Source organism: Humulus lupulus, chromosome 4, assembly GCF_963169125.1.
Source record: "Humulus lupulus chromosome 4, drHumLupu1.1, whole genome shotgun sequence".
Lineage (NCBI taxonomy): Eukaryota > Viridiplantae > Streptophyta > Magnoliopsida > Rosales > Cannabaceae > Humulus > Humulus lupulus.
Window position 1 is genome coordinate 216,902,979 of NC_084796.1, and position 144,179 is coordinate 217,047,157.

At 37.5% G+C, this 144,179-nt stretch overlaps 1 protein-coding gene across 3 annotated transcripts; it reads left to right on the forward strand.

Annotated features, from left to right (window-relative positions):
- The first annotated feature begins 87,556 nt into the window (after window positions 1-87,556).
- On the forward strand, window positions 87,557-90,580 carry LOC133831206 (uncharacterized). 3 transcript variants are annotated; one of them, XM_062261410.1, is made up of 6 exons: window positions 87,591-88,056; window positions 88,847-89,021; window positions 89,154-89,235; window positions 89,496-89,589; window positions 90,010-90,101; window positions 90,188-90,580. In XM_062261410.1, the coding sequence occupies exons 1-6, from the start codon at window positions 87,903-87,905 to the stop codon at window positions 90,281-90,283; spliced, it is 693 nt and encodes a 230-aa protein (XP_062117394.1). In that variant the 5' UTR covers window positions 87,591-87,902; the 3' UTR covers window positions 90,284-90,580. The 3 variants fall into 3 exon arrangements, with proteins under 3 accessions (XP_062117395.1, XP_062117393.1, XP_062117394.1); XM_062261411.1 differs by lacking the exons at window positions 90,010-90,101; window positions 90,188-90,580 and adding an exon at window positions 89,773-90,001 and having other exon boundaries at window positions 87,557-88,056; window positions 88,874-89,021; XM_062261409.1 differs by lacking the exons at window positions 90,010-90,101; window positions 90,188-90,580 and adding an exon at window positions 89,773-90,001 and having other exon boundaries at window positions 87,574-88,056.
- The last annotated feature ends 53,599 nt before the right edge of the window (window positions 90,581-144,179 follow it).

A 144,179-nucleotide genomic window follows, 5' to 3' on the forward strand; every position in this document is an offset into this window, starting at 1 on the left:
AGCTAGAAACGACCTTTAACAACTGGGACTTACTCTTGAAGGTTTTTGACTGAGTTTTGGGCATCTGTTGAACAGAAAATTCAATTTTTATTCATTTTAAAAGGAGTTAGTTTCACTTCTTGAACTCTATAAATATGACATTTCACTTAGCCATTTGCTTCATCATTCAAGCATTTTTCATAGCCTCCAAGCTGCTAATTTCATTCTAGAGAGAAACACTAGGGTTTTGGGGATAAAAGCTTTCCAATCTATGCTTTTCTAAACACTTGGGAAGTAAGATAGAGAGATATTTCTTTATTGAGGTGTAGATCGAAGATCTAATCTATCCAAAGTATTATTTTTCCTCATGTTTAGTTCATTATAGTTCCTCTTTTTCTTTTCATTTTCTTCCAAATCCTAACTTGTTGTAATGGCTTTCGGTTAGGTGTTTGATTTTCTTGAAACTTAAGGTTTTTCAGTAAGTTCTTACCTTGATGGTTTACATCTTCTTTTCTTTAGAAAAATTGTGATTCTTACTGTTTAGTTTTAGGATTTTCCAATCCCGCTTTTGTCTCCAATATCCCAGTTTTTGGTAAGGAAAATAAATTAGATTTTATGTGTTATGATTATGTTTATGTGCTATATGTGTATGTAAGCATGTAAGTATATGTTTTATGTTGTAGTCGCTTGGGAAATGTAGTTGCTTAGATAACAAATAAGCAAATCCCAAGATTTTTATCATGATCATAGACTATGGTTATGATTTAACCTACCTCGAATAGTACCAAGAGGACCTAGATGGTTTATCATATACTATATTGTCTTTAAGACTACCTCGAATAGTAGCTAGAGAACCTAGATGGTATTGTAGTCCTATGTTTTATGATTTACGTTTTTACATCATACGTTTTATGATTTATTTTTTTAGTCTTATGATTTATGATATGTTTTAGTAGATTTTCCTTGCTGAGCATTAGGCTCATTCCTTTTTATTTTAGATGGTGCAGGAAAACAAGCATAGGTCACTTTCTTCACAAGCATAGGTCACTGTTCTTCACAAACTAAGTCCAAAATTTATCAGATCACATGTGTTGAGAACATCTGATAAATAGATTTTGCCTATTATTTTGTATAGCGAGCCCACACTCTTTTTTTGTGTGTTGAGAACATTTTTGGAAGATCTTGGTGTGAGATCTCGAGGATTTTTGTCGTACAAAAAGATAGCAACAAGGAAGGACTTGAGGTAATTCTCTATTCATATCTTTGATTCAATATATATATGTATGTGAAGAAGTAGATCTAGAAATCTTGTGGGGTTAAATTAACAATTTTGATTGTTGTTCCACTGCGTATAATCTCTGATTTGATCTATAAAAACCAACAAATGGTACCAGAGCCATCTTCACACACATATATATATATATTGAATCTATGTGGGTTTAGTTTTATGCATTTATTTATTTTTTATGAATGAATAGATGGCTTAATATGATTGAATGCATGGGAATGTTGAATCGTTAATTGTATGGTGTTTTTGGGTTAGGATTTGTTTATGATTAGATCATTGTGTAAGCCATTAAAGGGCATAGGATTTATGTAATTTTATTTGGTTTTTGACACCATAAAATTGTAATTCCGATCACACAAAGTCAAAACAGAGCCCGAGATTCATAATTCAGCCACCGTTCCTCCGAGGCCACCCTTCGAACTGCTGTTGGGGATGCGTACGGACCGTACGGTTCCATACAAGTGGGCCCCGGTGTCTCAGTCTTGCTGGTCCATAATTTTTTTATTTTTCTGAAATTAATCTGTTATATTTTTTAATTTTTAAAATGTTAAATATCCTATTTATTAGAAATTTGATATTTAAATATTGAGATAATTTAGTTATCCTAACAAATAAAATTTGAATATCTTATTTAACAATTTATTTTTAAAAATAACAAATTTTAATTAAATTTAATTTTTGTTTAACTAAAAGTTGTTTTAATTAGAAGGAAAATAAAATAATGATTATTTAAAAGTTTTGTTTTGATAAATCAAGATAATTAGAAAATTGTTTTCTTATTATTATTATTCTGGACCAACGACACATAACCTACCAAAAGTAAAGTAAAGAAGCCCGATGGAGATCAAGGCAGTTTTATTTTATTTTATTTTTATTTTATAAAGAGGTTGTAAAATTAGAAATGCCCAAAAGCACCCGGTTCAAAATTTATTGGTTATTTATTTATTTAAATAATTGTTTTCATGTGATTGATAACTGTTCATGCATTTTGTGCCATACATAAAAAACCCACACAACCATTCTCATGCTTCTCATTGGTAGAAACATGATTATTAGGATTTTCCTATATGTTTATATGATTTGTTTTGCGAAACCAATTGCATATAAATTACTTAGTTGTATTCTTTGAAAACTTGGTAAAATATCACACCCTTTTTTAAAGCCTTTATGACTTAATTTCTTTAAACCAACTTTATTTTTATTTTTATTTTCTAGTAAAGTTTAGATAAACATAATTGGTAATTTAAAATTGGATATGGACCTAGAAACTTGCTTTCTTACCAATTTTAATTATGTTCATAAATTTTAAAGAATCTATAATTAATTTGGAATTAATTAGGTTAAGAACACTTATTTCAAAATAGTGAGTGGGAGAGGATTGGTAACTCAACATAACCCGTGGTCTCCATTATTAATATAACACCGTGAGATATGAATAGCGCATCGCGACGGCTTTGTTTTCGTCCCCCTATGGAAGGTGTCTAGACATGTCAATAGCAAGGTTATATTTCTTACAAAGATAGGAACTAATGATGTATTTTAGGTTTGACCGAGCCTAAGGCGGCATGTCCTAAGTTAAGTCATGAACTCCGAAATAATGGGTTACACTCACAAAGTTATGATTAAGCTTTTGCAATGGATAATCATAACATGACCAAACTAAGCGGTACTTTAATGATTAAAAGAGAAAATAATGAGTTATTTTAAGTTTTAAACAATAAAGATAAGAACGTCTTATAAATTCTCTAAGATTAATTTGACCGACCCTAACGCGGCACTTTAATTGTTAAAAAGTTTTATCGTGAAAATTAAACTTTATTTTATGTGTTTTAATTGTGCTCATGCATCACGTTTAATTTCTGAAAGTTTGATATTTATTTTTCTAAATATAATAATATTTGTATTTATTTATTTATTCCCAGCAAAAATGTTTATTGGTGAATTACACACCAATGCTTTTATCAAATCCTTAGTTTTTGAACCTGAAAATATGCAACACTAGTTTTGAGGCATGTTGACCATTTTTTCTTATAAAAAGATGATGTCAACTGTCTGTGAAAATCCTCCAACAGAACAACCTTTGGCTACTAGCTATGAAGCATAAGAAAAATATGAAAATTGGATGAAATCCGATCGCTTGGCACGTTATTGCATGCTTTCAACCATGCCTGAAGAAACAAAGGAAAAATATATACACTATGACTCAACACATGAGATGTGGCGAGCAACGACAAAGGAAGTCTTTGCTAAGTGTCATCGTTTATATCAAACGAAAAAGGTAAATAAGATTTACATATATTTTTCAACTTTGAATAATAGATTCAAATACTATGAATATCATATTCAAAATTTTTGGATAGTAGATTAAAAAATATATGCCACTAATCAATTTTTCTTTTATTTTTCCTTTCGCAGAATCAGAACCCTGAAAAGGAGAAAGAGACCGATGAGGATTTTGATAGTGAGTAAGGAGCTGGAGGAGTTGGAGAGTAGTTTTATTTAGTAATTTTATTGTTAGTTGAACAATTTAAATTTCTTCATTTTGTTTTAGAAATTTTAGATTTCTTTAAACAAAGAAAACTACAGTCTAGAAATTTAGTTTATTATTAGTAATTTTGATTATTAATGTTTAGAAACTTATTTCTATTTTTTCATAACATTTATTTCTTTATTAATATAGTAGTTATTATTTAAAGAAATTATCTATTTACTTGTTATGAAAATGCTTTGGGATAAACAAAGTCTACATACTTATAATGAATGACAAACTTTTTATAATTCTGAATTATTTAAAACAGCTAATCCTAGATCTATTAAACTGATTCTGATAGTGAGACATATCTATAGCACTTAAGATTGGGTCATATTGGTCTAGACAGAATAAATAGGCTTGTAAAGGATGGTCCTTTAAGAGGACTATCTATTGGATCTCTCCCTGTATGTGAATCCTGTCTAGAAGGCAAAATGACCAAGAGACCTTTCTCTGCTAAAGGTTCAAGAGCCACAGAACCACTTCAGCTAGTACATACGAATGTTGCGGTCCACTTAATGTACAAGCAAGAGGAGGTTATGAATATTTCATCACTTTCATTGACGATTATTCAAGATATGGTTACCTATTCTTAATGCAAAGAAAATCTGAAACTTTTGGAAAGTTCAAAGAATTTCAAGCAGAAGCTGAAAAGCAATTAGGTAAATCACTAAAAGCTCTTCGATCTGATCGAGGAGGAGAGTACTTGGATTTTTAATTCGAGGACCATCTACGTGAGCATGGCATTCAATCCCAACTTACAATACTTGGAACGCCACAGCAAAATGGTCTTTCAAAAAGATGGAATAGAATGTTATTAGATATGATTAGATCAATGACGAGTTTCTCATCATTACCACTGTCATTCTGGGGCTATGCGATTCAATGTGTTTTATACATATTGAATGATGTTCCATCTAAGTCTATCCAAAAGACACCCATAGAATTATGGAATGGTTGTAAACCTATTTTACACCATTTTCAAATTTGGGGGTGTCCTGCACGCGTGCTTAAAGGAAAGACCGGGAAGTTGGAATCACGCTATGAAGTGTGCATGTTTGTGGGATATTCCAAAGAGACTAGAGATGGAATTTTCTATAGTCCAAAAGAAAATAAAACATTTGTATCGATAAATGCAACTTTTCTTGAATATGACTATGTTAATAACCACAAACCTCGCAGAAAGGTTGTTCGGGAGGAGATGATCTCGAATGAAGTTGCAAAGTCAACAGCAACAACCAATGAGAAACGGCAAGAGGAAACTACTGGTTCTAGTCAGAATAGTAGAGAACCTTGTCGTAGTGGGAGGGTTAGTAAGCAACCCACACGCTATGAACACGAAGTTCAAATGCTTGTGTCTGACACAAACAAAGACGATCCATTGACATTTAAAAATGCAATGAATGATTCTGACAAGGAAAAATGGCAAGAAGCCATGAACCAAGAAATGGAATCGATGTATTCAAATTCTGTCTGGGTTCTTGAAGATCCACCTAAGAATATCAAACCCATTGGTTGCAAGTGGATATTCAAGAAGAAAGAGGAGCGGATGGGAAAGTAGATACTTTCAAATCAAGGCCTGTAGCCAAAGGTTACACACAAAAAGAAGGGGTTGACTATGAAGAAACCTTTTCTCCTGTAGCCATGCTAAAATCCATTCGTATACTCTTGTCCATAGCTGTGTTCATGGATTACGAGATCTGGCAAATGGATGTCAAAACAACTTTTCTGAATGGCTACCTTGACATAACCATTTACATGTCTCAAGCAGAAGGGTTCAAATTAAAAAGGTCAAGAGCAAAAGGTTTGCAAGCTTCTTAGGTCCATTCATGGACTCAAACAAGCTTCAGATCTTGGAATCTTAGATTTGATGACACAAGTAAAACATTTGGTTTTTGAAAAAAATGTTGACGAATCTTGTGTCTATAAACAAATCAATGATGGTATAGTAGTAGTCCTCATTCTTTACGTAAATGATATATTATTGTTGGATATGGCGTAACATCATTGTCAAGGGTAAAGAACCGGTTAGCTGAACAATTCCAAATGTAAGATTTAGAAGAAGCCAAGTATGTTCTTGGCATTAAGATTCTTAGAGATAGACAGAACAAAAACTTTAGCACTATCTCAAGCAACTTATATTGATAAGTTGCTAAAACGTTTTAATATGCAAAACTTCAAAAAGGGTGATATGCCAACCTGTTCTGGAGTATTCGTTTCCAAGGAGCAGTGTCCCAAAACACTTCAGGAAGAGAAAGACATGAGACAGTGTCCCTATGCCTCAGCAGTAGGCAGTCTGATGTACGCTAAGTAGTGTACAAGACCTGACATTTGTTATTGAGCAGGGATAGTCAGTCGTTATCAATCTAATCCTGGATTGAGTCATTGGATTGCAGTGAAGAATATTCTCAAGTATCTTAGAAATACTAGAGATTATATGCTGGTATATTCAGGTGGAGACCTGAACCCACTAGTTACACTAATTCTGACTTTCAATTAAACAAAGATAGTAGAAAGTCGACTTCTAGATCAGTGTTTACTCTTGGAGGAGGAGCGGTAGTCTCGCATAGTATTAAACAAACCAGCATTGCCGACTCCACCATGGAAGCCAAGTATATAGCGGCTTGTGAAGCAGCTAAGGAGGCAGTTTGGTTGAAAAAGTTCTACACGGATCTAGAAGTGGTTCCAGAAGTGAAGAAACCACTTGTTCTTTACTGTGACAACAGTGGAGAAGTGGCTAATTCTAAAGAACCAAGAAGCCACAAGAGGGGAAAGCATATAGTGCGCAAATACCACTTAGTCAGAGAAATCGTACATAGAGGAGATGTGTCCATTCTGAAAATCGCATCAGAACACAACCTGGCAGACCCATTTACGAAGATGCTTCCTGCAAAGCAATTCGAGGGTCATGTACGCAATATGGGATTGAGAGACATGCCTTACTTTCTTTAAGTACAAGTGGGAGAATGTTAGGAGTATCTCCTAAAAGCATGTAAAATACATTTATTATTTCGATGAATAAATAAATACAATGGTCTATTATTGTTATATTTAGATTATTAAATTATTGTTTGAATAATTTTTGTAAATATGAGAAAAATTCCATATTAAATATTGAGGATGTGATCTTGTATTAGTACGAGAGAATTCAGATCACAAGAATGAATAAAAATAAACAACAACAACAAATTGAAGTTATGGAATTCTTTAATTGTGGTTGTAAATACGGTTTGCTGAGTATCATGTTGATACAAATAATCTAGATTCGGATTATTGATGTGGTAAGACATCTCGGTAAAGGTGCTTTATATAATATGACTATATAAGACATGGATCGATATGAATAAAAGTCTTTATCTAAAAACCATTTAATAATAAAGATTTGCAATTCATATCATAACTGATGATCATTTAAAGATCAACCTAAATCCTGAGTGTTCATGAACTCCTGTTTATGTTTATTAAATCTTTTGATTCATTCGTTAAGGTCTCTTCATAGAATGAGGCTAATGACTTTTGTTTTGGAGATTTAATATCATGGATGGCTGGGAACATGTATCAACAATATAGAATCTAATCTTTCATAACAGATCGTATATTAGTTCCCTTAAGGGTTAATTCTGGAACTGAATGATTTTGAGCTCAAATCTATAATTAGATTATAGATTAATTATTCACTAGTGAATTAATGGTACTTAAGGAATAAGAAGTAAATTAGAAAGGTAAAATGGTAATTCTTCCATTCTAATTTATGAACTAATTAATTAGAGGGTTGAACTATTGTAAGATGGTTATATCAATGGACAACTTAAAATAAGATTTTTGTAAAAGTATATCTATAACACAAAGAGTTTAATTCTGAATTTATAGTGGAGAAATATCATAATTAATAAATTAACTATTATAATTAAAGAGTTTAATTATTTAGTTTCAATTTATTGGAGCTTAATGTTATAGGTCCATGGTCCCCGAAATAACTCAAACAAACACTGACAAAGATAAATACAAAAATGGGCAGAAGGACTTATTTGATAACTAAAATATTTTTCTATGCACTAAACATAATTATTGTATAATTATGTGTAATTAATTCATTATTTGATTTAACAAAAATATAATTCATTTTGAATTAATTTAATTTTGGGATTTTTATATTTAAATAATAAGAAAAATTGGGAATAATCACATGTCTTCTTTGGTATGTGGTACACGTGTAGCACCGTGCACAGTCACTGTGCTACACACACAAGAAGCTTCTAGAAGTTTCTTTGTTCCACAATTTTAGTTATTTAAATATTAAATAAATAATGAGATATTGTAATATGATTAAACTATTATTATTTAAACAAAATCTGATAACTGGTTAGTTATTTTTAAATTGTTTTAAATAACTAATATTTTATTTTAATATATTAGATATATTAAATATAGGAGATCATTCTTTCAGAGCGATAACTTTTCAGTAATAAAAAATAAATCGTGAAATCTCCCTGAGAGAAAGAGAACAGTGATACAAGCATAGGTCACTGTTCTTCACAAACTTAAGTCCAAACTTTATCATATTTCATGTGTTGATACAAGCATAGATTTTGCCTATTATTTTGTATAGCGAGCCCACACTCATTTTTTGTGTGTTGAGAACATTTTGGAAGATCTTAGTGTGAGATCTCGAGGATTTTTTCCGTACAAAAAGATAGCAGCAAGGAAGAACTTGAGGTAATTTTCTATTCATATCTTTGATTCAATAAATATATATGTGAATAAGTAGATCTAGAAATCTTGTGGGGTTAAATTAACAATTTTGAATGTTGTTCCGCTGCGTTTAATCTCTGATTTGCTCTATTTATTATCCATAATTTTACAAATCACAAAACAATCATACAACCACACAACAAAATTCATCCTTATTTCTCTGCAGCACACAAGTCTCAGATCCTAATTCTTCTCTAATTATCCTTAATATTTATCATAATATATCAATATGTCGTAAATTTTTAAACATATATCTCAATTTTAGTAATAAGAAATTGAAAATTATCTACGGGGTTAAAAAATTGAGCAGAGTTTCTCTTATTTTAAATACTATCCATAATTTTACAAATCACAACAAAACAATCAAACAATACCATTCAACAAAAATCATCCTTATTTCTCCACAGCACACAAGTTCCAGATCCTATTCTTCTCTAATAATCAATATGACATATATTTTATGGTAACATACCTTTCAAAGTGTTAAGTCCTTCCAAATCCACCTACAAAGTTAATAATACTATGTGAAGATATTAAAAAGAAACAAAATATAAATTCTAATATCATATCTCATGAAACTAATAAACTAAGTAATTATAATTATACAAACCTTCAAAATGAAAATTATGTCAAAATAATCAATTTAATATATATATATATATATTTCTACAACAAGATTTTATTTAACAAAAAATACAACTTAACATATTTAAAAAAATGAAATAATAAATTATAATATTAATTTTCGGCCAAAATTAAAAATATATATATTAAAATGACAAAATTCATCTAAACTAATTTACAATAATTTAGTTATAACTAGTAACATTACCAATATATTTAAATACATAATATACAGAAGAAGAAAAAAACACAAACTAAACAAATCATAATATTATTTTCGGCCAAATATAAAAAATAAAATAAAAAATCAAACCTTACCCAAAATCGCTCCAAATCAATGGGTCAATGTCATTTAGTCTTCTATGAAGATAGTCCACCCTATTTTCAATCTAAAAAAATCATAAAACAACATACATTTATCAATTTTCTCAAACTTTAAAAAATGAAAATTAGGGAAAAATACTTACCAATACCAAGCACCCAAAGTTCCTCTTGACATTAGATGACTATGGTGATGAAAACGACCCAAAAACCTTCAATTTCAACAAAAAGAAACTCAAAAATGGTGGCTAGTTTCAATGGTACTGCATGGAGAAGAAGAAGAAGAAAGAAAGAGGGAAAAATGGTGGCTGTGGTGGTTGATTCACGCATGGGGCTTTTTGCCCTATTTTAGGCCGTATCTCGGCGAGCCCGTGGGGTACTGCCGAGATAGGGTCCAATTCTGGGCCAAATTTCTATTTATTTTTACCTACCAATCTCGACGTACACACACGGGCCCACTGAGATTGGTATGATTGATTAGGCTTATTTTTTTGTAGTGAGTATTGGGTGTACGAGGTCATTCAATAGGTTGTGCAGGAGTATGTTGTGAGCTCCAAAAATATGGTCCCGAGGATGCTTAGTTGGTCGCACCAGAAGAATAAGGATTTTACCAACTCTACCATTTCATAAATGTTTTTGAAGATCACTTTAAGTGATATTTTATTGACGATAAGCAATTATGTTTGACTATATGTCTATTTTTTATGACATTTTTACTTTAATCAATGTTTTTTGTTGGTTGCAGTTGATCGTGTTACCGTTGTTGAAGCCCCAACTAGCAGAGGTGCAATATTACAACGCCCTAACAAAGGGTGATGTTCCTCTGTATCTCGAGCTTGGTCAGGACCCTGAGGAGACTGGTGGGGAGGACGAGACGACCTTAGATTTTGAGAAAGTGGCCAAGAAGGTGTCTCAGGTTTCCCAAGCAGCGAAGATATTTGATGATGTTGGCCCTAACAAGGAGGACAGGTTGCAGGTTGCCCAAGAAGCGAAGAATGCCCTGATGATGATGTGGTGTGTATGTTATCAAACACGTCGAGCATCTCATGGTCAGGCTTCAATTAGACACCATTTTCTATGAAAATATTGAGGTGTTCAGGAACAACTGGACGATGGACTTATGGTATTAGAATGTGCGACCTTGATGGACCTTCATATGCCACCATCAGATACTAGTATATATTTTTGTTTTTTTTTTAATTAAGCATATTTTATAAGAGCGAGTATGTTAGGCTCTTCATTCCATTGAAGATGATTGTATATATAAAGGTTATTTTGGGGGAAAAATTACATGTTCTATTTTTTTTTTATAATTTTGTAAGAACAATCAACCCTATATCGAGTTATTATCGAGCACATCAAGAATGCATCGAGCTGTAATTGAGTTGTAATCGAGCATTATCAAGCTATATTGAGTTATATGTCTTTTATGATGTTATGAAACATACATCGAACAGTCATCAAGCTGCAATCGAGCAGCCATCGAGCTGTAATCGACCTTGTTTTGAGATGTAATTGAGCTTATATCGAGATGTAATCGAGCTTATATCGAGCAAACATAGTCTAGAAATAGTTAAGAATAAAAAAAAAGGAAAACCTAGTAAAGTAAAGTTAATAAAATACAAATACGTCCAAATTGATACAAAGAGTTTATTGCCTAGCCTTACATGAAGCCCTATTGTGTCCAATACCATCACAGCTACTACACTTATGCTCTTTCACTAGAACTTCGCCATTGGATGGATAACATTTTTTCTTTGATCTTCCTAAATTTTTCTTCTTTGGTTGAACAATTGGTTGTTTCTCAACAGGTACCCCAACTTGCATATTCTTTATGTCCTCCGAAACTGTCCACTCGTCATCATTGCCACATGGGTAAATTGTTTCTTTATATGACTCAATAGTGTAGAATGGGGAACACAGTGAGTAAATGTTGACACTACAGTCGAGGGTTGCAGCCACTGCATAGACACAAGGTATCCCTATAATTTGAAACATGCCACAAGAGCATGATTTGGTCATCAAATTCACCTCACCATCACCATCTGCGTCCACCACATGAAATTCAAACTATCTAGGAGCGTGGACATTCAAGAACCTTGCTTTGCTTGCAATTCCTAACAAATCTTTCTCCATTAGTGGTGATAATTTTGTTGTGCTCTTCTCTACCTCATCACCCGCAAATAATATCATGACTGAAGTGTGAAATGAATGAATTCCACAAAAGTAGTGCATGGAAAGGTTCTTGTGTCCCTAGCATTGTTGTTAAAGCTTTCGGCATAGTTGCTTGGTCATTATATTGTATCGATTCCCAAGAAAGTAAGCACGAGTCCACTTATCAAAACCAATACCCTCGAGATATTGATCTATGGCAGGATTCATTTGCCTTATATTATCAAAGTACTTGTGAAATTGTGTCTTCTGAAATGCATAGGTCGCATTCCACATCTCCTTGTGGCACTGGTCAGTCTTGAACTTAGCGATTACATCCATACTTATATGATGGTGGCATGCACCGTGGTAGGCATTAGGGAAGATGAACTCAAGAGCATGAATAATTCTAACATGCTTGTCTGATAAAAAAGCCAGATTATCAACATCCCCAACCCGAACGCAATTGGATACAAGTGGTTATTCAAATCCAATGCAACAACACGTAGCATGTGGCCACCATACCTCGTCTTCAAGAAAGTGTCATCCACACATATCACAGGACAACATGATCTCAATCCCCTTCTTCAAACTCAAAGTGAGAAGAAGCAATAAAGAAAGAGACCATCCTTTGTGACAAATCGGTTATTGTGCATGGATTATTTTGCTGCAATATGTGCAAGTAAAAAGGTAACTTGGAGTAGGAATCTTCAGATGTCCCCCTAACATACATGAGTGCTCAACGACCCAAGGTTCTGCTTGACGACAATCTTTCTGTCGTACTTCTAGTGAGCATGTATGTACACTATTGTAAATAGTGATCTCAAACATGGAAGACCGCGCTAATTTTTTCCTCCTTAATCTCCAACCATAGTCAAGATCCTTGCATGTGATATACCACACATCAGTGCTAGACTTCTTCACCAAAAACCCAAAATTATTCTTCATTGCAAAGAGAGTCGCTTTGGTTTTCAAATCCATCTTGTTGTCAAAAGTCTTCCCAATGTGTATTTTTCTCAATGGTGCACCGGATGAGGAGGTGTGTGATTGACCAGAGGTCATAATATCTTCTTTCATAAACATGGGCGCATTCCATCTTGTGTGATATTGTAACGACCCCGAAATCACTATTAGGGCTTAAGGGCCTGGAGTAGTGTGCCTGGAGGGCATAATGGGATTCTGTGTGTGACTTTTATGAGTTTAATGCATGATTATGATTTAATGCACGTTATATGACTATTTGATTAATTGTGGTGCATGACTATGTGAATTAGTATGCATGTAGACCTGATTGAGCATATTTGTAATTTGGCCATGTTGGGCATGACTATGTTGATACCTGTGATCTATGACTCGAGACGATCCTAGAGTGAGCGGGTTAAGGGAAAAGTCAAAGCGGGAATCTATACCCGGCTTGGGTTAAGCCCGGGGAGTTTTAATGATAATTTGGAAATATATTGATGTTAATCTTGATGATGAGGAATGTATATTTGACGATTATTCAGGTATTGCGTAGCGAGCGGGAATTATTAGGAACACTTGAGGAATTAGTAGGAACTTGGGTAATATGACTAAAATTCCCCTTTATGGGCATAAAGGTTTAGAGTTATTAAGGGAGGGCATTTTGTTCATTAGGCTTGTAAGAGATAATTAAAGAAGGGCTTTATACTTAGTGGATTTTGTAGAGTTAAAGTTATAGGCTGAAAAGAAAGAAGGAAAGAAGGGGAAAAAGAAAGAGAAGAGCTGAAGGGGTTTTTGCTCCAAAAGATCGGTTTGTGGCTCTCCCAACCAAATTCCTTCATTTTTCTTGGAGTCAAACTCAGTGGAGAGCTAGGGTAGGCTGAGCATCAAGAATCCTAAGCTAGGCTTGAGGATTGGCAAGGGGTTAGCAAGATCACATCAGAAATTGAGGTAAGTTCTTGGGGATTTTCTGTTTTAGGGTTTGACTGGTTTGGATTGTGTTTTTGAGCTAAATGGATGGGGTTTTTGGGGAAAACAGGTCAAGTTTGTGAAGGTGCAAGCTAAGGAGGTCTAGGGTTCGATTCAAGGTCGAAATTCCACTCACGGTATGATTCTAAGACCCTATCTTTGTTGTTTGAGTGAATTTCTGGTTTTTTGGGTTCATAGTGTTAGATTTTGAGTTTTGGGTTGCTTGAGCTTGGGATTGAGTTCATGGGATGCTTGGGATGAGTGTGTGGTGTGTATATGTGTTTTTTTGGGTTTGGAAAAGGTTTGGGCAAGTTTGGAGTTGAAATGGGAGAAGAAAATCACAAGATGCGATTTTTGGTTTTGGTCTGGCTGCAACTAGCGCTACAGCGCTAGTCAGGGGGCGCTGTAGTGCTAGCCCCTGGTCTGATGGGGTGGTTCTGCTTGTAGCGCTATAGCGCCCTCTTTTGAGTGTTGTAGCGCTGCACTGTTCACAGAGGGGATTTTTGGGCTTTTGTGAAGGGATTTTGACCTAGGGTTCGGGGCTCGATTTCGCCACTTTGTTTTGGGGATCTAGGACTTCCCGGGGGGCTCGGGATTAGTCCCGAGGCTAGGTTCGTGACTTGAGGTTGGTGATGACTTTGACTTGTGGATTTTGCTTAGGTAAGCGCTAGGGCTCGGGTAGGATCGTGCTCAAGGAGTCGGATGATCAAGGCTACCGAATCTAAAGGTAAGAAAACCGTAACACCCGAGAATAGGGCATGGGCCCACTGTGTGATCGCAGGGCACGACCCTAGATTGTATTGTGTGCAAGTGTGTAAACTTAGATGAATTGTATGTTTGAATGGAATGAACGGCAAAGGCCGAGAGCGGCGTAGGCCGGGTACGGCAGTGGGGCCAAAAGTAACGCTCAGCACATGGGATGCTATAGCTAGGGTGGGACCCAAGGCATACATGAGTTATCCTACGGTGTGGACCGAGACCCCAAGCTTTGGTAAGGGCTCTGGGGCGGCATGGCCGTGCTTGTTTAATCTGATGGTTTTTCTATTTATCAGCAAATTATGCCAGCTATATTAATTGCATATGTTATGTGTTATTTGGGTTTCTTGCTGGGGTTCGGCTCACGGGTGCTCCGTGTGGCAAGTAAAAGCAAGGAATCAGTCAACCGGCCATGAGTATGGAGAGCGTGGGGGCGGCGCGTACATGTTCGGCCTGCCCGACTGCTTTGGTTGGGGGCATTTTGTATATGGCTGTATTAAACCATTCTTTTGATAGTTGATCAAGTGTAAATCTATTTTTGAGTTGTAAATATTTTGTAAACCTTATTTTGGGATCCCAGATGTTTTATACTTAACGTTTTCAATGAAACTAAACATTTTAAAGAGTACAGCCTTAAACTCTGGTTTATTCACAACTTTGGTTTTAGAAACCACTTCGAGTCAGTCAAAAGCACGATTCTATTTTAAACTCACTTAGTAACGGCTCTAAGGTATTAGGGCGTTACAGATATTTTGTAGAAAATATTGGAACTTTCCCTGTAATGTTATCTTATGTTCCAGCAGGACGACTAGAGCTTGTGTAACACCTCAAATTTCCTAATAAGGCTTAGTGTCTTGATTAGGGAGCGAGGAGGGAAATAATTGGATTAATTATATGAATTATGTGTGTTATAATACGATATGACTATGTTTGCATGTTTGGGTGTATTAAGCATGCATGTGGGCCTGTTTCTTATTAGAAGGGTATTTTCGTAATTTGACACGTTGAGGGTATATTTGTAAATATATGTATTTTATGATTGATACAACATTATTGTGTGGATATATTTTGGTTACTCCGCACGAGATGATCTTAGTGAGCAAGTTAGCGGTTTAGTCACAATAGGGTCAAATACCCGGCTTGGGGTAAGCCTAGGGATATTTTGGTAATTTAGTACATTACTGGGATTTATCGGGTAATGGGAAGTTAATTGATGTTTACTTGGGATATTATAATTAATTGGGAAATTATGAGGTAACTTGAGATTAATGGGAAATGGTGGCAAAAGATGATTTTACCCTTCAGTGCATTAAAGAGAAAGCTTTTGGGTGAGGGGCATTTCAGTCTTTACATGCCCATGGATTAGCTTAGTAAAATCAAATCCTCAGAATGAGGAAAAGAGATAACCACAAAAACACCCCCCTCTTCTCTCTCACGTGTCTATCTTTCCCTCCCTCTTAGTTTGGTTAAGTTCTTTGAATTTTGGAGGAGTTTAGCTTGGAATTGGAGGCTTGAAGCAGAGAATGGAGTTAGGTGTAGCTTAGGGTTGTTATTTATCAATTGAGGTAAGATCCCATGCTCTATTTTGAGTGAATTTATGGTGGTTTAACTTTTTTCTTGAGATTTAAGCTTATTGTTGGGTTTTGAATTGGAGTAATGTTTTGGCTTGATTTTGGGGAGTTTTGCTGCCTATGTTGTGTTATTGAGAGTCCTATGATCAATTAAGACTTTGTTATGAATTTTGAGGGATTTGGCTCGAAGAAATTTTTTGGAAATCTGGGTTCACAGGGTTGCGTCGCGGTGCTGATATGAACTCAAGGGCGTTGGGGTTCTTCTGAACCACCTCAGCTTCGCGATGTGTGTCCAATGGAAACAGGTCCAGGGTTCTCTGCTTTGGGGAATGCCACGACCCTTCAGGGGTGTGTTGCGGTGCTAATTGGGAATAATAGCCAAATTAGCTTTTGAGTTGCGAGGACTTGAACCTAAGGCTAGGGAAGGATTCTACTACCTGGTTTAGTAGAATTCGAGGTCCCGGAGGCTAGGACTCGGTTCGGAAGCCTTTATTTACTCTATATTGATGGTATCCTCTATTATAGTTGTTACTAGGGTATCTCTAGGGCTTGGAAGGTGATCATGCTCGAGGGTCATTTCTGATTGAAAGGCTTGACTTATGAGTCAAGGGCAACAATAGCGCGCTGAGCGCATGGCAGCATGGGTAGGCCTATCGGAGAGCATGGTATATGCTTGACCGACCCTATGGTCGATTGGAAAATAAAGTGCCAGGTACGCTTGGCCATCCCTATGGCTGGTTATACAAAAGATAGGCAAGGGGCCCCAAGGTGACTCTACAGCCATTTATCTAGGGAACGGGCCTATCTATGAGCGTGGTATATGCTTGACCGACCCTAAGGTCGCTTGGAAAATAAAGCGCCAGGTACGCTTGGCCAGCTTTAAGGTTGCTTATATAGAGAATAGGGCAACGGGCCCCGAGGTGACTCTATAGTCACTTATCTAGGGAAACGGGCCCAAGTTTGACTCTATAGTCACTTATTTGGATTGAATGCATGCACGAGTAGGGTTATTACTGCTACGCATGCTAATTATTATTCTATAATATGTTATTGACTAATTATGATCATCTTTAAGTTTTCTTGCTGAGCCTTGGCTCAAGGGTGCTATGTAGTGTAGCTAAAGGAAAAGGGAAGTTGTAACAGCCATGAGTTGGAGAGTTTCGGTGGAGGCGTATACATATGCAGCTTGCTCGACCACCACGGCCAGGGATTCATAAAAAAATTAGGTTCAACCCTAATTTTTCTGCTTAGGTCGGCCTATTGTGTTCTTTTGAATTGTAAATGATCTCTTAATGTTTATTTTGGGATCCCATGTATGAATTTAAACTTTTTAATACAATGATGACTTCTTTTGACCAAAATTTTTAATCCTAACCTGTTAATTACCTTTGGTTACTTGTTTATGGCCAAATGACTCGATTAGCAAGTCTAGCACTATTTAAAATACATAGTGTAACAATTTTGGCTATCCAGGGCATTACAACTTGGTATCAGAGCTCCCAAGTTTTAAGTGTTCCTGAAGACTAACTGGGCATGTACACTCGCCACTAAAGACAAGCTCGACTTAGGTTTTGGTAATTATTTATGTGGTTATGTGTTTAACTGCTTAAATATGATATAAATGATTTAGTTCCTTGCCTTATTAGGGAGCATGAAATATTGTGATAGGGCCTGGCCCTTTACTATGGTATGCATGTTAAAGATGTGCTTATTAGGTCTATTACTGCTTGTGAATGTTAAGGAAACGCTTCTTAGCATTGTCATATGTATATGTAGGCCAAGAAATGCTTATTAGCACTGTTAATATTGGTAAATGTTAAATAAATGCTTATTAGCATCGCTATTTTCTTATAAATGCCAAAAAATGCTTATTAGCATAGTTATCAGCTTACAAATATCAGGAAATGCTTATTAGCATGACTGTTGAGTGTGAATGCTTGTTTTTTTGCTCTTGGACCGCAGGGCGGCAAGAGGTATTATTATTACTACCTAATTGACCGGATTGATTACTAAAGAGATAAGCTTGGAAGTATGCTTCCAAGACAGTCGGATCCATTAGCCGGCCAAGAAATATAGGCCTAGAATGATAATTAGGACCAGACCCCTCCGCCAGCTTCAGAGAACTGGCAGCAAGTGCTTGCTAATATACAAGCTAGATTACAGAGGCGGGAAGAAGAGATCTGTCTACTTAGACAACAATAGGTTCCAACATGGAACGTTCAGCCAGAGGTGCAACCTACATTGGTATTGGTAGTAGTATAGCGGCCAGAGGCTGGGAACAAATGGGAATCCCTTTATGAAAGGTTTAGAGAGCAGCACCCTCCAGTTTATTAGGGTAATTCAGATTCGTCAATGTCCGAGCAATGGATGAGCATGATTATTGTTGTCCTAGACTTTATGAGGGTGGAGGGCGATGAGAGAGTGTCCTGTGCCACGTATATGTTTCGAGAGGATGGCCAAATTCGGTGAGAAGTAATATTCCAGACCAGGAACATGAAAACCATGGATTGGGAAGAGTTTAGAATTGTATTTAATGAAAAGTACTACAATAATGCATTTAGGGCTGCAAAGGCAGAGGAATTCAGTAAGTTGTTATAGGGAAATATGTCAGTGGCAGAGTATACACTGAGGTTTGATAGACTGGCCAAGTTTGATGTGGACTTGGTGCCCACAGATGGTACAAGGAAGGAAAGGTTCCTTTAGCGGTTACAACCTATGATAGCCCAAGACGTTCGAATTACCATCGTGCATGGGGTGACGACATATTCACAGGTGATAGAGAAAGCCCTTACTGTAGAGGGCATAGAGAACAAAATCTAGCCTGAGAACGCAGCTAGGAGAGACACCAAGAGGATCAGACCTCCATTTATTGGTTCTGGTATTAGCAGAAGCCCTATTGACTAGAAAATGAAGGCTCCATATACTTTTTCAGCTTCAGGCCTCGACAGAAGGCCACGTGGTATATAGATAGGCTGCCAGGGCGGCAATGAGGTCTAGATGGCCTACCCTGAGTGCACTAGTTGTAGAAGGTGCCATGTGGGAGAATTTCGGACAAAGGTTTTATTTTTGTGCGGGATATTGGGACACTTGAAGAAAGACTGTCCGAGGGGAAAGAAAGAGGAGCCCAAGAAGAGATACAGCCTGACGCCAGCTTGGGTGTTTGCTTTGACGCATGCAGAGGTTGAGGCTAGTCCCTCAGTAGTGACAAGTCAGCTTTCTAGTGCTGGAACCTCTTACTCTATTTTGATTGATTCTGGTGCTACACAATCTTTTGTTTCTATTAGGATAATTGATAGATTGTGTAGAGCATGTGATTATTATATAGTGGGGTTTTGAACTTTACTTTCCACAGGGGAGTTAGTAGTCTCTAGGAGATGGATCAGATCATTGTCAGTGACAGTGGATGGAAGAGAGTTGTCAATTGATTTGATTAAGTTAGTTATGAATGACTTTGACATGATTTCGGGCATGGACTGGTTAGTTAAATATAGGGCAACCATAGACTGCAAAAAAAAAAAGATGGTAACCTTTAAGCTTGAAGGTGAGGATCCCTTTGTATTTTTTGGTGTTGTCCATGGACCACATGTACCTATGATATCAGCATTGAGAGCTAGAGACCTATTGCAAGGTGGTTGCATAGTTCTTGGCCAGTGTGGTGGATACCACTCAGGTTGTGTCAGTTGGACCAGAAGAGACTAGACTAGTCTGTGAGTTTCTGGATGTATTTCAAGAGGATTTTCCAAGGTTGCCGCCACATAGAGAGATATAGTTTGTTATTGAACTGGCACCAGGGACAAAACCAGTCTCTAGGGAACCATATAGAATGGCCCCAGTATAGTTGAAAGAACTGAAGGTACAGTTACAGGAGTTGTTCGACTTGGGTTTTATCAGACCCAGTTTCTCTCCATGGGGTGCACCAATCTTATTTGTAAAGAAGAAAGACGGTTCTTTGAGGATGTGTATTGATTACAGGGAACTGAATAAGATAACCATTAAGAATAAGTATCCTCTCCCAAGGATAGATGATCTATTTGATCAGTTGTAGAGTAAGACGGTATTCTCGAAGATAGATCTTCGATCTGGTTATCACCAACTGAGGATCAAGGAGGAATATATACCGAAGACAACTTTTCGCACCAGATATGGGCATTACGAGTTTATGGTTATGTCATTTGGTTTGACTAATGCCCAGCTGCTTCTATGGATCTAATGAACAGGGTGTTCAAGGATTATCTGGATCATTTTGTGATCGTCTTCATCGACAATATTCTAGTTTATTCTCAGTCAGAGAAAGAGCATGAGCAGCATCTCAGGTTGGTTTTACAGAGATTATGGGAACATAGGTTGTATGCAAAGTTCAAGAAATGTGAGTTCTAGTTACTGCAGATGACTTTCGTTGGTCACATTACCAGTAGAGGTGGAATCAAGGTGGGCCCAGCTAAGATTGAGGCAGTTAGAGATTGGCCAACGTCAAAAAATGCTCTAGAGATCATAAGTTTTCTAGGATTGACAGGTTATTACAGGCATTTTGTGGAAAGGTTTCCTAGGATTGTTTCACCACTCACAGAGTTGACACGCAAGAACCAGAAGTTTGTATGGTTAGATAATTGTGAGAACAGCTTCCAGGAACTGAAGCTGCGTTTGTAATATCTATTTTCCCAAAAGGGTAATTTTGTAATTTCGCCACTGAGGGCATTTTTGACTTTTCGCATATTTTTTTTTTAATTTGAGATGCATGAACTTATGATGTCAATAAAATTTCCAAGTTCTTCGGTGAAATATTTTTTTATGGTAATTAAATCCTGGTATGAGTTTTTTCCAAATAAATAGTTAATTATTTGAATAAAATTAATTATTTATTTAAAAGAATATTATTATTAATATTACATAGTAATGGGAAATAATATTCTTGGGATTTATTTTATCATATAGTTTTATTTTTATTATTTTATTTCATAGTTGGAATATTATTATTATTTAAATGATTAAATAATAACTTTTCTACATTTTTCGTGAAATGACCATTTTACCCCTTGTTTTGGGTTTGGTAAAATAGCACATCGGGAAAATTATCTTTATGGATATTTTTAAGGTTTAAAAATTCTATTTTTCTTATTATTGTTCGAAATATTAAGTATCATTAAAATGGTAATATTTGGCCATTATTGTTTTTTTTAGAAAAAAAAAATTAAACTAAATTCCCTTTTTTTTAGGGGAGAGATCGGGTAAGTGTTGTTTCCAGCCATTTCGTTTCCTTTTTTCTTTTTCTCTCATTCAAGACATGATTTTGGGATCCCTTAAAGAGTGGATGACCCTCTAAATCGAGCACACACATGAAAAAGGGCCATTATCGTTTTATTTCAAAGAAAAAGGGAGAGAGCATCATGTTGGAGTGTGTGATAGTTCTGGGCAGTTTTGAGTGTGTGGGATTGGTTCTTAGGGGCCTAAGGATCATCTTGGACGTGTGAAAACCAGGTTTAAGGTCCCAGATCAAGATTCACCATTTTTATCCAATAAAATGCAATTTCTTGGATAATTTCGGATTTAAGGAGGCTGGTTTGTTTCTGGGTTCGTGGAGGCTTGTTTACAAGCTTAGGGGACCCCAAGGATCACTTTTAACGCGAATGAACGGGTTGAAACAGTCCAGTGCAAGAAAACTGCTTTTTAGCTCCATTTTTGGCAGTACACCAGACTTGAGGAAGACAACTTTGAACGGAGGGCTTCCAACAATTTTCTTGGGTTGAGGATTGCTGCTTTGAGGTGCTGGACACGATAGGATCACTCTGCAAGAGAAAGAACCGGACGAAACACATCCAAAATGAAGCCCTAGGCTCACCGGCATCAGAGTGAACTCTAGCGAACCCGATCTGCGTGTGTTTCTGGAGGTTTTTTTCAATCTCAAAAATTAGTACATTAATTGTAGAGCATTTTCCAACTAGTTTGGTATTTTTCTAATTTTTCTATTAATTACTATGATTTATTGAAGTTTAAATAGAGATTGATTATGAAAAATATTTTTATTGTTCAGAAAAATATGAGTTTATGTTTGAATGATTTGTGTATAATTTAGAATGGCTTTTTATGTTTAGATTTAAGTTTTGATCACGTTTGATCATTTTCTTCAATTATTTGCTTTTAAATGTGTGATTTAAGGAAATGAATGTGGAAAAATTATTTAAAGTATTCTAAAAAATCTAGGAATTTTTGTATATGTTTAAAATGAGATTCTAAGGCACTCTGTAATTTTTATTTCAAATTTGTATCATTTATGTAATTTCGATGATTTATTTGGCTTATTCTATATTTCAATTATGAAAAATACTAATGCTATTGTTCTGAACCCTAGGTAATTTTTTTGTATTACTGTATACTAATTTGTTTTTCTATTAAATTAATTAAGAAAAATAGCTATTTTGCCCAAAAAATTCTAAAATAATTTTAGATGTTTATTTTGGATTTTTGAACGTTTATGTATGTTTAATTTGAATTTTGGGTTGGCTGTATATTTATTTGGATTATTTGGGTTTTATTTGGGAAATTGAGGAAAAATAATTCATAACTATTAAAAAAAAATTAAATTATTTTTCTGCTCTTATATGAGCCTTTGCTGATTATTTAGGGTTTTGGAAAGTTGGTTGTTAAATTTTGTTGTCATATGAAAATTTTTAAAAAATTATTGAGTCTTTTATGTAATTATGATATTAAAGGATATTTTGGTAATTTTCACGTAAAAGGTATTTACATGAATTCATGCATTACATTAGAAACATCATTGTTTGTGCATGTGACATTATGGTTTGAACCTTTGTGAAAAATGATTTTAATCTACCTGCCATGCACATTAAAATTACATAGTTAAATATTTTGATAATTAGGGTTTTGAAATAAAAACCTAACGCCTATTTTTATTTTCCTTATAATTGGACGTCTAGGAGCTAGCGTCTGTCAAGGTGACATAGCAAGTGGTTCGAGACATGTCAGTGGACAACGCACTGGTTAAGGTAAGAAGAGTGGACATCTACGCACAAGGTGTACGTTATGCGTACAACCTTGTTTTCTTAGTTGTTTAATTATGTAATTATATTTGTGACATGAATTGTTGCATTAGATTGGCTAGCATGATGATAGTGCTAGGGATTTTATTTAGTAGACATGCTTAGATGATAGAGAGGGCGTGCTACTAGACTCTAGCTGCTTGTGTGAGTATAACACTTGCAAGAATTATCTTGGGTGTGTATAACTCAAGATAATAGGATGCCACAATGAAATTGTTGAGTGTGAGTATATCGCAGGCAGGGCAATGATGTCTCGACGGAAAGGCCGAGTGTGAGTACAATGCAGGCTAGACTAGCTGCCACAGTGGGAATGTCGAGTATGAATACAGCGTAGGCAAGGTAGATTACATTTCATGTCCGATCAACATGACTTGTTAGTATTATGTGTGTGGGTATAACACACATTGTGTTAGTGTGATATTATGTTTATATTGCATGTTGTTAATTGTGAAATTGTTATTTATGTTTATGTTTTCTGGTTTGGAGAGTTATGTCCTACTTAGCTCTTCCTACTAGGCATTAGCTCACAGGTACTCTGTGTGCAAGTAAAGGCAAAGCGAAGAAGTGAGTGGTGGGGGCTCGAGGCGTGGACGGAACATGTTAGAGGTCAGGCACAGTTATTTTATGTTTTACAAATGAATGTCATGTTTTTAAATTTTCAGACTTGAACTGTTATTTTCTTACGTTGTTGTTATTAGACCTAGCGTCCAATATTTTTATTTTTAAATAATGATATCTCATTTTCTGTTTAAATTTTAAATAAATATTTTATTTTAGTGTCTTGAGGTATTTGTTTGTTTATTATTTTAAACAGACTCCCTAAGAAACGTCTCGGGAAATCGGGGCAATACAACGTTTGATTACCGCTCCAGTTTTGAGTACTCCAATAGATCAGGAGAAGTTTGTGGTTTACTGTGATGCCTCTAGAGAAGGTTTGGGTTGTGTTCTTATGTAGGCAAGGAAGGTGATTTCTTATCCATCATGTCAGTTGAAAGAATATGAACAGAGATACCCTGCATATGATCTCGAGTTAGCAGCGATGGTATTTGCACTAAAGGTATGGAGGCATTACCTTTATGTGGATAAGTGTGAGATATACACTGACCACAAGAGCTTGAATTATTTCTTCACATAGAAGGATTTGAGCATGAGACAGAGCTGTTGGTTAGTGTTGTTAAAGGATTATGACTATGAAATCATGTACCATCTAGGGAAAGCTAGCGTGGTGGCTGATGCCTTAAGTCAGAGAGGTCCGGGATAGTTATTCAGTTCAAAGCAGATATCACGGAGATTAGCAAAGGATATAACTGTTAGGAGTGTGTCCTAAAAGCATGTAAAGACATTTTTTTTTTCTGTGAATAAATAAATACGATGGGTTTATTATTATTGTTATATTTAGATTGTTAAATTATTGTTTGAATAATTTTGTAAATATCAAAAAAATTCCATATTCATTATTGAGGATGTGATCTTGTATTAGTACGAGAGAATTAAGATCACATGAATGAATAAAAGTAGTCAACAACAACAAATTAAAGTTATGGAATTCTTTAATTGGAGTTGTAAGTACGGTTTACTGAGTATCATTATGATACAAATAATCTAGATTCGGATTATTGATGTGGTAAGACATCTCGGTAAAGGTGCTTTATATAATATGATTATATATGACAAGGACCGATGTGAATTAAAGTATTTATCCAAAAAACCATTTAACAATAAAGACTTGTAATTCATATCATAACTGATGATCATTTATAGATCAACCTGAATCCTGAGTGTGCATGAACTCCTGTTCATGTTTATTAAATCTTTTGATTCACTCGTTAAGGTCTCTTCAAAGAATGAGGCTAATGACTTTTGTTTTGGAGATTTAATATCATGGATGGCTGGGAACATGTATCAACAATAAGGAATCTAATCTTTCCTAACGGATCGTATATTAGTTCCCTTAAGGGTTAATTCTGAAACTGAATGATTTTGAGCTCAAATCTATAATTACATTATAGATTAATTATTCACTAGTGAATTAATGGTACTTAAGGAATAAGAAATAAATTAGAAAGGTTAAATGGTAATTCTTCCATTCTAATTTATGAACTAATTAATTAGAGGGTTGAACTATTGAAAGATGGTTATATCAATGGACGACTTAAGAAAAAGATTTCTGTAAAAGTATATCTATAACATAAAGAGTGCAATTCTGAATTTATAGTGGAGTAATATCATAATTAATAAATTAACTATTATAATTAAAGAGTTTAATTATTTAGTTTCAATTTATTGGAGCTTAATGCTATAGGTCCATGGTCCCCAGAATGGCTCAAACAATCACTGTCAAAGGCAAATACAAAAATGGGTAAAAATGACTTATGTGATAAGTAAAATATTTTTCTATGTATCAAACATAATTATTGTTTAATTATGTGTAATTAATTAATTAAGAATTAATTAATTATTTGATTTAACAAAAATATAATTAATTTTGAATTAATTTATTTTTGGGATTTTTGGTATTTAAATAATAATATAAATTGGGAAAAATCACATGCATGCATATGCATGTGGTACACGTGTGGAAAATACTTGTTATGCAAATACTTTGGGATAAACAAAGTTTACATACTTATAAGGAATGACAAATTTTTATAATTTTGAATTATTTAAAAACAACTAATCCTAGATCTATTAAACTGATTCCGATAGTGATACATATCTGTGACACTTGAGATTGGACCATATTGGTCTAGACAGAATAAATAGGCTTGTAAAGGATAGTCCTTTAAGAGAAACATTTAATTGGATCTCTCCCTATTTATGAATACTGTCTAGAAAACAAAATGACCAAGAGACCTTTCTCAGCTAAAGGTTCAAGAGCCACAGGACCACTTCAGCTAATACATATGGATTTTGCAATCCACTTAATGTACAAGCAAGAGGAGGTTGTGAATATTTCGTCACTTTCATTGACAATTATTCCTGATATGATTACCTACATTTAAAGCAAAGAAAATCTGAGACTTTTGGAAAGTTCAAATAATTTCAAACAGAGGCTGAAAAGCAATTAGGTATATCACTAAAAGCACTTCGATCTGATCGAGGAAGAGAGTACTTGGACTGTGAATTCAAGAACCATCTAAGTGAGCATGGCATTCAATTCCAACTCACTACACCTGAAACAACACAGTAAAATGATGTTTCAGAAAATCGGAATAGAACGTTATTAGATATGGTTAGACAAATGATGAGTTTTCCATCTTTACCACTGTCATTCAGGGGCTATACGATTCAATGTGCTCTATACACATTGAATGATGTTCCACCTAAGTCTATCCAAAAGACATCCATAGAATTATGGAATGGTTGTAAACTTAGTTTACACCATTTTAGAATTTGGGGGTGTCGTGCATACGTGCTTAAAAGGAAGACCGGGAAGTTGGAAACGTACTCTGAAGTATGTATGTTTGTGGGATATTCCAAAGAGACTAGAGGTGGAATTTTCAATAGTCCAAAAAGAAAATAAAACATTTGTATTGACAAATGCTACTTTTCTTGAATAAGGCTATGTTAATAACCACAAACCTCACAGTAAGATTGTACTAGAGGAGATGGTCTCAAATAAAGTCGCAAAGTCACAGTAATAATCAATGAAAAATGACAACAGGAAACTACTAGTTCTAGTCAGAATAGTAGAGAACTTCAATGTAGTGGGAGGGTTAGTAAGTAATCCACATACTGTGAACACGAAGTTCAAATGCTAGTGTTTGACACACACAAAGACGATCCATTGACATTAGAAGATGCAATGAATCATTCTGACAAAGAAAAATGGCAAGAAGCCATGAACCAAGAAATGGAATCGATGTATTCCAATTCAGTCTGGGTTCTTGAAGATCCACCTAAGAATATCAAACCCATTGGTTGCAAGTGGATACTCAAGAAGAAAAGAGGAACGAATGGGAAAGTAGAGACTTTCAAAGCAAGGCTTGTAGCAAAAAGGTTACACACAGAAAGAAAAGGGTTGACTGTGAAGAAACCTTTTCTCCTGTAAGAGGGGTTGACTATGAAGAAACCTTTTCTCCATTAGCCATGCTAAAATCCATTCGTATACTTTTGTCCATAGCTGCGTGCATGGATTATGAGATTTGGCAAATGGATGTCAAAGCAGCTTTTCTGAATGGTTGCCTTGACAAAACCATTTACATGTCTCAACCAGAAGGGTTCGAATTAAAAGATCAAGAGCAAAAGGTTTGCAAGCTTCTTAGGTCCATTCATGGACTCAAACAAGCTTCTAGATCTTGGAATCTTAGATTTGATGACACAAGAAAAACATTTGGTTGTTGAACAAAATGTTGACGATCTTCGTGTCTATTAAACAAATCAAAGATGGTATAGTAGTATTCCTCGTTCTTTATGTTGATGATATCCTACTCATTGTGAATGATGTAGAGACATTATCAAATGTAAAGAACTGGTTAGCTGAACAATTCCAAATGTAAGATTTGGGAGAAGCCAAGTATGTTCTGGGCATTAAGATTCTTAGAGATAAACAGAACAAAACTTTGGCACTGTCTCAAGCAACTTATTTTGATAAGGTGCTAGAACGCTTTAATAAGCAAAACTCCAAAAAGGGTGATATGCCAACCCATTCTGGAGTATTCCTTTCCAAGGAGCAGTGTCCAAAGACACCTCAGGAAAAGGAAGACATGAGACAGTATCCCTATGCCTCAGCAGTAGGCAGTCTAATGTACGCCATGTAGTGTACAAGACCTGACATTTGTTATGCAGGAGGGATAGTCAGCCGTTATCAATCCAATCCTGGATCGAGTCATTGGATTGCAGTGAAGAATATTCTCAAGTATCTTAGAAATACTAGAGATTATATGCTTGTATATTAAAGTGGAGACCTGAACCCCACTGGTTACACTGATTCTGATTTTCAATCAGAAAGAGATAGTCAGAAATTGACTTCTGGATCAGTGTTTATTGTTGGAGGAGGAGCATTAATCTGGAGAAGCATTAAGCAAACCAACATTGCAGACTCCACCGTGGAAGCCGAGTATATAGCGACTTGTGAAGCAGCTATGGAGGCTCTGTGACTCAAAAGGTTCTACTCCGATCTGAAAGTTGTTCCAGAATTGGAGAAACCACTTGTTCTTTACTGTGATAACAGTGGAGCAGTGGGCAATTCTAAAGAACCAAGAAGCCACAAGAGGGGAAATCATATAGAGCGCAAATACCAGTTAGTTAAAGAAATCGTACATAGAGGAGATGTGTCCATTCTGAAGTCGTATCAGAACACAACCTCGCAGACCCGTTCACGAAGACGCTTCCAACAAAGCAATTCGAGGGTCATGTACGTAATATGGGATTGAGAGAAATGTCTCACTTGCTTTAAGTACAAGTGGGAGATTGTTAGGAGTGTGTCCTAAAAGCATGTAAAAACATTTGTTTTTTCTGTGAATAAATAAATACGATGGGTTTATTATTATTGTTATATTTAGATTGTTAAATTATTGTTTGAATAATTTTGTAAATATCAAAAAAATTCCATATTAAATATTGAGGATGTGATCTTGTATTAGTACGAGAGAATTCAGATCACAAGAATGAATAAAAATAAACAACAACAACAAATTGAAGTTATGGAATTCTTTAATTGTGGTTGTAAATACGGTTTGCTGAGTATCATGTTGATACAAATAATCTAGATTCGGATTATTGATGTGGTAAGACATCTCGGTAAAGGTGCTTTATATAATATGACTATATAAGACATGGATCGATATGAATAAAAGTCTTTATCTAAAAACCATTTAATAATAAAGATTTGCAATTCATATCATAACTGATGATCATTTAAAGATCAACCTAAATCCTGAGTGTTCATGAACTCCTGTTTATGTTTATTAAATCTTTTGATTCATTCGTTAAGGTCTCTTCATAGAATGAGGCTAATGACTTTTGTTTTGGAGATTTAATATCATGGATGGCTGGGAACATGTATCAACAATATAGAATCTAATCTTTCCTAACAGATCGTATATTAGTTCCCTTAAGGGTTAATTCTGGAACTGAATGATTTTGAGCTCAAATCTATAATTACATTATAGATTAATTATTCACTAGTGAATTAATGGTACTTAAGGAATAAGAAATAAATTAGAAAGGTTAAATGGTAATTCTTCCATTCTAATTTATGAACTAATTAATTAGAGGGTTGAACTATTGAAAGATGGTTATATCAATGGACGACTTAAGAAAAAGATTTCTGTAAAAGTATATCTATAACATAAAGAGTGCAATTCTGAATTTATAGTGGAGTAATATCAGAATTAATAAATTAACTATTATAATTAAAGAGTTTAATTATTTAGTTTGAATTTATTGGAGCTTAATGTTATAGGTCCATGGTCCCCAGAATGGCTTAAACAATCACTGTCAAAGGCAAATACAAAAATGGGTAAAAAGGACTTATGTGATAAGTAAAATATTTTTCTATGTATCAAACATAATTATTGTTTAATTATGTGTAATTAATTAATTAAGAATTAATTAATTATTTGATTTAACAAAAATATAATTAATTTTGAATTAATTTATTTTTGGGATTTTTGGTATTTAAATAATAATAAAAATTGGGAAAAATCACATGCATGCATATGCATGTGGTACACGTGTGGCACAGTGCACATGCACTGTGCTACATGCATAAGAGATAGACTTGGTCTCTTGATTCCACAATTTTAGTTATTTAAATATTAAATAAATAATGAGATATTTTGATTTGATTTAAATATTATTATTTAAACAAAAATCTGATAACTGATCAGTTATTTTGAATTTGTTTAAAATAACAAATATTTTAATATATTGGAGATTATTAAATATTGGATATCAGTTTTCACATAACGTAAGTTTTCAGGGATAGAAAAATATCTAGGATTCTCTCAGAGAAAAAGATCAGTGACAAAACAAAGGTCATTGTTCTTCACAAAACCTAGGTCCAAACTTTATCAGATCTCATGTGTTGAGAATATCTGATAAATAGTTATTGCCTATTATTTGTACAGCGAGCCCACACTCGTTCTTTGGGTGACTGAGAACATTTTGGAAGATCTTGGTGTGAGATCTCAAGGATTCAGCCATACGAAAAGGTAGCAGCAAGGAAGGACCTGAGGTAATATTTCTATTCTTGTCCTTGATTCAATATATATATGAGTGTGAAGAAGTAGATCTAGAAATATTATGTGATTAATCTGACAATTTAATTGTTGTTCCGCTGCGCATAATCTCTGATTTGATCAATAAAAACCAACAATAACCAGAGCAAGGATAGAGTTTGTAACGACCCAAATTCACTAATAATGCTTAAGGGCCTTGATTAGTGTGCCGGGAGGGCATAAATGGGATTAGAGTGAATATTATTGACTTGAATGTGTGAATATGTGATTAACGATGAGTATATGGTAATTAATGATATTAAGTGATAATATGAATATTTATGTGATATATGTGAGAACCACATTATTTTGTGGCCAGGTTCATAGAGCGCAACTTGAGACGATCCTAGGGTCAGATAGCAGGAAAAGGTCACAACGGGACTTAAGAAATGACTTTGGGCAAGTCAGGGGTATTTTAGGTATCGGGTAGCAATTTGGACTATCGGGTCATGGAAATAAATATATGGAGATATATTTGAGGTTAGGATGTCTAGGCGGGAATATTGGGGGAATTTTACTGTTTTGGCCTCGGGGACGGTTCCGGCACCCCGAGCCGTGGGATTAACTTAATGAGTAAGACAACTTAGGAAGCCTTTAGAAAATTAGACCGACATTCAGATTACTCTCACTTTCACTCTCAAGGCAGGAAAAACAAAGGAAAGGAAGCTAAGTAAGATTCAAAGGAAAACAGAGAAATCTGAGGATGTTATTGGGAGATTAAGCTTGATTTTGGAGGCTTAGCTTAGGGCATACTCAAGAACTAAATCAGGGCTAAGGTAAGCACTTGATTCCCTTTTCTGTGATTAGAACTTCTGGGTTTTCTTGTTGGGTTACTGAGGAAGCTGTGGTTTCATATTTTAAGGCAGAATTAAGGAGGAAATTTGGGGGTTTTGCTAGGTTTTGGCTTGGTGAAGTGGTTCAGCAGAAGAGGTAAGTTTCAATCCATGATTTAAAGGTTTTAATTTGGATTTGAATGGCTGGTTTGGTTGTTTATAGCTTTTGGGTTTCAGAAGTTTGAAAGAGGAGTTTAGTGTATGTTAGACTGAGTTTTCTGTGGAATTATGTGGTTTAAGTCACACCAAAGGAGTTGGAATTAATTGGTTAAGAGTTGGGGAGCTTTGGGATAGTTTAAGGAGAGGTTTCAAGCCTTGAACTGGTAGATTTTCTGGGTTCGAAGGGAAGGGTCGCGGCTCTGTTCTAGAGCGTTGCGGCCCTAGGATGAAAAAGGGCCAAGGAGGCTCGGCCAAGGGAGGGCGCCGCGGCGCGTGTTTTGTTTGGGATGGCATTGGTTTTGTTTTGAGGCTAGGGCTGCGGCTAAGCTTCAAGGGCCGCAGCCCTTGGTTGTACACATGAACCTTTGAGGGTTTTAGGCACGGGAAAGTGGTCTAGTATGCTCGGGATTGATTTCACCACCGTGCTTGGTAGAATTCGGATTCCCGGGAGTTAGTTTTGTAACCAGAAACCTATATTCGAGTATTAATGGAACTCTATACTTTGGTTGTGACTAGGTGATAAAGGCTTAGGCTCGGGACCGGATCGTGCTTGAGGGGCGTTGCTCATAATTCAATAACCGTACAAACTAAAGGTAAGAAAACTACACCGGTTGAATATTTGAACGGGACTAAGGGCTCCCTAACATAAATGATTGAAAGAATGGTATTATGTCATGTAAACTATAACCAACGGCCTAAGCGAGCCACGATTAACTTGTGCAATTGGCACGGCTCCGACACTAGTATCCGAGGACAGCTTATTATGCATTGAGCTCGGTTTAAGTGGGCCGGAGTCAGTGGGTTAAATAGAGGGTGCGGCCTAAGGTGTCGGCCCTAGTATTTGTGTAAATTGCATACTGTATTTGGCTATAGATGAGATTGTTGAATAATCTAAGTGAAGTTGAAATTGCTTGTACCTTGAATTATGCTTATGTGCTATGGATTTGATAACTGAACATGCTTACTAGAATGTCTGTTTGAGATTGCTATATATGTTGTGAACGTTGTTTTCTTGCTGGGCCTTGGCTCACGGGTGCTGCGTGGTGCAGGCCACTCAGCCGCTACGGTTGAGGAGATTACAGGGACAAGAGGACCAGAACCTTGTATTTTGCCTTAGTATGGCTAATATTTACTTTTAACTATTGGGTTTTGTGAACCAGCTTTTAAACACTGATCTTTTGGGGATCCCTACTGTAAACTGTTTATAACTTATAAAATGTAGCTTTTGAGACCAAAATGTCTTTTAACCCTAGAACACTTAAATCATAACACATTTTTAAATTAATGACTTGATTAGCAAGTCTTGCACTTTATAAGTACACAGTGTAGCGGTCTTGGCTATCCAGGGCGTTATAGAGTTAGTGGTGGGCCAGTTAGCTAACATCACCCTACAGTCTACTCTTCTAGAAAGGATAAAGGAAAGTCAGTTCAATGATCCACAATTGATGACGATTAGAGGGGACGTCCTAGCAGAAGTTGCTAGGGACTACACAATGTCAAAGATTGGCTTATTGAGGTACAAGGGTCGGATTTGTGTTCTGATGGATGTTATTATCGGACTGGAGATTCTAGATAAATCTCATACTACCCCTTACTCTTTGCATAAATCACAAAGATGTATCAGGATCTGAAGACTTTATATTGGTGGCCCGGGATGAAGAGGGATGCAACCGAATATGTGGCTAAGTGCCTGAAATGTTAGCAGGCCAAGGCTGATCATCAGAGACCAGCGTGGCTATTACAGCCTTTCGATATCCCAAAGTGGAGATGGGAGGACATCATAATGGATTTTACGGTTGGGTTGCCCAGGATAGTGGGTCAACATGATTCAGTGTGGGTTATCATAGATCGATACACCAAATCAGCTCACTTTCTACCAGTGAGACCGAATTATACAGTTGACAAGTATGCAGATCTTTATGTGAGAGAGATATTGCGTCATCATGGGGCTTTGAAGTCGATTATGTCAGATCATGGCCCCATATTTACTTCCAGGTTTTGGGGAAGTTTACAAAAAGTTATGGGTACACAGTTGAAATTCAGTATAACTTACCATCCTTAGACAGATGGTCAGTCTGAAAGGACAATTCACATATTGGAAGATATGCTTTAGGCGTGTGTCTTGGACTTTGAAGGGTCCTAGAGTAAGTATTTGCCTTTAATAGAGTTTTCCTACAATAACAGTTATTAGTCAACCATTGGTGTGGCTCCTTATGAGATGTTGTATGGTAGGAAGTGTAGATCGCCCATTCACTAGGACGAGATGGGTGAAAGGAAATACTTGGGTCCTAAAGCAGTTCAGAGGACCAATGAAGCTATCAAAAAGATTAGAGCTCGGATGCTCGCGTCTCAAAGTAGACAGAAAAGCTATTCAGATTTGAAGCACATGAACGTGGAGTTCTAAGTGGGAGACTATGTCTTCCTTAGAGTTTCTCCATTGAAAGGGGTGAAGAGTTTAGGAAGAAGGGCAAGTTAAGCCCTAGATTTGTAGGACCTCTTGAGATCCTAGAGAGGATTGATCAAGTGGCCTATAGGTTGGCCTTACCTCCGACATTGTTAGGAGCACACAATGTGTTTCATATTTTGATGCTTCAGAAGTATGTATCAGATGAGGCTCATGTATTGAGTTACGAAGATCTGGAGCTGTAGGCAGATCTATCCTATGAGGAACAACCAATCCAGATATTAGACAGGAAGGACAAGGTCTTGAGGAATAAATCCATACCTTTGGTTAAAGTATTATGGAGGAACAACAAGGTCAAGGAAGCGACCTGATAATTAGAGTCACATATGCGGGATCAGTAACCTGAATTGTTAAGGTAAAATTTCGAGGACGAAATTCTTGTGAGGGGATAATTGTAACGTCCCAAATTTCCTAATAAGACTTAGTGTCTTTATTAGCAGTCCAGGAGGGCAATAATTGGATTAATTATATGAATTATGTGAGTTATATTATGATGTGACTATGTTTGCATGTTTAGGTGTATTAAGCATGCATGTGGGCCCATTTCTTATTAGAAGGTTATTTTCATAATTTGACCCATTGAGGGTATATTTGTAATTATATGTGTTTTATGAATGAGACCACATTATTATGTTGATATATTTGGGTTACTCGGCAAGAGACAATCATAGTGAGCAAGTTAGCAGTTTAGTCACAACGGGGTCAAAGACCCAGCTCGGGGTGAGCCTAGGGGTATTTTGGTAATTTAGTACTTTATCAAGATTTGTTAGGTAATGAGAAGTTATTTGGTGATTACTTGGGATATTATAATTAAATTGGAAATTGTTGTACCCTAAATTTAGCAAAAGATCAATTACTCAGCTCGGGTATAGCTACCAAGAAAATACGTGGAAAAATAACCAAGTAGAGTGTCAGGTTATTAACCATGTGAGTAGCTCGAGACTCGTAATGGTCAGACCCAGTTTTAGGCATTCTGAACTTACTACGAGCTCACACTCAAATAGTTGCCAAGCATGAGCTCAGGTGAGATATTTAGCTCGTGAGGACTTAGATATAACGCATATTGAAGGATCCTAGGAGATTTGGGATTTCTTTATGCACTCATTAATGACCAGACTGTATTGTATACATATTATTTATTATCCGAGACAGCAAGAGTGTATCTATTTTGTTATCAAATCATATCCCAATGTAAATGGGAATAATCTGTACTAATTACATGCCATATATAATCACGCGATTTGTTTACACAATGACCTGAACCTGTCCATGGAATTCCCTTATAAATATTAGGAATGTTGGACAGGGAAGGGGACGATTTTCGGTATTGCCGAAATGTTGCAAAAATACAGAGAGAAACAGTAATAATATTGACTCGTGGACTAGGTGGATTTTAACCACTGAACCACGTAAAAATTCTATGCTTTTGAGTGAATGCTTGTTATTTCATTTCGGTTTATAATCTAGCACTAATCTACCCATTTTATTTCTTAATACACTGTTGGCGAAAAACCGCATCAACAGTTTGGTGCTTTCATTGAGAGTAAATTAATGCTTCACAAGTTTCAATCAACTCTCATCATGGTGGTCACTCTCTCAAAGCATGATAATGAAACAGAACAGCCTGCTGGGCAGGAGGCCCATCATAACACTATTCCAAATGAAAGGGGCCCGGACGTTCAGCATCGTCCGGGAAAACAACTGGTGGGCCAGGACGATACTGGGAGTTCGGCATCATTACCGCCAAATCCTAATCCAGGGTAGCTGACTGTCGTCGAGATGGAAAACATGTAGTTGAGGAGCCTTCTCGCTAGGGCAAACTGACAGATTGAGGAGGTCTTGGCTCGGTTACCTCCTCTTGGAACCAACGTTAATGTCGAAAAGAGGCAGAGTGGATCTCATAAGTCCCACAGGAATAACTGGCCTAAACTGAGTCGTTCTGTCAGAACTGCCACTCCGAGTTCTGTGCCTTCGAGGCAAAATCACTAGAATACTTGGCCCACTGATCATCATAGGGATCATCAGCATGTCAATCGGTCAGTTAGGACTACGACCCCAAGCTTGGTTCCTTCTTCACAAATTCCCTGAAATTCTCATAACAATCCACGATGAGAGGCTGGGACAAGCTCATGAAGGCACAACGCTCCAACAAATCCCTCTGTGCCATGATCGAAGCATCAAGCACAGAGGACTAGGGATGTTGGAGTTGAACCAAGGCGAGTTAATTTAGTTCGTCCTAATGGAACGAGGATAGCCTCACCAATAAGGAATCCTCTGTCACCTGTAAGACATCCAACACCACCTCGTCTTCAATGAGATATTCCAGCTCATGGGGACAGTAGGAGAAATCCTCCTCGTCTGCAAATACTTCCATCCCACGAATGCATGTTGATAATTCAGGTCCTCAATCTCAATCGCAAGTTGTAATTTTTGTAAACGGAAGTTATTAGATAGAGAGCCATCGTGGAGGCAGGTCCGAGAGCAACCTGAGAAATCATTTGAGTTCAGCACAAAGTCCTCGATATGATCCACAACCCGACTTGCGTGATAAGGTATCTAGCTCAGGATGAGGATATTAGATTTACTCATCATGAGGGAGGTCCGTTCATAGTACCCGACAATGAGAATTCCCACATAACCAAGCTCGAGCTTGGAGGGACAATAACCCGTCAAACGCGTATAATAGGATGGGAGTTGTTGAACAGCCCCGGGCTAACCTAAGGACTAGGGACCAAACCCTTAAGAGATTGGCTCTAATGGAAGAGCAAATGAAAAGACTCTTGTCTGGGAAGGAAAAGGACGATTGTGATTCAAATGAGGAGCTCGAACCTTTTCCTCCAAACATTGCAGTGGCAACGTATTCAATAGGTTTCAGGATGCCACACATGTCGAAGTTTAATGGAGATTCATCTGATCACCTCGGAATGTTTAACACCATGATGGTGGCCCACAATGTCGGGCTCAACCTAAGGTGTATCTTGTTCCCCACAACTCTGGTCGAGCCTTTCGGGCAGTGGTTTAAACAATACAAGAGGCATTCCATAAGCTCGTGAAAGAAATTTTCCTCCGATTTTAAAAAAGCATTGCGAGCTTCATAGGCAGCTCGGGTCGAGGCTGATTCATTGGCCAACGTAAAACAGCAACCTGGCAAGACACTGAAGGAATATTTGAGCGGATTGGCCAATGTTGTTGCATGAGCTAGGGACACTGATGACAGCTCCAAGCTCATGGCAATGAGAACGGGAATCCTCATCGGGGGTGACATGTGGCAAGAAATCCAAAGAAAAGGAGTTAAAAGCATAGATGAATTCTTGGCCCGAGCTTAGGAATGGATAAACCTAGAGGAGGCACGAGCTTCTGTCGTAGGAACCCCCGTTGGAGCGGTAACAGATGTTGCAGCTACGGCTCAAGTCATTACCCAGAATAACTAAGGGGGGAACAACAAAAGGAAGGGGAACAGTGAGGGCGATCAGAGTGGGACAAAGAAAAACAAGTCCGTGGAGAAGTTCAACCCTATCTACGCTACATATACTGACCTAAGGGATACTTGAGAGTGTATATTTCTGGCTAATTCTAATCACCTCCCATGGAAGAAGCCAAAACCTTTTAAAAAAACCAGTGGGCGAAGAGAGATCCTTCAAAATTATATCGCTTCCATAATGACATCGGTCATAACACTGATGATTGTCGGCAGCTGAAGGATAAAATTGAGACTCTCATCTGAGTTGGGTCGTTGGCCCAATATGCCCGAAATCGGGTAGTTCCTAATCAGCCTGTCGAACAGAACTCTCAGTTAGTCCCAGAAGCTTTGATAGGTCAATCTGGAACTCAGGAAAATCAGGTTGAACATCCTCCGATAGTAGGGAGAGATATAATCACTATTGCTGGAGGACCTCATTTGGCGGGCACGAGCAGCGAGGCCCAAAAAAGGTGCAGTAATGAGTTGAAGGCTCATAACGGGGTGGAGTTCATCCCGGAGTAACGGTTATCGAAACAGCAGCAATTGGAAAAACAATCAATCATTTTCACGGAAGAGGATGCTAGCCACGTCCAATTCCCACATAATGATCCGTTGGTGGTAACTGTGCAGCTCGCCAACCAAAGGGTCCGAAGAATACTGATGGATAACAGAAGCTCCTTAAATTTACTTTTCAGATCCACCTTAGAAAAAATGGGACTGTCTATATCTGATTTGAAGGCGACCTCGATGACTTTGTATGGGTTTTTGGGTGAAGGAATGTCGGCCATAGGGACAATAAGACTGGTGGTGACATTGGGAGAAGAGTCACGAACTGTCTCCAAAGTACTCGAGTTCGTGGTAATCGATTGTCCGGCCACATACAATGCAATTTTGGGCAGACCCGCGCTGATGGCATTTGAAGCCATAACATTAATCCGACACCTGGCAATGAAATTCCCCTCAGCTTCAGAGATATGCACAGTCAGATGCAATCAGCTCGCTACCAGAGAATGCTACAACATTTCTATGAAGGGAAAGTCACAACCCGGGAAACATGCAATGGCCATAAATGACGAAGATGATGAGTCCCAGGAAGTAGAAGTCACTCCCGGGGCGGAAGAACCTCAACAAGAAGAGGATAGTGAGGTTGGTCAACATGATGACATTGATCCATGGATATGCGAAGACAGGTCAGAGCTCAAAGCCATAGAAGAGCTCAAGGAAGTGAACATCGACCCCAAAGAAACTTCAAGAGTCATAAAAATTGGAAAGAATCTTGAAGACAAAAGGAAAAAGGAGCTGGTCGATTTTTCACGGAAGAACCTGGATGTTTTCGCCTGGTCGAATGAGGATATGGTGGGAATTATTCTGAATATAATAAAGCACACATTAAATTTGGACAAGAACGTGCTTGCAAAATCCCAAAAATGGAGGCTTTTGGGAAAATTCGAGCTGAAGCACTAGAGGAAGAAGTAGCTCGGTTACTAAAATACGGGTTTATCCGGGAGGCAAAATACTCGATCTAGGTTGCCAATCCAATGCTGGTCCCAAAGACAAATGGAAAGTGGAGAACTTGTATCGACTTCTTCGACCTAAACAAGGCTTGTCCCAAGGACTGTTTCCCGCTGCCAAAGATTGACCAGTTGGTAGATGCCACAGCAAGTCACGAGCTCATGTCTTTCATGGACGTGTACTAGTTTCATGACCGAGCATAACATACATTGTTACAAAGTTATTCCATTCAGATTGAAAAATTTCAGGGCTACATACCAATGCTTGGTCAACAAAATGTTCACTAACCAGATCGGGAGAAACATGGAGGTGTATGTTGATGACATGCTTGTTAAGTCAAAGACTAACAATAACCATGTATCTGACTTGGAAGAATTTTTTGGAATCTTAAGGAAATGTGACATGAATCTGAATCCCCAGAAATGCACTTTTGGGGTGGCATTTGGAAAATTTCTAGGGTTCATAGTCAACATAAGGGGAACAGAGGCGAATCCTGAAAAAAAATCAGATCGTTGTTAGACATGCTTTGACCTAGGTCGCGTAAGGAAGTTCAAAGCCTAACTGGAAGGGTTGCGGCTTTAAATCGCATCATTTCGAAGTCCACTGACAAGTGTCTGCCATTCTACAACTTGTTTAGAGGAAACAAGAAATTTGAGTGGACCGAAGAATGAGAACAGCCATTCCACGATCTAAAAACGCATCTGGCAGAGCCCCCGGTATTATCCAAACTGACATCTAGAGAGTCTCTTTTTCTTTATCTGGCCGTGATAGAGAATGCAGTTAGTGCCATGTTAGTTTGAGAAGAAAACCGTGTTTAGAAACCAGTGTATTATGTAAGCAATGGGCTTCTCAAAGTTGAATTATGGTACCCACTGATAGAGAAGCTGGCATTCTGTCTAATTTTGGCTTCCAGAAAGCTCCTGCCATATTTCTAGTCCCATTCTATCAACGTCTTAACCGACCAACCTCTAAGGCAGGTATTGCAAAAACCTAAAAATTTGGGACGCATCTTAAAATGGGCCATCGAACTTAGCCAATTCGAGATATTATACAAGCCATGAACTTTAATTAAGAGTCAAGCCATTGCTGATTTTATGGCTGAATGCACTGGTTTTTAGAATGAGCTCATGAGGGAGCCAGTGCAAGAATTATGGAAAATCTTCATTGATGGATCGTCAAACGAGAATGGATCAGGAGCTGGGATAATCTTAATCTCGCCTGAAGGCAGTTCCATACAGCTCTTAGATTCAGATTTACGGCGTCCAAGAACGAAGCAAAATATGAGGCCTTACTGGCGGGGCTAAGGGTGGCAAGAGAGCTAAAGGCAAAAGTCATCCAATGTTATAGTGATTCCCAACTCATGGTAAATTAGATATTGGGAGAGTATCAAGCTTGAGGCATCAAGATGGCGACCTACATGACTAAGGTAAAAGGGGAACTGTTTGAATTTGAGTTTAGCTCTGTTGAACTGAGGCACAACTTGTTACCACCAAAGAGGCTGAAACATTGAATGTAGTACCAGTGGAGTTCTTGGAATGCCCAAGTGCAACGGGAGAAACGATGGAGGTCAGAATGATTGACATAAGAACGACCTAGATGACCCCTATAATGGAATATCTTGGGACTGGAAAGTTACCTGATGACAGAAAAGACGCAAGAAAACTATTTTATCAAGCTCCTCGGTATGTAATAGTTGACAGAATCCTATATCGGCGAGGCATTCGTTGCCCCTCCTACAATGTGTTCTACCCGAGGAAGCCAAAACCATTTTGTAAGAAATACACGAAGGTTTTTGCGGAGATCACGCTGGGGGCAAAACTTAGCACTGAAGGTACTGAGACAGGGTTATTTCTGGCCCACTTTAACGAAAGATTCAATCTCGTATGTTCAGAAATGCGACAAATGCCAGCGTTTTTCCATAGTTTCCCGAGCTGCTCCAGTCGAGCTAACAATGATTTCATCCCCGTGGCCATTTGCAGCATGGGAAATTGACCTGATAAGTTCCCTACCTATGGGAAAAAGAGGAGTTTGATATGCGGTAATGGCAATTGATTACTTCACAAAGTGGGTAGAAGCCGAACCTATAGAAACCATCACCTCAAAGAGAGTCCTGGATTTCATGGTAAAGAATATCATCTCGATTTGGACTCCCTAAAATGATTGTATCAAACAACGGGACGCAGTTCGATAGTGATCTCTTCACAGAATTTTGTGAAAGATACAGAATAAAGAAGAGTTTCTCGTCGGTAGCATATCCACAAGCCAATGGGCAGGTCGAGGCTATAAATAAGACCCTCAAGGCGAGCCTGAAGAAAAGATTGGATGAAGCCAAAGGATTATGGACCGAGCAGCTCCCGCAAGTACTTTAGGCCTACCGAACTTTTCATAGAACCTCCACGGGGCATACTCCTTTTTCTCTTACCTTCAGAAGTGAGGCCATGATTATGATTGAAGCAATGGTGGCTACTTAGGCAGAGGAAATTTGATCAAGAACAAAATAACGAGCTACTTAGTGCATCTCTCGATCTGATCGAAGAAAAATGAGAGGAATCGCAATTACAGCTCGCCCATTATCAACAAAAGATCACTCATTATTTCAATTCAAAAGTCATGGGATGCAGACTTGGATTAGGCGATTTGGTGCTCCAAAGGGTGTTTTTGGCGAATAAAGACCCCAAAGATGGTGTGTTGGGCCCGAACTGGGAAGGACCGTGCCAGATTGTAGAGGTCTTACACGAAGGAACTTTTAAGCTAGCCTAACTAAATGGAGAAATAGTCCCACAAACCTAGAATGCTCTTCATTTAAAAAAGTATTATCAATAGTATTATTATCAATGTAAGGCTTATTTATAAAATCCATTTCAAATAAATGACATATATTATAGAATAACCATTTCTTATTCTTATTATTGCAAGCTCATGCTCTCACATTGTAAAAGCAACCAGGAAAGTTTATGCGCTCTAGTTACTTGGGGGGCACATAACTGAGGTGAGTTTTTTTATAAAATTAAGCTTACTCGAATAATATAAAAAAACTTAGAAGCTTGGAGAAATTGATTATTCAACAACTTTTTAAAGCTCGACTTTTCAATAAACCTAGCACGAGCTAAGTTTGAAAAATCATCTAAAACCCTGGATATAACTAGGTCCAAAGTTTAGAAGCTTGGAGAAATTGATTATTCAATGGCTTATTAAAAGCTTCAATTTTCAATAAACCTAGCATGAACTAAGCCCAAAAAATGTTTATTGAAAACCCTGGATATAACCAGGTCTGAGGCCTGATTTTTAACAGGTATGACGCAAATAGGCGAGTAAAATCTTGGATACAATCAAGATTGATAAAATCTATCTCGATCTAAATGTCGATCCCTAAGATTTCTAATGTACAAGAGTCTAAGGATTCATAAACATGAGAAAATAATAATGGAAAGACAAATAGATCAAAAGTTAGACGTTATTCAAATAATAAAAAACATTGTCACATCGAGGAGAAGAAACTTCGAGCTGAGCCCGAAGGAAATCGTTTTAATGCCAAGGGATTGTTACAAAACTTTACAAAATATCGTTACAACAAAAATCTTGAATAAGTCATTGGGCTTTGTCAGTATGCTCCACCGAAGTCACTTCCTCATCTCCCTCCGCAGCTCCGAAAGCCTCACCAGTCTCTGAGGGTTCTTGCAAAAATTGTATCTTGAATTTAGCAAGATACAGATCCCACAGATCAGGTGGCATGAAGGAGAAGCTCCAGTCCTAGTTAAAAGCCCAGCAACAGTAAAGCATATCCTCCATTGTTGACAAGGACATTGCAGCCTCCTCCTTGGCCTTAGCTTCGGCCTCGATCAGCTTCGCTTTGAGCTCGTTGTTCTCAACATGAAGTTGATCAGCATGACGATTCGCCTCCACGACCTGAGCCTGAAAAGTGGACAATGCGGCCTTCCCAGACTGCTCACCCTCTTGAGAAGAAATGAGAGCAGCTTTGGCAGCATGCTCATTCTCTTGGGCAGTAGTTAAGGCGGCTCATAGTTCCTCGTTCCTAGATTTAGCATGAGTTATGCTTCGATATTGAGCCAAGATAGACTGCAAAATAATGAAGCAAGTAAAAATAACACATAGTAAAGAAAAAGAAGGTTAGAAGTGGGAAAAGGACTCGCGGTGAGGTTCATCCCCATAGCAGATTTGAGGACATCTTCCAGGTTGCGCTCTTCTATGGCCCACAAATCCATAGCACTAGCTTTGTACGCATGGCCCACCATGTGACTCGTTGTCTCACGATACACGTAAAAGCCTCAGGGATCTTGTCCAGATCGTGTGGTTTGAACGATATCTAGACGAGAGGAATCTCACTTTGGACGGGGGCCTCAGTTTGAATCAATTGGGGATGTGAGGAAGGCATATGTCGAGGAGGGGCATGGGGAGCTTGCTGGATAGTGATAGTTATTATCGGAGATGGGGGAGTTCTTTTAATGGTTGCTCCCGAGTAGTTCTTGCACCTTTACCCTTGGGAGGTGACTTTGTAGTACCCCCTGTCTTAGGGGTGGTCTTCTTTGCCACCCTGGGCCTTTTTACCACAGGCCCAGCTCCGGACCCTCCAGCCCTGAAGGCACTCCTTAAATCTGGAGCTCCATGCGATTCCATCTCTTCACCTAAAAAAAGAACGATCAAAGGATTTAATTCACATGAGTAATGCCTCAAAGGCATTACTATCAGAACAAGGACCCTACCCTCCAGGCTAGGGGAGGAATCTATTACAATCAGCTCAGGTGTATTGATCGTGCTAAGCATAACCTCTGATCCTGGGATTAACGGAGGGGAGGGGGAATCTAAGGTTATGATCTCCTAGATCCTAGGGGTTTCAGATCCTTCCTTAGAGCTGGATTCATCTACGTATTGCCTGAACCCAGGAGCAAATGCACCCTGGAGCAGGGAAGGCCAGGTCCTACGGTTTGTCCCATACTCTTCAAAGACGGTGGATCTAAAGTTTAATGTGTTTTCGACTACAACGATCCTTTGGGATAGCTATGATCATAGCGTACCACCAAATCTTCAACACATTGGAGAAGGGTTACGTTTAGGTCTGGATCGATAGGGTGACGGTTAACAAGCTGGTTAGGGTTAAAACGAATCAGCCTATAGCTGGTAGCAGCTCAATCTAATTCTCTAAAAAGGTATGGGTTACCTTGGCCGGAGCGGCCGTCTGCTGCCCCGGATGCAGCTCGTTCGGGATCAGACCCCTGGTTATCTTCATGAGCTCGCCTTTTTCACACCAATGGGGCCACATCTTCTTTCTCCTCAGTGTCCTCGGTGGCTAGCGAGGCCCCTTGTGAATAGGGGAGCTTGGGGATGATGGGAAGTGGAACTTAGGTCCTCAGAGCTAATTTCAGACCCTTGCTGATTAATTTGCATGCCACCATGGTGGCGTCATTCATGATTTGGTGATAGTCTTTTCTCTGAGGAGGAAGGCTAGACAAAGTCTCGTACTGACCCCCGAGGGTCTCAGATGGTTCAGTCCTCATGAATACAGCTGCACAAGGAGTAAGCTTAATCAGAATATATATATAAAATAAATCATGTTGGTGATAAAAATTCATGTGTTGAATTCACAAAGATGAAAGACTTACGAGGATGGTTGAAGTACCGATGATCACAATTCTTGAACCCATTTGACATAAAGAATAAATATTTATAGTCATTTGGGTGGCTGGGAAGCTCGATGATAGAAGTGGAGTTCGGAAACCAAGTAAGGTAATAAAATCAGTCACCTCGCTCTTTCTGGTCAGAACTAGCCTTGAGGCAGAAGAAGTATAGGATATCTGCCAGAGTGGGGACCTCCCACTCATGCCTCAGAAACAGATATTTTAATCCCGCCAAAAGCCTGTAGGAATTAAGGGGGAGCTGAAAGGGAGCAAATTTTATGTAGTGAAGAAAATCTACAAAATATTGGTCCAATGGGAGGAAGGCACCAACCTTCAGGTGTTCATCACTGCAAGCACTGTAGTCATCTTGGAAGGGGGCACAGCTCCGTTCCCCTTCAAGTGCAGGTTGGGCGATGAGACCGTCAACCCCCATCTCGATATTGTGACTCAGCAGGATCTTGTTCACCCTCCCCTAAGTTGTTATCCTCGAGACTATATGCTCAGCCTCGAAAAATGCGTTGGGGTTGACAACAAACTCTCTCTCCACCACAGGACCAAGGTGTGGAATGGGAGAATCAAAGGCGATCTGCTTGCCTTTGCCTTTGTTTTGGGTAAATGAGCTCGTGGCATTCTTCTTGGGAGGCACCATGATTTAGATCGCCTGACAACAAAGTGGCCTAATTATTAGGTGGCCTAAGATGATCTATATATATGATCGTGGAGGTACGGGAAATGAAAAGGCCTAATTGGACTACTATCAAAATTTGAAAGCTCGTACAAGCTAAATTTTTCCCTAGCTTCAACGTGTGGTCCCACGCGGTATCCTAGACAACACGCATTGATTTCTTAAAATCCCCAGATACTTTGGGATCCGCGTATCAGAGCCGTCAAACCCATTACTTTCCTTTTGAAAATAGTTTAATGCAAAACCACCTAAGGAATCGTAACCTCTAAGCTACCTAGAATTAAACCTAAAACCCTTATAGAAAATAAGTTCGATTCAAAGAATATGTCAATATATCCACAAGAAGCTCCTTGAAAGCTTCTGAAGATCTGAGGGGCAATGAAAGCTTTTGGGGATTCTGGAGAAGAAGAAGAAGAAGAAAAGCTTGAGTGTTTGAAAAGGAAATTTTTGAATACAAAGGTTGTGAGGTCATAGGACTGATCACCTAATTTATAAAATAAACTACAGAATTTAATCTGGACCATTCGATTAGGTTAGCTCAAGATCCAAGGGTCAAGATTAAATAAACCATACAGCGACAAAAAGTTGATAAGACAGTTGTTTCAGTCATCGAAACCCAAACGGACACCAATTGTAGGAAGCCACGTATCCAATACTTGAGTAGTAGGCCGGCACAATTTTATATGAATACGAGCAGGAGCTTGGGGGGAAAATGTTGTACCCTAAATTTAGCACGAGTTCAATTACTCAGCTCGGGTATAGTTGGCAGGAAAATACGTGGAAAATTAACCAAGTAGAGTGTTTGGTTATTAACCATGTGAGCAGCTCGAGACTCGTAATGGTCAGACCCAGTTTTAGGCGTTCTGAACTTACTACGAGCTCGGACTCAGATAGTTGCCAAGCACGAGCTCAGGTGAGATATTCAGCTCGTGAGGACTTAGATATAACACATATTGAAGGATCCTAGGAGATTTGGGATTTCTTTATGCACTCATTAATGACCAGACTGTATCGTATACATATTATTTATTATCCGAGACAGCAAGAGCGTATCTATTTTGTTATCAAATCATATCCCAATGTAAATGGGAATAATCTGTACTAATTACATACCATATATAATCACGCGATTTGTTTACACAATGACCTGAACTTGTCCATAGAATTCCCCTATAAATACTAGGAATGTTGGACAGGGAAGGGGACGATTTTTGGTATTGCCGAAACTCTGCAGAAATAGAGAGAGAGAAACAGTAATAATATTGACTCGTGGACTAGGTGGATTTTAACCACTAAACCACGTAAAAAAATCTTTGTTTTTGAGTGAATACTTGTTATTTCATTGCGGTTTATAATCTATCACTAATCTACCCATTTTATTTCTTAATACAATGTTGGCGAAAAACTGCATCAACAGAAATTATGAGGTAATTTAGATTAGTGGATAATTGTGGAAAAAGGCGATTTTTCCCTTGAGAGCATTAAAGAGAAAGCTTTTGGGTGAGGGGAATTTAGTCTTTTCATGCCCATGGATTAGCTTAGTCAAACCAAACCCTCAGAATGAGGAAAATAGATAACCACAAAAACACTCAGCTCCTCTCTCTCACGTGTCTCTCTTTCCCTCCCTCTTAGTTTGGTTAAGTTCTTTGATTTTTGGAAGAGTTTAGCTTGGAATTGGAGGCTTGAAGCAGAGAATTGAGTTAAGTGCAGCTTAGGTTTGTGATTTCTCAGTTGAGGTAAGATCCCATGCTCTATTTTGAGTGAATTTCTAGTGATTTAAGTTTTCTCTTGAGACTTAAGCTTGTGATTGGGTTTTGAATTGGAGTAAGGTTTTGGCTTGATTTTGGGGTGTTTTGCTGCCTATGTTGTGTTATTGAGAGTCCTAGGATCAATTGGGACTTTGGTACAACATTGGGATGAATTTGGAGGGATTTGGCTCGGAGAAAAATGTTGGAAATCTGGGTTCACAGGGTTGCGTCATGGCGCTGTTCTCGGCCTTCGTTGTTCACTCACAAACATGCATAACATAGCATAATATTCACAGATAACCACACATATATTTAGCACAAACAATAGGGTCATTCCCTAAAACACTAACAATAAGGTTGTGCCCTACTCTGCGGCTACAACAGTTTTCTTACCTTTGTCCCGAGTTGTCTGAGTTCTGCGATCCCAAGCACAGTCCTCTTACTTGAGCCTCGTTTAAAACCTAGTCACAACGCATTCATTATAACCATCCATTAAGCCTTAAACCAATTAATAACTTTGGATTATTAATCTAGCCTCCAGGACCTTGGACTTTACTAAACAAGGTAGTAGAATACTTCCCAAGCCTTAACATTTGGGTTCCCGAGCTTAAAACCCTCAATCAACAATTATTTCAACCGTGACCTAGCTCTTAATGTCCACGACGCGTCCAAGCCAGAGGGCAAAGCCCTCTTTGCTGAAGGACGTGGGTCGTGATGCACTATACCTTGCACCGTGGCGCCTGGGCATGTTTCCGAGGCCCCCAGGCCTAAATGTTCAATCAGACCGCGATGCCTAATGAACAGGGTCGCGGCTCGAACCCCAAAACCCATAAATCCCACCAATTCTACTACGTTTTTCCCAACCAAACCTATAAATACTTACCCAATTCCACCCCTATACCCAGAATTCATATCACAATAGCATAACTAGACTAAATACCACAAAACTTACTCCACCAACGCATTAAAATTCAAAGATCACACCCCATAGTCTAACCCCATAAAACTTCAAAACCACAATTAAAACTTAGTAAAATCTATAGAATTTCATACCTCAGTTGGAAATTCGACCTGAGCTTCCTCTAACCTCCACAAGCTTTAAGTTTTCCAAGCTTCAGCCTCAAATTTTAAGCCTCACACCAAAATTTCCAAAGTTTCTCCAAGTCTTCAAGAGAGGGAGAGGGGAAACCGTGAGAGAGCAAGAGAGAATTGAGTTTCTTTCTACTTCTCCTTAGTCCTAGTAACTTGGGTTAACTTTACCCTTAATTTCCTAAGCTCCAAAAGTGCTCCCCAAGTATAACCTTAATCCCTTAATGCCACCAAGGGCAATCCCGTCAATTGCCACATCCCACTAAATCCTCGGGTATTCCTATAAATCCTCATTTTAATCCCGACATGCCAAAATAATTGCTAAATTACTACCTGTTACCCGGTAATTCCCGAACATATACTTTATTCCTAAAATACCCCTAGGCTCCTCTCGAGCCGAGCAACCCCATTTTGACTATTTAAATAAACTTCTCCCTAACACCGTCTCAGATCGTGCATCACAAATATATCACCATACCCTCGTGGTCTCAATCACAACACACACATATCACATTTATGCCTTTAACGGGCTAAAATTACAAATATACCTCTAATAACCAAATGGGGCCCACATGAATATTTAATTCACCTAAACATGCATTTTTAATCACATAATCATTAAATTTACATATTAGCATAATTAAATCAATTATTTCCCTCTCGGCACGCTAATCAAGGCCCTAAGCCTTATTAGCAAATTTGGGATGCTACAGGAAGCCTTTATTTACTCAATATGGATGGATATCCTCTATTATTGTTGTGACTAGGGTATCGCTAGGGCTTGGAAGGGGTCGTACTTGAGGGTCATTTTAATTTATCTAGTGCTTGGACTAGAGGTAAGAAAACTGCACCTAGTATGTGATTAGGGCTTGGCCCGGTTATTGATCATGATTATGACCATGCTTGGATTGTTTTATTAGGCATGTTAACTATGTTGTGCATAGTTGTAATATATAATGTATGCTTATCTATATTACTTTATTGAAAGGCTTGACTTATGAGTCAAGGGTGGTAATAAGTGTGCTAAGCGCAAACTGGTATGGGTAGGCCTATCCAGGAGTGTGGTATACGCTTGACCGACCCTATGGTCACTTGGAAAATAAAGCGCCAGATACGCTTGGCCAGTCCTAAGGCTGGTTATACAGAAAATAGGCCAACGATCCCTGGGGTGACTCTACAGCAATTTATCTAGGGAACGGGCCTATCTTGGAGTATGGTATATGCTTGACCTACTCTGGTTATATAGAGAATAGGGCAACAGGCCCCGGGTGACTCTACAGTCACTTATCTAGGGAAACGGGCCCCGATGTGACTCTATAGTCATTTATCTAGATTGAATGAATGTAGTCACTTATCTATGCATGCTAATTATTTTTCTGTAATAGGTTATTAACTACTTATGAGCATGTTTTAGTTTTCTTGCTAAGTCTTGGTTCATGAGTGTTATGTGGTGCAGCTAAGGGAAAAGGGAAGCTGGATCGGCCATGAGTTGGAGAGCTTCAGTGGCGACGTGTACATATGCAACTTTCTCGACCACCACAACCGAGGATTCATTGAGGAACTAGGGTTGAACCCTAATTTTATCGCTTAGGTCGACCTGTTGTATTCTTTTGAATTGTAAATGTTCTTTTAATGTTTATTTTGGGATCCCATATATGAACTTAAACTTTTTAATAAAATCATTACTTCTTTTGATCAAAAAATTTAATCCTAACCTGTTAATTACCTTTAGTTACATGTTTATGGCCAAATGACTCGATTAGCGAATCTTGCACTATTTAAAAGACACAGTGTAATGGTCTTGGCTATCCAAGGCATTACAGCTTGTGTCAGGTGTTTCGCGTCCTTGACTTGGTAGGTCCACCAGTGCAAAAGGTATTGGCTGTTCTTGCACTTGGTTGACTTGCAAATCATCAGACCTGTGAATCGACACTTCCGCACGATAATATGCCTCTGAATCATCCCCCGAGCCCTCATCATTATCTTCATCAAATTCAGCTACTAGATCATCATTCACATAATGGGTCGTACTCATACAGGTTATCCTATAGGACACCAATAGGACCTCTAGTTGGGATATCAACATCAACAGTACCCGTAGGATCTCTTCTGGAACAAAAGTGTTCACCTCACTATGAACTTTGTTAACACTGAGAATGGAGAGTGGAAGATGGATCTACAATGACAATTATTTAAATAGGAGTGACAATCTTCCTAAAATGAGTGACACATAAGGCAATCCTTTCTTGTGATGTTATTCCTAAGAATGCATGGACACCAAGATCACTATCAACATAGATGGGTGTAAATGGCTGATCGCCACATGTGTAAGGAACCTCCAATTTCAACCCATACAACTCTTTATCAACACGGAGTACCTTGTGCAACATGTCAAGAAGTTGCAAGTACGTTACATCATTCTCCATTGGTATCACTGTACACTGAGTATCCTTGAAAATCCACTACCTCCTATTTATTTCCCAAACAACATTGTAAGAGACAAAAACATAAACAATGGAACCTGTGTTGAAAAAAAATAAGGAATTGTTAAAAAAAATTGTAATTATGTTTCAGGTTTAACATAGAGTCCTATCAAGCATATATAGAGCTTATATTGGGCAGTTATCGAGCCTCTATCGAACCTACATCAGGAAAGAAATACAATCAGATAAATTCACCCAACCATTTTCATCGATCCCCTATCGAGCAACCATTGAGAAACTACTAAACCAAAAATTCTACGTTCCTATCAAACATTATCAAGCTACTAACGAGCACTAATCGAGAAAACATAAATATACTTATCGAGCCATAATTGAGCACCTATCGAGCTCATAACAAAACCTATCATATACCTCTTATCAAGCCCCTATCGAACACCTATCGAGCTCATAATTGAACATATCATATACCTCTTATCAGGCCCCTATCGAGAACCTATCGAGCTCCTATCAAGAAAAAAAGTTACAGAAAACGTAGAAAACCTAGAAAATCATAGATCAAGAAATCTCTCAAACAAACCGAAAAAACATACCAACTTGTACTCAGATTTGTTCGAAATAGCCAAAAAAACAAATAAATAATACCTAAAACAAAAAAATGAATAATCTTCTTACCCATAGTTTTTCTCCTCCAAAATCTCTCAAAATGGGTGTTGCCTTTGATGTTGGGATCTTTACAGCCACAATGGAGATGGCTTTCAACAATTTGAGAACGAAATGTGGCTGTGATTGTGGTATTCTAGTGCAAACTGTGGGTTTAGGTAAGAGAAAATCTAGGTTAGAGTGAGAGAGAGAGAAGAGAAAGAATGCATCTAAGAGAAGAGAGGTGATACAAAGATAACGGGATGGGTATTTTGGGAAGTTGTGGAATCAATAGCATCAAAGTGAAAAGATGAATAGTTGTGGTATTTTTTCGTATTTTGCGTACACTTTAAGCATAGAAAGTGAAATTTTTATATACATATGGGTGGACATGTATATATGTTGTGTATATACATGACATAAAAATGATTGATTATGAAGCAACAACTTGCAGAGGAAATATAAAGAAAATAAATTAGAATTTCAAGAGAGAGCTATAGCTATATACAAAAGAAAATGCCTATATTGATTATTCTTATATTTTTATTGATAGTATTATTTTTTTTCTTCTCTCTTATATTGATTTTTCGGATTCTTGTTGTCTCTCTATATTTATCTATCTATCCATCTCTCTCTTCTCTTCAGATGCTTTGATTTTTTTTCTTTTTTTCCATTTTTTCTTAGTTGTTTGAAAGGTGTTGTTGGGTTCTCAAATTCATATGAATAAGTCTTCATATAATTTGGATTGTTCTTATCTTCTTCTTCTTCTTCTTCTGGAGATAATATCAAGAAAATATTTTCCAGGAAAATTTAGAAGGAGGCTGGTCAATCATCGGTGACCTTTTTTGGAAGCAAATCAGAACAAGAAAAGAATCTAGTACACCAAGGATAGCCCAACAAATGGATACTAATACTTTTGAATACAAGTATTACCTTGACACCTACAAATTTATATTCTTTACTATTTGTAATAATTATAGTAATCAGTACCAATCAGGCCAAGTATGGCTTAGAGATTAAAAAATGAATATAGATATTATAATAGGATTGGACTTTCTATTAAAAAAAAATTGAGGCATTAACATTACTAAAGATTATGTTAATATTTATACAATTACTAGTATTAAAAATGCCTAATAGAAAAGCTAGGTATTAATGTCTAATAAAATGACTAGTATTTACTAGTCATTATTAACAAAGAACAAGAATGTTTATTAGATAATCTCCACCACTCATATATTTGTAAAAATCCTAGATATTTTCAAGTAGTATTAAAATTCCTAATAGAATATTTCCAAAGTAAAAACAATTTTTATTATTATATAGTATTTCGTGGGAAAAAACCAGGATTACATAAGTCATGGCAATAGTTGTTGAGACAGTTGATAAATTTAATAATACCCTTTTGGAAGGGACAAGTAAATTATGAAGAGGCTACTAAAGCTGCTATTATCTATTGGGATCTCAGTTATTATGATAAGATAACTGAATTAAATTGCCCCAATTGTATTTACTATAATAATAAAATAATAGAAAAAGATTTAGTAAATAAAAAATTAAAAAGAATAAAATGAAGTCTGCTGGGACCACATCACCAGTCTAAAGCTTCATGTGGATGCTTTTTGCCATCAACTTCATCAACAAACTCCACCAACAGCTAATCAAGTAACCATGTCGATAGAAGACATCCATCTCTTAATAAATAAAGTCGTTGAAGACAAAATAGAAGAATATAATAGTCAATTTGATGGGACCTATGATGAAAGGGACTCCATCGATCACCTTGGACTTGATGAGCCTACTATGAGTAGCACTACTATTTGAGATCTGCTTTAAAGATAAGATGCACTATTCATAAGACCAAAGGTAGTCACCCATGTGTTATGCATCTTATCCCTTCAGTAAAAGCAGAAGTCCATATGTAATGAATTCTATCCTCACTTTAAATAAAATAATATATGATATATTTTTTAAATTTTTTGTATAAATAGGCTATGAAGTATGGGTTGTAGACTCACTCTTTTTTTTTTTTAATTCTCATTCTCTAAACCCAGATAAACTCCTAAGTCTTGAAAACTACATGTTGTACCCCAAAATAAATATGAACTGAATTAATCAGCACAGGGTACAACTGACAGACAAGCGTATAGATAGGACATCAAGCTAACTCTAGAGTGAGCAGCTCGAGTTAAACTTGACAGCTTATGACAACCTGATAGTCTCCAGATTGCCTTTTATGCCAACAATTTAGTTCGAGATGCGTGATGGCCAGATCGCCCTCTAGAAACTCTAAACTTGACTCGTGTCAGGTTAGGTTAGTTCTTCGACACCCAGCTCGAAGGGAGTGTCCAACCCGTGGAAGCCTGGTCATGACACACAGTGAAGGATCCTAAAAGACTCGGATATTTCTTATACACACTCATTAATGCTTATATATTATTCTGTATTTCTTTCCCGATTTTGGGGGCATAGAATCAATAGGCATTAATGTATTTATGTAAATGGTATGTTATCATATTTATGCACGGTACCCAAAACTCTCAAGAAATAATTCCCTATAAATACAGGGGATTATGGACAAAAAGGAGAGAACATTTTGTATACTGAAACTCTAGTGAAATTGTGACAGAAAATTTCACGGTGAGGAATAAACAGATTAATAAGAGTGACTCGTGGGCTAGGTGGATTTTAACCACTTAACCACATAAAAGTGTGGGTGATCTTAATACTTTTTTGTTATTTCAATTACGGTTTAGTACAAGCTTAATATCTCTCTTTTCAGATTCCTTAATCCACTGTGGGGCGTCAACAGATTGGTGCTTTCAATGAGATCTTATTAGGCTTAATTCCCCACACAAGCTTCACCTAACGTTCACCATGATGGTCACCCAATCTATGCGTGACAATGAGACAGAACAATCTGATGATCAAAAGGCACACCGTGCGACCGTCCCTACTAGAGAAGGCTCAACTGCTCAAGGTCGCCATGGAAAATAACATGTGGGCCAAGATGATGCAGGGAGCTCAGCATCACACCCACCAAATCCCCATCTGGGATACCTGGCAGCCATCGAGATGGAAAATGCCCAACTAAGGAGCCATCTTTCTTAGGCTAACAAGCAGATTGAGGAGAGTTTGGCTCGATAATCCCCTCCTGCAACCGATGTTTACATCAGAAGGAGGCAAGGTGGGTCCCATAGGTCCCACAGGAATAATAGACCCAAACTTAGTCACTCTGTCAGAACTGCAACTCCTAGCTCCATACCTTTAGAGCTAAGCTAGCAAAATACTTAACCTGCTAATAGTCTATTCGGACTGCGATCCTGAGTTTCGTACCTTTTGAACAGACCCCACGAATGCTTAGCCTACCAACCCTCGCAGGAACTATCATTCAACTCACACTCCCAGGAACTAGCTTGGCTAAATAGGGCAATCTTGGACCAATTCCAGGAGGCAAGACATCCTAGCAAATCCATCAGTGCCACAGCCAAAGCCTCCAACATGGAGAAATGAACCGGTGCTGCCTCCAACCCGGGAAGTTGGAGTAGATTAGGGGCGAGCTAATCTAGTGCGCTCGGATCGAACAATAATAGCTTCACCAATAAGACATCCGTCGTCACCGGTTCAACATCCAATGAAACCTCGATCATAGATGAATGCTCCAGCTCGAGGGGATAACAAAAGTAATCCTCCTCCCTCAGAGGACATTTATATCCCACGACCTCGCACTAATAATCCTGGTCCTCGATCCCAGCCACGAGCTATAAGCTTTGATAATGGAAGCTACTGGACAGAGAGACAACACGGAGGCAGGCATGAGAGCGACTTGAGGAATCACTTGAGCTTTGCATAAATTCTTCAATCCGACCCACATCTCGACCTGCTTGATCATCTGAACTCATAAAGAGGATATCCAGTTCGCCACGATGATTTGAGTTATACTTAGGCCAGGGGAGATCTGCCTATCATACGCAACAATGGGAATGTCCCAAGCTTGGAGGGAAAACAATACATCTAACATGTACAACAGGATAGGGGCTAATAATCAACTCCCAAATAACCTAGATGTCAAGGATCCAACCCTCGGGTGACTGGGCATAAATGAAGAACAAATGAAAAGACTCCTATCTGGAAAATGAGTCGATGAGTGTGATTCTGATGAGAAGCTCGAGCCTTTTGCTCCTAACATTGTAGCAACTTCGTATCCTATTAGCTTTAGGATGCCAACCATGCCCGCATATGATGGAAACACTGACCCGTCCAATCACCTCGGGGCGTTCAACACATTAATGATGGCCCATAATGTCGGTTTTGACTTAAGAATTATCTTGTTCCCCGCAACACTGACTGGACCGACCACATTATGGTTCAACAAGTACAAGAAACATTTGATCACCTCATGGAAGAAACTGTCTTCCAAGTTTAAGAGACAATTTCGAGCTGCGAAGGAAACTCGCATTGAAGCCGATTCACTAGCTAACATTAAACAACAACCTGGTGAGTCCCTTAAAGCATATTTGAACTAGTTCTCCAATGCAACAGCACAAGCTAGGGATGTTGATGATAGCTCCAAGCTCATGACTATGAGTACAGGGATCACAATAGGAGGTGATTTATGGAAAGAACTTCAATGGAAAGGAGTAAAGAGTGTATATGAATTCCTGGCTCGGGCTCAAGAATGGATAAATATGGAGGAGGCATAATATGTTGTGCAAGAACCAGCCAGATCCTTGTCCAGCCGCTAGAACGGTGGCGGATGTTGCAGCTACAGCTTAACCTGCTACCCAGAATAACTAGACGAGGATCAATAAGAAAAAATGGACGGGTGAGGGCGACCATAATGGAACCAAAAAGAACAAGCCGGTGAAAAGTACAAGTCTGTCTACACCGCTTGTACCGACCTGACAGATACACGAGAGTGTATCTTCCTAGCAAACTCTATTTGCCTTCCATGGAAGAAATCGAAGCCCCTTAGGCATCAATGGGCGAAGAGAGACCCTGCCAAATTTTTTGATATCACAACGACATCGGCCTTTATACTGATAATTGGTGTCAACTAAAGGATGAGATCGAGACTCTCATCTGGGCTGGACCATTAGCCTAATATGCCCAAAATTGAGTAGTTCCCAATCAACTAGTCGAGCAAAATATTGATCCAGCTCTGAAAAATCTGGTGTGTCAACCCCGGGCTCAACTAGATAAGGGGAACCAAACCATCCCCCCTCCAGTAGAAGGGGGGATATAACCACTATCGCTAGAAGACCATATTTTGCAGGTACGAGTAATGGGGCCAAGAAAAGGTACATACAAGAGCTAAAAATCCACAATGGCACTAAGTTCATTCTAGAGCAGAGTTTATCAAAACAATAGTGGTTGGAGAAACAACCAGTCATTTTCACAGAAGAGAATACTAGCCACATCCAATTCCCACATAATGATCCGCTGGTGATAACTGTTCAGCTCGTTAATTGAAGAGTACGAAGGATATTTATTGATAATGGGAGCTCTGTAAACGTGCCATTCAGGTCCACCCTAGAAAAGATGGGGCTATCTATAGCTGATTTTAAGGCGACCTCGATGACCCTATACAAATTCTCAGGAGAAAGAACAACGGCCATAGGGATGATGGGCTTGTAGTGACACTATGAGATGATATGTGATCTGTTGCTAAAATGCTCGAGTTTGTCTTAATCGATTGTCAAGTTGCCTACAACACAATTTTGGGATGACCTGCGCTGATGAATTTTGAGGCTGTCACCTTCATTCAATATCTAGCAATGAAGCTCCTCTTGACCTCAGGTATATGTACTGTAGAGGAGATCAAATCAATGCCAGATAATGCTATAGCATTTCTATGAAGGGAAAATCACAACCCGGGCAGCAAACAATGGTCATCATTGAGGGGGATGAGGAGCCTCGGGTAATGGAAATTGCTCATGGGGTGGAAGAACCTCAAGAAGAAGGTAACGAGGTCACCAAATAGGATGACATTGATCTGAGATTAGGCGAAGATAGATCTGAGCTCCAATTATTGGAGGAGCTCAAGGAAATCAATATCGACCTAGAGGTACCTTCAGGGGTTGTAAAAGTTGGAAAGAATCTTAGAACCGAAAGGAAGAAGGATTTGGTCGAGTTTCTGAGAGATAACCTAGACTTCTTCGCGTGGTCACATGAAGATATGGTGGGGATCAATCCAGATGTTATAAGGTATACTCTGACTCTGGATAGGAATGTGCCTGCAAAGGTATAGAAACGAAAGCTTTTGGGGAATGAGTGATCATAAGCTTTAGAAGAAAAAGTGGCTCACTTACTTAAGTGTGGATTCATAAGGGAAGCAAAATACCTGACCTGGATTGCTAACCCTATTTTGGTCCCAAAGCCCAATGGAAAGTGAAGAACTTGCATTGACTTCTCTGGCCTCAATAAGGCATGTCCAAATGATTGGTTTCCACTACCTCGAATTGATCAGTTAGTAGACGCAACAGCCAGTCACGAGCTCATGTCTTTCATGGATGCATATTCTGGAGAGAACTAGATCATGATGAACCCTATAGACCAAGAGCACACTAGCTTCATGACTGAGCATAACATATACAACTACAAGGTTATGCCATTCGGGTTGAAGAATGCTGGTGCAACGTACCAACGGCTGGTCAAAAAAATGTTCGTTAACCATATCAAGAAAGCATGGAAGTGTATGTCGATGATATGCTTGTTAAATCAAAGACTACTAGTAACCATGTATCTGACCTGGAAGAATGTTTTGGCGTGCTAAGGAAATATGACATGAAGCTAAATCCCCAAAAGTGCACCTTTGGGGTTTCATCGAGAAAGATTTTGGGCTTCATAGTCAACACAAGGGGGATAGAGTCAAACCCATAGAAGATCAGGTCCTTATTAGAAATGCCTTCGCCTATGTTGCGTAAAGAAGTATAGAGCTTAATTGGGAAAGTGGCGGCCCTGAACCGCTTCGTTAAAAAATTGACTAACAAGTGTCTCTTGTTCTACAACTTACTCAGGGGAAACAAATAGTTTGAGTTGACCGAAGAATGCGAATAGACGTTTCAAAATTTGAAAACTCACCTGGCTAAACTCCCCATGTTATCAAAACTAGCAGCTAGAGAATGTTTGTTCTTATACCTAGTCGTGACAGAAAATGCAGTCATCGCCATATTAGTTCGACAAGAAAATTAGGCGCAGATATCGGTGTACTACGTGAGTAAAAGAAATTTGGGAGCTGAATCTAGATACCTTTTAATAGAAAAACTCGCATTCTGCTTGATCTTGGCCTCGAGAAAACTCAAACCGTATTTTCAGTCCCAAACCATCCACGTCTTAACCGATCAACCTTTGAGGCAAATCTTGCAAAAACCTTAAAAATTGAGACATTTTCTTAAGTGGGCCATCTAACTCAGTCAGTTCGAGATACTATATAAGCCACGCACAACAATCAAAAGTCAAGCACTTGCTAATTTTGTGGCAGAATGCATAGGTTTTCAGGATGAGCCAGTGAGAGAACCAGTGTAAGAGTTGTGGAAACTCTTTATTGATGGATCATCTAACAAAAATGGATCTGGTGCTAAGATAATTCTTATTTCACCTGAGGGACATCGATTCTATACATCCCTAAGATTCAAATTCAAAGCATCCAACAATGAAGTAAACCACGAAGCTCTATTGGAGGGAATACAGGTGGCAAAAGAACTGAAAGTAAAGGCGATCCAATGTTATAGTGATTCCTAGCTCATGATTAATCAGATATTGGGGGAGTATCAAGCTCAAGGTATCAAAATGGTGGCTTATCTAGCTAAGGTTGTCTGAGTTTGAGTTCTTCTCCATAAAGCAAGTACCCTGCGAGCAGAATTCAAATGTTGATGCTTTATCCCGACTTGCCACCACCAAAGAGGCGGATACATTAAACTTGGTCCCATTGGATTTCTTAGAACAACCAAGCATAACGGAAGAACTGATTAAGGTTAGAGTCATTAACACAAAACTGACCTGGATAACTCCCATAGTGGAATACCTCACAACCTATAAACTACCAAATGACTGAAAGGATGCAAGAAAATTATTATATCAAGTCCCACGGTATGTTATGGTTGAGGGAATTTTATACTGACGAGGGCATTCGCTACCCCTCATGCGATGTGTTCTGCCCGAGGAAGCACAAACTATCATGCATGAGATACATGAAGGATTCTGCAGAGACAACGCTGGGGGGAAAAACCTGGCTCTAAAGATATTGAGGCAAGGGTATTTTTGGCCTACGCTCAAAAAGTACTTGGCCTCATACATACAAAAATGTGATTAGTTCCTACGCTTTGCCACAGTTGCTCGGGTAGCACCCATGGAGCTAACCATGATTTCATCGCCCTGGCCATTTGCAATATGGGGGATCGACTTGATTGGTTCACTACTATCAGGAACAGGAGGAGTTTTATAAGCATTTTTCGCCATCGACTACTTTACAAAGTGGATCGAGGTCAATCCTTTGGCGACCATAACCTCAAAGAGAGTTTGGATTTCGTCATGAAGAACATCATATGTTACTGGTGGGCTGTGCTGCAGCCTGTGTCCAGAGTATTTTGGGATGGGCTCTCTGCTTTGGGAGAGCCCCAACTCTAAGTGTGGGAGTGTTGCGGCCCTAATTGGGTACACCGCGATTCACATAAAGGATTTTGTCCAATAAGTGTTTTGAGTGCGGGAACTCAAACCTTAGGGCTCAGGATCTATCCTAATACCCGGCTTAATGGAGTTCGACATCCTGGAGGCTAGGACTTGGTTCGGAAGCCTGTGTTTATTCGTTATTCACAGGATTTTATACTTGGTTGTGACTAGGTTATCGATAGGGACTCAGACTCAGGATCGTGCTCGAGGGTCATTCATTTGTAACCTTTGCTTGGACTAAAGGTAAGAAAATTGCACCCGTTATGCAATACATGTGATTATGGCTTGGCCCGAATTGTTGAACAAGAATATGAATAGGGTATGAATGCCTGAGCATGTGCATGATTATGATTATGCTTGAGATTGTTGATTAAGCATGTTTAATGCTTTGTATTTGGATATTTGATATATGATATATGCTTGGTTGCATTATTGGATTGAGAAAGGCTTGACTTATCAGTCAAGGGCAGCAATAGCGTGTTGAGCTGGTCGATATGGTTACGCCTAACCAGGAGCGCATCATATGCTTGTCCGACCTATTGGTCATGGAAAATTCAACGCCAGGTAAGCTGGGCCAGCTCAAAGGCTGGTTATAAAAAGGATAGGGCAATGGGCCTCGGGGTGACTTATTAGTCCCATATCCTAGGGCTGGGCTCTAGCATTGACTTATTAATCAAGGATGACCTTGGCACGCTGAGTGCTAGTCGTAAAGAATTGACGTATTAGTCAAGGATGACCTTAGCACGCTGAGTGCTGGTCGTAAAGCATTGACTTATTAGTCCAGGACGACTTTAGCACGCTGAGTACTGGTCATAAATCATTGACTTATTAGTCCAGAACGACTTTAGCACGCTGAGTACTAGTCGTAAAGCATTGACTTATTAGTCAAGGACAGTCTTAGCAAGCTGAGTGTTGGTCGTACATCATTGACTTATTAGTCAAGGACGACCTTAACACTAAGTGATGGTCATAAAGCATCGACTTATTAGTCAAGGACGGCAATAGCGCGCTGAGCGTTGGTTGATATGGTCATGCCTAACCAGGAGTGCATCATACGCTTGACCGGATTATTGGTCGTGAGAAAAATAGAGCGTCAGGTATGTTGGGCCAACTCCAAGGCTAGTTATACACAGGATAGGGCAATGGGCTCTGGGGTGACTCATTAGTCCCATATCCTAGGATGTTGAACTCCGGTATGATTTATTAGTCATGAATCAGGGTGGTGAGCCCTAGTATGATTCCATAATTATGTAATTTAGGCATCGGACCCCATTATGATTCATTGATCATTTATCTTGGGCTATTGGCCCATATGACACTGTAGTCATTTATATGAATGGTATGCATGCATGAGTAGGGTTATTACTGCTAGGCATGCTTATTACAATTTGGTAACATGTTATTAACTGCTATGAGAATGTTTAAGTTTTCTTGCTGAGCCTTGGTTCACAGGTGCTTTATGGTGCAGGTAAAGGGAAAAGAAAGCTGGACCATCCTTGAGTTGGAGAGCTTAGGTGACGATGTGTACATATGCGGCTGCTCAACCACCATGGCCGAGGTGTTTTGAAGGTGAAGGAGGTTAAAACCCTATTTTGCCGCATAGGTCGGCTACTTGTAGCTTTTCAATTGTAGTTAACCTTTTAAATTGTATTTTAGGAACCCATGTATGAAGTAAACGTTTTAGTGAAATGGTTGTACCTTTGACCAAAAAAATTAACCCTAAACTGTTAATCACGTTTAGTTACATGGTTATGGCCAAATGACTCGTTTAGCGAGTTTAGCACTATTTAAAATACACAGTGTAACAGTCCCTGAATAGTAGGTCATTATAAAGAGACTCTAGTATTATTATACTTTGCGACATACGGTTCAGGCTCCTGATCTGGACTAGACTCATGCGCGACCTACCTAATACCCGGGGTAAAAACACCATGGCAAAGGGAAAGCCATGACAAAAGGTTTGTACCGTATTCCTCAAAAATAGTGGACCAAAGTGAAGGGTGTCATCTACTACTATAGTACATCTAGGGTAGCTATGGTCGTAGCGTACGAACAAGTGATCCACACACTAAAGGAGGGTCACATTCAAGTCTGGATCAACTGGGTGTCGACTTTTGAGCTGCCTTGGGTTGAATCGGACTAACCTAATATAGGTAGCATCTCGGTTTAATTCTCTATATGGGTTACCTTGGTCAGAGGTGCTGGCTAGTGCCCCCGATTCAGATCGGCCTTGGTCAAGATTTTGTCCATCTTCAAAAACCTTTCTTTTGTGCACCAACTATGTGACCTCCTCCTCTTCACCAACCTCTTCAACGACAGAGATGAGTTCCTGGGAAGGAGGGATCTCGAGGGGAGGGCCTCGAGCTCTGACGAACAGTGTCAGATCTTTCCAGATCAGCTTGCAGGCCACCATGGTGGCATCATTCACCACCATCCATAACTCTTTCTCCCTGGCAGGAATACAAGCTAGAGTCTCGTATTGACCTTCGAGGGTCTCTGACTGCCCCTTTCTCTTATATATAGCTGCACAAGGAAACAACTCGATCAGAATATGTTTAAACTTGGTTGAGAAGGAATTGAAGTAAAAATTTCAAGGAGTTAAGAAACTTATGAGGACGGTTGAAATACTGATGGGTGTAGTTCTTAAACTCGTTTGACATAAAGAATTGATCCTTGTAGTCATTCGGGTGTCTAGGGAGGTCAATGATGAAGGTCCTACTGGGGAATCTGGTGAGGTAGTATAAGCCATCACCTTGTCCCTTTGATTCTGGATTTTCTTTGAGGCAAAATAAGTACATGATATCGGCAGGGGTGGGAACCCTCCACTCACGCTTCAAAAATAGATACTTTGGCCCGCCAAAAGTTGGTATGAATTTGGGGGAAGCTGGAATGGGGCCAGTTCGACGTAGTTAAAAAAATCTACGAAGTACTGGTCCAATGGAAGAAAGGCACATGCCTTCAGGTGTTCGTTACTCCAAGCCTTGAAGTCATCTTGAAGTGGAGTGCAGCTCCGCTCTCCCTCTAGCAGAGGGAGGGCAACAAGACCCTCAAACCCCAACTCGATCTCGTGACTCGGTAAAATTTTATTCACTTTTCCCTTAGTCTTTATTCGGGATTTGATGTGCTCGGCCTCAAATAAGGCATTGGGGTTAACCACGATCTCATTACCCACTATTGGGTCTAAGTGCGGAATAGGGGTCTCAGGTGCAATCTGCTTACCCTTATTCTTACTTTGGGAAGAAGAGCTCACCACTGACTTCTTCTTGTTGGCCATAATCTATCTCGCGTGGTGACAAAGCGGCCTGTTAGAGGCGACCTACGTTAAAACCTTGCTATGATGATAAAGGTATGGCAACTCGAGGGTTTGGATTTGATCTATTCGACCCAGGTTATATACAAGATAAGATTTCTACTGGCACCAACGTGTGTGCGCACGCGCAGTCATTGACCACTCGCTATAACCTCGATAAACCCCTGATACTTTGGGATCCGCATGTCAAACCCAATACCTTTTTGGAAAGCAATTTAATGCAAAACCACTCGAGAAACCATAACCCTTAAGCAATCCAGAACTGAACCTAAAAGCCCTCAAATTTTTACACACATACTCAGATGATCCTCTTTCAAACCCAGAAAATCACTTGTTTCTTTTTGTACATTATTTCTAATCAGACCTAGTGCTATTGTTTTTGGCCTAATAGATACCCATGTTAGACTCAAACAGAACCCAAGTAAGAAAATATACTGGAAAAATTTCACAAAACTTATTGAAAAATAAGAAGATGAAATTTAAACCGGATATAAAGATACTTACAGTTTGGTTTTTCGGTCGAGGAAATGATTGCAGCACCAAAGGTAATAGCCTAAAAGCTTATGGAAAATGAGGGAATGTGGAAGGCTCTAAAAGTTATTTGAGAGGAAAAAGGAAAAAATTTGAATGCAAAGGTGGTAAGGTTCAGGTCTGGTTCTCCTATTTATATGTAAACTTCGGGAGCCGATCTAGGCCGCATGATTAGATCAGTTTGGGATCCAAGGGCCTGTGTTAAATAAACCAAGCGATGACAAAAAAATTGACAAGATAGTTGTCACAATACTCGAAACCCGAACAAGTGCCTATGACAGACCAACACGTGTCTCACACTCAAGTGAGTGGGTAGGCATGTTTTCACATAACAGAAGCCTAAAATCCCTTACTGTGTGTGTCAGAAGTGACATCATGCACGAGCAGGAGCTTGGGGGGTAAATGTTGCACCCCAAAATAAATATGAACTGAATTAATCAACACGGGGTACAACTGGCAGACAAGTGTACATATAGGACATCAAGCTAACTCTAGAGTGAGTAGCTCGAGTTAAACTTGACACCTTATGACAACCAGATCTCTCCAAATTGCCTCTTGCACCAACAACTTAGTTCGAGATACGCGATGGCCAGATCATCCTCTAGAAACTCTGAACTTGACCCGCGTTAGATTAGGTTAGTTCTTCGACACCTAGCTCAAAGGAAGTGTTCAGCTCGCGGAAGCTTGGTCATGATGCACAGTGAAGGATCCCAAAAGAATCAGAGATTCCTTATATGCTCATTAATGCTCAGATATTATTCTATATTTCTTACTCGATTTTGGGGGCATAGAATCAATAGGCATTAATGTACTTATGTAAATGGTATGTTACCATATTTATGCACGGTTAACCAAAACTGTCCAGATAGAATTCCCTATAAATACAAGGGAGAATGGGCAGAAAGGAGAGAACATTTTGTATACTGAAACTCTGGTGAAAATTGTGGCAGAAAATTTCACATTAAGAAACAAACATATTAATAAGATTGACTTGTGGACTAGGTGGATTTTAAATACTGAACCACGTAAAAGTGTGGGTGATCTTAATATTTTTTTTGTTAATTCAATTACAGTTTAGTACAAACCTAATATCTCTATTTTCAGATTTCTTAATTCACTATTGGTGAAAAACAGTGTCAACACTATCAAACTTAGTCTTCTTTTCTTTTGTAACATTGCCATTGTAAAATATTTATAAGTTTATTATATAATGGGTTGCTAAAACACTCTACCATAGCAGAAGTGTTTTAAAAAATATCTTTTTACATACCTATCTTTCTCCGTCAACTCTTTTCTTTTTACATTACTATTTTAAAATATTTATAAGTTTATTATAATATACTACTTTTTTCATTAAGTTCTATTAAGAACTTTTATGCAACATACAAAGGGAAATTTCACTATTTATGCATAATAGTGTGTCTAATTACTAAATAATACCAGCACTATTCACTTTTTCAAATTGGTGCTAAACTTTCACCAAGTACCAAAAATACCCCTCTCATTTTACTCCTCCCAAAAAATTTCCCCCACAAACTCTCTCACACTCTCTCTATCTCTTTGTTTCTTCTCTCCATCTCTCTCGGACCCTAAGAACAACCCAAAGCCAAACCCCGAAAACCAAAACAAAGAATCGATCTCACACTCTCGAGCTCCCACGTCGACCACCGTCGACACTGTAGAGGGAACCCGTTGAACCAGTAGCAGCCACCAAGCTCGAAACCCACGATGTCGAACCCACATTCCCATCTATTTTAAGGTAAATTCTTGAACCCTCATAATAACTATTGTTGTTTTAATCACTTTGAATCTGGTTATGTGGAATGGGTATGGCAGTTCTTAGGGCTGGGTTTTTCTCTGGCTTTTCTGATGTGGCTCGATGGGTTCGATGCAACCTCGATATGAGCTCAATGGGATGAAAACATTATCCTAACATTTGGTTAGATTAGAGCTTGATAGAGATCGATAGGGATCGATTTGAGCTCGATAGGAATCGATAGAAGTTCAAGATAAGCTCGATAGGTGCCATTGATGAATTCTTGATGGGGTATGGTTAGGCTCGATAATAGCTCGATGGTCTCTATCGATTTCAGTTTGGTGGAAGCTCAATGGGTACGTGGTTAGGCTCGATGGGGTCTATTGTTAGGAGCTCGATATAAGCTCGACAGGAAAGTAATTGGTTAGGCTCGATAAGCTCGATAGTAGCTTGATATAAGCTCGATTATTCTTATTGAGGCATATTACAATTTGTTATATAAGCTAGCTCGATATGAGCTCGATAGTGACTCGATACAAGTACTCGATAAGCTCGATAAAAGCTTCATAGAACTCGAAAAAAGCTCAATAACCTTGTTTATTATAGATGCTTGATGAAATTTTTTGAATTTTTTCTATATTCTGCTTGACATTCTATTTTCTTACCTATTTTTTTTTCATGTGTTGTTGCAGATGCCTAAGTTTCTTGTTCCATTTAGTGATCACTTTCCTGGTCGAGTCACATATCAGGTGTTGACCGCGTTTTTGGCCAACGACGTGTGAACGTCAAAAACGATAAAACCTTCAAGAGAAATAAATGACACAGACGATTTTTATAGTGGTTCAGCCCCAATGTGTTGGTAATAGCCTAATGCACTTAGAGTTGTGATTATAGATCTGCACTCAAGATCAGATGAACCTGAGTCAACTGAGTTTCTTCAGTGCAAATTACAAGAATACAAGAATTCTCTCAAATACAAGTACTCTCTCTCTCTAGAAAATTCAGATCAAAGGTTCCAAAATTCCAAAAGTCCTCTTTATGATGCCATAAGCCTTGTATTTATAGGCTTAGGATCGTACAGATGATATCCCCCATAATCGGGCTATTTTATTATTCTCATTATATTTAAATTACAACAATTTTTAAAATGTAATAGTACACTAAATTTGTGGGATAAATGAGAGATTCCCGCGTATGCTAAGACTGATTCTTGTTGAAACCATTTCTGGGAATCTTGACGTAGTCCTCCTCTATCTGGTCGACCCATATCTCGTTCAAGCTGGTCGAACATACCTTCACTGGGCAGTCACACACTTGACTGGGCAGTCGTGCACTTGGCTAGGTAGACATGCACTTGGCTGGGCAGTCACGCACTTGGCTGGGCAGACAGGTCATGACTGGTCGGACATGGTCATGACTGGGCAAACAAGGTCTTGTCTGGGCAGACAAGGTCATGCCTGGGCAGACAAGGTCATTCCTGGGCAGACAAGGTCATTCCTGGGTAGACAAACACGTGACTGGTCGGACAAGGTCATACCTAGTCAGTCATGACACTTCTTAAGCCAGTCAAAATTCTTCAATGGCCTACTGGGCTACTCCTAATGTAATGACCCAAATTCGCTAATAAGGCTTAAGGGCCTTGATTAGTGTGCTAGGAGGGCATTAATGGAATAATTGTGATTTAATGAGTAATTATGTGTCTAATAATGTTTATATGATACTTTATTATATTATGTGGTAATATGATATGTGATATTTGTGAGAACCACATTATTATGTGGACATGCTCGTTGAGCATAACTCAAGACGATTTTAGGGCCAGATAGTGGGAAAAGTCACAATGGGGTTCAAGATACGACTTTGGAGAAGTCGGGGATACTTTTAGATAGCGGATAGTGATTTGGGTTATTGGGACATGAAAATAAATATATGGAGATATATTTGAGGTTAGAATGTCTAGGCGGGAATAATGGGGGATTTTACCATTTTGGCCTCGGGGACGGTTCTGGCACCCCGAGCCTCGGGATTAACTTAATATGTGAGATAGACTTTAGGAAGCTTTTAGAAGAAAAACAAACTAACTAAACACTTAGGCTCTCTCTCTCTCTCACGCTTAAGGAACACAAAGGAAACCAAGGGAAACCAGCTGGGATTTCTGAGTTTGGTGGTGAGAATTTGGAGGTTTAGCTCAGGAAAAATCAAGGAACTGATACAGGGATTAAGGTAAGCATATAACTCTACTTTCTGTGGTTGAATTATGAGTTTTAGCTGGGTTTTAATTAAGTGTTGAAACAAGTCTAGTTGTGATGTTCTAAGGCAGAATTAAGAGGGGAAACTTGGGAGCTTAGCTTGGTCACAGCTTGGTGGAGTGATTCAACAGCAAAGGTAAGTCTCAACTTCAGGTTTAGAGGTTTTTAATTGAGTTTTGTGGCTGGTTTGAGTGTTTGTAGCACTTGGGTTTCAGAAATGGAAAGGAGGTGATTAGAGGGTGTTAGGTTGTGTTTTCTTGGGAGTTATGTTGTTTAGATCATGCTAAAGAAGTTGGGAATTAATTGGTTAAGAGTTGGGAAGTTTTGGGATGGTTTAAGGTAAGGTTTTGAGCTTTGAAATGGTGTAAAATCTGGGTTCGAATGGGAGGGTCGCGGCTCTGTTCTAGAGCGCTGCGGCCCTAGCATGCAAGGAAGCCAAGGGGGCTCGGCCAAGGGGGCGCGCCACGGCGCCCAAGGTAAGGGCCGCGACGCGTGTGTTGTTCAGTGAGGGAGTAGGCTCTATTTTGGGGAAGGGCCGCCGCTAGGCTTTGGGGGCCGCAGCCCTTGGTTGCACACTTGATATTTTGAGGGTTTTAAGCATGGGGGAGAGGTCTAGTGTGCTCGAGTTTGGTTTCACCACCGCGCTTGGTGGAATTAGGAGTCCCGGGAGTTATTTTTGTAACTGGAAACCTATATTTGAGTATTTATGAAACCCTATACTTTGGTTGTGGCTAGGTGATAAAAGCTTAGGCTCGGGAGCGGATCATGCTTGAGGGGCGTTGCTCGTAATTCGATAATCGAACAAACTAAAGGTAAGAAAACTGCACCCGGTTGAATATATGTGATGGGACTAAGGGCTCCTTGTTGTAGAAGCTTGAACAGGTGGTATTATGCCATGCAAGCCATTTAGTGAACCAACGGGCTAAGGGTGCCAAGGGTCTCACTAGCGCACAGGGCGCGACTCGGCCACTGGTAGTCGAGGACAGCTTATTATGCACTGAGCTTGGTTTAAGCGGGCCATAGTCAGTGGGTTAAACAGAGGGTGTGGCCTAAGTCGTCGGCCCTGAATATTATGTGATATGAATATTATTTGTGATAGAATGTATCTTGTATTGGGTTGTATAAGTTGAATATCTGTTGTGGATTATCTGATGGGTATACATGCTTACTGAGCTATCTGTCTGTTATTATTGTTTGAGATATCTATGATGTTTTCTTGCTGGGCCTTGGCTCACGGGTGCTACGTGGTGCAAGTAAAGGCAAGGACAAGTTAGATCAGCCCTGACTGGAGAGTTCAGTGAGCAGGTACATAGCCAGGTGCTTGGCTGCCACGGTTGAGGTCTAGGCAAGGACGTGGAACCTGAAGACCGTCTGTTTTGCCTTAGTGTGGCTAGTAGTTACCTATGTACTTTTGGGAGTCTGTAAACTTATTTCAACTTTGTTTTGTATGGGATCCCATGTTTACTACAGTTTAAATATATGAAATGAGTCTTTTGAGACCAAAACCTTTTTCATCCATAGATCTTACATGTTTAGTGACACGTTTTCAAATTAATGACTTGATTAGCAAGTCCCGCACCTTTATAAGTACACAGTGTAGCGGTCTTGGCTATCCAGGGCATTACACCTAAGCCATATCACTTTATCACAACTCTGAGGAGCCAATATATTTATTGACTATTAATGTGTCTTTTACTGACCATGTACTGCCACTTGTCACCTCTATTTCCACGTCATCGATCTCCAATTTTTGGGGATAACATCAGGGTAGTAGCATTTTAAAGGATATTAAGAGTAGGTTTGTGCAGCTCATGCTGATAGAAAGGGCTAAGGAATCCCCTTTCAAGCAGTTTTTTTTTTCTTCGGAGTTAAATTTCTCAGGAAATTTGGTGCATCAGCTACTTTTGAGGAAAATTTCCAGTAACAAAGAAGATGAGGTGCATTTCTTTCTGGGGTCAAAGTCTTGTAGATTTGGCATGGGAGAGTTTGCCCTGGTGACGGGGTTGAATTTCAGTCGCTTTCTATCACCAGAAGCGTTGGAGGAGCGTAATCTCAGCAACTTCTTGATAAAAGAGTATTTCAATGATGTTGAGAAAGTATAGCTCTCACAGGTGAACAATGCTTTCAAGACTTGTACTGTTGTGGAAGATGTGTACAAGCTTGGTCTTTGTTTGTTGGTTGAGGGGGTTCTGAATGCCATAGAGGGAAAGTTGCATATATAGCGAGATATTCTGAAGATATTTGGGGGCGTACACTACTTCTTCAGCTATTCATGGGGGAAGTACTCTTATGGGAGGCTTTTACAGTCTTGTAAGAAGGACATGCTGAAGCAAAAGGCAAACTATGAGAACAAGAAGGATGCTAAGGTCTAGCAAGAGTCCAAGTATAGTATGATGGTTATGCCCTGACCTTACAGTATTGGGCATATGAGGCTATTCAGCAGCTTGCAACAAAGTTTGTTGTGAGCTTGGGAAACATGGTCCTGAGGATGCTTAGTTGGTCGCATCGAAAGAACAAGGATTTTACCAAGTCTGTCCTCTCACTGATGTTATCGAAGAAGAATGTAAGTTATATTTGATTGACATTAAACAATTATTTTTATCTATATGCTTATCTTTTATGATTATTTGAGTTAGCCAAATGTTTTATGTTGTTTGCACTTGATCGTCCTTTCGATGTTGAAACCTCGACCAGCAGAAAATGACTTTTATTTATCATTGACAGAGGGAGATCTTCCCCTTTATCCTAGGCTTGGCCAGGATCCTGAGGAGGTTGATGAGGAGAACGATGCGACTTTTGAGAAAGTTGTCGAGATAGTTTCTCAGGCAGCCGAGGCAATGAAGATATTTGATGATGTTGTCTCGGAGGAGGAGGAGGTTGCAGGTCCCACCCCTCCTGTTGCCCCAGCTACAACTACAGCCCCAGCCCCAGTACCAGCCCCATCCCCAGCCTCAACCACTATGCTAGCCGAGTTGATCGAGCGGTTGGACAGAGTCAAGGGTCGACAGGAGACCCTCCTAAAGAACCAGTCAGTGATCTTGGACACAATCAGTCAAATCCTGACGTTTATTAAGGAGAGACCAAGGGGCTCCAAGGAAGATTCAGATTCATAGTCATTGGATATTCCTCTGGACTATGTTGATGATCCAACCACGCCTCCCACCATCATTGTGACACCTGATGTTGCGACTTAAGGAGTCACTATTGTCAACCCTCAGGAAGTTGTTGGGGTTTGGTTTTAGAGGACTAGACGCCAAAGATGCAAGCCAGATTGGTTTGAGGACTACACTGATCCCATGAGGAAAAGACCTCACACTGATGCAGCTGCACTGAAAGAGGAGGATACATAGGTGATGGACCCTCTCAAGAAGCCAGATCGCAAAAGGTATAGGACAGTGTCCAAATGGCTACTTGGAGACATCCCCAACAAGACCCCGATGGATGTAAAGACTTGGAATCATGGTCAAGCGTGGTTTCTGACGTGGAAGACACCCTAGTCATGGCTCAATGATGGGGTAAGCCATTTATATCTAATGTTAAGAAATTATATTTTGTTTTCAATTTTACAAGTTCTGTGTTTTATTGACTTGATGGGAGCTCGATAGGAGCTTGATGGGGGGCTACATTGGCTCGATAGTGGTTTGATGGGAGCTCGATAGGAGCACGATGGAAGGGATAATGTTTGAGCTTAGCTCGATAGGAGCTTGATAGATAGGAGCTCGATTGGGGGGGGGGGGTATATTGGATCGATAGGGCTCAATGGGAGCTCGATAGAAGCTGGATTGGAAGGTTATTGAATAAATGTTGTTTACTATTTGAGGTTAGCAAAATTGGAGATCGATAGGAGCTTGATGAAGGGTATAGGGGCTCGATATGGCTCGATAGTTACATGCCTTAGCTATTGTTTACTGTTTGAGATTAGCTCAATATGGACTCAATTAGCTTGATCTTTAGTTCCACATAAGCTCAGTAGGGCTCAATTATATCTCAATTTATTCATTTCTGCACTATTTTTTACCCACTTATGCTAGTTTTTGCAAACTTTTTATACCGTAGTCTCTTTGTAGCATATGGATGCGGCACAAAACATGCTTCGTATGTGTCTTAAGTATTTTCTCATGACATATCGCCAGAATGATGTTGTGATGAACATGTATTCCTCACAAGTGATACCGGCCTGATATGTCTAGTACAAGAAAATTGCTAACAAAACAAAGCACACGTGGGATTCTGATGTTATGTCCATGTTGACCGGCATCGAGTAGTACTTTCTGACATCTTGGGGAGGAGTTAAGGATGTATATTGGTGCCAGAACTATGAAAAGGAGCATTGGTTTGCCATTGAGGTTTCTATTTCTAGTTGGACTCTCACTATTTATGATTCATACATCTTGGTGATTAGTGACGCAAAGATGGAGGAAATTATGAATCCATGGTGCTTGTTGTTTCCTTCTCTGTTGATGCAAAGTAAACTGTTCACTGATAGCTTGATGTTGAAGATTCCTGCTGCAGAAAAGGGGCCGCATCAGTTCACATGGTGTCGCAAACAGAAACACGAGCTCACTCGGTCAAAGAGAAGGTAACAAACATCATCTTCATACTATATTTGTTTCTTAGTAAAATTATAGTATTGTACACTTAATTTTTATATTTTTTTTATAGTGGAGATTGTGGTTTGTATGCTGTCAAGCATATTGAGCATCTCATGGCCGAGCATCCATTGGAAACCATCTACGATGAAAATATAGAGGTGTTCAGGAACAAGTGGGCAACAAACTTTTGGTATCAAAATTTGATACCTTGATGATTGTATATAAATAGGGTCTTTACATGTGCAACTTTTTGTTTTTTGGTTTGGTTGTTCACTTTTTTTTTTAACTTTCATATGGCTGTTATCGAGCTATATCGAACAATATCAAACTATTATCGAACAATATCAAACTATTATCGAAATAATATCGAGCTTTTATCGAGCACATATCATTTTCATATCCATTTACTAGTTGTTATCGAACTAATATTGAGCCATATCGAACCATTATCAAACTAATATCGAGCTATATCGAACCATTATCGAACTAATATTGAGCTAAGATTTGAAGTCAATTTAGAAGCTAAGTTAACAACCATATTATCGAGTTCATGTCAAGCTACTATCGAGTTAACATCGAGTTCGTTTCGAGCTACAACCGAGCTCATCGAGTTTACATCGATCTTAACATAACTTTTAAGAAAAATAAGGGAAAACATGCTAAGTTATTAATACAACAAGTCCAAATGGGAAAAAAAGTTTATAGCCTAGCTTTGCATGTAGCCCTGTTGTGGCCAAGACCACCACACATACTACACTTGCGCTTTTTGCGAATGATTTCGACATTCGATGGAGTGCAATTTGTCTTCCTTCTTCCCACCATTTTCTTCTTCGGCCGACCAACTGGTTGTTTCTCAACGGGAACCCCAACTTGTATTTTCTCTATGTTCTCAGGAACTTCCCAATCGTCCTCGTTTCCAGTTGGGTAAATTGTTTCTTTGTCAGACTTCCTCCACATCTTAGTAGTGTAATATGGGGAACACAGTGAGTAAATATTGACACCGCACAGGATGGCTGCAGCCACACCATGAACACAAGGGTAACCCATTATTTGAAACATGCCACATGAGAATGATTTGGTCATCAAATTCACATCATCATCACCTTCTGAGTCTACCACATGAAATTTGAACTGTCCAAGAGGGTGTACTTTCAAGTACATTGCAACATCCGCAATGCCTGATACATCTTTCTCATATATTGTTGCTAATTTGGATGTGCACTTCTCTACCTCCTCACGACACACAACAAACCATGACTGCATTATGAAACGAATGAATTCCACAAAAGTAGTGACTGGGAACGTTTTTGCGTCTCTGGTTTTGTTGTTGAAGCTTTCAGCGTAGTTGCTTGTCATTACATTGTATCGATTCCCAGGAAAGTAAGCACGAGTCTACTTATCGAAGCCAATACCTCAAAATATTGAGCTATGGCAGGATCCATTTTCTTTATATTGTTGAAGAACCTGTGAAATTTTGACTTCTGATATGCATATGTCGCATTCCACATCTCCTTATGACAGTGATCAGTCTTGAACTTAGCGATTATATTCATACTTATGTGATGGTAGCATGCACCATGGTAGGCATCAGGGAAGACCAACTCAAGAGCATGAATAATGCTAGCATGTCTGTCTAATACAAAAGCCAGATTATCAACAACTCAAATAGCTTCCTTCAATTTCATCATGAAATACTTCCAAGAATTATGATTCTCACTGTCCACAATCGCGAACGCAATTGGATAAATGTGGTTATTCATATCCAATGCAACATCACACAACATGTGGCCACCATACCTTGACTTCAAGAAAGTGTCCTCCACACATATGAAAGGACGACATGATGTAAATCCCCTTCTACAAACTCCAAGTGAGAAGAAACAGTAAAGAAATTGACTGTCCTTTGTGACAAAATTAGTTATTGTACATGGATTCTTTTGTTGCAGCATGTACAAGTAAGAAGGTAACTTGGAGTACGATTCTTCCAGTGTCCCCCTAACATAACCGAGTGCCTTCTCTATACATCTCTAAGCCTTCATATAACTCATATCGATCCCAAAACTATTCTTCATATCTTCCTTTATGATGTTTGTCAGGTAGCTAGTGCCATCAGTAGCATATTTGTTCTTGATAAGGTATCCAATGACCCAAGGTCCTGCTTGATGGTGGTATTTTTGTCACTATTCTAATGAGCAAGTGTGTACACTATTATAAACAGTGATCTCAAACATCTCCGATCGCGCTACTTTTTCCCCCTTATTCTCCAACCACAATCAGGATCCTTGCAGGTGATATACAACACATTCCTACTAGACTTCTTAACCATAAACTCAAAATTATTCTTCATTCCATAAAGAGTTGCTTTGGTTTTAAAATCCATCTTGTTCTCAAAAGTCTTCCCAAGGTGTAGTTCTCCCAACAGTACACCGGATGAGGGTGTTTCATATCGACTAGAAGTCATGATATCTTCTTTTGTAAACATGGGAGCACTCCATCTTCTGTGATATTATGTAGAACATATTGGAACGTTCCCTTTATTGTTATATTCTATTCCACCAGGATGACTAGAGCTGGTGCCAGGTGTTCAACGCCCTTGATTTGGTGGGTTCGCTTGTGCAATAGAACGTACTTGTTGTTCTTGTACTTGTTCGACTTGCAAATCATCAAACATGTTAATCGACACTTATGCACCATAATATGCCTCCGAATCGTATTCTGAGTCCTCATTATGTTCAGCTACTGGATCGTCATTCACATAGGGGTCGTACTCATACTGGTTGTCCCTCAAGTCACCAATAGGACCTCCTAAAGTATTGGTTGCTCCCTCAAGTCCGGGAGTGGAATATGGATCTGCAATGACAATCTTCTTAACAGGAGTGACACATAAGGCTAACCTTTCTTTAGATGTTACTCCTAAGAATGCATTGTTGGTTTTTATAGATCAAATCAAAGATTATACACAGCGGAACAACAATCAAAATTCTTAATTTAATCCCACAAGATTTCTAGATCTACTTCTTCACATGCATATATATATTGAATCAAAGATATGAATAGAAATTTACCTCAAGTCCTTCCTTGCTGCTATCTTTTTGTATGGCAAAATCCTTGAGATCTCACACCAAGATCTTCCAAAATGTTCTCAGCACACAAAGAACGAGTATGGGCTCGCTATACAAAATAATAGGCAAAATCTATTTATCAGATGTTCTCAACACATGAGATCTGATAAAGTTTGGACCTAAGTTTGTGAAGAATAGTGACCTATGCTTGTATCGCTGTTCTCTTTCTCTTAGAGAGATTTCACGATATTTTTTCTATCCCTGAAAAGTATATTTCTGAAAATTTGATATCCTATATTTAATATATACAATATATTAAAAATAAAATATTAGTTATTTTAAACAATTTGAAAATAAATAATCAATTATCAGATTTTGATTAAATAATATTTTAATCATATTACAATATCTCATTATTTATTTAATAATTAAATAACTAAAATTGTGGAACCAAGAAACTACCAAGAGCTTCTTATGCGTGTAGCACAGTAACTAAGCACTGTGCTACACGTGCACCACATGCCATGGAATGCATGTGATTTTTCCCAATTTTTATTATTATTTAAATACCAAAATTCCCAAAAATAAATTAATTCAAAATTAATTATATTTTTGTTAAATCAAATAATTAATTAATTACACATAATTATACAATAATTATGTTTAGTGCATAGAAAAATATTTTACTTATCAAATAAGTCATTTTGCCCAATTTTGTGTTTATCTTTGTCAGTGTTTGTTTGAGTCATTTCGTGGACCATGGACCTATAACATTAAGCTCCAATAAATTGAAACTAAATAATTAAACTCTTTAATTATAATAGTTAATTTATTAATTCAGATATTTCTCCACTATAAATTTAGAATTGCACTCTTTATGTTATAGATATACTCTTACAGAACTCTTGATATAACCATCTTACAATAGTTCAACCCTCTAATTAATTAGTTCATAAACTAGAATGGAAGAATTACCATTTTACCTTTCTAATTTACTTCTTATTCCTTAAGTACCACTAATTCACTAGTAAATAATTAATCTATAATCCAATTATAGATTTGAGCTCAAAATCATTCAGTTCCAAAATTAACCCTTAAGGGAACTAATATATGATCTGTTAGGAAAGATTAGATTCCATATAATTGGTACATGTTCCTAGCCATCCATGATATTAAATCTCCAAAACAAAAGTCATTAGCTTCATTATATGAAGAGACCTTAATGAATGAATCAAAATATTTAATAAACATGAACAAGAGTTCATGAACACTCAGGATTTAGGTTGATCTATAAATGATCATCAGTTATGATATGAATTACAATTCATTATTGTTAAATGGTTTTTGAATAAAGACTTTTATTCATATCGGTCCATGTCATATATAATCATATTATATAAAGCACCTTTACCGAGATGTCTTACCACATCAATAGTCTGAATCTAGATTATTTGTATCAACATGATACTCAGCAAACCGTACTTACAACCCCAATTAAAGAATTCCTTAACTTTAATTTGTTGTTGTTGACTATTTTTATTCATTCATGTGATCTTAATTCTCTTGTACTAATACAAAATCACATCCTCAATAATGAATATGGAATTTTTTCTGATATTTACAAAATTATTCAAACAATAATTTAATAATCTAAATATAACAATAATAAACCATTGTATTTATTTATTCATAGAAATAACAAATGTCTTTTACATGCTTTTAGGACATACTCCTAACAATCTCCCACTTGTACTTAAAGCAAGTGAGGCATTTCTCTCAATCCCATATGTAACGACCCAAATTCGCTAATAAGGCTTAAGGGCCTTGATTATTGTGCCAGGAGGGCAGGTTGGGATTTATGTGTGATTTTATGAATTAAATGCATGATTATGATTTAAAGCATGTTATTTGGCTATTTGTTTAACTGAGATGCATGGCTATGTTTACTAGTATGCATGTAGGCCCGGATCGTGTTATAAGGGCATAATTGTAATTTTGGCCATGTTGGGCATAACTGTATTGATATGTGATAACTGTATTCTGTGAATTGTACCACGTGGGTGTGGTTGTATTATTGTGATGCACGTGCCGAGACGGTTCTAGAGAGCTAGTTAACTCAAGAGTCACAACGAGATTTCTATACCCGGCTCGGGAGGAGCCTAGGGGTACCTCGGGATTTTATGGTTAAGTTGAGATTTAGCGGGTATTGGTTATTGGAGATTTAGTAACCTGGGTAACCATTAGTTACTGCTGAGAGTAACAAGTTTTAGAAAGAAAATGGTCGAAATGAAATAGAAATGAAAGGACTTAAGTGCCCTTGAGGTTTAAGTAGGAAAGGATAGGCAAGGAGGGGCAAATTGGTCATTTGGTTGGGAAATAGATAAATGGCAGCTGGGATTTGGGGGTATACGGTTTGGGGCATTTATGCCACTTGAGGCTTGATAGAAATTGAAGAGAAGAAAGAGAAGGAGAAAGAAGGTTAGGGCAAGAAGAAGAAGAGAAGGAGAAGTGGGAGTCTAGGAGGAGATCAAGGACTTTGTGTGGGTTCTCCATTTGAGGTAAGGTTTTTAGACACATCTAAGTTTTGATTTCTGTTTTGATTGGTAAAATCTAGAGCTTGAATTGTTTTTGTTGAGTTTTGAGTTAGTTGTTTGAGTTTTGGTTTGGGTGGCTGAAAATAGGAATCAAGGGGTGGATTCTTGGGTGTGTTGATGTTTTGATCTTGTATATAGTGCCTATAGGTTGTTAAGTTGTTCATATGAAGCTTGGAATTGGTTTTTGGGGTTTGGGTATTGGTTTGGTATGATTTGGGAAGGTTTAAGCTCGGAGAAATCGCAGGAGAAAACCCAGAATTCTGGGTCTGCGATGGCGTGCCGCGACACAGGTTTTTCGTGCCGCGGCAAGGGAGCCCCTGACTGATGGGTGCCGCGGCACAAGAAAGTTGTGCCGCAGCACAAGGCAAATTTCAGGTTGACATTTTTGGCAATTTTAGGCCTTTGCTCCGGGGGTTCGGGGGATGTCTCCAGGGTGTTGTTTTAAGGTTTTAGAGGTCCCGGGAGTGTGGGATTGGTCCCGGGAAGTGGTTTTGGGTTGATTAGTAATGAGGGATGTTTCTTGTGTGTTGTGGCTAGGTTCTTGGAGAGGCTCGTGCTAGAGGACCGTGCTCGCGGCTTTAGTGCATCAGGAGGCTCGGAATGCAGGTAAGAAAACCGTAACACCCGAGAATAGGGCATGGCCCCACTGTGTGATTGTAGGGCATGGCCCCGGATTGTATTATGTGTAATTTTTAACCTTAAATGAACCGTGATGTGTGTGAATATTTATTTCGAATGTACTATATGTGTGATTATGATTAAATGAACGGCAAGGGCCGAGTACGGCGTAGGCCGAGGCGGCCGTGGGGCCGAAAGTAACACCTAGCACATGGGATACTATAGTCAGGGCGGGGCCCGGTGGATACATGTGTTATGCTATATTCAGGGTGGGACCCAAGGGATACATGAGTTATCCTCGCGGTGAGAACCGGTACCCCAGGCTTCGGTAAGGCTCTGGGGCGGCATGGCCGTGTTTGCTTAGTCTAATGGTTGACTTGTTTATTTGTGGATTATCTGTTATGATAAACTGTATACATTGCATATGATATGTTCTGCATGAGTTTTCTTGCTGGGCTTCGGCTCACGGGTGCTCTGTGTTGCAGGTAAGGGCAATGACTGAGCCAACCAACCATGAGTACGGAGAGCGTGAAGCGGCGCGTACATGTTTGGCCTGCCCGACTGCTTTGGTTGGGGGTTTATTCGAAAATGGCTGTAATAATCTATGATTTTATGATTAAACAACTGTAAACTTATTTCAATATGTAAATAGTTTTCAAACCTTATTTTGGGATCCCAAGTGTTTAATACTAGAAGTTTTTTTATGAAACGTCGCATTTTCAAAGATTACAGCCCTAACTTTTAATTAGTCACACTTTTGTTTCAAAACCTCGGTCAGCGAGTTCATTGCACACTGTTTTGTCTTAAAACTCACTTAGTAACGGCTCTAAGGAAGTAGGGCGTTACAACTTGGTATCAGAGCGAGCCAAGGTTTATTGGTTCTGGAGATTGACCGAACATGTACGCTCGCTGTCAGTGACAAGCTCGACTCAGGGTTGGTTGGTATGATTGATTGACATGTCTGAATATATGTTTGAATGCCCTGTTTGCCTGCTTATCTACGTGGAGCATGAATAATGAGCTGACATATGCAGGAGATACTGTTGGGCTGGGCCCTTGGCTATTTCATGTTGAGATTGATGCATGCTGAATAATACTATTATGCATATGGATGAATATTGGCATAATGGTTCGCATATTGAGTGTATGTGGTTAATTTTCTGGATTAAATTCATATGTTATATCTGTTTATTGGCTTGTATGAAGCATGATGAGTATGGATATACTTAGTGATGATTGAATCTGGTAGCTAAATGTATATCGTTGTGGATTTGACCTAGTATAGGCTTGTGTGTGCATTATACCTGTGGATTTTTGGACCTAGTTGTGGTTTGGTTCAGAGTAGGAACCACAGAGTTCAGGAGTTTGATCAGTTTTGACGGATGAACTCGAGTTGTGGGTTCCTAGAAGGGTTTAGGGTCCTGATATTTTGTTGGAAGGGGGATTCTAGATATAAGTTGGAGTTGAGATCTCTAGTTATCCCTGAGAGCAGCAGCAAAAGGTCACTAGGGTGTGAGTAAGCTGTGGAGTTTGTTAGTTGAGATGGGATAGAAGAACAGTGGATTCTCTGGGGAGATGGCTGATTTAGATGTTTTAACAGTAAGGTTACCGGTGATGGTTTACTGTAAGGGATGGACAGATAAGGGTACTATTTGAAAGGCTTAAGAGGGTGTTATCCTCGGGTTTTGAGGAGAGTTCGAACTGACAAGGAATTTACCAAGAGATGAGCAGAGTTAATTCCACCCTTGGTTAAGAGGATGAGATATCCTGATTTGAGGGTTTAGGTCTCCACCTGAATATACAAGCATATAATCTCTAGTATTTCTAAGATACTTGAGAATATTCTTCACTGCAATCCAATGAATAAATCCAGGATTGGATTGATAACGGCTGACTATCCCTACTGCATAACGAATGTCAATTCTTGTACACACATGGCGTACATCAGACTGTCTACTGATGAGGCATAGGGATACTGTCTCATGTCTTCCTCTTCCTGAGGTGTTTTGGGACACTGCTCCTTGGAAAGGAATACTTCAGAATGGGTTGGCATAACACCCCTTTTGAAGTTTTTCATATTAAAGCGTTTTAGTAACTAATCAATATAACTTGCTTGAGACAGTGCCAAAGGTTTTGTTCTGTCTATCTCTAAGAATCTTAATGCCCAGAACATACTTGGCTTCTCCCAGATCTTTCATTTGGAATTGTTCAGCTAACCAGTTCTTTACCCTTGATAATGATGTTACGTCATATCCAACAGTAATATATCATCTATGTAAAGAACGAGGAATAATACTATACTATCTTTGATTTGTTTATAGACACAAGGTTTGTCAACATTTTGTTCAAAAACCATATGTTTTACTTGTGTCATCAAATCTAAAATTCCAGGATCTAGAAGCTTGTTTGAGTCCATGAATGGACTTAAGAAGCTCGCAAACATTTTGCTCTTGACCTTTTAATTCGAACCTTTTCTGGTTGAGACATGTAAATGGCTTTGTCAAGGTAGTCATTCAGAAAAGATGGTTTGATATCCATTTGCCAAATCTCATAATCCATGCACGTTGCTATGGACAAGAGTATACGAATGGATTTTAGCATGGCTAATGGAGAAAAGGTTCCTTCATAGTCAACCCCTTCTCACAAAGGAAAAGGTTTCTTCATAGTCAACCCTTTCGTTCTATGTATAACCTTTGGCTATAGGTCTTGCTTTGAAAGTCTCTACTTTCCCATCCGCTCCTCTTTTCTTCTTGAATATCCACTTGCAACCAAGGGATTGATATTCTCAGGTGGATCTTCAAGAACCCAGATAGAATTGGAATTCTTCGATTTCATTTCTTGGTTCATGGCTTCTTGCCATTTTTCCTTGTCGGAATCATTCATTGCATCTTTAAATGTCAATGGATTGTCTTTGTTTGTGTCAGACATAAGCATTTGAACTTCGTGTTCATAGCGTGTGTGTTGCTTATTAACCTTCCCACTACGACGAAGTTCTCTACTATTCTGACTAGAACTAGCAATTTCCTCTTGCCATTTTTCATTGGTTATTGCTGGTGACTTTGCAACTTCATTCGAGAGAATCTCCTCCAAAACAACCTTTCTGTGAGGTTTGAGGTTATTAACATAGTCATATTCAAGAAAAATTGCATTTGTCGATACAAATGTTTTATTTTCTTTTGGACTATAGGAAAATCCACCTCTAGTCTCTTTGGAATATCCCACAAACATGCACACTTCAGAGCGTGATTCCAACTTCCCGGTCTTTCCTTTAAGCTTGCGTGTAAGACATCCCTAAATTCAAAAATGGTGTAAACTAGGTTTACAACCATTCCATAATTCTATGGGTGTCTTTTGGATAGACTTAGATGGAACATCTTTCAATATGTATAGAACACATTGAATCACATAGCCCCATAATGACAGTGGTAATGATGAGAAACTCATCATTGATCTAACCATATTTAATAACGTTCTATTCTATCTTTCTGAAACACCATTTTGTTGTGGTGTTCCAGGTGCTGTGAGTTAGGATTGAATGCCATGCTCACGTAGATGGTCCTCGAATTCAAAGTCCAAGTACTCTCCTCCTCGATCATATCGAAGTGCTTTTAGTGATTTACCTAATTGCTTTTCAGCTTCTGCTTGAAATTCTTTGAACTTTCTAAAAGTTTCAGATTTTCTTTGCATCAAGTATAGGTAACCAAATCTTGAATAATCATCAATGAAAGTGACGAAATATTCATAACCTCCTCTTGCTTGTACATTAAGTGGACCATAAACATCCGTATGTACTAGCTGAAGTGGCTCTGTGGCTCTTGAACCTTTAGCAGAGAAAGGTCTCTTGGTCATTTTGCCTTCTAGACAGGATTTCCAAACAGGGAGAGATCCAATGGATGGTTCTCTTTAAAGGACCATCCTTTACAAGCCTATTTATTCTGCCTAGACCAATATGACCCAATCTCAAGTGCTACAGATATGTTTCACTGTCGGAATAAGCTTAATAGATTTAGGATTAGTTGTTTTTAAATAATTCAGAATTATAAAAATTTGTCATTCATTATTAGTATGTAAACTTTTTTTATCCCAAAGCATTTGCATAACAAGTAAATATATAATTTCTTTAAATAATAACTAATTTATTAACAAAGAAATAAATGTTATGCAAAAATAGAAATAAGTTTCTAAACATTAATAATCAAAATTACTAATAATAAACTAAATTTCTAGACTGTAGTTTTCTTTGTTTAAAGAAATCTAAAATTTCTAAAACAAATAAAGAAATTTAAATTGTTCAACTAACAATAAAATTACTAAATAAAACTACTCTCCAACTCCTCCAGCTCTTTACTCGCTATCAAAATCCTCATTAGTCTCTTCCTCCTTTCCAGGGTTCTGATTCTGCAAAAGGAAAAACAAAAGAAAAATAGATTGGTGACATATATTTTTTAATCTACTATCCAAAAATTTGAAAATGATATTCATAGTATTTGAATCTACTATTCAAAGTTGAAAAATATATGTAAATCTTATTTACCTTTTCATTTGATATAAATGATGAGACTCAACAAAGACTTCCTCTGTCATTGCTCGCCACACCTCATGTGTTGAGGCACAGTGTATATATTTTTCCTTTGTTTCGTCAGACATGGTTGAAAACATGCAATAACGTGCCAACCGATCGAATTTCATCCAATTTGCATATTTTTCTTTTGCTTCATATCTAGTAGCCAGAGGTGGTTCTGTTGGAGGTTTTTCACAGACTGTTGACATCATCTTCTTATAAGATAAAATGGTCAACATGCCTCGAAACCAGTGTTGCATATTTTCAGGTTCAAAAACCAAGGATTTGAGAAAAGCATCAGTTTGTAATTCATCAATAGACATTTTTGCTGGGAATAAATAAATAAATACAAATATTATTATATATTTAGAAAAATAAATATCAAAGTTTTGAAAATTAAACGTGATGCATGAGCACAATTAAAACACATAAAATAAAGTTTAATTTCCACGATAAAACTTTCTAACAATCAAAGTGCCACCTTAGGGTTAGTCAAATTAATCTTAGAGAATTTATAAGACATTCTTGTCTTTATTGTTTAAAACTTAAAATAACTCTTTATTTTATCTTTTAAACATTAAAGTACCGCTTAGTTTGGTCAAGTTGATTGTCCACTGCAAAAGCTTAATCATAACTTTGTGAGTGTAACCCATTATTTCGGAGTTCATGACTTAACTTAGGACATGCCGCCTTAGGGTCGGTCAAACCTAAAATACATCATTAGTTCCTATCTTTGTGAGAAATATAACCTTGCTATTGATATGTCTAGACACCTTCATTAGGGGGACGAAAACAAAGCCGTCGCGAGGCGAGGCACTATTCATATCTCACAGTATTATTAATAATGGTGACTATGGGTTATGTTAAGTTATCAACCCTCTCCCACTCACTATTTTGAAATAAGTGTTTTTTACCTAATTAATTCCAAATTAATTATAGAATCTTTAAACTTTATGAACATAATTAAATTTGGAAAGAAAGCGAGTTTCTAGGTCCATATCCAATTTTAAATTACCAATTATGTTCATCTAAACTTTACTAAAAAATAATTTTAAAATAAAGTTGGTTTAAAGAAATTAAGTCATAAAGACTTAAAACCGGTGTGAAATTTTACCAAGTTTTCAAATAAAACTAAGTAATTTATATGCAATTGGTTTCACAAAATAATTCATATAAACATATAGGACAATCCTGATAATCATGTTTCTACCAATGAGATGCATGATTATGACTGTGTGGGTTTTTATGTATGGCACAAAATACATGAACATGTTATCAATCACATCAATCGCATGAAAACAATTATTTAAATAAATAAATAAACAATAAATGTTGAACCGGGAGCTTTTGGGTATTTCTAATTTTACAACCACTTTATAAAATTAAAACCGCCTTGATCTCCATCGGGCTTCTTTACTTTACTTTCGGTAGGATATATGTCGTTGTTGGTCCAGAATAATAATAAGAAATAATTTTCTAATTATCTTGATTAATTAAAACAAAATTATAAATAATCATTATTTTATTTTCCTTTTAATTAAAGCAAGAAATTGAAATATTTAATTAAAATCTGTTATTTTTTAAAATTAAATTTTGAAATAGGATATTAAAAAAAGTTTGTTAGGATAACAAAATTATCACATTATTTAAATATCAAATTTCTAATAAATAGGATATTTAACATTTTAAAATTTTAAAAATAACAAAATAATTTCAGAAAAAAAAAAATTGGACCAGCAAGACGGGGACACATGGCATCAAACAGTGCTGCTGGGACCAAAAATGTACGGAACTGTACAGACCCGTCCGTACGACGTCCCCTAGTCCCCTAGATCTACTTCTTCACATGCATATATATATATTGAATCAAAGATATGAATAGAAAATTACATCAAGTCCTTCTTTGTTGCTATCTTTTTGTATGGCAAAATCCTTGAGATCTCACACCAAGATCTTCCAAAATGTTCTCAGCACACAAAAAACGAGTGTGGGCTCGCTATACAAAATAATAGGCAAAATCTATTTATCAGATGTTCTCAACACATGAGATCTGATAAAGTTTGGACCTAAGTTTGTGAAGAACAGTGACATATGCTTGTATCACTGTTCTCTTTCTTTCAGAGAGATTTCACGATATATTTTCTATCCTTGAAAAGTATATTTCTGAACAACTGATATCCTATATTTAATATATCCAATATATTAAAAATAAAATATTAGTTATTTTAAACAATTTGAAAATAACTAATCAGTTATCAGATTTTGATTAAATAATAATATTTTAATCATATTACAATATCTCATTATTTATTTAGTATTTAAATACCTAAAATTGTGGAACCAAGAAACTACTAAGAACTTCTTACACTGTGCTACACGTGTACCACATGCCATGGAAGGCATGTGATTTTTCTCAATTTTTATTATTATTTAAATACCGAAATTCCCAAAAATAAATTAATTCAAAATTAATTATATTTTTGTTAAATCAAATAATTAATTAATTCACAATTAATTAATTACACATAATTATACAATAATTATGTTTAGTACATAGAAAAATATTTTACTTATCAAATAAGTCATTTTGCCCATTTTTGTATTTACCTTTGTCAGTGTTTGTCTGAGCCATTTCGGGGACCATGGACCTATAACATTAAGCTCAAATAAATTGAAACTAAATAATTAAACTCTTTAATTATAATAGTTAATTTATTAATTCTGATATTTCTCCACTATAAATTCAGAATTGCACTCTTTATGTTATAGATATACTTTTACAGAAATCTTATTCTAAGTTGTCCATTGATATAATCATCTTACAATAGTTCAACCCTCTAATTAATTATTTCATAAACTAGAATGGAAGAATTGTCATTTTACCTTTCTAATTTACTTATTATTCCTTAAGTACCATTAATTCACTAGTGAATAATTAATCTATAATCCAATTATAGATTTGAGCTCAAAATCATTCAGTTCCAGAATTAACCCTTAAGGGAACTAATATACGATCTGTTAGGAAATATTAGATTCTGTATTGTTGATACTTGTTCCCAGCCATCCATGATATTAAATCTCCAAAACAAAAGTCATTAGCCTCATTCTATGAAGAGACCTTAACGAATGAATCAAAAGATTTAATAAACATGAACAGGAGTGCATGAACACTCAGGATTTAGGTTGATCTATAAATGATCATCAGTTATGATATGAATTACAAGCCTTTATTGTTAAATGGTTTTTTGATAAAGACTTTTATTCATATCAGTCCATGTCATATATAATCATATTATATAAAGCATCTTTACCGAGATGTCTTACCACATCAATAATCTGAATCTAGATTATTTGTATCAACATGATACTTAGCAAACCATACTTACAACCCCAATTAAAGAATTCATTAACTTTAATTTTTTGTTGTTGACTATTTTTATTCATTCATGTGATCTTAATTCTCTCGTACTAATACAAGATCACATCCTCAATAATGAATATGGAATTTTTTCTGATATTTATAAAATTATTCAAACAATAATTTAATAATCTAAACATAACAATAATAAACCATTGTATTTATTTATTCATAGAAATAACAAATTTCTTTTACATGCTTTTAGGACATACTCCTAACATGCACGGACACCAAGATCACTTTCAACATGAATGAGTGTAAACGGTTGGTCGCTGCATGTGTAAGGAACCTCCAATTTCAACCCATACATCTGTTTATCAACTTAGTTCCTTGTGCAATATGTCAAGAAGTTGCAAGTAAGTTACTGTATCCTCCATCGATATCACTATGCATTGAGGGTCCTTGAAAATCCATTTATTCCCTTGTAATTCCCAAACACCATTGTAGGATACACAAATGTAAACAATGGAACCTGTGTTGGGAAAAAAAACATAGAAATTATTAAAAAAAACTGTCAATTTTTCACAAAGTCGTGAAAAAATAATATTATTGAGCTTTATCGAGCTTCAATCGAACTCTATCGAGTTACCATCGAGAGCTTATCGAGTTCTTATCAAGCTCCAATCGAGCACATATTGAGAAAACAACTACATCAAATATTCTAGGGTCCAATCGAACCCTTATAGAGTTTCCATTGAGCACAATTGAGCAACAAAGCCTAAAACTATTGAGCTATAATCGAACTATATCGAGCAACATCGAGCTCATAAAAGAACCTTCTTCTACATACCATCGAGCCCTTATCGAACCGTTATCGAGCTCCTATCGAGCAAAAAAGTTACAGAAAACCCGGAAAAACACAGATCATGAAATCTCTCTAAAAACCCCCCAAAAAACACACCAATATAAGTCAAATATGTTCAAAATAGCCCAAATTTTGTAAACAAACAATATCCAACTCATAAAATGAACAATCTTCTTACCTATGGTTTTTCTCCTCCAAAAACCCTCAAAGTGAATGTTGCCTTTGATATTGACGACTTCACAGAGACAGTGGAGATGACTAATAACGTTTTCGACAAAAAAATTATACAAATCCGTGTGTTTTTTTTATGTTGAATCAATTTCGTGGATTTTAGGGAGGATTTCGTGAGAATGAGAGAGAGGGGGAGAGAGAGAGAAGAGAGAGAAGAGAGAGGAAAAGAATATTTTAGGATTTTTGATATAATAGGATAGATATTCTGAATATGAGATGAATCTTTAGCATCAAATTGGAAAAATTAATAGTGCTATGATTTTTAGTAATATTATCCACTATGAATGGTGAAAATTCCCCATACAAGATTATATGTACATAATGCTGCATATATCTATAATCTACTCCTAGACTCCTAGTAGAGGATCATCAAAGCACCTATAATATTATTTTATTATAGCGAGAAGAAAAGACGGTTAGATTTGTAGTGGTATAGAGTATGCAATTGAAAGTCAGATTACACCCAATGCTAACCCAAACTTTCACTCTCTCAACCTCAACGCCTATTCTTCTTATTCTGCCTTTCAATCAATCTCACCCTCTTCTTCTCTTCTGGGATTCCATCTATACTTAGGCTTCCTTGCCCCTCCCCCTCCCCCTAATCTATACATATTAATCCCAATTCAGTTGAGCTTCACTGCTTCAATTTTCAGAGCTCTAATGGCCAAGAAGCGGGTGGCACCGGACAGGAAGAAGGCGTTGAAGAAAATTGATAATATACCAAAGTGTTCTCAACAACCAAGGAGCTCTCCACCCAAACGCCGCACTGATTTCTCTTCCTTCTTCTGCAAATCAATTTCTCTATTCAATTCAGGTTTTTTTTTTCAAGTTTTTCGCTGGTTGATTTGTCAAGATTTTGTTTTGAATATTGTTACATTATCTTGGAATTGCGGTGAGTTGTTCGAATTTGGTGAGAATTTGATTCATTCTAAGTGGGTATATTTGAATTTTGTTGAACATTATTGTTAAGTACTGTAATCGATTTTTTTTAAATCCCTAATTGTTGTCTTGGTGAAAGCTTTACATTTTTGTTCAATTTTTATGATGGCATATTTACATAATTTCTGTCGAGCGTGCAAGGTTTTGTAGCCCTGTAATATTTGTGTAATGAGTTCTAATTATGTTACCGCAAAGGCTAAAACTTGATATAGGGGGGTGAAGTTCATTAGAGAAACAAGAAAATTTGATGGAGATTTTGGGGATATATATGCTTTTGACAGACTTTGAAACGTAATTATTAAGACCCCTGTGGCGGGAATGTTATAAATTCATCAAGCTTCTTAGTCCTACTAACCGAGGAATGTATTCTGTAGTTTGGTGCTTTTTACAAAATTGTGTGCTGGGTAGATGGAAGGAGGGTTGGCCCTGTTACAGAGATCTAATTTAATTCAATTATGTGTAGTTTGCGCATGTAGGTGCATAGTACAACTGTTAAGGAACTTTAGAAGTTTAAGATTTATTTAGCGTAGCAATTCTTTTGTATGTTTTACTTTGCAGTCCATTGACATTTATGAAGATTGGCTGTTTGAAATTATTAATGCTAGAGAGATGACCAGGTTTTGTTTCACGCAATTAACTCCTTATCTTGGAACATTTATCTCTAGACTCCTTGTTGCTTGAAAAGAATGCAGAGGGAAAAGAGTTGTTTCCGAGTTCTATAGTTCGATGCAGCAAGTCCCAGGAGGAAGGATCTGGATTCTCCTCTAATTCCACAGAAGCTTCATTTCTAGAAGTTGAATTAGTAGGCCAAGATGCTCTATTGGAGTCTTCTGATAGCAGGTTCTGGTCTTTTATTTATTTTTATTTCTATGAGAAATAGATTTTTGTCAATTAGTGCAATGATTTGGCAAGATATCATGAATTAGAGAATCCTGTACATTTTAAATGAATGTCAGTCTTGCTTTTTTGTAGGGAAGTTGGTAAAGATGGAAGTGATGCATCTCCAGTGAGCGTTGCATGGGCGAAATCACACAAAATGTGGTGGTCTGCTGAGGTACGTTACATTCTTACGGTAGTGCAAAATATCATTATTTAAACAATTGTACTGGACAACAATTTTTGTTAGTGTTACCTGAAGTTTGAAAAGTTCCTTGATTTTAGCTGTTGAATCTTAATTTGAAATTGGATTTCTAGATGAGAATTAAAATTCACAAATTCTTTAAACCTCAGTTTACATTTTGGGTGTTGAATGTGTTATTTCTTTAAACACAATTTTGGAGTCTTAATTAGTTTTGCACCAACACTTTATTGCAGGACATGCTACAAAAGGAACACCATATATTGAGCAGTGAGTTGATTAAGAGATCTGCTGCTTCTAATCATTCAGACGAACAGGATTTTTCCTCTGGTATGCTTTTGTTTTGTCTTCTTGAAACTATATATTCTCTACCATTCCTTAAGAAGGTCGACAAGAATTAACATGAAAGAAATATGACATGGTCGTGAAAGAAGCTACTACAACTTTCCACATAAAATTTAAGTTCTATTCTGCATGATATCTATAATAATAGGCAGCCTAATGATTATTCAGGTAGCTCTGGAAATAATATTTTAACTCTGCCCCCATGCATTTTGATCTGCAATACAGAAAATTTTCAAGGTTGTAGCTGCATGCTTCTTCCTTCATTTCTTGTTTTCTTAACCGATGTATCTGTGGCATTAACCCTTGTTTTGTTTTTAAATACATTTTTCTTAGATGAATTAGCACTTTTTATTGGTGAAGCTACGAACATAGTTTTCTCATGATCTTTTGATTTCATCATCACAGATAAATCTACTTTATCATCAAACAGAGCAGAGGATGATATCATTGAAAGAGGCAGGGGTAAGAGGGAACGAAAACCTAAACTTCACTTCGACGTAAGTTACTCACCTCCAACTTCAGTCCCATTGCGAGCGTTCTTGTTGCCGCTTTTATTTATAAATATGATTGCATTCTTTTGCAGGACATTACATGTCCACTGAACCCAGAACGGAAAGTTCGCCGACTTAGGATAATGCGATATCTTGGTCTTACACCACCAGTTGGCTCTCCATTCTAAAGCTACTTGCTTCAAGAATTGCTTCGAGAGTTCCCGAGCAGTGCAGATTTGAATATTTATATTCTTTTTCTGGTTTCCAAGGTGTATAATATTTCTTGTTTATGCTTGTGAGGATCACTTGGTCATCTAATTAATTAGTTTGCCTCTGTAAAGAATTAATTGCCACTTAGTTTAAGCATATAGTTATTTTTTGTTCAGAGTTTTGTGAACTTTCGGCTTGACCCATTTTATCTTTCCGAATATGCATAAACTTCATCCAATATAGAAAGATATAGAATTGGCAATATTTATCCTCGAGACCTCAACTGTTTATACACACACACGAGAATTCTCTAATAGGCTTCACTTTAAGCCTCACTGGTAGGGTTTTCAGTGTTTTCGATCTGTAAATATTTTTCAGTGCGATTTATTTTACCGTGTATATTGTAGTTATTTAGAGCATCTTGTAAATTTTCAGAATAGTTTACAGTACTGAAAATTAGGTTTAAACATGTTTTTCATGCGCATAAAAAAAATTAGTCATCCGTGCAACATGTTTGAACTTAGTTTTCGGTATTGTAAACTATTCAGAATTTTTTAAAAATTTGCAGAATGCTCTAAACAGCTACAATATACACGGTCATAAAAAAAATCGTGCCAAAAATTGTTCACGGATCGAGAATACTGAGAGTTCTACTAGTAGGGCTTAAAGTGAAGACTTATAAAATAATTTCCATGTATATATTTATATATATAATGAGAAAAACAAGACTGATGAAAAAGTGGAATTCAAAGGGTTGCTTAGAGAGAAAATTCACTTTCATTCGTTATTTCAATTGATACAAGGTTTAGGTGAATTCTTTTACTAGCAGTGTATTACTATTATAACATCCGAGAGTTGTTTTGTAAGAGGAATTCAATTTATTTTTTATTATTAATAAAAAAGGCAAAATAGGGTATAACGTGATCGTTTGAGATTATATAAAAAGTATTTAGTTGTAAAGAACAGAATTTTGCATTAAATTTATGTGAATCTCAATGACAGGATTTGGTTGTAGTTGGGAACGTTATAATTCACGAGTTTCACAAACTCTACCTATTTAGATGAGTTATAACTTATAACAAATAAGATAATTTTGAGATTTCTATTTTTAATGCAAATTGTATCCAAGAGTATTTTGTCAAATCTTTAAAAAAAAGTACATAGGGAGTGGATGTGGTGGTTCCCTAGAAAGAACCCAAGGTCAATATATGTATAAGTTCTCTCTACAAAAAATAATTTTACTATTTGAGTGACATTTAATATGCTAAATGATTTTGTAATTAGGTGAACTTGATAAGAATATTAACTTCTTAAAGAACTATGAATAATAATAAAGATTCCTCAAGAACCTATACCATTTTTTTTACACTATGTTTGGTAAAGAGAAAAGAAATTAGGATGGAAGTAAAAAAAATTTCTAAGATGGAAAAGAAAGCTTATTTCTACTGTAGTGTAAGAAAATTAAGTTTATTATTTTAAAATTAAATGAGTAAAGATATATTAATAATTTAATCTTCTCATTAGTTAGATAAAGTTTTCCATTCATAATTATTTTGGTGGGACCCACCTAATTTTAACACTCACTTTCATACCTTCTCTTTTCTCTTTGACCAATCATCTTTTTTTTTTTCTCTTCTCTTCACTTTTCTTTCCAAAATTTTATTTCCACTCACTTTTCTTCCTTACCAAACATAGGGTTAAAGAAAAAAAATTCATTAAAAATACCCAAAGTTCAATACAAGAACAAATAGATAAATCATATGGAACATCACCATTCCATATCAATTCATTGACTAGCCCTAGAGCAATCTTAGCAGAGTGAGCCAAAGAGTTAGTCGTTGGGGGAGAGTGAGATTACACCACCACAAAATCTAGAATCACACCACCACAAAATCTAGAATCTATACACAATAATGCTTGACAGAGACCAAAGAAATATTGAGATAGATGATGCAAACCCTAATTGTAGAACAATCTTCTTCAACCTTGATGAACCTTCAAAACCTTTTGAGAACCACCACATTGAGCTTTCCCTTCTTCAATGCAAAAACACAAAACCAAGGCTTATACACGTTCTTATCGTTGTTTCTCTATTTCCTAGCCACCATTGATGCTTGAAGGCTTTTATAAGAGGAAATGGAAATTGTGGTTGAACAAGCCTTAAACTCACAAAGGCAAAAACTTTCTTTATGAGTTTCTTGGAGAAAACTAGAGATTCTTGAAAGCTTTAGAGACAGAGAGGGTTAGAGAGAGATTTGAGAGAGTGATAAAGTCTTCCAAAAGTCTATTAGGACCCTTTTATAGTGTAGTCCGTGTCATTTGGTCTAAACAATAGGATTAGAGCTAAATAATACATCATTTGAAGCTTAAAACATGTGTCCGTATGGACATGTCAGGCGACGTGCCGCTTGCTGGAAGGCGATGCATCGCCTGCCAAGCGATGCATCTCCTACTAGCAGGTGATGCATTGCTTCCTAGAGTTTTTGAGCCCCTTTGCATCTAGATGATGCAACACCTCCAAAGAGGCAATACATCGCCACCTCAACTGACTTGTGACCCTTCCAACGCGTCTAAACTTGGTCCAAATGCTACCAAAATTTTTGGGGATCTTTATATACCTCCATGTATCACTTTGGACCCAAAACTCCAATTTTTAAGTGGCTACAATTGAAACTCAAATTTCACTTCTACATTATGTGAAATTCACTAAGTGTTTTATACCTAGCTTGTATAACAACACTTATCATTTGTATTTAACCAATCATACCATTTTCCCACTTGGTTAAATACAAGCCTCAACCTTCAGCTCAAACAGTTTTGGTGCCTAAAGTAAAGTGCCATTCGACTTAACTTTACCTTAGTTAAAATACCACAAAGTCTTATCAAAAATCATTGGTAGCTTAAAAGCTTGAACCAAGTATTTCTTAAGATAAACTGGTGACACCTCACACACCTCTACTAGATCTTTTGTTTTCCCACATTCTTATTTAGCACTCATATGGCCATGTGCTCTTCCCTTCATGAACTTTTCGAGGAGAAACTCCAACTCTAAGTTCACATAGGTGAAGTTCTTACAACATATTTTCTACTTTAGAGATGCTTGTTACACTCAACTGAACTTCATTAAAAGCCCTAGGCCTAACCCTTACTTGGTAGCAACCAACACTAACCATCTTGGATGGAATTCACTAAAGTTTTACTGTTGAAACCATTCATTATCAATGACTTGTTCTTACCCATTGAACTTTTTCCCTTGATGTTCACAAGATTGGAGTTGGGTTACCATCATTGGTGAATCTATTCTTCTAGGAGTTTCAGTCCCATCCCTTTTGAAGTGGAATTTACTAACCTTCTCACAAGAGTTTTTGTAAATGGATCTGTTAAGTTCTCACTTGTCTTAACATATAATATCGAATGTTCATGTCTCAGAATAATATGTCTACACTTTCCATTATATAAACTATTATATGCTCTAGCAAGTGTGGATTAACTATCACAATGTATGGAAATTTTTTATACCATATCCACAGTAAAAGGGATATCCAACATGAGATCCCTAAGCCACTCAACCTCTTTGTTGGTTGCCGTTAGAGCTATAACCTCCACTTCCATGGTTAAGTGTGATATAAGCCCCATGAGATTGCACCTGTAACGACCCAAATTCACTAATTAGGCTTAAGGGCCTTGATTAGTGTGCCTGGAGGGCATAATGGGAATCATGTGTGATTTTAATGATTTAGAAGCATGGTTATGATTTTAAGCATGTTATATGACTATGTGTATTATGTTATGTGAATCGTACCACGTGGGTGCGGTGATACCAATGTGATGCACGTGTCGAGACGGTCCTAGAAAACTAGATAATGGTAACTGGTGATTTGGTAACTTGTGTGACTGTTAGTAACCATAGAGAGTAACCAGTTTTGTTGGAGAGGTGGTAGAATTGTAAACCAGTAAAAGGACAAGTAAGCCCTTGAGGTCTAGTTAGAAAGGGATATTATTAGAGGGATAAATTGGTCTTTTGGCAGTAAATAGATAAGTTTGAGCTGAAGGAAATAATTTTACATATAACATTTTGGGAGTTGGTTTTATGCTGAATATATCGGAGACCTAGAAGAAGAACAAAAGAAAGATAGAAAAAGGGAAGCTGAACTTTAGCTCTTGGAAGGAGAATCAAGGGGTGTTTGAAGTTATCAACCAAGCTTAGGCCAAGAAAACTCAGAGGTAAGCATTTAGCTTGTTTAAGTTTCAAGTCTGGTTTTTAGATGATGAATATGAATTGAAGCAAGTTAGTGGCTGGTTTTGCATGAATTTAGAGTTGGAGTGATCAAAAGGAGAAGGTGATTTGAAGCTAGAGTTGAGGAGAATTCAAGCTGGGTTCTTGATTGAGGTAAGGGTGTATCATGTTTAAATTTTCGTAGCTATTATGGTTCAAGAATCTTAAGGAGCTGGTTTACATATTTCTCAAGCTTTGGTTCAAAGGTTTGAATATGAATTTAAGTGTGAATTTTGTGGGTGATTGTGTAGTTGAGTTGGATTATAGTATTTATAGGTTGTTGGTTGGTCTGTGTGGGGTTTTAAATAAGTTTTGGGGCTTGGGTATGAAGTTGGGATGATTTGGAGTGATTTGGGTTCGGGGAAAACGCAGGGAAAACCCAGATTTTCTGGGCTCACGAAGGAGCGCCGCGACGCTGTTCTAGCGCACCGTGGCGCGAGGCTGAATTTCTGGGCAGGCAAGTCCTCTGACTTGCTGGGCGCCGCGGCCCTACAGGGCTGCGCCGCGGCGCAAGGCCAGTTTCAGGATGTTAGAATTTGCAATTTTGAGCCTTTGCTCCGGGGGTTCGGGGGATGTCTTCGGTGGATTGTTTTAGGGATTTGGGGGTTCTGAGAGTGTGTGATTGATTCTGGGGAGGTAGCTATGGATTGATTAGTGACAAAGGATGTTTCATTTGTGTTGTGGTTAGGTTTTTGGAGAGGCTCGGGGTAGTAGACCGTGCTCGCGGCTTCGTGGCATCGGAAACCAGTGAATTGAAAGGTAAGAAAACTGCACCCGATTGTATGATTGAGATGGGACTAAGTGCTCCCGAGGATTGTATCGTGTCAACGTTGGTATCATGCCATGGGACATGTAAAAGCGGCCTAGGAGTGTCGTACATGGAATTAGCGCACAGAGCGCAGATTGGCCACTGGTAGCCAAAGATAACAGGATAACAGAGGGAGCAGCCTGTGAGCGCTAGCCTTGGTTATCATTTGTGAATTGTGTATTATGAACTGAAATGCCTAGTATGTGAAATACTTGATTATATCGACTGATGATATATCTGAGTTTATGAGATGCACTATAAGTTATTGATTTGTTTGTTAATTGTTCATGCTCTGTTGTTGTTGTGTTTTCTTGCTGGGCCTTGGCTCACGGGTGCTACGTGGTGCAGGTAAAGGCAAGGGCAAGCTGGACCAAGCCTAAGGTGGAGAGCTCCGAGGTGAAATGTACATAGCCAGCTGTTCGATCACCATGGTCGAGGAGTGAGTCAGGACAGGGATTACCTAACTGCTCGTTTTGCCTTAGTATGGCTGGTTAATGTATCTGAACCTTGTAACTTTTGTAAATGGCCTTTAAACTGATATTTTTGGGATCCCGTGTAAATAAACAATGTTTCCTAATGAAAACGCGACTTTTGAGACCAAAACGCTTTTAACCCTAGTTCCTTTACAGTTTCAGTAACACGATTTTATACTAATGACTTGGTTAGCAAGTCTGGCACTTAATAAACACACAGTGTAACAGTCTTGGCTACCCAGGGCGTTACAACTTGGTATCAGAGCGTCCTAGGTTTATGGGTCCTGAAGACTGGCTGGATATGTACATTCGCCGCGGGAGACAAGCTCAACTCAGGGTTTGGTAATTGTATATGCATGATTATGTGCTTAAGTGATTTGAGTGAGATATGATTGTTGATATCTGTTGGATGAATAGGGAGCATGAGATACTGATAGGGCCTGGCCCTTGACTATTGCATGATGCTATTGAGGCGTGCTTATTAGCATTGCTGTGCATGTGAATGAATATTTGGATAAATTGTTATACTTGATTGCTTGTGAATGATTAGAGTTCCAGAGATGGATTATGAGAGAATTACTACCCTGTCATCATAGCCTAATTGCCGAGTCGTTGGTTGCAGATTGACTTGAATAGTTATGCGTTCGAGGAAATCCACACGACAAGCCGGCAGGTCTGGGGCTAGAGTGGATGACCAGGGCCCAACCCCTCCGCCAGTCCCTGAGAACTGGCAGTAGTTAATGGCAGAAATGCAAGCTAGGCTTCAGAGCCAAGATGAACAGATTCGAATTCTGCAGCAAGCTCCATCTAGGAGTATTGCCCCTACTGTGCCACCAGCGTTAGTACCTGTGGTACAACCAATTGATGTTGGGAACAAAGTGGAACTGTTGTATGAGCAGTTCAGGAAGCAACAACCCCCGATCTTTGAGGGTGGACCTGATCCACTAAAGGCTGAGCAGTGGATGACTTTGATCACTACCATTCTAGATTTTATGAGAGTGGAAGGTCATGACAGGGTGGACTGTGCTACCTATATGATGAGAGAGGATGCCCTAATCTGGTGGGAGGTGGCATCACAGACTAGAAATGTTGTCGCGTTGACTTGGGAAGAGTTTAAGGATTTATTTAATCAGAAGTACTATAACGTTGCCATCAGGGCAGCGAAGGTGAATGAGTTTGTGGGGCTGGTTCAGGGCAGTATGATAGTTACGGAATATGCCTTGAAATTTGACAGACTTGCAAAGTTTGCACCGGATCTTGTGCCTACTGATACAGCCAGGCTGGACAGATTTGTTAAAGGGCTGAATGTTATGAAAGCCCGAGATGTAAGAATTACCACAGTTCCTAGAGTGACTACTTATGCCCAGGCTGTGGAGAGGGCTCTTACCGCTGAGGAAGCGGAGAATAGGATATGGAGGGATAGTGCAGCAAGAAGAGAGGGCCGTAGGCCAGTGCCTCCATATTCTGGCTCTAGTAGGGGCGAAGGCTCCAGTGATTTAAAGAGAAAGACACCTGATGCTCCAACCGCTCCTAGGTTTGATAGGGGAGGTCGAGGTACTCAGGGTGGCCGTCAGGGAGGCGGTGATTCGTGGAGGACTTACCCAGAGTGCACGAGGTGCAGGAGACGCCATCCGGGCGAGTGTCGGGCTAAGGCCTGCTATGTGTGCGGGGTGGTGGGACACCTTAGGAAAGATTGCCCGACACTGAAGAAGGGAGAGACAGGAAAGGTGGACAGCTTGACTCCAGCTCGAGTGTTCACTTTGCCGCAGGCGGAGGCCGAGGCTAGTCCCTCGGTAGTGACAGGTCAACTTTCTAGTGTTGGCACTCCCTTTACTGTTTTGATTGATTCTGGTGCTACGCATTCATTTGTATCTGATAGGGTGATTGATAGACTATGCAGGCCTAGTGAGTATAGTGCTTCGGGGTTTGGGACTATATTGCCTACAAGAGAACTGGTAGTATCTAGGAGGTGGATTAGAGCACTGCCAGTGTTAGTTGATGGTAGGGAATTGTCAGTAGACTTGATTGAGTTGAGTATGGAGGATTTCGATATGATTCTAGGCATGGATTGGCTGGCTAGATATGGAGCTACCATTGACTGTAGAAAGAAGGTGGTGACCGTTGAGCCAGAGGGCGAGGATCCCTTCGTTTTTGTGGGAGTGGTGCGTGGACCCCGCGTACCCAGGATATCTGCACTGAGAGTCAGGGATTTGTTACAGGGTGGATGTATAGGCTTTCTGGCTAGTGTGGTAGATACCACCAAAGTTTCACCAGTTGGACCGGAGGAGACCAGATTGCTTTGTGAGTTCTTAGATGTGTTCCCTGAGGATTTGCCTGGGTTGCCGCCGTGTAGGGAGATTGAGTTTGTTATTAAGTTGGCACCAGGGACAGAGCCAGTGTCGAGGGCACCATATAGGATGGCACCGGCGGAACTGAAAGAGTTAAAGATACAACTGCAGGAACTTCTGGATATAGGGTTCATTAGACCTAGCTACTCGCCATGGGGTGCTCCGGTTTTGTTCGTTAAGAAGAAGGACGGGACTCTGAGGATGTGTATTGACTACCGAGAATTGAACAAGTTAACAATTAAGAATAAGTATCCCTTACCGAGGATTGATGACTTGTTCGATCAGCTGCAGGGTAAGATGGTGTTCTCAAAGATTGATCTTCGATCTGGTTATCACCAGCTGAGGATCAAGGATGAGGACATACCTAAGACGGCCTTCCGGACACGGTATGGGCATTATGAGTTCTTGGTCATGTCTTTTGGTTTGACCAATGCCCCAACAGCCTTTATGGATTTAATGAACAGGGTGTTCAAAGATTTTCTAGATCAGTTTGTTATAGTCTTCATCGATGACATTCTGGTGTATTCTAGTTCAGAGATAGAGCACGAGTTTCATCTTCGGCAGGTTCTTCAGAGGTTGAGGGAGCATCAATTGTACGCTAAGTTTAAGAAGTGCGAGTTCTGGTTACCTGAAGTGACATTCCCTGGACACATTGTAGGTGCAGATGGGATTAAGGTGGATCCGTCTAAGATAGAGGCAGTTAGGGATTGGCCGAGGCCAAGGAACGCCTCGGAGGTGTGGAGTTTTCTGGGATTAGCAGGGTACTACAGGCGGTTTGTAGAGGGTTTCTCGAAGATAGCAGCACCCATGACAGAATTGACAAGAAAGAATTTGAAGTTTATCTGGTCAGACAAGTGTAAAGGCGGCTTTCAGGTGTTGAAGCGACGGCTTATTACAGCGCCAGTGTTGAGTTTGCCTTCAGGAGAAGGGAAGTTTGTTGTTTATTGCGATGCATCGAGGTTAGGCTTAGGCTGTGTGTTGATGCAGAATGAGAAGGTTATAGCTTATGCATCACGACAGCTGAAGGAATATGAGCAGCGGTATCCTACTCATGATCTAGAGCTGGCAGCAGTGGTTTTTGCCTTGAAGATTTGGCGGCATTATCTTTATGGGGAAAAGTGCGAGGTGTACACTGATCATAAAAGCTTGAAGTATTTCTTTACACAGAAGGACCTGAATATGAGACAGAGGCGTTGGCTGGAGCTGGTAAAGGATTATGATTGTGATATTATTTACCATCCAGGGAAAGCCAATGTGGTGGCTGATGCATTGAGCCGCAGAGGTCCAGGTCAGTTATATAGCGCTGTTCAGATCTCGAGGGAGTTGGCTAATGAGATGATTAGAGCAGGGATAGAGTTGGTGGTGGGCCGGTTGGCTAATATTACTCTACGGTCGACCCTGCTAGAGCGGATCAGAGAGGGGCAGTTGGCAGATGCTCAGTTACAGAGGGTTAGAGAGGATGTCTTAGCTGGAGTAGCTAAGGACTATTCTGTTTCTGAGGTTGGTTTACTTCGGTATCAGGGGCGGATTTGTGTTCCAGCTGATGAGGGGATTAGACGAGAGATACTAGATGAGTCTCATACGACGCCGTACTCGCTTCATCCGGGTACCACAAAGATGTATCAGGATTTACGGACTTTGTATTGGTGGCCCGAGATGAAGAAGGATGTGGTAGAGTACGTTGCCAGATGTTTGACCTGTCAGCAGGTGAAGGCTGAGCATCAGCGACCAGCGGGGTTGCTTCAGCCATTGGGTGTTCCTGAGTGGAAATGGGAGGACATTACCATGGACTTTGTGGGAGGTTTACCCAGGACAGTGGGACTTCATGACTCAGTATGGGTGATAGTGGATAGATACACCAAGTCAGCTCATTTTCTTCCAGTGAGGTCGACATATACTGTGGATCAGTATGCAGAGCTGTATGTGAGGGAGATCGTACGTCTCCACGGGGTTCCTAGGTCTGTAGTGTCAGACCGAGATCCTATTTTCACTTCCAAGTTTTGGGGTGGTTTGCAGAAATCTCTGGGGACTCAGTTGAAGTTCAGTACAGCCTTTCATCCTCAGACTGATGGACAGTCTGAGAGGACGATCCAGGTGTTGGAGGATATGCTCAGAGCTTGTGTGATTGATTTTGAGGGATCATGGAGTAAGTACCTTCCGTTGATTGAATTCTCGTATAACAATAGTTATCAGTCAACGATTGGAGTGGCTCCCTATGAGATGCTATATGGGAGGAAGTGTAGATCACCCATTCATTGGGATGAGATGGGTGAGAGGAGATACTTGGGGCCAGATATGGTTCAAAAGACAAGTGAGGCCATAGAGAAGATCCGGGCTAGGATGCTCGCATCTCAGAGTAGGCAGAAGAGCTACGCTGATCCTAAGCGTAGAGACGTGGAGTTTCAGGTTGGTGACCACGTCTTTCTTCGAGTTTGACCTCTGCGAGGGGTGAAGAGGTTTGGTAAGAAGGGCAAGCTAAGCCCTAGATTCATTGGACCATTCGAGATCCTAGAAAGGATTGGTCAGGTGGTGTGCAGGTTAGTTTTGCCGCCATCGTTGTCTAGAGTTCATGACGTGTTCCATGTCTCCATGCTTCGGAAGTATGTCTCAGATGTGACTCATGTGTTGAGGCATGAAGATCTGGAGTTGCAGGCAGATTTGGCTTATGAAGAGCAACCAGTTCAGATCTTGGACCAAAAAGATAAGGTGTTGCGGAATAAGACAATTCCTCTGGTTAAAGTGTTGTGGAGGAATAGTAAGGTCGAGGAGGCGACCCGGGAGATTGAGTCAGTGATGCGGGATCAGTATCCCGAGATGTTCAGGTAAATTTCGAGGACGAAATTCTCACTAGGAGGGGATAGTTGTAACGACCCAAATTCACTAATTAGGCTTAAGGGCCTTGATTAGTGTGCCTGGAGGGCATAATGGGAATCATGTGTGATTTTAATGATTTAGAAGCATGGTTATGATTTTAAGCATGTTATATGACTATGTGTATTATGTTATGTGAATCGTACCACGTGGGTGCGGTGATACCAATGTGATGCACGTGTCGAGACGGTCCTAGAAAACTAGATAATGGTAACTGGTGATTTGGTAACTTGTGTGACTATTAGTAACCATAGAGAGTAACCAGTTTTGTTGGAGAGGTGGTAGAATTGTAAACCAGTAAAAGGACAAGTAAGCCCTTGAGGTCTAGTTAGAAAGGGATATTATTAGAGGGATAAATTGGTCTTTTGGCAGTAAATAGATAAGTTTGAGCTGAAGGAAATACATTTACGTATAACATTTTGGGAGTTGGTTTTATGCTGAATATATCGGAGACCTAGAAGAAGAACAAAAGAAAGATAGAAAAAGGGAAGCTGGACTTTAGCTCTTGGAAGGAGAATCAAGGGGTGTTTGTGTTGGAAAAACTTATACAGGATCTTTATTTATTTTCATGTATATCTAATATTAAACAAATTAATACGAGATAGCCTAAAACATGTTTCTAAAATTGAATTCAAAGAGAAACAAAAATAGAATACTTACAGTATACGCAGCGGAATTAAGAGTCCTTCCTTCAGTTTCTCTAACTCTTGTATCCTCTCTGTCGCAGAGTATTATCAAGAAACTGAACCGATCTTCTATTTTCTTCACGATCTTCCAATGTATCCTTAGAACCACCTAGACTAGTGTGGGCAATTCTCAACACATGAGATAGATATAGAGAGAAGAAGAGAAAATACAAAGAGGCTTAGAAAAGGACTTGTGTTTAGAGAGAATATAAAACTATCAGAAAATCTGACTTATCAAAAAACCCTTTTTTGACTTCTCTATAACACTCCTTTTATAGACTCAATTAGGCCATTTAATTTAATTAAAAAATCAATAAAATAGAAGCCATTTTGAAGCCCTAGGTCGAAATTATCATGGGCTATAGGCCCATGAAATTTCCCATTTGATTATAAGCCCATTGGACTTAAAATCAAGGCCTGTATTATTTTCTATTGATTTAATTAATTAAATAATTATTTAAATCCTTTATCAAATTAATTATTTATAATTTGAACCTTGATTTAAATTTATTTATTAATTTAGATACCAATTTATCTTAATTAATAAATCTGCCATAATTTCTCTTTTCTTTTCAAAATTACACAACTCTGTGAAACTATCCAAAATTGACCTGGTCAACTTTGATAATTCTAATTGATGATTAAATCAATTAATTGAGACTATCTAGATGATTTTATCCAAGGTACAATGGGGACCATGGGCCTATGAAATCAAGCTCCAATAAGTTATCATAAATCTAACAAATAAATTTACTAACTTATTAATTCCTCGTGACTCCACTATAGACTTGGAATTGCACTCTTGAATTCATAGAACGCTCTATAACAAATATAGATACGCTATTAATTATCCATTGTTACAACCATAATTGTCACTCAATCCTCTATAGACGGTCTACAATGAGATAGGACTAAAATACCATTTTACCCCTCATTGTATTTTATCCTTAAAACACTTAGTTCCTTGTAAATGATATTTCAGTAAACTAATTTAATTACTGAAATGAGATCTCTATCATTTAACACCTTGAACCAAACTAAAAGGAAACCATCGTTTCACTTCTTCATCAGAAGCTATAGATGTTCATATCTATGATTAACACTCCCACTCAATTATACTACCGAGTTCCCAAGATGTAAGTATGGGCTAGTCCGTAGGGTAAGCTGGTAACGAACAAGTCAAAGAACTCAAATAATACAATCAGTTAGAATACTAACCACTCAGAATTGAGATTGAATTGACCTATGGTCAACTATATGATATGACTAGAATAGATAATAACGGTATGTTTACTTATCTTATCAACTGCCAATATCGGTCCTGTCCGATGTAACAAATACATCCGATCTTATCTACTTTGCTAATGTTCTGGAAAGAACATAACACTGTAATGTGTAAGTAGATCATATCGTAGATTGGCAAGTCAGTGTAAATCCGGTGCACTGACTAATCTTAGGACTAACTTATTTTTGAACATATAATCATATTTATATTCCACTGTGATTACGTCACTATAAATAAGATTAGCTATATGCTCGGGATTTAATAGAAGTTTATATTAAATAAATAATCATGAAAATAAAACATGTGAGCAAAGTGATTGACCAAGTCAAAAAATGATTTCTATTCTTTTATTGATAATAAAATGAGATTACAAAGAATTTGGGTTTTAATTAGGGAATAAAACCCCAACAAACTCCCACTTGCACTAATTGAAACTAATGCCTTAATTCTACTAATCCCATCTCCTTGATATGCTTATCAAATGTAGCTTCTGGTAGTGTCTTTGTAAACGGATCCGCCAGATTGTCTTCAGTTGCAATCTTCATAACCTTCACATCTCCCCTGGCCACATATTCTCGAATAATGTGATACTTCCTTTCTATATGCTTACTCCTCTTGTGACTTCGAGGTTCTTTTGAGTTGGCTATCGCTCCTGTATTGTCACAAAACAACACAAGCGGTTTATCCATTTCTGGAATAACACCAAGATCCGAATAGAACTTCTTTAGCCAGACTATTTCCTTAGCTGCTTCTGACGCGGCTATGTACTCAGCCTCCATGGTGGAATCTGAGATTGCAGACTGCTTTACGCTTCTCCAAATCACAGCTCCACCCCCAAGAGTAAACACCATTCCAGAAGTAGACTTTCTGTCATCGACATCAGTCTGAAAATCTGAATCGGTGTAGCCTACAGGGTTTAGAACACCACCCTTGTAGACTAACATATAATCCCTAGTCCGTCTCAAATACTTCAGGATATGCTTAACTGCTATCCAATGTTCCGGTCCTGGGTTTGACTGATACCTGCTCACTACTCCCACTGCATAGCAGATATCTGGTCTAGTACACAACATGGCATACATCAGACTTCCAACTGCAGATGCGTAAGGAACTTTTCTCATTGCATCTTCCTCTTCAGGAGTCTGGGGAGACTGCTTCTTTGAAAGATGAATTCCATGGCGGGACGGTAGACGCCCTTTCTTGGAATTTGTCATTGAGAAACGTTCAAGCACTTTATCAATGTAAGCTGCTTGAGATAGAGCTAAAAGTTTGTTCTTTCTATCCCTGATGATCTGGATACCTAGAACATAACTTGCTTCACCCAAATCCTTCATCTGGAATTGAGTGCTCAGCCAATTCTTCACATCTGATAATTTCTTAACATTGTTTCCAATGAGTAAGATATCATCTACATAAAGAACCAGGAATACCACTATTTGATTTGCCTTTAGTTGGTAAACACAGGGCTCATCAATATTTTGTTCAAAGCCATAGGTTTTGATTATTTCATCAAACCTAAGATTGCAGGAACGAGAAGCTTGCTTAAGTCCATAGATGGACCTATTTAACTTACAAACTTTTCCTTCTTGTCCAGATACTTTAAATCCTTTTGGCTGATCCATATAAATGACCTCGTCAAGCTTTCCATTAAGAAAAGCTGTCTTGACGTCCATTTGCCAAATCTCATAGTCGAGAGCGGCTGCTATGGATAGGAGGATGCGAATGGATTTGAGCATGGCTACCGGACTAAAAGTTTCCTCATAGTCCACGCCTTCTCTTTGGGTATAACCCTTTGCCACTAATCGAGCTTTATAAGTCTCGATATTTCCATCAACACCTCGTTTCTTCTTGTAGATCCACTTGCACCCAATGACCCTAAAGTCACTAGGTGCTTCCACAAGATCCCAGACGGAATTTGAGTACATAGACTCCATTTCCTGTTTCATGGCTTCAAGCCATAGTTCCTTTTCAGGGCTAGCCATTGCCTGTTTGAAAGACAATGGATCATCATCACTAGTGTCACCAACAACCATATTGGTTTCACCATCCAAACCATAGCAAACTGGGTTTCTAGAAACCCTCCCACTACGACGAGGCTACGTGACTGTTTGCTCAGGAACAGTGGTACTTTCTTCATTTAAATCGACTTGCGTCGGTTGTACATGAAGAGTGGGAATTTCATCATCAACACGCGTTGATGACGATGGAACATTGGTTGGAGTCAATTCTTTAAGCATCTCCTCTAAAACTACTTTGCTGCGAGGTTTAAAGTTCTGGACATAGTCATTTTCCAGAAAAGTAGCATTTGTAGAAGTAAACACTTTCTTTTCTGAATGACTGTAGAAAAGTCCACCCCGAGTACCTTTAGGATAGCCAACAAACATGCAAACTTCAGTTCGCGGTTCTAGCTTTCCCTCCTTTTTCCTCAGGACGTGAGCGGGACACCCCCAGATTCTATAATGGCGTAAACTAGGTTCACGACCATTCCAGCGTTCTAAAGGTGTTTTGGGGATTGATTTTGACGGCACGACATTGAGAATGTCATTTGCGGTTTCAATTGCATGTCCCCAGAACGAAGTTGGTAGAGTTGAGTAACTAAGCATGCATTTAACCATTTCCAATAAAGTTCTGTTTCGGCGTTCCGCTACACCATTTTGTTGCGGAGTACCTGGGGCAGTAAGTTGTGATAAAATCCCAAGTTCAGTTAAATGATCTTGGAACTGCATATCCAAATATTCTCCACCCCTATCAGATCGCAAGATCTTTAACATTTTACCTAATTGGTTCTGAGCCATTGCTAGGAATTCCTGAAACTTTGAAAATGTTTCTGATTTCCTATGCATTAGGTAAAGACATGAGTATCTAGAGTAATCATCAATGAAAGTGACGAAATACTCAAAACCACCCCTGGCTTGTATATTCAAAGGTCCACAAACATCTGAATGCACAAGACCAAGTGGTTCTTTGGCCCTATCACCCTTTGCAGAGAATGGACGCTTGGTCAGTTTGCCTTCTAGACAAGATTCACAGACAGGTAATTCACCTAAGGTGAGTTCCCTCAAAGGTCCGTCCTTTGTAAGTCTTTGAATCCTATCATAGCCAATGTGACCTAGTCTCAAGTGCCATAAATACGTCATATTATTGTTATCGGTCTTTTGACGTTTATTGGTCCTAGGTTTAGCTACTTTGAATAAATCATTGTTAAGAGCGAGGGGTTCGTTAGGTCGCAGAATATAAAGCCCGTTTTCCAAACATGCAATACACAATTGTGATCCATTGAAAGAAATAGATATATTAAAACTTGTGACAGTCATAACAAATCGTTCTAATTGCAACATGGAAACTGAAATTAAATTTCTACTAAAATCCAGAATAAAAAATACATCTTTTAAAATTAAAAATTTATTTCCGAACTTCAGACGAGCTCTTCCTCTAGCTTGGACCGCAATGAACGCTCCGTTCCCAACTCTAAGCTTTAAGTCGCCTTCGTTCACTTCCTCCCACGATTCAAGAAGCTGTAAAGAGTTACAAACATGGTTAGTAGATCCAGAATCAATAATCCAAACGGAGTTATCATTCTCTAAAACACATGTTTCTAAGATAAATGAACTATAATCATTACCTTTGTTTTTATCTGCTAGAATCTTGGGGCAATCTTGTTTCCAAAGCCCCTTTTCTTTGCAGTGAAAACATTTACCTTTACCTTTCTTGTTTTTCTTATTTTTCCCTTTAGGCGTCTGTGCACTTGTTTGTGCACTCGCCTTTGCAGCTTTTGCAGGCTTGGGGTTATTGTTTTGCCCACCTTTCCTCTTGTTTTCAGCTTTTGAAGATGAAGCTTGGTTAGCTTCAGCCTTAGCTGGATCAGCAGCAGTAGTAGTAGTTGTCTTCTTTTCTCCTCCCTTACTAGGTCCACCCATAATAGACTCAAAAGTTTGAAGCTCATTCATGAGCTGCGTCAGACCATAGTTGAGTTTATTCAACACATAGTTGGTGGTGAATGGAAGGAAAGCTGGAGAAAGACTGTTGAGGATTAAGCCAACTTGAGTTTCCTCATCTATTATGGCTCCGTGCAGTTCATCTTCCTGAAAGTAGTTTGTCATCTTGATTAGGTGATCACGAACATGTTGAGAAGGTGCCATTCGAGCATTGGCATATTTCTTGGTGGCCTCAAAACGAGTCTGCGCTGACTTGGCACCAAACATGTCTTGGAGCTGATCCATGATTTCGTAGGCTGTCTCGACATTCTCCATCTTTGTCTTGAGAGTGTCGACCATACTAGTCAACATGTAGTACCGCGGCTTGTTGTTAGCCGCCTGCCAAAGCTCATACTTGTCCCTCACAGACTTGGTAGCTCCTTCAGCTGGAACTTCCGGGGATTCCTCAGTCATGACGAACTTGGAGTTGTCACCTATCAACACAATGTTGATGTTTTGCTTCCATTTAAGGAAGTTTTCTCCAGTGAGTTTCTCCATCGAAAGTTGAGAAAGGATGGGAGTAGACACAGACATAGTCAATAGCTTAATGGGGCCTCGAGGCGCTTTGATTCGTCCCCCTACGGAAGGTGTTCATTAGTTATTTTGACAAGGTTAGATTTCGAAAGATAGATAATTATAGGTCAAATTCTACTAGACTCACCCCTATGGTGACTACTAGGACTAAATCTATGATTATTGAAACCGTGGGTCTAGCTCATAAAATAAGAGATTTTGTTTTCTTATTTTGATCGAATAGTAGGTTGTTAATAATGGTGACCATTATTAAATGAGTTTACAACTCTATTTAACTAGTGGTATGTGTACTGTTCATCACGTGTGCACGCGGGCTGGGCATGCGCGCGCGGGGCTGCAGGGGCGTGCGCGCGAAGCACGCGGGTGGCGCGCAAGGCGTGCGGGAGGCACGCGCGGTGCGTGGGCGGGGAGCGCGCGGAGGGGCGATGTGCGCGCGCGTGTGGCAGCCAGAACAAAAAATTTCGAAAATTTTTTTTGTGCAATTTTTTTAACCAAAACCATTTTCTAATTAATTTTTACCATGTTTTACACAAAATAAAGCATATTTAAAAATTAATAGCATAGAAAACACAACAAAATAACCTAAAAATTGCAAAAATTCACATAAAATCAATATGTTCATAAAAACATGAAAAACCATCCAATTATTCAAACATATCAAATAATCCTATTTTAAACATGTTCATGCATGAAAATAAAGATTACCAAAGTCTCTGATACCAGTTGTTGGAAAAACTTATACAAGATCTTTATTTATTTTCATGTATATCTAATATTAAACAAATTAATACGAGATAGCCTAAAACATGTTTCTAAAATTGAATTCAAAGAGAAACAAAAATAGAATACTTACAGTATACGCAGCGGAATTAAGAGTCCTTCCTTCAGTTTCTCTAACTCTTGTATCCTCTCTGTCGCAGAGTATTATCAAGAAACTGAACCGATCTTCTATTTTCTTCACGATCTTCCAATGTATCCTTAGAACCACCTAGACTAGTGTGGGCAATTCTCAACACATGAGATAGATATAGAGAGAAGAAGAGAAAATACAAAGAGGCTTAGAAAAGGACTTGTGTTTAGAGAGAATATAAAACTATCAGAAAATCTGACTTATCAAAAAACCCTTTTTTGACTTCTCTATAACACTCCTTTTATAGACTCAATTAGGCCATTTAATTTAATTAAAAAATCAATAAAATAGCAGCCATTTTGAAGCCCTAGGTCGAAATTATCATGGGCTATAGGCCCGTGAAATTTCCCATTTGATTATAAGCCCATTGGACTTAAAATCAAGGCCTGTATTATTTTCTATTGATTTAATTAATTAAATAATTATTTAAATCCTTTATCAAATTAATTATTTATAATTTGAACCTTGATTTAAATTTATTTATTAATTTAGATACCAATTTATCTTAATTAATAAATCTGCCATAATTTCTCTTTTCTTTTCAAAATTACACAACTCTGTGAAACTATCCAAAATTGACCTGGTCAACTTTGATAATTCTAATTGATGATTAAATCAATTAATTGAGACTATCTAGATGATTTTATCCAAGGTACAATGGGGACCATGGGCCTATGAAATCAAGCTCCAATAAGTTATCATAAATCTAACAAATAAATTTACTAACTTATTAATTCCTCGTGACTCCACTATAGACTTGGAATTGCACTCTTGAATTCATAGAACGCTCTATAACAAATATAGATACGCTATTAATTATCCATTGTTACAACCATAATTGTCACTCAATCCTCTATAGACGGTCTACAATGAGATAGGACTAAAATACCATTTTACCCCTCATTGTATTTTATCCTTAAAACACTTAGTTCCTTGTAAATGATATTTCAGTAAACTAATTTAATTACTGAAATGAGATCTCTATCATTTAACACCTTGAACCAAACTAAAAGGAAACCATCGTTTCACTTCTTCATCAGAAGCTATAGATGTTCATATCTATGATTAACACTCCCACTCAATTATACTACCGAGTTCCCAAGATGTAAGTATGGGCTAGTCCGTAGGGTAAGCTGGTAACGAACAAGTCAAAGAACTCAAATAATACAATCAGTTAGAATACTAACCACTCAGAATTGAGATTGAATTGACCTATGGTCAACTATATGATATGACTAGAATAGATAATAACGGTATGTTTACTTATCTTATCAACTGCCAATATCGGTCCTGTCCGATGTAACAAATACATCCGATCTTATCTACTTTGCTAATGTTCTGGAAAGAACATAACACTGTAATGTGTAAGTAGATCATATCGTAGATTGGCAAGTCAGTGTAAATCCGGTGCACTGACTAATCTTAGGACTAACTTATTTTTGAACATATAATCATATTTATATTCCACTGTGATTACGTCACTATAAATAAGATTAGCTATATGCTCGGGATTTAATAGAAGTTTATATTAAATAAATAATCATGAAAATAAAACATGTGAGCAAAGTGATTGACCAAGTCAAAAAATGATTTCTATTCTTTTATTGATAATAAAATGAGATTACAAAGAATTTGGGTTTTAATTAGGGCATAAAACCCCAACAGTTTGAAGTTATCAACCAAGCTTAGGCCAAGAAAACTCAGACGTAAGGATTTATCTTGTTTAAGTTTCAAGTCTGGTTTTTAGATGATGAATATGAATTGAAACAAGTTGGTGGCTGGTTTTGCATGAATTTAGAGTTAGAGTGATCAAAAGGAGAAGGTGATTTGAAGCTAGAGTTGAGGAGAATTCAAGCTGGGTTCTTGATTGAGGTAAGGGTGTATCATGTTTAAATTTTCGTAGCTGTTATGGTTCAAGAATCTTAAGGGGCTGGTTTACATATTTCTCAAGCTTTGGTTCAAAGGTTTGAATCTGAATTTAAGTGTGAATTTTGTGGGTGATTGTGTAGTTGAGTTGGATTATAGTATTTATAGGTTGTTGGTTCGTCTATGTGGGGTTTTAAATAAGTTTTGGGGCTTGGGTATGAAGTTGGGATGATTTGGAGTGATTTGGGTTCGGGGAAAACGCAGGGAAAACCCAGATTTTCTGGGCTCGCGAAGGAGCGCCGCGGCGCTGTTCTAGCGCGTCGTGGCGCGAGGCTGAATTTCTGGGCAGGCGAGTCCTCTGACTTGCTGGGCGCCGCGGCCCTATAGGACTGCGCCGCGGCGCAAGGCCAATTTCAGGATGTTAGAATTTGCAATTTTGAGCCTTTGCTCCGGGGGTTCGGGGGATGTCTTCGGTGCATTGTTTTAGGGATTTGGGGGTTCTGAGAGTGTGGGATTGATTCCGGGGAGGTAGCTATGGATTGATTAGTGACAAAGGATGTTTCATTTGTGTTGTGGTTAGGTTCTTGGAGAGGCTCAGGGTAGTGGACCGTGCTCGCGGCTTCGTGGCATCGGAAACCAGTGAATTGAAAGGTAAGAAAACTGCACCCGATTGTATGATTGAGATGGGACTAAGTGCTCCCGAGGATTGTATCGTGTCAACGTTGGTATCATGCCATGGGACATGTAAAAGCGGCCTAGGAGTGCCGTACATGGAATTAGCGCACAGAGCGCAGATTGGCCACTGGTAGCCAAAGATAACAGGATAACAGAGGGAGCAGCCTGTGAGCGCTAGCCCTGGTTATCGTTTGTGAATTGTGTATTATGAACTGAAATGCCTAGTATGTGAAATACTTGATTATATCGACTGATGATATATCTGAGTTTATGATTTGCACTATAAGTTATTGATTTGTTTGTTAATTGTTCATGCTCTGTTGTTGTTGTGTTTTCTTGCTGGGCCTTGGCTCACGGGTGCTACGTGGTGCAGGTAAAGGCAAGGGCAAGCTGGACCAAGCCTGAGGTGGAGAGCTCCGAGGTAAAATGTACATAGCCAACTGTTCGATCACCATGGTAGAGGAGTGAGTCAGGACAGGGATTACCTAACTGCTCGTTTTGCCTTAGTATGACTGGTTAATGTATCTGAACCTTGTAACTTTTGTAAATGGCCTTTAAACTGATATTTTTGGGATCCCGTGTAAATAAACAATGTTTCCTAATGAAAACGTGACTTTTGAGACCAAAACGCTTTTAACCCTAGTTCCCTTACAGTTTCAGTAACACGATTTTATACTAATGACTTGGTTAGCAAGTCTGGCACTTAATAAACACACAGTGTAACGGTCTTGGCTACCCAGGGCGTTACAGCACCTCCTCCAAGAGTATACACCCAACTAGTGGTGGAGAGATTATCTGCCACTCCCCATATCCAACTTGCGTCAGAATATTCTTCAAGTATCCTTGGAAAGTTTGTATAGTGAAGGCTATTTTCTTTGGTACTCTTAAGGTAACCAAGAATCCTCTCAATAGCCTTTCAATGCTTGATACTTTGATTTCTACTAAACCTACCATGTTTAGTGACCGTATATGCAATTTTTTTTTCTTGTGCAATGAGCGACATACATTAGGCTTCCTATTGCCCTTGCATATTCCAATTGTGTCACCGCTCTTCCCTCATTCTTTTCAAACTTCATGTCTGAATCGAATAGTGTATTTGCCTCTTTGATTTTGAGATGACTAAATTTGTCAAGCATTTTCTCGACATAGTGGGTTTAGCTCAATACAAAACCCCTACTATTCCTTCTAACTTTGATACCTAGAATGGTACCCACCTCACCAAGGTCTTTCATTTTAAAGTTAGAAGATAGAAACATCTTCGTTTCCACTATTCCTCTCATGCCATTACTCAAAATCAACATATCATCTACATATAGACACACTAGTATGATATAGTCATCACAAGTCTTAGAGTATAAACACTTGTCCACATTGTTGTGTCTAAATCCATTTGAAACAATGCTTTATCAAAATTCTCATGCCATTGTTTTGGAGGTTGTTTCAAACCATATAATAATTTGACAAGTCTACACACTTTATGTTCATTTCTTTGAAGAACCAAACCCTTTAGTTGTTCCATATAGACCTCCTCCTCGAGATCCTCATTTAGGAATGCTGTTTTGACATCCATCTGGTGAACATAAATTTTATATATAGATGATAAGGAAAATAACAATCTAATATAAGTATTTCTTGCTACCACCGCTTAAGTGTCAGAATAATATATTCCTTCATTTTGTTTGAATCATTTTGCTACTAATATAGCCTTACAGGTTTGTATGGTGCCATCGGTATGGTATTTCCTTCTAAATACCCATTGGCACACAATTAATTTAGACCCCTTTGGAAGGACAACCAATTCTCAAGTGTGGTTTGACATAATTGAATGTATTTCATCAATAATTGCCTCCTTCCAAAAAGCGAAGTCCCTTGAGGACATTGCTTCTTTGAAAGTTTTGGGGTCATCCTCTATTTGAAGTAGTATTGGATATTGCCAAGTGACTTCCTTAATATTACCTTCTACAAGGTATAGTGTCTCTATTTGAGAACATTTCTCACTTGATCCCAAATCTTTGAGTCTTAGGCTCCTTCTAGGCAATTGAGGTTTCTCACCAATCATTTTAGGAGTCTCCTTTTGAGGCTCTCTAATTTTAGTTGGTTCTATTAACTTGTTATCATCACATGACATGTTCTCAAAGAACTCAACATCTCTTGATTCAATTATGACATTAGATTCCAAGTCTAATAATCTATAAGCTTTGTTATTTTGGGTATATCCCACAAATGCACATCTTATAGCCCTTGGACCCAACTTGGTGCTTTTGGGATCGGTGCTCTTGCAATAATCAAGACACTCCCACACTTTAAGATAATCAATGCTTTATTTCTTTCCTTTCCATAACTCATATGGAGAGATATTATTTTTCTTCATGAGAATTTGATTCAAAATATGACAAGTGGATAGCAAGGCTTCACAAACTAAAACTCAATTTTGAAGGTAATAGCACAACATTAATCATCTCAAGATATGTTCTATTTTTCCTTTCCGCTATACAATTTTGTTGTGGAGTATAAGGGATTGTACATTCGTGTAATATTCCATGCTCTTCACAAAACAAATTGAAATCATTTGAAAAATATTCACCACCCTATCACTTCTAATCACTTTAATTTTCCTTTCCAATTGATTTTCAACTTCCGCTTTATAAGGTTTAAACACATTAAATGCTTCATCTTTATTCTTAAGTGAATAAACATATGTGAACCTAGAGCAATCATCTATGAAAGTAATAAAATATCTACGTCCTCCTTCAGTCAACATTCTATTTAGTTCACATAAGTCACTATGTATCAAATCTAACAACTTAGAGTTTCTTTCAACACTTGGAAAAAGGTTTCTTTACCATATTAAATTTAATACATAATTCACATTTATCATGCTCAACATTATCAAAATCAATCAATCCACAATTAATTGCTCTTTTAATTGTTGGTTTTTATAGATCAAATCAGAAATTATACGTAGCAGAACAACAATCAAAATTGTTAATTTAACCCCGCAAGATTTCTAGATCTACTTCTTCATATACATATCTATATTGAATCAAAGATATGAAGAGAAAATTACCTCAAGTCCTTCCTTGCTGCTGTCTTTTTGTACGACAAAAATCCTTGAGATCTCACACCAGGATCTTCCAAAATGTTCTCAATACACAAAGAACGAGTGTGGGCTCGCTATACAAAACGATAGGCAAAATATATTCATTAGATGTTCTCAACACATGAGATCTGATAAAGTTTGGACCTAAGTTTGTGAAGAACAGTGACTTATGCTTGTATCACTGTTCTATTTCTCTCAGGGAGATTTCACGATATATTTTCTATCACTGAAAAGTATCGCTATGAAAAACTGATCTCCTATATTTAATATATCTAATATATTAAAAATAAAATATTAGTTATTTAAAACAATTTAAAAATAACTAATCAATTATCAGATTTTTTAAATAATAATATTTTAATCATCTTACAATATCTCATTATTTATTTAATCTTTAAATAACTAAAATTGTGGAACAAAGAAACTTCTAGAAGCTTCTTGTGTGTGTAGCACAGTGACTGTGCACTGTGCTACACGTGTACCACATGCCAAGGAAGGCATATGATTTTTCCCAATTTTTATTATTATTTAAATACCAAAAATCCCAAAAATAAATTAATTCAAAATTAATTATATTTTTGTTAAATCAAATAATTAATTAATTACACATAATTATAGAATAATTATGTTTAGTGCATAGAAAAATATTTTACTTATCAAAAAGTCCTTTTGCCTATTTTTGTATTTATCTTTGTCAGTGTTTGTTTGAGCCATTTCGGGGACCATGGAGCTATAACATTAAGCTCCAATTAATTGAAACTAAATAATTAAACTCTTTAATTATAATAGTTAATTTATTAATTCTGATATTTCTCCACTATAAATTCAGAATTGAACTCTTTATGTTATAGATATACTTTTACATAAATCTTATTTTAAGTTGTCCATTGATATAACCATCTTACAATAGTTCAACCCTCTAATTAATTAGTTCATAAATAAGAATGGAAGAATTACCATTTTACCTTTCTAATTTACTTCTTATTCCTCAAGTACCATTAATTCACTAGTGAACAATTAATCTATAATATAATTATAGATTTGAGCTCAAAATCATTCAGTTCCAGAATTAACCCTCAAGGGAACTAATATACGATCCGTTAGGAAAGATTAGATTCCGTATTGTTGATACATGTTCCCAGCCATTCATGAAATTAAATCTCCAAAACAAAAGTCATTAGCCTCATTCTATGAAGAGACCTTAACGAATGAATCAAAGATTTGATAAACATGAACAAGAGTTCGTGAACACTCAGGATTTAGGTTGATCTATAAATGATCATCAGTTATGATATGAATTACAAATCTTTATTATTAAATGGTTTTTGGATAAAGACTTTTATTCATATCGGTCCATGTCATATATAATCATATTATATAAAACACCTTTACCGAGATGTCTTACTACATCAATAATCCGAATCTAGATTATTTGTATCCGTACTTACAACCCCAACTAAAGAATTCCATAACTTCAATTTGTTGTTGGTTACTATTTATATTCATTCATGTGATCTTAATTCTCTCGTACTAATACAAGATCACATCCTCAATAATGAATATGGAATTTTTATGATATTTACATAATTATTCAAACAATAATTTAATAATCTAAATATAACAATAATAGACCATTGTATTTATTTATTCATCAAAATAATAAATGTCTTTTACATGCTTTTAGGACATAATTCTAACAATCTACCACTTGTACTTAAAGCAAGTAAGGAATTTCTCTCAATCCCATATTACGTACATGACCCTTGAATTGCTTTGCAGGAAGCGTCTTCGTAAACGGGTCTGCCAGGTTGTGTTCTGATGCGATTTTCAGAATGGACACATCTCCTCTATGTACGATTTCTCTGACTAAGTGGTATTTGCGCTCTATATGCTTTCCCCTCTTGTGGTTTCTTGGTTCTTTAGAATTAGCCACTGCTCCACCGTTGTCACAGTAAAGAACAAGTGGTTTCTCCACTTCTGGAACCACTTCCAGATCCGTGTAGAGCTTTTTCAGCCAAACTGCTTCTTTAGCTGCTTCACAAGCTGCTATGTATTCAGCTTCCATGGTCGAATAAGCTATACTGGATTGCTTAATGCTTCTCCAGACAACTGCTCCACCACCAAGAGTGAATACTGACCCAGAAGTAGACTTTCTACCATCTTTGTCTGATTGAAAATCTGTGTCAGTGTAACCAGTGGGGTTGAGGTCTCCACCTGAATATACAAGCATATAATCTCTAGGATTTCTAAGATTCTTGAGAATATTCTTCACTGCAATCCAATGACTCAATCCAGGATTGGATTGCTAACGGATGACTATCCCTACTGCATAACAAATGTAAGGTCTTGTACACAACATGACAATCATCATACTGCCTACTCCTAAGGCATTGGGATATTGTCTCATGTCTTCCTCTTCCTGAGGTGTTTTCAGACACTGCTCCTTGGAAAAGAATACTCCAGAACGGGTTGGCATATCACCGTTTTTGAAGTTTTGCATTAGCAACTTATCAATATAAGTTTCTTGAGACAGTGCCAAAGTTTTTGTTCTGTCTATCTCTAAGAATCTTAATGCCCATAACATACTTGGCTTCTCCCAAATCTTACATTTGGAATTGTTCAGCTAACCAGTTCTTTACCCTTGATAATGATGTTACGTCATATCCAACAGTAATATATCATTTACGTAAAGAACGAGGAATACTACTATACCATCTTTGATTTGTTTATAGATACAAGATTCGTCAACATTTTGTTCAAAAACCAAATGTTTTACTTGTGTCATCAAAACTAAGATTCCAAGATCTAGAAGCTTGTTTGAGTCCATGAATGGACCTAAGAAGCTCGCAAACCTTTTGCTCTTTACATTTTTAATTTGAACCCTTCTGATTGAGACATGTAAATGGTTTCGTCAAGGTAGCCATTCAGAAAAGTTGTTTTGACATCCATTTGCCAGATCTCGTAATCCACACACACAACTATGGACAAGAGTATACGAATGGATTTTAGCATGGCCACAGGAGAAAATGTTTCTTCATAGTCAACCCCTTTTTTCTGTGTGTAACCTTTGTCTACAGGCCTTGTTTTGAAAGTCTCTACTTTCCCATTCGCTCCTCTTTTCTTCTTGAATATCCACTTGCAACCATTGGGTTCGATATTCTCAGGTAGATCATCAAGAACCCAGACAGAATTGGAATACATCGATTCTATTTCTTGGTTCATGGCTTCTTGCCATTTTTCCTTGTCAGAATCATTTCATTGCGTCATTAAATGTCAATGGATCGTCTTTCTTTGTGTCAGACACAAGCATTTGAACTTCGTGTTCATCGCGTGTGGGTTTCTTACTAACCCTCCCACTACGACGAAGTTCTCTACTATTCTAACTAGAACTAGCAGTTTCCTCTTGCCGTTTTTCATTGGTTTTTGCTGGTGACTATGCAACTTCATTCGAGATCATCTCCTGCAGAACAACCTTTCTGCGAGGTTTATGGTTATTAACATAGTCATATTCAAGAAAAATTGCATTTGTCGATACAAATGTTTTATTTTCTTTTGGACTATAGGAAAATCCACCTTTAGTCTCTTTGGAATATCCCACAAACATGCACACTTCAGAGCGTGATTCCAACTTCTCGGTCTTTCCTTTAAGCACGCGTGCCGGACATTCCTAAATTCAAAAATGGTGTAAACTAGGTTTACAACCATTCCATAATTCTATGGGTGTCTTTTGGATAGACTTATATGGAACATCTTTCAATATGTATAGAACACATTGAATCACATAGCCCCAGAATGACAGTGGTAATGATGAGAAACTCATCATTGATCTAACCATATTTAATAACGTTCTATTCTGCCTTTCTGAAACACCATTTTGCTATGGCGTTCTAGGTGCTGTGAGTTGGGATTGAATGCCATGCTCACGTAGATGGTCCTCGAATTCAAAGTCCAAGTACTCTCCTCCTCGATCAGATCGAAGTGCTTTTAGCGATTTACCTAATTGCTTTTCAACTTCTGCTTGAAATTCTTTGAACTTTCTAAAAGTTTCAGATTTTTTTTGCATCAAGTATAGGTAACCATATCTTGAATAATCATCAATGAAAGTGACGAAATATTCATAACCTCCTCTTGCTTGTACTTTAAGTGGACCATAAACATCCGTATGTACTAGCTGAAGTGGCTCTGTGGCTCTTGAACCTTTAGCAGAGAAAGGTCTCTTATTCATTTTGCCTTATAGACAGGATTTCCAAACAGGGAGAGATCCAATGGATGGTTCTCTTTAAAGGACCATCCTTTACAAGCCTATTTATTCTGTCTAGACCAATATGACCCAATCTTAAGTGCTATAGATATGTCTCACTATCAGCCTCAGTTTAATAGATCTAGGATTAGCTGTTTTAAATAATTCAGAATTATAAAAATTTGTCATTCATTATTAGTATGTAAACTTTGTTTATCCCAAAGCATTTGCATAACAAGTAAATATATAATTTCTTTAAATAATAACTACTTTATTAATAAAGAAATAAATGTTATGCAAAAATAGAAATAAGTTTCTAAACATTAATAATCAAAATTACTAATAATAAACTAAATTTCTAGACTGTAGTTTTCTTTGTTTAAAGAAATCTAAAATTTCTAAAATAAATAAAGAAATTTAAATTGTTCAACTAACAATAAAATTACTAAATAAAACTACTCTCTAACTCCTCCAGCTCTTTACTCGCTATCCAAATCCTCATCAGTCTCTTCCTCCTTTTCAGGGTTTTGATTCTGCGAAAGGAAAAACAAAAGAAAAATAGATTAGTGGCATATATTTTTTAATCTACTATCCAAAAATTTGAATATGATATTCATAGTATTTGAATCTACTATTCAAAGTTGAAAAATATATGCAAATCTCATTTACCTTTTTCATTTGATATAAACGATGACACTCAGCAAAGACTTCCTCTGTCATTGCTCGCCACATCTCATGTGCTGAGGAACAGTGTATATATTTTTCCTTTGTTTCGTCAGACATGGTTGAAAGCATGCAATAACGTGCCAACCGATCGGATTTCATCCAATTTGCATATTTTTCTTCTGCTTCATAGCTAGTAGCCAAAGGTGGTTCTGTTGGAGGTTTTTCACAGATGGTTGACATCATCTTTTTATAAGTAAAAATGGTCGACATGCCTCGAAACCAGTATTGCATATTTTCAGGTTCAAAAACCAAGGATTTGAGAAAAGCATCGGTGTGTAATTCACCAATAGACTTTTTTTTTGCTGGGAATAAATAAATAAATACTAATATTATTATATTTAGAAAAATAAATATCAAAGTTTAAGAAATTAAATGTGATGCATGAGCACAATTAAAACTCATAAAATAAAGTTTAATTTCCACGATAAAACTTTCTAACAATTAAAGTGTCGCCTTAGGGTCGATCAAATTAATCTTAAAGAACTTATAAGACGTTCTTATCTTTATTGTTTAAAACTTAAAATAACTCATTATTTTCTTTTTTAAACATTAACGTACCGCTTAGTTTGGTCAAGTTATGATTATCCACTGCAAAAGCTTAATCATAACTTTGTGAGTGTAACCCATTATTTCGGAGTTCATGACTTAACTTAGGACATGCCGCCTTAGGGTCGGTCAAACCTAAAATACATATTTAGTTCCTATCTTTGTAAGAAATATAACCTTGCTATTGACATGTCTAGACACCTTCCTTAGGGGGACGAAAACAAAGCCTTCGCGAGGCGCTATTCATATCTCACAGTGTTATATTAATAATGGAGACCAGGGGTTATGTTGAGTTATTAACCCTCTCCCACTCACTATTTTGAAATAAGTGTTTTTTAACATAATTAATTCCAAATTAATTATATATTCTTTAAACTTTATGAACATAATTAAAATTGGTAGGAAAGCAAGTTTCTAGGCCCATATCCAATTTTAAATTACCACTTATGTTCATATTATCTTTACTAAAAAACAATTTTAAAATAAAGTTGGTTTAAAGAAATTAAGTCATAAAGACTTAAAACCGGTGTGATATTTTACAAAGTTCTTAAAGAATAAAACATAGTAATTTATATGCAATTGGCTTTGCTAAAAAAATCATATAAACATATAGGACAATCCTAATAATCATGTTTCTACCAATGAGATGTATGATAATGACTATGTGGGGTTTTTATGTATGACACAAAATGCATGAACAGTTATCAATCACATGAAAATAATTATTTAAATAAATAAACAATAAATGTTGAACCAGGTGCTTTTGGGTATTTCTAATTTTACAACCTCTTTATAAAATTAAAATAAAAAAACGCCTTGATCTCCATCGGGCTTCTTTACTTTACTTTCGGTAGGATATGTGTTGTTTGCCCAAAATAATAATAAGAAAACAATTTTCTAATTATCTTGATTAATTAAAACAAAACTTTTAAATAATCATTATTTTATTTTTCTTCTAATTAAAACAACTTTTAATTATAACAGAAATTAAATTTAATTCAAATTTGTTATTTAATTTTTTTTTTTAAATAAGATATTCAAAAAAGTTTGTTAGGATAACTAAATTATCTCAATATTTAAATATCAAATTTCTAATAAATAGGACATTTAACATTTTAAAATTTTAAAAAAATAACAAATTAATTTCAGAAAAATAAAAAAACATTCTGGACCAGCAAGACGGGGACACGTAGCACCAAAAAGTGCTGCCGGGGCCCACTTGTTCGGAACCGTACGGAACTGTCCGTACGACGTCCCCGACAACAGCTCGGAGGGTGGCCTCGGAGGAATGGTGGCTGAATTTTGAATCACGGGCTCCATTTTGACTTTCTGTGATCGGAATTACAATTTTATGATGTCAAAAACCAAATAAAATAACATAAATCCTATGCCCTTTAATGGCTTACACAATAATCTAATCATAAACAAATCCTAACCCAAAAACACCATACACTTAACGATTCAACATTCCCATGCATCCAATCATATTATGCCATCCATTCATTAATAAAAAATAAATAAATGCATAAAACTAAACCCACACAGATTCAATATATATATATGTGTGTGTGAAGATGGCTCTGGTACCATTTGTTGGTTTTTATAGATCAAATCAGAGATTATACGCAGTAGAACAACAATCAAATTTGTTAATTTAACCCTAAAGATTTCTAGATCTACTTCTTGTTAGGAAAAATATAGATTGCCTCAATGCAAATGGTAAGATAATACAACTCTTGGCAATAATATTACAAATAAATAATGATTGATGAAATAAAGTTACAACTCTATAACTGAAAATTACAAATAAACAAAGAAAAGGAAGAAGATGATGATGAAGAAGAGAATAGTGAGAATACAACTCTAAGCAAAAGATTACAAGTAAAATAAAGGTGTTTGAAACAAAAGAAAAGATTAAAACTCTTAAACAAAATATACAAGTAAATAGAACAAGAGAATAAGAAGAAAAACAGTAGAATAAAATGAAGAACAGAAATACAAGTAAACTCTCACTTACACAACCTAAGTGAAGAGGGTTGGGGATCACCAGCTTGAAAAATGTTTAAAACCTTTGTCCAAAAGCTTACTACCCCCTAACTCAAGTACTAAGGGATCTCTCTCAAATATTGGAAATGTTTTCTGAATTATCAAGCCTCAAGGTGTTTCTAGCCAAGTGATCTGATGGATAGAATTGTTGTGTCTTTCAAATGAGCTATAGGCTCCTATTTATAGAGTTTAGAGACACCATTTGAATTTCAAATTCCACCAACCCCATGGCTGTTACCAATGTTTAATTGGATTAATATGGAATTAAAAATGAGATTTGGGAGTTATTTGGGTTTTTTGAGCCGTTCAACAAAGATTGAAAAAACTGAAGAAAAAAAATGGTCAGTTTTGGCTTGTGGCCGCGGCCACTACTCTCTGTCCCACTGGCCATGGCCACCAACATTAAGTGGTCGCAGCCACTGACCATTTTTAGCACTTAAAAATGTGCTATTTTTCCAAACGGTTCCAAACCCTCCCAAATGATTTTGTAACTCCCAAAACACATTATTGGGGTTAAAATCATATCTCTAACAACCATTTCACATATGGCTTTATGAAATTCATCTCAATATTTTGTAACACCAAATTTACACAATAAAGGGTAATATTTGGAAGTTACAAATTTGTAACACCAAATATGTTACATTATTTGGATATATCTCATATATCTAAATATTGCAACTCTCTATTATATGTTACAATATGTGACACTCTTTGCCACATTTAGTTAATGTTGACGGTGAAATCTCGTCAACGAAATTAGGTCGGAAAACTCAAAGGTAAATGCGGCGATGTTTAGATAAGAACTTAGAATTAACTTATGAAAGGATAAACACAGATGAACAATGGAGTGAAAAATGTATATTGCTTAATAGCCTCTGCATACAATGAATTTTCCAACCCCCCATCAGGTGGAGTTAGAGTTCATTTTATAGTAGGATCTAATGGCCCTGGGTACATGGTGGTCCAGGAGACCAAGTGGTACATAAGTACTTTGTCAGGATTGTGGTTCCAGAGGTTGTGGTCGTGCATCCAGTACAGGGGCAGGCGTCAGGAAGATGTCTCCACTACTTGTCCGTACCCATGTCAGAGGAGTGGTGGCAGACGTAGTGGTGCAGGTGGTAGTGGTGTCGACTCTGACCCCTGGCCATAGACGTACGGGCCATAACTCCTATCCATGCATGCCCACTCCCCCACTGGTACGGGTGTCTGTATTTCGACATACAAGGTCTTAAGGGTCGTACCCAGTATGAGATCGTACAGGTACGTTCCGTTCAACTCCTACCCGGGCCCCTAAGCATTGGGATCCCAAGGTATAAGGAACGGGACACTTGGCGCGCGTAAAGGTGGTGGCGTGAGGTGAGGCTCTCGGGTCCTTGACATGAGATGCCTGAAGCACCCCGAGGTCACCTGCGTGCATAAGTGATAGGCATGGGGCCTTGATAGATGGGTTCAAGGTGAGATGACTTCCTCACAAGCCCCTTGGTGGCGAGGCTCCTTTGATGCGTGGCCTCATTCGCGTGGCCACCTGGTGGTTCGGGCGTGGCTGCGCGAGGCCGAGGGCCAGCTGGGGCGCGAGGCCACTTGGTGCCGTGGGCGTGGCTGTGCGAGGCCGAGGGCCTGCTGGGGCGCGAGGCCACCTGGTGCCATGGGCGCGGCTGTGCGAGGCCACCTGGTGCCGCGGGCGCGGCTGCGCGAGGCCGAGGGCCTGCTGGGGCGCGAGGCCACCTGGTGTCGCGGGCGTGGCTGCGCGAGGCCGAGGGCCTACTAGGGCACGAGGCCACCTGGTGCCGCGGGCGCGGCTGCGCGAGGCCGAGGGCCTGCTGGGGCACGAGGCCACCTGGTGTCGCGGGCGTGGCTGCGCGAGGCCGAGGGCCTGCTAGGGCACGAGGCCACCTGGTGCCGCGGGCGCGGCTGCGCGAGGCCAAGGGCCTGGTGGGGCGTGAGACCATGGCGCTGGGGTGCGAGCCTGGGCGTGCGAGATCATCTCGCAGGGCACATTCCTAAGCCTGCGAGGCCGTTGCGAGAGGGTTGTGGCTCGAGCATCTCGTGGCGCACGCATGCATTTAGGCCTTTAAGGGACCTTAGCGCACGTCTTGGTTCTTTTATGGGCGTGGAATATTGAGCGTCCACAACCCCTTAGCCTAACAAGGCCATACTTCATGGCTCATAAGGTGATGCTTCCCCCGGGACTATCTCCCGATTCCACAAGACTTATGGGCCCGAGTCCAATAACATGACTAAGTGACCTTTAGACTTGTACTCCAACGATGGACTTAAAGATTTTTTCTTCTTGGTGGATTTTTGGCATCCACAGTTAATCTAAAACATTATATTATAAAATAATATAACATTCCCCCACTAGATTAAATAATTATCTATTGTAACACTTATTTAATCAATCATTATATTTTAAAATATAACATATCCCCCACTTGATTAAATAAAAACTCTTTCTTATAGGAGTCATTGCATTAGTGCATAAAGCAAAGTGTTTTTCAACTTGAACTTTACTGTAGTGTAATTATCACAAAATTTGTCGAAAATTTGGTTGCACTAGGCATTGAACCATCTTTTCATGATAACAAATCGGTGATAACACACACACCTTTGCGATGTTCACTTGAGACCTCTATGTCTCGCTTTGCACTGTTAATGGCCATGTACACTTTCCATTCATGGACGTTCTTGAGAATACTCCCAATTCTCATGAGAGGCGGCACCACCCCTAGGTCCATATAGGTAGAATTCTTACTGTATTTTGTTACCAAAAATACTTGTCTTCACAAGACTGAATTCTATTATAAAACCTTTCAGTTTTAACCCCAACTTGGTAACACAAGTACTCAATATCTCATATGAGACTTGTTTTGAGTACAACTAATATTCACTTGATTGACTTGTTGTTACCTATTGAACCTACTACTAGTTGAATAACTAGTGTTAAGATAGGTTACCATCAATCGTGAATATCTTTAGGGAGTTTAAGTCCCATCCCTCGAGATGATGCAGCCACTAAATCCCTCGTTAGTGGCTTAGTGAAAGGATCCCCCAGATTTTCACTTGTTCTCACATAGGATATTGAGATGACTCCTCTTTGAATCAATTCTCTTACATATCCATGTCTTAGACTAATATGTCTAGACTTCCCATTATACACTCCCCTGTATGCTATAGCCAATGTCGCTTGGCTATCACAATGTATCGATATAGTAGATACATTATCTTTGATTAGGGGAATCTCTATCAACAGATCCCTTAACCATTCGGCCTCTTTTTCGGTAGTAGCTAGAGCTATGAACTCTGCTTCTATAGTGGAATGAGATATACAAGTTTGTTGAAATTGCACCTCTACCAAGTGTAAGTACCGAACCAGTTGTGGACAAGTTGTCCCCAAGATTGGATATCCAACTTGCATCTGTATATCCTTCTAAAATTGAAGGAAATTTGGAGTAGTGAAGGCTTAGTCCTTTGGTTTTCTTGAGATAGCCTAGGACTCTTCCAATTGCCTTCCAGTGATCCACACTTGGATTACTTGTAAACCTACTAAGTTTACTTACTGCAAATGCTATATCAGGTCTAGTACATTGGGCAGCGTACATTAGACTCCCTATAGCACTAGCGTACTCCAATTGAGCCACCGCTCTTCCTTCATTCTTCTCTAGTTTTATACTATGATCGAATGGAGTATTGACATCTCTAACCTTGAGATGGTTAAATTTGTTCAATACTTTCTCAACATAGTGGGCTTGCCCTAACGCAAAACCCCCCACTATGTTTCTTTACTTTGATACCAAGTATGGTGTCAACTTGTCCAAGATCTTTCATCTTGAAGGTTGATGATGGAAACCTCTTCGTTTCTTCTATCCCTTTCATGCTATTACTTAGAATAAGCATGTCATCCACATATAAGCAAACAATGATCACATATCCCTTACAAGTTTTGGAATACAAACACTTGTCTCCATTGTTATGTCTAAACCCATTAGACATGATGGCTTGATCAAATCTCTCATGCCATTGCTTAGGAGCTTGTTTCAATCCATATAAGGATTTTACAAGTCTACATACTTTATGTTCATATTTTGGCAGGATAAACCCTTCGGGTTGTTCCATATAGACCTCCTCATTGAGGTCACCATTAAGGAATGCCGTTTTGACATCCATTTGATGAACATACAAGTTGTGTATAGAAGCTGAAGCGAACAAAATTCTTATAGAAGTTGTTATTGCAACAGGCGCATAGGTATCGAAATAATCGATACCCTCTTTTTGCCTAAACCCTTTAGCTACTAATCTAGCTTTAAAGGTTTGGATAGTGCCGCGAATGTGGTATTTTCTCCTAAATACCCACTTACACCCAATTGGCTTAGACCCCGGTGGGAGGTCTACCAATTCCCAAGTGTTATTGGAAAGAATGGAATCCATCTCATCATTCATGGCTTCTTTTCAAAATGCACTATCTCTTGATTGCATAGGATCATCCTCAATGAGAAGTACAATAGGAATTTTCCTAATAACTTCCTCTCTATTTGCTTCTACCATGTAGAACGAAATTCGTTGAGAATCTATCTCATCCAATACTAGACTTTTATGATTTTTAAGCCTTTGACTTCTTCTAGGTTCAAAGGGTTGCTTTACATCCTTTTGAGAATTCTCCTCTTGAGAATCAACTTTGCATGTAGAAGCTTGAGAATTGTTCTCATATAACAAATTCTCCTTTAGAGATGTTGAAGCTTGAGAATTGTTGTCACATAACATATTCTCAAAAAAATTCAACTTCTCTAGAATCAATCACAATATTAGACTCTAAGTCTAATAACCTATAAGCTTTACTATTGTTGGCATAACCAACAAAAGCACACTAAATGACTCTTGAACCTAACTTTGTTCTATTAGGTTCGTTTTTCTTGCAATATGCAAGACACCCCCACACTTTGAAGTACCCTATGTTGGGTTTTCTTCCTTTCCATAACTCATATGGAGATATCTCATTTTTCTTCATCGGTATTCGATTAAGAATGTGACAAACGGTTAAAAGTGCTTCACCCCATAAGTTGAAGTTCAACTTAGAAAACACCAACATAGAATTTATCATCTCTAGATAAGTCATATTTTTCCTTTCGACAACACCATTGTGTTGTGGTGTATAAGGTGCAGTGCACTCATGAATTATACCATTTTCTTCACAAAATGTATTGAATTCATTAGAGAAGTACTCTCCTCCTCTATCACTTCTTATCACTTTAATCTTTTTATTTAGTTGATTTTCAACTTCTATTTTATTCAATTTAAAAGCATCAAAAGTTTCATCTTTATGCTTTAAAAGAAACACATAGGTATCTCTACTGAAATAATCTATAAAAGTAAGAAAATACCTTTTACCACCTCTAGTTAAAACACCATTTAATTCACAAAGATCACTATGGATTAAATCTAGTAAATTAGATGATCTTTCTACCCTAGGAAATGGTTTCTTAATCATTTTTGCCATAACACATGTTTCACATTTACCATAGTTTGTAATATTGCATGCAATCATACCACATTTAACTACTCTTTTCATGGTTGAAAAACCTATATTCGATAGTCTAAGATGCCACAAAAATAAAGAATCATACTCAACAATATAGGCGGAATTATTATTTTTATTGATAACATTGAAAGTTACATCATTGGTGCACAATTTCACCATACCCTCACAAGAGTACCGTTTTCCCAAAAATACATTTGATTTGGTAAGTATAAGTTTACCGGACTCAAAAATGGCTTTAATGCCGGGCTTGCCAAGAAAATCACCACTTACCAAGTTTCTACTCATTTTGGGAACATAAAGTACATTCACTAATGTAACTTTCTTGTCGGAGGTGAAGAAGACTTCAATGCTACCTTTGCCAAGTACCTTGGATTTGCCCTCATTGCCCATTTGAATCTCATGGTTGCCCTTTGACTCTTCAAAGGCCTTGAACAATGATTTGTCATAAGTGACATGGACGGTGGCACATGTATCATACCACCACCCTTTCACCTTGCCTTGAACCGCTTTCACCTCACTAAGGGTAGCAACTATGTTTTCCTCTTGAGTTTCGTTCACCTTAGGTCCTTGTTGGTCTTTTCTATGCCTACACTCTCTAGCATAGTTACCCTTTTTCCCACCCACAAAGAAAGGACCTTTCTCGCCCTTAAACTTGTTTGGGTTGGTTTTTGGACCCAAAGGTTTCTCGTTACCCTTTTTCCCTTTGTTTTTGGGATGTTTTGGTTGTGACACCGCATTTTCTTTGGAATTCTCTCCATTAGACCCCTCTACAAGTTTATCTCTAAATATTGATTCCTCTTTGATTCGAATATGATTTTGGATTTCCTCCAAAGAATAATCTTCATTTTTATGAAGGATTCTTTTCGTATAGCTCTTCCAAGTTGGTGGTAATTTAGCCACTATAGCACCAACTTGAAAGGCATCGAGAAGCTCAATCTTTAAAACTTTCAATTTGTTAACAATTATTTGCAATTCATGAATTTGAGGAAAAATAGGTTTATCACCAAAAATTTGAAGTCAAAATATTGAGATATCAAAATTTTTTTGGTACCTTCCTCTTCCGCCTTGAAATTTTTCTCAAGTGCAATCCATATCTCCTTGGTCGATTTGGTCTCGGTATAGAGGTCATAGAGCCTATCGGATAGGGCATTGAGGATATGACCCCTACAAAGGAGATTGTCCTCCTCCCTCTTCCTTCTTTTCTCCACCTCCTCGGGAGTGTCCTTGTCGGATGGTGTTGGGAGAGGTTCTAGAGTGAATTCTAGGACGTAGGCAATTTTGAGAGTGGTCAAAAGGAATCTCACATTGTCTTGCCACCTAGTGAAATTGGACCCATCAAACCTATCCAACCTCACTAGGTCTTGATTCATGATTTTGATGGTCTCACCTTCCATTGAAACAAACAAGGGTAAGCTTTTGAATGTTAGGAAAAATATAGATTGCCTCAATGGAAATGGTAAGATAATACAACTCTTGGCAATAATATTACAAATAAATAATGATTGATGAAATAAAGTTACAACTCTATAACAGAAAATTACAAATAAACAAAGAAAAGGAAGAAGAAGAAGAAGAAGAAAAGAATAGTGAGAATACAACTCTAAGCAAAAGATTACAAGTGAAATAAAGGTGTTTGAAACAAAAGAAAAGATTACAACTCTTAAACAAAATATACAAGTAAATAGAACAAGTGAATAAGAAGAAAAACAATAGAATAAAATGAAGAACAGAAATACAAGTAAACTCTCACTTACACAACCTAAGTGAAGAGGGTTGGGGATCACCAACTTGAACAAGGTTTAAAACCTTTGTCCAAAAGCTTATTTCCCCCTAACTCAAGCACTAAGGTATCTCTCTTAGATATTGGAAATGCTTTATGGAATTATCAAGCCTCAAGGTGTTTCTAGCCAAGTGCTCTAATGGATAGAAATGTTGTGTCTTTCAAGTGAGCTATAGGCTCTTATTTATAGAGTTTAGAGACACCCTTTGAATTTCAAATACCACCAACCCCCATGGCTGTTACCAATGTTTAATTGGATTAATATGGAATTAAAAATGAGATTTGGGAGTTATTTGGATTTTTTGAATCGTTCAACAAAGATTGAAAAAACTGAAAAAATGGTTAGTTTTGGCCTGTGGCCGCGGCCAGAGACATTAGTATCCGCGGCCACTACTCTCTGTCCCACTGGCCGCGGCCACCAACATTCAGTGGCCGCGACCACTGACCATTTTCAGCACTTAAAAATGTGCTGTTTTTCCAAACGGTTCCAAACCCTCCTAAATGATTTTGTAACTCCCAAAACACTTATTGGGGGTTAAAATCATATATCTAACAGCCATTTCACATATGGCTCTATGAAATTCATCTCAATATTGTGTAACACCAAATTTACACAATAAAGGGTAATATTTGGAAGTTACAAATTTGTAACACCAAATATGTTACATTATTTGGATATATCTCATATATCTAAATATTGCAACTCTCTATTATATGTTACAATATGTGACACTCTTTGTCACATTTATTTAATCTAAAACATTATATTATAAAATAATATAACACTTCTTCACATACATATATATATTGAATCAAAGATATGAATAGAAAATTACATCAAGTCCTTCCTTGCTGCTATTTTTTTGTACGGCAAAAATCCTTGAGATCTCACACCAGGATCTTCAAAAATGTTCTCAACACACAAAGAACGAGTGTGGGCTCTCTATACAAAACAATAGGCAAAATCTATTTATCAAATGTTCTCAACACATGAGATCTGATAAAGTTTGGACCTAAGTTTGTGAAGAACAATGACCTATGCTTGTATCACTGTTCTATTTCTCAGGGAGATTTCACGATATATTTTCTATCACTGAAGAGTATCGCTCTGAAAAACTGATATCCTATATTTAATATATCCAATATATTAAAAATAAAATATTAGTTATTTAAAAAAATTTAAAAATAACTAATCAGTTATCAGATTTTGTTTAAATAATAATATTTTAATCATATTACAATATCTCATTATTTATTTAATATTTAAATAACTAAAATTGTGGAACAAAGAAACTTCTATAAACTTCTTGTGCGTGTAGCACAGTGACTGTGCACTATGCTACACATGTACCACATGCCAAGGAAGGCATGTGATTTTCCCAATTTTTATTATTATTTAAATACCAAAAATCCCAAAAATAAATTAATTCAAAGATAATTATATTTTTGTTAAATCAAATAATTAATTAATTCTCAATTAATTAATTACACATAATTATAGAATAATTATGTTTAGTGCATAGAAAAATATTTTACTTATCAAAAAGTCATTTTGCCTATTTTTGTATTTATCTTTGTCAGTGTTTGTTTGAGCCATTTCGGGGACCATGGACCTATAACATTAAGCTCCAATTAATTGAAACTAAATAATTAAACTCTTTAATTATAATAGTTAATTTATTAATTATGATATTTCTCCACTATAAATTCAGAATTGAACTCTTTATGTTATAGATATACTTTTACATAAATCTTATTTTAAGTTGTCCATTGATATAACCATCTTACAATAGTTCAACCCTCTAATTAATTAGTTCATAAATTATAATGGAAGAATTACCATTTTACCTTTCTAATTTACTTCTTATTCCTTAAGTACCATTAATTCACTAGTGAACAATTAATCTATAATCTAATTATAGATTTGAGCTTAAAATCATTCAGTTCTGGAATTAACCCTTAAGGGAACTAATATACGATCTGTTAGGAAAGATTAGATTTCGTATTGTTGATACATGTTCCCAGTCATTCATGATATTAAATCTCCAAAACAAAAGTCATTAGCCTCATTCTATGAAGAGACCTTAACGAATGAATTAAAAGATTTAATAAACATGAACAAGAGTTCATGAACGCTCAGGATTTAGGTTGATATATAAATGATCAACAATTTTGATATGAATTACAATTCTTTATTATTAAATGGTTTTTGGATAAAGACTTTTATTCATATCGGTCCATGTCATATATAATCATATTATATAAAGCACCTTTACTCAGATGTCTTACCACATCAATAATCCGAATCTAGATTATTTGTATCCGTACTTACAACCCCAACTAAAGAATTCCATAACTTCAATTTGTTGTTGTTGACTATTCTTATTCATTCATGTGATCTTAATTCTCTAGTACTAATACAAGATCACATCCTCAATAATGAATATGGAATTTTTCTGATATTTACAAAATTATTCAAACAATAATTTAATAATCTAAATATAACAATAATAGACCATTGTATTTATTTATTCATCATAATAATAAATGTCTTTTACATGGTTTTAGGACATAATCCTAGCATTAATTGTGTTAAATCCTATATGTGCAAGTCTAGCATGCCACAAAGTAATAGAATTTGAGTCAAGCATATAACAAGAAGAAGATGAAAATTTATTGTTTGAGTTATCAATAGAAGCACAAAGTATGAACATGCCATCACAAGCATATCCCTCTCTAAAAATACATTCCCCTTGGACAAAGTAAGATTTTCGGAATCTATCACAACCTTGATTCCCAGTTTGCCAAGAAAATTACCACTCACAAGGTTTTTACTCATTTCCTATACAAACAAATATTGGTGAGTAGAACATTCTTGCCGGAAGTGAAGAACAAATCAATAGTCCACTTGCCTTCAACCTTGGACATTTTCTCATTGCCCATTTGTATCTCATGCCCTTCCTTTTGTAATGATCCAGATTTTCAAGACTCAATAATGCGGAAATATAAATGTTTTCATTTAACAAAATGTCTCAAAAACCCATAGAAAAAAAAAACTTTTTAAAAAGTCGTATGGCCATACTTAACATTTAGTTACAAACATGTTTTATAAAGAGTAGAGTGAGCCTTGTTTAGGAAAATTACACAACATTTCCAAAAATAAAACAGCTTCCCAAAAGGTCGGTCCACATGTACATTGGCAAGGAAGACTCCAGCGCTCACTGCTTTGCCTTGCCCTTGCTCTTACCTACAACATGAAACAACTAGGTAAGCGAAAACACTTAGTAAGATAAACTTTCAAACAAAGTAGGTAGAGAAATAGGGATCCGGACCCATCCGGACCCATCCGGACCCTACACAATCAATTTCAAGAACGCTAAAGCGCCCTGGCAAACTTATGGTCATGCCTGATAACCAAGGATAAATTAATTCATATCTAGATAAAAATCTTGCACTCAGAAAATTCCAAAACAAGCAGATATATTATATCGCAACTAATTCTTATCAACAATTATATCCCTGCACTCAGAAAATCCCAGAGCAAGCAGATATATTATATCAGCATATAATTCGAGACCAACGCTCGACAATTTCCAACAATTCAGGCGTAATGCGCCCTCCAACATAATTGCTAATCTGTAAAAGAGAACCGAGTCCCCACACTAAGATCTAGCCAATAAATATTCTCATCAAGGGTAACTATCGTGTTACCTAGGGCATCGCTACTTATTCAAGAGTGTAATCCAATTTACACGGTTTTACGGAGACTTCTATGTTAATCAGTGGTGCTGGTGAGCAGTTGCCTCTAGGGTGTTCAGCCTCACTCAATCTTGGCAACCCCTAGTATCTCTAGGCACTCTCACGGAAGGGCCAATATTCACGGCTGCTATCCGGGAATAACTTATCAGAGCACTTGCTCGGATTCTAACCGTCCAATGATTAAGTAAGCATGAGGGCCCCTAGGTCCCATTTATCTTGGCACCCCTAGGTTTAACCAGCTTATCCTCATCTCATGGCCACTCGTCGCAGTAATGAACCGGACATAAATAAAATCAAGAAGTGTGACGGGGATCAACCGTCTAGGATATGACGGACTTCTACCGTTCATATTTTCTAAATCAGCACTCACTAGACTAACATCTCTAAGCAACTTTCTATGACAGCCTATATATATGCATGTATCCCTATACTAACATACAAGATAATAATCATTTCATGTTGCAGCCATACAATATAAGTTGACTTACTTGGAGTCCTTAGCGCTCAGCAGGTTTTCACCCTCCAACGTTCAGTCCAGTTACGCTTAGCCAATACTGTAGTTATCCATACAGTATACTCGGATTAATTATGGCACTCATAATTCATTATTATTATTTTGGGCAGTTTGGTCATTTTAATAAAAGTCATTTGTAAGGATTTATAATCCTTATTTGGTTTTAAACCTATTAAGGAAAGTCATGCAAAATATTCGAGACTAAACCCTAAGTCTCGGGGAGACCTATCCTAAGGTCTCGATACCTACGCTCGGGTATCACAATGGTATTTCCCCACAACCCGCTAAAAATCTTATTCTTTCAAGGTATCGCTATTAACCCGCACTTTCGACTAGTCGGTTAAAATATGTAAGATTTTAGCCGGTATTACATCCAGAAAATACAAATAAATTCCTTAATTATTTTTAAAGAAAATAAACTCTTTAAAATTTCCTTTTAGTTTTCTTAAGGTTTTAATATCTAAAAACCGATTTAAGAAAATTGCCTAATTTGTCTTAATTAGAAAACCATTATAAATTTATCATCTTGACTAATTAATTTTCCAAAAGCAATTAATCAATTTTTTACTTACTAGAAAAATAATTCTTTTAATTATTTTCTCAAAATATAGGGTTTTAAACCCTCTTTTAATTTATTAACTAATAATAAATTAAATCTCTTATTTTTAAAAAGAATTAAAAGCTCCTTAATAAAAATAATTCATTTAAACTTAAACGGGTAATTTTAGTGAAAATATGATTTCAAGACTTACCATTTTATATCTTGAAATAAACAAAATTTTACTTTTTACCTTATGTTCCAAAATCTCATTTTCACACTAAGTGTGAAAAACCTATTTTTCACATTTTTAACTACATACTTCGTTAGTTCATAACTTGAAATTTACTTACCCAATTGTTACCAAAATTTCCCAATTCCATTTTTGTTATGCCATTTAGGTCTTTGTAAAATCTTAGGTCAAAATGAGCATTTTTGATTGGTGAAATCATTTTCCAACAATGAGGTAAAAATGACCTTATTTTCAAGTCCTTATTTTTTCCAAACTTTGACAGTTAATAACTTTCAAACCGTTTAATATTTTCTTACCAAATTTTACAGTGGACTAATAGGTTATGCCAGAAATATGTCCACAAAATTTTATAAAAAACTGGGTTCATTTTCCCTATACAGTGGCTGTCCAAACTTAGTTCCGAAAATAAGAATACGAAAAAACAGTTTTTACCTAAACTTTGAAATAGCATAACTTACTCATTTCTAAACATTTTTTAGTGTTTCAAAAGCTCAATTTTATGTACTAAATCTCAACAACATAACAGTACAATTTAATTTTACAAAACCAATATACAGTGGCTGCTTGACCCCTTGGAAGTCACAGCTCAAAACATGTTTTGTTTTAGGGTATCCTACAAAACCCTTGGGGGTTTTGGTTCCCATTTTCAAAACTCAATGCACATGCATCATAAAAATTATTAAACAACTACCATAACCTTATTACATCACCAACAAGAAACTTTAAGCATTATATATACAAAATAATGCTTAAAACTAGAAACCCTACAACAAAATCATCAAAAGTAAACTTTTTACCTCTTTGGTGTTCTTGCTTAAGGTTTGGACCTTCCTATAAGCTTTGACTCCTTCAAAACCTTTAAAAAACCTTGACCAAGTTCCCCCAACAACATAGTTAATTAGCTATTTGAAACTCTATGCTTAAACTTTACAAAAGCCTAGATTAGTGAAACTTTACCTTAGGGAAAAATACTTCCTAGACCAAGACTTAGCCTCCAAGTTTTCCTTGGTGTTCTTGAGGTTGAATATTGAGAGAACACTTTGAAAGGTCTTCAAAAATCAGATGAGTGAATGAGAGAGGGAGAGTGGTCGGTTCTTAGTGTGGGAATTGCTCACAATACTCTTCAAAATATCACAAAGTACTTAAGTGCTTTTCTACCCACTTGCCCACTTGACTTCTTCATTAAATGAGATTTAATCTTTATAATATTGGGTTCACACCACTCTAAAATACCACATGGCCGGCCACCCTCTTTATTTTATCTATGTTATATATAAATTTTTTTTTTTTATAAAGGTTAATAAAGGTTTCATAAGAAGAAAAGTCCAAATTGGCTTTTGACACCTTTTTCACTTTTATTAAGTTTTAATCACCAAACTTAACATTAATTAATTAAATTAAATGTCTCTCACATTTAATTTAATTAATCACATAATAAAATTTAACCTAAGGTCCATTCATGGAATAAAATTCCCCATTTCGGCAAAATTAGGCATTTACCACAAAATGCCTTAAAATTTCCATTTTCTTTTAGGTTTAATATTTTTGACCAAACTTTAACTTTTATGAATGTATTTTATGCCCAAAATATAATTGCCATGATTTTTCGTTTTATTTTCTGAGATTTTTACCCGATCAGGGTTTTTGTGTCGGTCAAGGACCGAAAGTCTTATCTTGACTTTTAAAATCACAAAATTCATATTTTGGCTAGCAATAACTCATGGAATACTTACAAACAAAATATAATATTATTTAAAATAATATTCTTAACCCGGGGGAAAAAAATCCCGACCCGAGTCGTTTAAAGGTACCCGAAAACGTAGGACGTTACACCTTTGATGATTCAAAGGTCTTGAAAAGAGATCTATCATAGGTAACATGAATGGTGGCACAAGTATCATACCACCACTCATTCACCTTTCCATGGATGGCATTGACTTCACTTAGTGTTGTCACTAGCTCTTCCTTGATTGAGTTGACTCTTGCTTCATTGTTATGGTTCTTCTTGAACCTACAATCTCTAGCAAAGTGATCATTCTTGCCAAACACAAAGCAAGGCCCCTTGGAACTTTTGAATTTTCCATCATTCTTCTTGGGCCTTAAAGGGTTTTTGACCCTTGTCCTTGTTTTTGCCGATTCCTTTGCCTTTGTTAGGAGGATTGGCCACCACATTGGCCTTTGAAGTCTCTCCATTAGACCCATCCTCGCTTTTATCTCTATAACAGGATTTCTCCTCAATCCTCAAGTGTTTAAGGATTTCCTCCAATGAAATCCCCTCATTCTTATGGAGAATCTTCTTCCTATAGCCCCTCCAAGATGGAGGTAACTTGGATATTATGGCACCCACAAGGAATTGTTCCAACAATACAATATTGAGTGTAGACAATTTATTCACAATAATTTGCAACTCGTGTATTTGGGGAAAAAGGGGTTTCATATCGTAGATTTTAATTCCATATATTGCGTAATAAGGAATTTCTTTTGTACATTCTTCTTCTACTTTGTACTTCTTTTCTAAGGCTTCCCAAATCTCCTTGGCGGTCTTGGAGTTGGTGTAGAGATCATACAAACAGTCTGATAGCACATTGAGAATGTGACTCCTACAAATCAATTCATCTTCTTCGCGCTGCTTCCTTTCTTTGATGTCTTTGGTGTCATCTTCCTTAACAAGTTCCAATGGTTTTAGGCCTTTATCCAAGACATAGAAGAGCTTGAGAGTGGTTAGTAAGAATCTAGTATTCTCTTGCCAATGAACAAAGCTAGTCCCATCAAACCTATCCAATCTTGCAAAATCTTGAGTCATAAACTTCAAAGTTGAAAACGAGTTAGATTCTTCCATGATTTGTATCTCAAAAAATAAAGAATTAGAATGTTGGGGGAGAGTGAGATTACACCACCACAAAATCTAGAATCTACACACAATAATTCTTGACAAAGACCAACAAAAGATTGAGAAAGATGATGCAAACCCTAATTATAGAACATTCTTCTTCAACCTTGATGAACCTTTAAACCCCTTTCAGAACCACCACTTTGAGCTTTTCATTCTTCAATGTAAAAACACAAAACCAAGGCTTATACACAATTCTTATCGTTGTCCTAATTCTCTATTTCCTAGCCACCATTGATGCTTGTGGCCTTTTCTAAGAGGAAATGGGAATCGGGATTGAACAAGCCTTAAACTCACAAAGTCAAGTAGTTTATTTATGAGTTTCATAGTGTAAAATAAATATTCTTGAAAGCTATAGAGAGAGAGAGGCCAGAGAGAGATCTGAGAGAGTGATCAAATCCTCTAAAACTCTATTAGGTCCCTTTTATAGTGTAGGCACCATCATTAGGTCTAATTAATAGGATTAGAGCTAAAGAACTCATTATTTGGAGCTTAAAACACATGTCCGTATGGACACGTCAGGCGACACATCGCCTGCTGGTAGGCGATTTTCGCCTTCGCCTGGTGGGGTTTTTGAGCCCCTTTGCATCTAGGCGATGAAACGCCTCCAAAGAGGCGACACATCGCCACTTCAACTGACTTGTGACCCTTCCAATGGGTGTGAACTTGCTCCAAATGCTACAAAATGTTTTGGGGATCCTTAGATACCTCAATGTATCACGTTGGACCCAAAATCCCAATTTTAAGTGCCTACAATTGGAACTAAAATTTCACCTCTACACTGTGAAATTCACTAAGTGTTTTATACCTAGCTTATATAACAATACATATCATTTATATTTAACCAATCATAACATTAGCTTGTAACATCCCGTGTTTTGAACATATGTTAGTAGCCTGTTAGAGCCGGTGAAGAATCATGTGGAATATTATTTTGATAAATTATATTATATGAATTTGTGATGATTCATGAATTTAAAAGCCGCTATAATGATCTGGTAAAGGATCTAGCATTATGCAAAGAAAGATTGGTCTTAGACCAAGGAGTAAACTTTAATGGGAGAAAAAATCTTGGATTAAATAAAATAGAAAATACTAAAGCATAAAAATATTAATTTTGTCTAGAAACTGGGACTTTATAGTCAAGCAAATAAGTTTAAGAAAAATTTATTAAGGTTTGAATTCCAATCAACCGGGCTTAAGAATGAGAATTTCTTGCTCGGGCCTCTAAGGGCATTTTGATCAATTTGATAAAATTACCAAAATTATGTGATATGTGACAAGTTTTATTTTTGGATCACATTTTATTTAATTAATTAAGCTTGTAAATATTTAAAACTATAGGGTAAAAATTTAGGTAATTTTAGATAAGTAAAATTACCAAAGGGCCTTTGAGTGTCTAAGGAGAGAGGTAAAAATGAGCAAGGGCATAAAGGTATTTTCCAAGGGAGAAGAGAGTGTGGTGGGAAGAAAGGCTATGCCTAGGGCTCTCAAGAGCCTAGGAAACCTACCCTAAGGGAAGAGTAAGAGCCTTACCCCACTCACTAGTTAAACCCTAATCATTGTTCTCTTACAATTTTAATCATTTTTCTAAAAAAAAAAAAAAAAATTCTCTCAAGAAACACTCTCTCTTCCATTCCCTCTCCCAAAACCAAAACCCCAATTAACCCTACCTTCCATTGCTGCAATCTTTTCTCTCCCTAAGCTAAGCACACCCATCCGCCATTGAAGAAGGGAGAAGCTCAAGGGAACATTTGTATAGAGTAAGTTTCGAAACTTTCTTCATATTTTCTTCTCTTTTCCTCTTCAAAACTGAAACCCTAAGGGTTTATTATGCTTGCATGTGATCTAATAGTCATGCATGGAATTGATCTTGTGTTCTAGGGTTCAAAAGAAACTTGTACTAGTTGGATCTCAAGGATTTAACACTTTGGTGATCAAGTAAAAGCAAGGGAAGAGATCTTGGTAGTTTGCATGTTTTGTCCCTCATTTAAGTCTTTCTACCCTAACTCTTTCTAAAAAATCTGCATGTGGGACTTTGGGGCTCGATTTGAGAGTGTAGAGAACAAATGGGGAGTTTGAGAAGCTAAGGAAAACACATCTCCAAGCTAGAACTATTATAATGTAGAAATTTATGGTTGTTCTTGAGTTTTGTGAGTTATGGTGGTAGATATGTTTGTTTAGGTTATTTTAATGGTTTTTGGAGTTTATTTTATGCTTAAGGTTGAGATTGTGTGATTTTCATGCATGCATGTGGCTAGGGTTATGCTAGAAATGCTTATTGTTGTTATGTAAAAATGCATGCTGCCAAAATTTCGTTGTTTGGCTTCCAACGGGTCAAATCACACTCTACAGCCTCTGTTTGTGAAAATAATTTTTGTATTTGTGAGTACTTTATGATAAGCTTTGGAAAATCATAAAAAGGTATTTTTTAAACCCAAGTTATACACTTTTTGACATTTTTATGTAAATCTGGAAAATTTCTGGGCAGCATGCACTGCCCAGGTTGTTTTGATTTTTGAACGGGTTTTACTAATCTAAAAGCTATGAAATTTGGTAGGGTTTTATTTTAAAAATTTATAAGGGCCACTGTAAAATTTTAGAGGAAAATGTGTTATGGTATAAGAGATAGGATTTTTCAAAGTTTTCCCTAAAATTTGGAAACAAAACTTTTGGGCAGCTAGCACTGCCCAGATTGCTCTAAATATTTTAATGAGTTTTATTACTCCAAAAATTATAATTTTTTTTAAAGAAACTAATCTAGAAATGCATAAAGATCCCTGTAAAATTTTAGAAAGAACTGGACTACGGTCTAAGAGAAATAAATTTTTAAATTTACCTTAAAAATCTAAGAAAAACTTCTAGGCAGCAGGCGTTGCCCAGATTGCTTTAAATATTTGAATGGGTTTTGCCATCCCAAAATTATGAAATTTTGAAAGGAATTGGTTAATATTGTTTAAGGACCTTGTAAAATTTTAGAGAAAACCATGTCATGGTTTAAGAGATATAATTTTTCTAAGTTGCCCTTAAAAAAGATGAAAAGTAGCAATTTCGAACCTTAACGAAAAATGATTTTTGGAAGGTTAGTTCTCTTAACCTAAAACAAGTTTTGACATGAGATTTTCCCCTAGTTCCCATCCTTACGACACAGAATATGTGAACAGTAGTTTAAGGGTTTTTGCCAAAAACTCAACTTGGGCAAAAAGTTTAAATATGAGACTTTAGCAATTTAAATTTAAATAGTGGGAGTAAAGTTTTGGAAATGAAAAGAAATAATTGTTTGCAAAGATAAATAAGGATTTGGAGATTTAACCAATCCCAGATCAGCTTGAGTTAATTAAAAGTTGATTTTTACCATTTTATAAGTTAAGGGTCCAATTGCCCTTCTTTTAAAAAATAACATAAAAAAAAGATCCTAGGTTATGGATAAATATGGTAAAAAATGGGAGTTTGGGGTTTTGTAACCTTTAAGAGAAAGGGGTAATGTTGGTTGATATTAATTGTAAAAGGGAAAAAAGCGGCATTTTGGTAAATGATAGAAAACAGTAAACTTTTGTAAGAGAGCGAAAAGTTGGTATTTTTCTAAAGTTAAGAGTTGTTTAAAACTCCTTTTTCTAAAAGCCAAAATAAGAGTATCTGATAAGAGAGTTCTTTAGTTAAATAATATTAAAATGCATAGCATGGAGAGCCTGTTCTGGTGAGACCAATTTTCTCATGATACCGTAAAGTCTGAAACGAAATCCGGCCTTATACACTGTAAGGTGTATAAGAGGCTATAGTATATAGTCTCTAAGTTATTGCATGTAGATATTGTAGAATATTAGCTAGAAGATTATGACATAGTTTAATCCGAGTACACTGTATTAATTACAGTAACCGCAAAAGGGAAAATGAACAGCGGTGTTAAATATCCAGCTGGGAACTAAGGACTCCAAGTAAGTTAACCTTTCCCTTTCTTGGCTACAACATGAATATACAAATGTGTGCTCGTAGTAGTAGATTACACTAGTTTTTTTTGGGTCATTAAGACCATGGTATGCTTAATGCCTACTCTTGCAATGCTTTTACATTCTACGGCAAAATGGTAAGTAGGTTTGGGTTGGAGCCAGAACCCTAGCGTAGTATAGTCCAGGTTGGAGCCAGAACAATGGTAATATAGTTCGAGTTGGAGCTAGGACATGGTAAAAATATAGTTTGGGTTGGACCTATGTAATGACCCACTAATCTAGACTATTTGGACCATTAACGAAACTATACAGAAAACTTACATTTTTACGAAAATACCATAATTTTATTGAGTAACTTGTAAAAATAAGAGTTACTTACAAATAAACAGAATACTAAGAAGGATTTGGGATCCCATTGTCTTTAAAAACAAAACATGATTTAAATGAAAAGAATTACATAAGAAAATGCGGAAAATACATATAAAACCATAAAAAGTAAAATGAGACTACATCCTCAACTCTCGTAACGCTCGACCCCTTGACTCCATTCACCATCGATACACATCCTCTAAGCGTCACGAATCTTTCCGCCTCTAAGCTTATTTTCCTGCACATAAAACAAAAAGGAATGAGCCTAATGCCCAGTAAGGAAAAATCTAACACATAGTCATACAAATCAATTTCATAATAACGTAAAGACATATCATAACACATAATACACTTATTATAATGGCCATTATTACTTGGGGTCCCATAGACTAAACAAGCTTATGCCCATGAGATTAGTGGGGTCCTACCAGCTAAATAGGCATATGCCCACAATCTTTTTGGGGTCTTGTTAGTCAAATAGGGCATAAGCCCAAGCCTACAAACAAACACATTTATAACATATTCATAACATATCATAACATAACACATAAGATAACATAAACATAAACATATAGATTCTAGCCTATTTTCCTTACCAAAGTTACCGGGATATAATGGACTGAGTTGGGACTTTTGGAACACTCCTAAAACCATAATGAACAAGAGTGAGTTGAAAGAAGGAAAGAGATGAAAAGGAAATGAGAAGACTAAACCATTTGAGAGACATGCTTACCGAAACTTATGTGCTTAAGAACTTAGATTCCCTAACCAAAATAGAGATTAAGGTTAGAGATTGAGTAGAAGACTATGAGAAAGAAAATAACATAATACAGAAATGAACTAGAGTTTTGGTTACCTCAAAGACTTGCAAGATCAATCTAACCACAACCGAAATACTAACGAACCTCACTTCCCAAAGTGTTTGATAAGCTTATGATGTTTAAGCTTATGATTTTCCCAAACCAGGTGTTTAAACTCTCACACTCACTTAACACTAGCAGCTTCTGAACTTAGAATAAAAGGTGAAGAAATGGCTGGGTACTAGGTCCTATTTATAGAGTTTGGGAATGAAAGTATCTTGATTTTACTTGAATAAAAATAATAGCTTTTTAGGTGAAAATCATTTGAATAATCATTCAGCAGAGGCTGAAGACTTGTTCAAAAGATGCTGGACTGTTGAAGGAGTTTGAATGGCTGAAAGGAAATGAATTCAAAAGAGTTTGAATTTATGCTGAAGGAGGCGATATATCGCCCCCTGTAGGCGATATATCGCCTGGGCCAGTATGCCCGAGGCGACCGTGCATCATCTCGTGTTTTCCGTATCTACGTGTTGCGATATATCGCCCCCTATAGCTGCGATATATCGGCACACGCTGAATATTTAAACACGAAATTACACATTTTTAGCTAAGTTTGAATGGAGGAAACAGCCTTGACTAAGCCTTCAACGTATTCAAAGCTGCTGACTGACCCTATAACATTCAAACTTTACCCTTATTTAATTTAATCCTCAAAAATACTTAATCCTTAATTACCCATTCATAACATGTGCTTAAAATCCTATTGGTTGATATCTAAACCTTATAGTATAATAAATATAATCCTTAATTATCAGTCATATAATCAAACCTTAGGTTATACTTAATATTCTTAAACTATAGGTTAAACTTAGAAAATCTATAAGTACTACTATGAGTGTCCGAATAATTCCCGGTCTGAACCAAAAATCCACAGTAACAAAGATAATACTAAACATACTATAATACTATTAAACAATTAGTTAAGTAAAGTTCTTGGACTCTACAATTCCCCCCTACTAAAAGGAATTTCTTCCTCGAAATTTACTTACCAAATAACTCCGAATACCGGCCTTGCATGTCCTCCTCCAACTCCCACGTTGCCTCGCGTTCAGAACTATTGCTCCATAGGACTTTGACTATAGGAAAGCTCTTGGACCGTTACTGCTTCATCCCTCTATCTAGGATGCTAATCGGTCGTTCCTCGTAACTCAAGTCCTTCTGGAGCACTATCGTATCATACTTGAGGACGTGAGATGGGTCTGACACATACTTGCGTAGCATCGAAATGTGGAAGACGTTGTGACTATCGGCTAGTGTTGGCGGTAGGGCTAGTCTATACGCAACTGGTCCCACTTTGTCCAATATCTCAAAAGGACCTATGAATCGGGGACTGAGCTTGCCTTTCTTCCTGAACCGCTTGACACCCTTCATAGGAGATATCTTCAGGAAGACTTGATCTCCAACTTGGAACTCCACATCTCGTCGCTTGGTATCCGCATAGCTTTTCTGACGGCTTTGAGCAGCAAGCATACGCTGTCTAATAAGCGTTACTGCTTCTTGTGCTTGTCTAACAGCTTCGGGCCCTAGAAGCTGCCTTTCTCCTACCTCGTCCAAGTGCAACGGTGATCGGCACCTTCTTCCATATAGCAACTCATAAGGTGCCATTCCGATCGTCGACTGGTAGCTGTTGTTGTACGAGAACTCGATCAGTGGTAAGTACTTGTTCCATGATCCTCCAAAATCAAGTACTCATACGCGTAGCATATCCTCTAAAATCTGAATCGCACGCTCGGACTGCCCATCTGTCTGAGGATGGAAAGTTGTACTAAGGCTTAACTTAGTACCCAAAGCTTGCTGTAAACTTCTCCAAAATCTTGACGTAAATACTGATCCTCTATCTGACACTATCGTCTTGGGGATTCCATGCAATCGTACAATCTCTTGGATGTACGTTTCTTAAAAGTTTTTTTAATATGGATTTTCGGTACAACGATTTAAAGTAAAATTTTAGATTTTTGCATGTTTTTGATCTTGTATGTTTTGAGGGTTGTTACATAGCTTCCCTACAAACATGAGATAAAGTTGCATTAGGTGAAAATAATATTTTTAATTCTCTTGATAAAA

Excerpts from the sequence above, each read along its gene's own strand:
- LOC133831206 (XM_062261409.1), top strand. The coding sequence starts at position 87,903 with ATGGCCAAGAAGCGGGTGGCACCGGACAGGAAGAAGGCGTTGAAGAAA. Across the intron at positions 89,022-89,153 it reads TTGGAGTCTTCTGATAGCAG|GGAAGTTGGTAAAGATGGAA; the intron begins GTTCTGGTCTTT and ends GCTTTTTTGTAG. Across the intron at positions 89,590-89,772 it reads CGAACAGGATTTTTCCTCTG|GTAGCTCTGGAAATAATATT; the intron begins GTATGCTTTTGT and ends ATGATTATTCAG.